The 139,164-nt window shown below is 39.3% G+C and overlaps 11 protein-coding genes and 1 long non-coding RNA gene across 17 annotated transcripts; 9 read left to right on the forward strand and 3 right to left on the reverse strand.

Moving 5' to 3' along the window:
* Window positions 1-332: 332 nt before the first annotated feature.
* rcbtb2 (regulator of chromosome condensation (RCC1) and BTB (POZ) domain containing protein 2) lies at window positions 333-11,449 on the reverse strand. Its single transcript, XM_004560540.5, has 12 exons — window positions 11,225-11,449; window positions 10,126-10,260; window positions 9,316-9,466; window positions 8,365-8,531; window positions 8,127-8,285; window positions 7,672-7,779; window positions 7,423-7,565; window positions 6,976-7,166; window positions 3,923-4,049; window positions 2,268-2,407; window positions 2,030-2,160; window positions 333-1,917 (listed from the first exon to the last, which is right to left on the reverse strand). The coding sequence occupies exons 2-12, from the start codon at window positions 10,249-10,251 to the stop codon at window positions 1,777-1,779; spliced, it is 1,584 nt and encodes a 527-aa protein (XP_004560597.1). The 5' UTR covers window positions 10,252-10,260; window positions 11,225-11,449; the 3' UTR covers window positions 333-1,776.
* A 2,502-nt stretch (window positions 11,450-13,951) lies between these two features.
* Window positions 13,952-61,049, forward strand: fndc3a (fibronectin type III domain containing 3A). Of its 4 annotated transcripts, none has more exons than XM_023153599.3 (26): window positions 13,952-14,390; window positions 21,478-21,621; window positions 34,404-34,479; window positions 43,124-43,200; window positions 43,308-43,554; window positions 43,771-44,061; window positions 44,535-44,593; window positions 45,785-45,951; window positions 46,069-46,128; window positions 46,236-46,374; window positions 46,779-46,832; window positions 46,944-47,068; window positions 47,239-47,413; window positions 48,297-48,383; window positions 50,558-50,696; window positions 51,246-51,314; window positions 51,447-51,565; window positions 52,605-52,710; window positions 52,950-53,125; window positions 53,275-53,388; window positions 53,471-53,620; window positions 54,301-54,647; window positions 55,190-55,399; window positions 55,694-55,860; window positions 57,475-57,599; window positions 58,554-61,049. In XM_023153599.3, the coding sequence occupies exons 2-26, from the start codon at window positions 21,511-21,513 to the stop codon at window positions 58,875-58,877; spliced, it is 3,714 nt and encodes a 1,237-aa protein (XP_023009367.1). In that variant the 5' UTR covers window positions 13,952-14,390; window positions 21,478-21,510; the 3' UTR covers window positions 58,878-61,049. The 4 variants fall into 4 exon arrangements, with proteins under 4 accessions (XP_023009367.1, XP_012777130.1, XP_012777128.1 ...); XM_012921676.4 differs by having other exon boundaries at window positions 43,771-43,959; XM_012921674.4 differs by having other exon boundaries at window positions 21,481-21,621.
* A 2,785-nt stretch (window positions 61,050-63,834) lies between these two features.
* mlnr (motilin receptor) lies at window positions 63,835-68,405 on the forward strand. The gene is made up of 3 exons (XM_004560538.2): window positions 63,835-63,915; window positions 64,277-65,099; window positions 67,607-68,405. The coding sequence occupies exons 2-3, from the start codon at window positions 64,334-64,336 to the stop codon at window positions 67,912-67,914; spliced, it is 1,074 nt and encodes a 357-aa protein (XP_004560595.2). The 5' UTR covers window positions 63,835-63,915; window positions 64,277-64,333; the 3' UTR covers window positions 67,915-68,405.
* A 6,820-nt stretch (window positions 68,406-75,225) lies between these two features.
* zgc:153184 (capZ-interacting protein) lies at window positions 75,226-90,570 on the forward strand. 2 transcript variants are annotated; one of them, XM_012921627.5, is made up of 6 exons: window positions 75,226-75,424; window positions 87,105-87,188; window positions 87,331-87,396; window positions 87,952-88,020; window positions 88,754-88,966; window positions 89,492-90,570. In XM_012921627.5, exons 1-6 carry the CDS (start codon window positions 75,419-75,421, stop codon window positions 89,900-89,902), a joined length of 849 nt encoding a protein of 282 aa, XP_012777081.3. In that variant the 5' UTR covers window positions 75,226-75,418; the 3' UTR covers window positions 89,903-90,570. The 2 variants fall into 2 exon arrangements, with proteins under 2 accessions (XP_012777081.3, XP_004560678.3); XM_004560621.6 differs by having other exon boundaries at window positions 75,227-75,424; window positions 87,102-87,188.
* A 915-nt stretch (window positions 90,571-91,485) lies between these two features.
* LOC143412494 (uncharacterized) lies at window positions 91,486-92,129 on the reverse strand. The gene is made up of 3 exons (XR_013093013.1): window positions 91,989-92,129; window positions 91,714-91,781; window positions 91,486-91,621 (listed from the first exon to the last, which is right to left on the reverse strand). It is a non-coding gene; the product is annotated as an uncharacterized LOC143412494 (long non-coding RNA).
* Window positions 92,130-92,172: 43 nt separating this feature from the next.
* On the forward strand, window positions 92,173-97,918 carry c15h3orf52 (chromosome 15 C3orf52 homolog). The gene is made up of 7 exons (XM_004560537.3): window positions 92,173-92,309; window positions 93,939-94,010; window positions 94,239-94,301; window positions 94,599-94,731; window positions 94,911-95,071; window positions 96,512-96,582; window positions 96,683-97,918. The coding sequence occupies exons 1-7, from the start codon at window positions 92,235-92,237 to the stop codon at window positions 96,873-96,875; spliced, it is 768 nt and encodes a 255-aa protein (XP_004560594.3). The 5' UTR covers window positions 92,173-92,234; the 3' UTR covers window positions 96,876-97,918.
* Window positions 97,919-99,553: 1,635 nt separating this feature from the next.
* Window positions 99,554-102,252, forward strand: guca1c (guanylate cyclase activator 1C). Its single transcript, XM_004560536.6, has 4 exons — window positions 99,554-99,866; window positions 100,329-100,478; window positions 100,711-100,798; window positions 100,995-102,252. Exons 1-4 carry the CDS (start codon window positions 99,672-99,674, stop codon window positions 101,129-101,131), a joined length of 570 nt encoding a protein of 189 aa, XP_004560593.3. The 5' UTR covers window positions 99,554-99,671; the 3' UTR covers window positions 101,132-102,252.
* A 99-nt stretch (window positions 102,253-102,351) lies between these two features.
* Window positions 102,352-103,602, forward strand: thrsp (thyroid hormone responsive). Its single transcript, XM_004560535.6, has one exon. It carries the CDS (start codon window positions 103,040-103,042, stop codon window positions 103,457-103,459), a length of 420 nt encoding a protein of 139 aa, XP_004560592.1. The 5' UTR covers window positions 102,352-103,039; the 3' UTR covers window positions 103,460-103,602.
* A 202-nt stretch (window positions 103,603-103,804) lies between these two features.
* On the reverse strand, window positions 103,805-106,293 carry ndufc2 (NADH:ubiquinone oxidoreductase subunit C2). Its single transcript, XM_004560534.2, has 3 exons — window positions 106,016-106,293; window positions 105,051-105,194; window positions 103,805-103,992 (listed from the first exon to the last, which is right to left on the reverse strand). Exons 1-3 carry the CDS (start codon window positions 106,152-106,154, stop codon window positions 103,943-103,945), a joined length of 333 nt encoding a protein of 110 aa, XP_004560591.1. The 5' UTR covers window positions 106,155-106,293; the 3' UTR covers window positions 103,805-103,942.
* Window positions 106,294-107,016: 723 nt separating this feature from the next.
* On the forward strand, window positions 107,017-111,752 carry rab30 (RAB30, member RAS oncogene family). Of its 2 annotated transcripts, none has more exons than XM_004560533.5 (5): window positions 107,017-107,172; window positions 109,202-109,300; window positions 109,390-109,473; window positions 109,562-109,745; window positions 110,025-111,752. In XM_004560533.5, the coding sequence occupies exons 1-5, from the start codon at window positions 107,131-107,133 to the stop codon at window positions 110,273-110,275; spliced, it is 660 nt and encodes a 219-aa protein (XP_004560590.1). In that variant the 5' UTR covers window positions 107,017-107,130; the 3' UTR covers window positions 110,276-111,752. The 2 variants fall into 2 exon arrangements, with proteins under 2 accessions (XP_004560590.1, XP_004560589.2); XM_004560532.5 differs by having other exon boundaries at window positions 107,025-107,172; window positions 109,207-109,300.
* Window positions 111,753-113,244: 1,492 nt separating this feature from the next.
* prcp (prolylcarboxypeptidase (angiotensinase C)) lies at window positions 113,245-123,272 on the forward strand. Its single transcript, XM_004560531.6, has 9 exons — window positions 113,245-113,773; window positions 116,720-116,860; window positions 116,942-117,043; window positions 117,305-117,486; window positions 117,905-118,062; window positions 119,962-120,134; window positions 121,921-122,088; window positions 122,204-122,391; window positions 122,759-123,272. Exons 1-9 carry the CDS (start codon window positions 113,600-113,602, stop codon window positions 122,979-122,981), a joined length of 1,509 nt encoding a protein of 502 aa, XP_004560588.2. The 5' UTR covers window positions 113,245-113,599; the 3' UTR covers window positions 122,982-123,272.
* Window positions 123,273-126,974: 3,702 nt separating this feature from the next.
* On the forward strand, window positions 126,975-129,013 carry fam181b (family with sequence similarity 181 member B). Its single transcript, XM_004560530.3, has one exon. It carries the CDS (start codon window positions 127,143-127,145, stop codon window positions 128,103-128,105), a length of 963 nt encoding a protein of 320 aa, XP_004560587.1. The 5' UTR covers window positions 126,975-127,142; the 3' UTR covers window positions 128,106-129,013.
* Window positions 129,014-139,164: the final 10,151 nt, after the last annotated feature.

A 139,164-nucleotide genomic window follows, 5' to 3' on the forward strand; every position in this document is an offset into this window, starting at 1 on the left:
CTCTCTTGCAGGAAGAAGTGAAAATGAGCCTGTTCCGCTTCTTGGTGGAGATGAAGAGCCAAAGTGCACTGCATGTGCGTGTCTTAAAATGTTGATATCATAGCAACCACTTACTGGTTAATGGCACCTGCAATGTTACAACTTTACATGAAGTAACGCATGTTTTATTTTTTAAATTCGTGACTTTCATTTCCATACATTTCACTCTCACCCCCTAAAAACCAAAGAAACAAACAAACAAAACAAAAACACTACTTCATGTCAAATGTTTCTAAAGCATTTGCATGGTAATGACATGACAAGAGCTTTTTAAGAACACCCTCAACAACATATGTTGTTATTTGTTTTAATATGTATTTATAATTGCCATTTTCCTATATTCCCATTAGTGCCAAAGTTAGCAGGTTGCAGCTTGCTTTCCATACAAATTAAAAACATTACCAAAAAGTTCCAAAAAAGAAAACAAAAACAAACAAACATTCCAATCAGCTTGTTTAAGTGATCACATTTAGTTATATCCATTTAAGCAGATTTGGGAATTCCTGATGTAATTATCTGGTAACTGCATTTAAAGACCATGAGGCCCTTTATTAGACTTGAGCTCCAACGAAGTGAGTTGGCACAACTATTTACTATCCAGAGATGCATATTAAAAAAGCAAAAATCTTGTAAAAAGGGAACAGAAGCTTGCTGCCAATATGTTAAGAATAGCAATAATTAAAAAAAACAAAAACACAATTAACAAAAAAATCTGTAAACATACAATGAAATGCAGCTGTAAAAAATCAGCTGCATCTACTGTACAGTGTACACAAGACTCAACACGTTTGTGAAAGTCAAACTTTGTTTCCAGCTGCATAGAGAGGGTTAGTCTGAACAACTGTACAAGTACACATGCAATAGCATGCTCTCTTTTCACTCACTGCTCCTTTTCCTATCAGTCAGCATATGGTGGGAAAAACAACTTTCTACAGCAAAAAAGTGCAAAAGTTAGTGAACACAAATGTCAGACCACAAGTTTGGATGGTATATGAAGAACTGAAGAATAACTGAAACTTTAAAAAAGTGGCAAAATATGTTATGCGAGCTTAACAAATATAATCATAAAGCAGATAAAAACAAAAACAAATGGGGGGGGAAACAGGTTGCAGTTTTACATGTGTTTCCCTCATAAAATGCCTCCAAATCCAGAACATTTTAGAATGAAGGCTTCAAAGAAAAGCAGCACAATGTGAAGAGTTCATTTATAGCTGACTTGGTAAATTTTTAGATCCTGTCTATGCTGACCGCAGATAACTTACGACATACTGATTGCATTAGGAACTGTTAAAAGGGCAGCATGATAAAAACGATTCAAATACCAAATCAAACAATTCTATCACAACAGATTACGTTTAGTATGTTCAGCATTTTCAGGTATCCAGTCCAAGCTGATTACTGTGACATGTCCACGTACTGGCTGTCTTGGTAAACCTTGACCAGTGTGGCACATCCTTTTATTCAGCCTCAGCATTGTGTGCTTGTTACAGGACTAGTGGCATAAACCTGTATCTATGTTCCAACCAAGCACCGTGTTTGGGCTAGCTTCAGAAAGGTAACAAAGAAGAATCACTTGGTGAGTGGGGCCTTAAACCATTTACCTCTCAGGTATTTACATCCTTAGTGCCACGTGTTTGAGGCGCTGATCTGCTGGGTGTTTACTTTGGTCTAGAATGGACTCTCGTCACTGAGATTAAACTTTAATGTGCTGAATACATCACAACAGGGGCCCAGTAGTCAGTTTTTGAAGGCCCCGTAGCGACTGGCTTTACTAATGAAGTTCTTGAGCAGGTCGTGATCCATGTCGGCAAAGGCCTGGGTCTGCGTGACAGCCGTTAGGTGGTTGACACAAAACTTGAAGCAGAATTCCTCCAGGTCCTAAAAATGAAGAGGGCTGTCTGGTCAGTGCTGAGGAGTATAACTGACTAGCTACTGTGCACGCCTCCACCACCATGGTGCTTTGACTATGTATCAGGGGCTATAAGCTTACCCGCGCCTCATACTTGACAGCAGCAGAGAGCAGAGTGATGGCGTTTTCTTCAGAAATGCCTCTCTTGATCGTTTCCTGGCACAGCCTCTTCAGTCTTGTTTCTCGGTAGAACGTGGCCAAGTCAAGCAACCCTGCACACACAAAAACAAAAACACACGTGATTGTGTTCGAGATTCTGCACTGACTTGTTGCAGCATTTCCTGGGCTGTAAAGAACTGTGATCCATGTCTATCCTTACCAATAGCGTCCTCTGGTGGCAGGTTTATAGTGTCAGTGTAGAGATACTCCAAGAAGGCTCTGTACACCAAGTATGAGAACTGATGAATTTCTATAGCATCCTGGTCAGATTCATTCAGCAGTGTTCGGAAATGCTCACACCTATCGAGAAAGACAGCAGAAGACTTGTGACAAAAGCACGTTTAACTCAAACTAACTTAATTAATGGGCAATCACACTTTATCATGTGCAGGTGACAAAATATAGTCTTATGCCAACAGGAAACTGCATTACCAAATGAAAAAAAGGAAATTAGCAAGAAACTTAAAAAAAAAAAAGGAGGTTTAAAAAAAAATCCACAATTTTCATACTGAACTAGAAAAAGCAGCTTCAACTTCCAATAATTTATACCATCATACATTACAATGAAAACATGTTTTCTGTTGTAGTGGCAGTTATACTCTGCTGTTGAAATTACTTATTGATAGTTCCTTGAATTCTGCTAGAAGGGTACATGTATGTTTAGTGCATTGCAAGTTAATGTCTTAGCGGGTGAGTCCACATGGTCACAGAATTGGTAGGCATGTGGTTACCAGCATGGAGCCTAGAATTCAGAGACTATACCATGCCTGTTAGTGTTCAACAGCATCTAATCTAAATACCCACCAGTTAAAAACAACCACAAGGGTAGATGGATAGAAGAATAGAAGAAAAATTGTTGTGTTTTTTTGTGTTGTTGTTTTTTTTTTAACAGATTCTTTTTGACTATGCCTACTAATACAGGCCAAGTGCAATACCTTTTATTCCTTATAAGCGCCTGCATTAATTACCACTAATTACCATTTATCTTTTTATTTGTTTTTTTGCTTCAATTTTCTCCACACTGCAAATCTCTGATGGCTCAAAACAGTGCCTCTACCATTGCTTCTCAGGACACGTTGAAAAAACAACTGAATCTTCACTCTCTGATGCATCTTAAACATATAATTTGCATGTGATCTTGCGCAAGCAGACAGTTTCCACTGTTGCATATTCGTGTGAGCCAGTGGACTAAGGTTAAAGCTGCAGACAGTCTGGCTCCTTCCTACTGACGGTGCAAAAGAGCAAGGGACTGGAATGCAGATACTCTGTGTTCAAGTGTGGTTATAAAAAGAAACACGGGAAACAATAGGCTTGTCTTTGCTACCCCGTGAGTTTAACAGGAAGATAAGGAAACTGTTTAGCATATGAAGTTTAAATATAGGGAAACCAGCACAAATTAAGTGTTTGTTATATATATTTACACACAAAGATGGCTCATTGTTTTTGCTGCAGTGACTAAATTGGTTGTCTGGATTTTAAAAAATACACCCATGTGACCAAGCTGAAAGTAGAGGTTAGAGAAGCAAAGTGTGCATTCATATATATAATTTTTTTAAACAGTCAGAGTGTGGTGGCCCAACAATAGAAAGGAAGAGCTGCAGACATTGTCTCCATTCCACAGATCATTATGTGCACTCAAAGATAACGATACACTGCATGTTACACCCTTCCAGTCACACACCAGCTGCTCAAAATGCCACAAGACTGGATTAGCTTTTCCAGACTTCCATGGTTAATGAGTCTACATTGTCGTTTTTTAAAAAAAAAAGAAAAAAGAATCACCTAAAGGACTCTGAATGTTCTTGTTTTCTGTACCTGATTTTTAGCAGAGCTTTGTGAACATGGATGCACTTCCCATCAACCAAGAACTTCAGATCAGAAATATCTGGACTGTCAAACTCCTTCTTCAAAGACTGGGCAACTGTGAGGTAATCATCACCATCTGGCAAAAAAAAACCAACATAAAATTATTATTACTATTTATTTTATTTTTTGTTAAATACAAGCATTTGGTCTTGGGGTTTTTTTGCTCTTAAAAATAAACATAAATTTGCTAAGCATACATTTAAACTAGGGCTGAACGATTATGGAAAATAATCTAATTGCGATTTTTTGCCCCAATATTGCGATTGCGATGCGATATGCGATTATTTTTTAAGGTCTTTGTCTTCTGTATTATTAAACAAAGACAAGCAATACATCATATAGTATGGCCAATACTATATTACATTAATTTTAAACTGTTCTTTCCTGGAAGACAGACCTCTGTTATGATGACATGAGGTGATGCATGAATTGATGACTGACATTTTTATTTAACTTCTTCAATCACAACAGTATATTTGAACATACACAATAGTTTATTTTTAGCTTACAAACATCTGAGCATAAAGTGCTGACAAGGAACCCTGGTGTAAACATTAAAATGAAAGTCAGTACAATGTGCAGATTGCAGAAATATACATAAACAAAATCAGTGGCTTTACCACACTCAGTTTTTCGACATCTGTGAACTACTAGACAGTCATTCAATTAAAAAATAATATTAAATAAATAAAACTAATAAATAAAAAATACACACATCTTACTGATCTCTGCAGTCAGTAACATTACACATAAAGTTCAAACATAATAGCAATTGTATAAACACACACACAAACACGCCTTTAAAATTTAAAGGCGTGAAATTGGACGGTCTAGCCTTCTGATTAGCTAATCAGAAGGCTAGTTCTGATTAGCGTCACCGCTGTCTCGGTGGAGTTTAATAAACTCGGCCATCTGCTTCTTGCTATCTAAAATATAACCAGACACTGGTGTAAATTCTCGACTGTCTCATACTTCTGTTTAATAAGTTTTCTGTTTGACGTTTAGTCAGCTGTGTGAAAACCAAGGAGGAACCCACCCGGGGGATTAATAGTTTTATTTTATCTAATCTAATAACTTTAATCTCAGCCAAACCGATTTACTCACGAACAAACAAAACACTGAAAAAAGCCCAACAATAACATTTTTAGGTTGTCTAAGTGACTTATATATTACGTTTAACCCGAGCAGCGAAACTCCGCGGTGATCTGAAAATGATGTGCCGGGAGTTGTGCCATTCTCGGCCGCATCAGTAACCCTCGAGCTCCCGGCTAGCTGTCGAGCTGGTGGGTAGCAGACGCCTCTGAAAACGTCGAAGCACTTTTGCAAATATGGGATATCTTGATAAACCGAGCAGATATTTGATGTTTACACAACTACTTTCTCGCCTGAAAATATGTTAAAAGTTTATTTTGTGACCCAGAAAGATTAGTATGAGTAATTTTAAAACTTAGTAGCGGCCGCCATTGCTGGAAACTGGAGTTTGGCTGGGCCGCGCTATGAATTCTGGGATATGGTAGTAATTTGGACAGCCTTCGGCGCGTCGCTGTGACGTAATCGGTCTACAAAAGGAGGATGCAGCCCATGAATTTGGACATGTCCAGAGTATAATCGCAGCCTTTGCGGTTAGAAAATTGCACTTGATCGTGTCGCGATATTATCGCAAATGCGATATATCGTTCAGCCCTAATTTAAACAACTTCTCTTTACATTTCAGTTCAAAAGACAGTTCTATGAGGTATTTATATATAGGGAATGAAAATATATTTCTTTAAGGCCACAGGTGACAATAAAATATTACCAACATTAAAAAAATGTCCACCTAAATGCTAAGTCAATATTTAAATTTAGCTCATCACATTAGCTTTCCTAACTGGAGTGTAAAGAAAAAAATGAAGCTATCACAGTTACAGGTTAATGCTCTTCAGTTTGTGTTGAGTTTGTATAAACATTTGTCGCAAATGAAGTGCAAACAGAGTTTCCTGTTTATTTCTCAGACCACTTGCAGGAATGTGTACCTATGGTACACTGATAAATGCCTACTGCATAATTATCTCTAACCAGACACACAAGTAAATGTCAGTGTCAAAAATGTAATAAAAAAAATCCATCAATTATTGTAAAAGTTTGACTTTTGGGATTCTTTTTCAATTTTACAAATACTCTCCAGGCTGGCTATTAAACTATGTGACCTTGGCCTGCACTTCTCTCAGTGCAAGTGGATCCTTAATTTCCTGACTGGCAAACCACAGGTGGTACATGTAAACCACAAAGTCTCATCTGCTTCCTCCTTTCCTGTACTTCCTCTACACCTACGACTGTGTGGCCACTTCGTCAAGTTCCCATAATTTTTTTTTTTTTTTTTTTTTTGTTTGGTTGGTTGGTTTTTGCTTTGTTTTATTATTTTCTTCAAGCCCTGTGTACAGGAGCTGCATACAAAAAGATATTTTGTGAAAAGGGTTGGCGTAATAAGCAAATGCTTCAGCCAATACCTTTTGATTAGCCTTGTCTCATGCTTTCTTTCTTTATGGTAGATTTTTGTTCTGTTTTCACTGTTTGTTTGTTTTTTTCACTGTTTTCACTGAGATTTGAATTTGAATGCTAATCAATAAATCAAAATCAAAATCAAATCACCAATTTCGCTGACGAAAGAGCAGTAGCGGACTTGATCTCGAAACAGTGACTCTGCTTGACGGTTAGAGATCAACCACCTAAGTGACTGGTGTAGGGAGAAAAACCTTCAGCTGCAAGTTTGTAAGACCAAGGAGCTAATAGTTGACCCCACAAGGAAACAGCTGAAATGGGCGACAGAGATGGATGCCATTAAGACCACCCTTCCCACAAAAATAACGGGGAGTAACTTTTACTGTTAGGCAATCATGTTGGGTGACATTCTAATGATAAAAAAAATTATATACAGCTGGACAGGCATATAAGTATTTCACTGTGAATTTCTGCGTGTTCGTCAAATAACTTAAAAATGTATGGTCCTATAAAACTCTTACCTACTGAGAGGAGGTGCCACGTGACTGCCGGTGTGGCAAAGCAAGCGAACACATCATCAGTGCTGCTGAAATGTGCGAGATGGGGACTGGCTACAGCCTGACCTCGACACTGACCCCACATCAGAACTTGTCCACTCTGTGTCTTGGCTGCTGACGTGTGACTGGTGTGACATGCAGCCACTTCGACTATCCTACCGAGAAAAATCACAAATCTAGATATACATTTGAACTTAAGACAGAAAAAGGCCCATATGAAAAGTGAACATTTCTCTAATAAAGTTCTTTTACAGTCAACAATCAGTCCCTTACTACTCCGTAGCATAAAACCACAAGTGTAAGAATTTGTACGAGTTTGAGACGTTTGGTTATTCTAGGGATCTGTGACCTATTATGGTAGCAAAGTACTGCTGGTAATTTACAATGGGAACAAAGTAACAAAGTACTAACCTCTCCTTGTCTGTGTTTATAGGAGTGGGGAGCGCTTGGTTACTCTTATTGCCTGTTCCCAACTGCCCGTATGAGTTGGCACCCCAAGCATAAACAAATCCCTCATCTGTCAGTGCCAACGTGTGTGCATATCCACAAGCGACCTGTGTTTGGAAAAAAAGAAAAAAGAGGGTATTTAAGATGCATGCAAACAGAAATAAGTAATCAAAAACAATATTTTGTTAGATTTATCCCTCTTTAAGCTCTTACCTGTACAATGTTTACACCCTGGAGGGCAGCGATTCGGCATGGTGTCTGCTGGTTTCCATTATTGCCCAAACCTAGCTGTCCATTGCAATTATAGCCCCAACCATAGATCTGGAAACAATGGACGATTTTGGGATATGCACATACCTCGTTATCAATAAGTGTGCGGAACATCACAGTACTTTTATTCTTGGGTTTTTTGTTAAATTAAATCTGAAATTCAGATTCTGATTTTGTGTGTAAAAACAAATGCAATACTATTTTAGGTCTTCTGACAGAGACTGAACGTTAATTTTTTTAAACTATACTGTCTCCACTCACACTCCAGGACCGTTCTTCAAGCTGTCATCATTCAGATCGAGCGTAAACACAAATTCATTTCAGACACTGTTAGAAATCCAATTTGTTTTTCTCTGCTTCATCATGGTTAACATGTATAGATGGGTGTGACCAGTTACCTCTCCGTTGTCCAGTACAGCCATAGAGCAGAGCTGTCCACAGGCTATGTTTACCACAATCTTGTTTTGCAGGCAGCTGCTGACCCGACGCGGTGTCGGCTGGTTGGCAGTAGAACCTGAACCAACTTGTCCAGAGTTGTTGTAACCCCACGCGTACACCTGAACACAAAGATGAATGCTCACCACCCAGAAAAATTCTCAGATTAAACAGAAACAAAGCAAGTAGAGGAAAATTTACCTCTCCATCAGTTGTGAGGGCAATAGTGTGGTGGGAGCCACAGGCCACTTCTGTCACTCTCTTGCTGAGGAGATTAGTGGACACCAGGGCAGGGGTCAGCCCGTGGTTGGTGGTGCCATTTCCGAGTTGGCTGTAGCCATTGTGGCCCCAGGCATACACTTCTCCATCTACACAGCAACAAGTGCAAGTTTATTGATGTTGTCACAGAAGTTAATATTTCATTAAAAGATAAGAAGCAGTCTATTTCACATGATATACTGCAAGTTAAGCAGCCATACTTTTATCAGACATCACAGATATCGATTAAATGCCTTGATTCACTTAGTTTAGTGTTGCATTGACTCAGTATAAATGAAGTACACGAGAACATATCCATAATTAACTTTTTTGCAACTTCTTTTACTGTAAATGCAGATTGAGCAAAGATTTTTCCACATGTAAATAAAAAAACAAAAAAAAACCTCAAACTGACTGGCCTCCCTCAGATGATGTGGAGTTAGTTAATCATTACCACATATTACAGGAAAACAGATACCTTTATGTTGCTTTAATCAAAGTTAAAGGTGCAATCAATTATCCAAATAAATAAGCATGCAATAATCACATTGAAAGCAACTCTCAGACATTTTAATTTAATATTCCAAACAGGAATGAGTGAAAATTGAATGTGTATTTGAAATTTAACAGTTTGAATGCATTTTTTAATCGTAATTTAAGTATGCATGCAACCACATCTCTTGGCCAAGAAGTCCACTTTGACCAAAAAGAATCACACTTAAAAAACTAGATACAATATGAAGCCAATGGTGGCACAAAATAAAAATAAAATATCAAATAAAATATGCATTTTGCATGTTTGGACTCATTTGCTTGTGATCTTATTCCTCTGCCTCCTGAAGACATTTCTCCTTGGTGACACACACAGAAAAAAAGGTTTTGGAGCTACATTACCTGCAGTGGCGATAACCACATGTGGCCCCGTTCCATAGCTTAGAGACACAATCTTCTTTCCACACAAGACATCAATCCTGCGTGGCTCAATAGTGCTTTGAAGATCTCCAAGCCCTAAACAGCCGCTACAGTTAGTCCCTAAAGCAAAGACCTGCAAAGAAAAAACATTAAAAATGTCTTTTTTTAAATATATACATTTACAAATAAGAATTACTCGATCATATTTATTGTGCATTTTTTTTTATATCACAAAATGGTGAAGTTGTCTTAATCTAATCTGTCTAAGATGGCAAATTGCAAATTATGATCACCGGTACACTAAAACAAACTAACTAACTACACTTGAAACCAGGCTATAATAATTTGAGACACTGTCTTTCTAAAATTATGACTGAAAAAAAAAAAAAACGGCAGCAAGCATGCTCATGCTGGGACTGCTGAATGTGATGTACGGCAGAATTTAAAGTGAAATCCACCAAAATACAATTTAACGGTACAGTTGGCTGTTCCATAACATCAAACAAATAAGCAAGGGTGGAAAGATTAGGCATGCACTGCACCTTTCCAAAGGCTCAGGCATTAAGCTCATATGGCTAAAGATAGCCTCATTCCATCTGCTTATCCCTGTGCCTGTAACTGCACCTCATATCAAGCAGAGAGCAAGAAGGCCTGGAGCATTTTTATATCCACTTCAAAACAAGAACTACTCAAAAATCAATACAGAGAAATGAATGACTTCTATGCGTGCTTCAGGACAGCTTCACGTAAAGAAGAACAAGAAGGCAACCTTGCTTAAACTCCAAATGTTACCTCATCATTAACTGTGACATAGAGGGCTTCATTTGCAGCACTGCCAAATACACAAGCCTGCCGGATAAGCCGGAGTTCCTCAGGAGGAAGAAGTGCAAACACTGGCCACTTTCCCACGTCCAGCATACTACTCAGCTGTGGAAAAAAAGAAAAAACATGGAGAAGCATATGAATCTAACTCACTATGGAATAAAGGAAAGGTTGATTAGATAAACTGAAAAACACAGATAAAAGCAGGAGTATGTTTTCATGTTAAATACTTTGATGGTCTGGTTGTTTAATTGTATTCAAATGGTTATTAAACTGGATAATAGGAACTTTCTGCCCTGTATCATGGAATGCATACATATATGTTAAAGAAAAGATTATTAAATTTCCACCTTTATCATCCCTCTTGAGTGACCAGCAGCATTCAGATTTAGATGGGCAGACAGATTAAAACGTGTACATCTGTTCTGTGACCTTTACTACCACAGAAAGTAAAGTCAAAATTATGTCATCTCTAAAGTCTAACATAATATTTCAAATATAACGGTTTCAATGATTGCACCATTACTCTCTATTATCAAACCACACAGCTGTCTATGGCTGTGTGTTAAATGGAAAACTGCAATCAACAGTAAAACCTACTCGTCTGATCTTCTGTGTATCATTATTTGTAACGCCTATAAAAGATAATTATCTTGTATTGCTAACAATATATTTCAGCTCAGTTTTTATTCACAAAAACAAACAAACACAAAAACAAACAAACACAAAAACCTGTTTTTATTGCCGCGTCTGACAAATTTACAGTGCTGTTGCATTGCCTTGCAGAAATATGAAGTTGCACTTTGCATGAACCCAGACAACACCTCCCTAAACACACACATACACCACCATGACCACCAGCTGCTGTTGCTGCTGTTAAGATGTCCCATACGTCAAATTAGCAGATACCGAAGACAACACAAACAAGCACCGCAAAACTAAGTGTGTTGGTTTTGATATATAAACTGTCAGCAATGAAACTACTACCTGAAATTATCCCACAAAAACTATCAAGCTAATTAGCGTAAAGAGCGGTGTTGTTGCTGGTACTTCCAAGTGTTGACGTTACCTTCTAGCTAGTGCTTAGTCCGCGAGGTCGTTTTCTGATTTAAAAAAAAAAGATACTAAAACATGTCACCCAACATATTTTTCAAATAACTTTGCCGGGGACGTCATGCCGACAAACTGGTGTAGGTCTAGCTTCACGTTAGCTCCTATGGTTGCACTTTGTTGTAGCTAGCTTTAATCGCTACACCACCGCCTGAAAAACATACACACACAACACCACACTTCCTGTAGTCACTTGGTGCGTTTACTGAAAATCGGACCTGGGAGCTTCAAGGTTAAATTGGTATTATACAGTAATTAGTGACATCTATTATGCAAGATTAAATAAATCCAATAGTCTTTTATTTGTGAAGTTACATTACTGGTCAATAGACCATAACGACCCAAGACTCACATGGGTTATAAGTTTAATGGAGAATATTTTTGCATGTTGTTTAAACATCTGTGGCATACATTGTATTTATTTATTTATTTAAGAAAAAAAAATATTTCACCCTACTTTTCAGGAGTTGTTGATATACCAATATCAATTTTGTGTGGAACTTTAGGAAACAATTGCTGGTGTGAAACAGATGTGGGTGATACATTTCTGGCTGAGTCGTCCTGTACCATTACAACTACAGGCACAGTTTCAGTATCAATGGAGAGCTAATCTCCTTTAAGTTAAAACAGTAGAATGTAAACAGAATGACACCTGACTCCTGACACACACACAAATACACACACTTGCTTGCCCACACACATCACATATTTGACCCTAACTGACCAATCACGGTCTTTTGACCCATGAAAGGTGCATTTTGTTTAAGTTAGTACAAGCTCATGTTATTGCGTGGTTTGAATTATTTTATTATCCCATCACTCTGTACTCTCAAAACACAAAGGTTCTCATAAGGACCTCCAATCTCCACTCCAAAAATGTGATTCAATTGATAAAATGAGTATTAAATGCTGCAGCTGCCTGAAAAACAAACAAACAAACAAACAAAAAAAAACAAAAACAGATCATTTGAATCAGACAAGAGAGCACCTAAAACAAGAAGTCCTCGGGGAGCTGAAAACCACTGCTTTAGAATTACTGCCTCCAGAAACGATGTCCAACTGCATAATGATGCCCTTGTAAATTTGCTCCCTCTTCATTGTCCGCTTACATTTACTTCCTCATTATGTTTCTCATTACTTTGTATTATATTTTGTGTTCTGCTGCAGTCCTTGATGTTGCTTTTTCATCATGCACTTCTTCTCAAGTCTTAAAATATATGCCCCTTCATCTTCGAGTGTGTGCAGGTGTTTGCATATAACTTTGCTGAGTGTGAGCTTGTTGAGTACAGATTTGAACAACAAGTCTATGTGCATTTCTGAAATCGTAACACTGCATCCCAAGTTACATGTCTTATGTTATTACATTAAAAAAAATAAATACATAAAATAAATGCACGGTGTAAAATAAAATATGTGATGTGTTCGCTGTTCACTGGTTCAGTCCCTGCAATGACACAACTATAATCTGCATATTTCACTGATTACTGCATAATCAGTCTGTCTTAAAGAGTCAAATACATTTTTGGAAAGAGATGACTCTCCACTGCATATTTCATTGAGAACTATAGCAGACACAATGGGGCATTCCTTTATTAAGTCCAGCAGGTGGAGTCATTGATAACCATCTTGGTGTATATCAGTGGATGGGATAGCACATGTTTTTGCCAAAGATTTAAAGACCGCCTATGCAAGAACGGTGAGTGTGTACATTGTTTCAACAACATCTATATGCATATGATATATAGCATAGTGAAGTTTCGTATGTAGGTAGCTACATTAGGTTGTGTATGATACATTGTCTGTGATGTTTGTGCAATTGTCTGTCTGAGACTTAATATGCAGAAGGGACTAGCACATGAAAGAAGATTTCAGATAGATAGATACTTTTTAATTAAATCAAATTTGGAAGGCACATGAATGAAGGGAATATTACAGTTTCCAGGCAACATGAATTTCTAATAGTGTAAATTTCAAGTAGAAAACAAACCAGGGGGAAAAAAATCAATAAAACAGAAGGAACACAAAACAATCAGAAAAACGGTCATCTCTTTGATATATACCAATGTATATTTAAAATAAGCTTTTTTGGAGTACACAAATACTACAAAAATATCTTTGTGTTCACTCAAAACATGTAACAAACCCAAGACTGCACGGTTTACAAGAACCAGTGATCCACACTTTCTTTCTGCTAAAAGCGATATTGTATTTCAAATTGTCTGTGTGTGTCTTGTGTAGGTTTGACATCACTTGTGCCGTTCAGTGTGTAATTTTGAAAGGGTTGTTTTTTTTCTTTCTCCATACATTCCGTATTGGCTCTCTGGCGTGTAAAATACTGCAGTTCAATCATGCTTGTTTATTTTTAGTACAACTGTGTGCTTCTGGTTACAAACCAGGTAGAAGTAGCAGTGTAGTCTTATATGGAGAACAGCAAGGTGGTCCCTGGACTGACCACGTAGCATTCTTAGATCCCCCCCACCCCCGACTGACTTGGTTGGACGAACCGGTCATAGACACGTCAACCGTAAGGTCTTTCTTAAAGTGATGGAAAAAAAAATAGGTAGGCAAATGAAGTTCATCATAACTGCACCGGATAGTGACCGGGTTCACAACAAACAAAATTAAATATAGTAACATTATTTAGCGTTTATCTTTGCTATCTTGTAAATTAGGATTCGTGATGAATTGCCCGAATACGCATGCGCACTAAGTCGTGTAAGCGATGGCGACATTCCTGCTTTTTATGCGAGGAACAGGGTTGGATGGAAAGTTATCTCGATAAAACTGAGGGTTAGACAAACGTTATCGATACTTTGCATCGTCACAGTCGCTCGCTAGCTACTTCGACCGTTTTAAGGTGCTGTTAACGCGAGCCTGCGTCGTTCATGAGAAGACCGCATACTATCTTGCTAACTGTTAGCTAGGTAGCTTACGCTAGTATGTCACACTTTGCCTTGTCTTGTGTTTGTCTGGGTAGCTAGCAAGTTCTCATCAGCTTCAGGTTCTGCAGAAAGTTGCTGGTCATCCAAGGTTGCTGACGTTAAACATTTCGGGGAAGAGCTGCATAAGACTCATCACTGTGCATCGGCTTGTTCAGCAAGACTGCTGCTCTGCCAACTGACTGGGTGAGTAACGTTAGCTGCGCTTTTGGTAATAAGTCTTGTTTTGCTACAGCGAACAACATTGACGATATCATTTTAAGGAAGTCGAACTAACCTGTAAGGTTATTGTTTGTCAGTACGTTGGCTACAATAAGGCTGCAGTTAGATAACTATTAGCTATGATATAACGCTAAGCACACACACCTGTAGCCAAAGTAAACAGTCTCGGGTGCGAGATAGTTAACCTTGTTAAAGGAGCTAAAAAAAAATACCAACCGATACTGTGACATAAAATAGGAGCTTGTGCGTGTAGTTGACCGGCCAGGTAATGTTAAACGAGAGTCAACGACATTGCTACGTCAAATATTTTCAGTCAAAGGATAACCAGCTGTTACCCCGTGTGCAGATGTCTGGTACGAAAATAGTGCTACAGTTAAATTTACGCATTACAGTTGAGAAAAAACCAGCGCTATTAAACAACGACAAGAAATATCATTACCACAATTTTGTGTGGCTGATAATTAAAATGAAAAGCTAGTTCAAATCTTCAAGGTGTTTTCCCGTTTTCTCTAAAACTGCAACTGAAAAACAGCTGGTGTGTCCTTGTCAACTGCTCTGTAGCCACAAACAAATGTGAGGCACAATCAGGGCAACAACAGATGTAACATCTGTTATCTGTTGTTATTTCGATACAGATTTCTTGCAGCGCAACTATAACAGAAGTTACAGCTGTTTTCTAGTCGTAGGTGGTGACTACTGATAGGCTATAGTTCTGAAAGTTTCAGATAACTTTGTTAAAGAAAGAGGAGCAAAAAAGACTGAAGTATACATCTGTTCATATGTTACTGCTGTCACTGCATCTGTTTGATAATCAAAATCATAATGTTCCACTTACCACAATCAAATTTGGAAAATGTGTAATGAACTTTCAGATCATCTTTTCCCATACGAGGGGAAAAAAAAAGAAATTTTGACTTTAACTGCGTAAATGGTGGGTGGTCAGAGGAAATATAAAGAATTGCCTGTCATTAGGGATTTCCCTTAGTTGCTTCTCATTTTACTGACCTCCAGGTAGCTGTTGTCACTGTGGTGCTGGCAAGTAATTTACAACTAGAATAAAATTACCAAACAACCTACCAGCTGGTTGCAGTGATTGGCTTGGAGGCCTCAGAGCCCCACAAGTCTGGCATTCATCTAAAGCCTGCTAGTGTTACAAAAATTAACCACATGGCAATCTCTCATGGCTGTATAAATGGTTCTGCAGGCCTAGTTCATTGACCATCACACTGTAAACTGACTTTGTTGTTTGGGCTTAAGGAGGGGAGGGACTAAAGCGAACAGATAAGCCAGATCACAGTAAGGTTTAGGCACGCATGCGCCAGAGAGTAATTAAGTTCAAGGACACGTTACATTTCTTTCATGCTGTTCTGTTGCTTTACACGGGAATTTTATTAACCATGTAACGATTGTATACATTTTATTTACAGTTGGGAAATCCTCAGTGTATAACTTTGGTATTTTACTCCCGTGTCAGTGGAGTGTTGAATAAAAAATATTTTTGTTCTGTTTGTTTGTTCTGTATTGTTTTGTTGTTTTCCCTAGAAATTCTCACATGGTCTAACTTTATTATGCATTTTTTGAGTGTTAGAGTTTAGTAATTAATCACTGAATGGTCAGCTTTTGGGTATATTTGTTATGCAAGGGGTTTGTGTTTGCCAATGCAGTATACTGGAGGAGACAGATGAGAAGGGAATCTTTGAAAGAACAGATTAATGGTTTTTCTCTTTGCCATCATCCACTTTCTTTCTCCTCTCTCGTAGTCACTGTGTAAACCCTTCACAGCCCTGGTCTTATCTCAATGCTGATATGTGTCACATGATAAGTCATGTCCAAAACATTATACCATTGTACTTTCTTATCACATTGTGATGCAAATGATTTTAAATTCAATAATAGGCTCATTAGGTTTGTTCTGAATTTGCCTCTTTCCTTCTTTTCTTAACTAGTTAAGGTATTTAACGTCTGAGAAAAAATGGCATGTGGCACATTTAACCACTTTTTAGTATCACTCTTATTCATTTCTGCACCCTGTACCCTGCACATTTTTTTTGCTTTGTGTTGACAAACTATGTGTTATAGTACAGATGTACCGCTTTTGCGTATATCTTGGCTTTTGGTTTGATATTTGATAAAGGTGACTGATAAACGGACTCCTATATACCAGACTTCTGCTATTACTGAGTACTCAAAGTGCTTTTATGGTGCATTCATAGATCAACTGCATGCGTTTGTATTACTCATGTGAATCTGGTCCCATTGGAAGCCTACAAATATTTGCCTGTTATAGCCAATGGTTCAAGGATGACTATTAGGGCTGCTACAAACGATTATTTTGATAGTCAACTAGTCACCGATTATTTTTGCGATTAGTTGACTAATCAGATCATGCATCCATTGGACGTAAAACTTACAGCTTATTGCACCAGCATGCATCTGCTCTTATATAACTATCATTAGCTTACAGCTTTAAGTGTTTAAGCTATGTGCTAACTAAAAATAAAGACAAGATGATAGTTTATTAAATTTAAATGAAATTTGCAGATTGTTTCGGTGAAGTTTAATAAACTCCTTGCTATCTAAAATATAACAGGACACCGGAGTATATTCTCGAGCATCTCACACTTCTGATAATCAGTTGTCTGCTTGACGTTTATTCAGCTGTGTAAAAACTATAACTTTAATCTCAGCCAAACCGATTTACTCAGGAACAAATAAAATACTGAAAAAAGCCAAACAATAACATTTTTAAGTTATCTAAGTGACTTGTATATCATGTTTAACCTGAGTAGCGAAAGACGGCGGTGGGTTTGAAAACGATTTGCCGGGAGTCCGGTGTTCCCACCGGCTATAGTGAGCCTTGAACCCCGGCTAGCTTTCGAGCTGGTGGGTAACAGACTTCTCCGAAAATGTTGGAGCGCTTCTGAAAATATGTGGTGTCTTGATAAACTGAGCAGTTATTTGAAGCTTAAAGAGTCATATTTACATTCTCGCCTGAAAATATGTTAAACATTTATTTTGTGACCCAGTAAGAATAATAAGAGTAATATTAAAACTAACTAGCTGCTGCCATTGTTGGAAACTGAGCAGGGCCGCGCTATGAGTTCTGGGATAGGTTGGGCCACGAAGTATACACCCGACCCATCCTTCAAATCTGGGGAAATGAAGGGCGCATTTGTCAGAGTCTTCAAATTTGGACAGTTTTTGTCGTGTCGCTGTAACGTAATCGTCCTCCAAATGCGGGCACCGGAGGATGCGGCTCCTGAATTTGGACACAGCTACAATACCGGACACAGCTTCTTCTTCTTCTTCGAGGTTTAACGGCAGCTGGCATCCTTGTACATGCAGTGCTGCCATCTTATGTTTCAGTCCGTTATTACACTCTTAAATCCTACTACTTATTCCTGCGTCTTTTGGGATCCTACAAAGCTTCAAATGGCGCGTCGACTATTAAATTAGTCGTCAACGATTTTGATAGTCGACGTAATCGTGACTAGTCGACTAATTGTGGCAGCCCTAATGACCAATAGCTGGAAGCAAGTTACAGTAAGATATTTTAACAGCTTACTACAAAGTTTCTTAAGCTCTCCTTCTTTATAAAACTGAAGTTGAACCATAGAACTCCATTTGCCCTCAAATTCCAATGATAAGCTTATCCACAGTCCTTGAGAGAAGTCCAGCTGATGGTCTTTAGTGACACAGGATGATGCATATTTTTCATCTAATTTTGAAATATTTTAACTTGCATGAATTAGGATTCCTCTCCGTTCGTGTCACCCAGCACAGATTTATTTAAATTTGCTTCATTACATTGTTATTGTATGTATTCACGGTGCACGAAAATGCATAGTAAGAGGTCAACACACACACACACACACACACACACACACACACACACACACACACACACACACACACACACACACACAAGATATTCCTGATATCTAAGTAAAAAATTATTAAACGAGGAAAAAATCTGACTAGTTGGCTAGTGTGATGTAATTAAGTACTCAGTAAACAGCCAAAATTGAGCCTTTTGAAATGGATGAGGGTCAAATATTGGCTATACAAAGATTGTGTGTATATTTAAAAGCCATTTGAAACTGTTAGTCACATTTTCCAGTAATAAAATTGACTTTTAAATGTCACTGAAATGTGTGGCATTTTGTAACATGCACCAAATTGTACAAACATCATGGCGGATTATTTGTTTGCTGAATGGCTACCATTAACAGTGCCAACATCAGCAGTCACAGACCTAACGTCTTAGAATCAGTAAAGATGTAACTGGCATTGTACATTTAATAAAACAATAATTTCCTTAACCCAATACAATTTCTGGTACAGACTGTTAAGGACAACGTTTAAACATCACATACATAATTTATAAAGCTATTTTGGTCTTTGCACTTTAAGCACTTTGGTGTTCAGCATGTTGAACGCAGACTTGAGGAGGTGGTTATCGACCACCAACCTTGTGTGTGTATATACAGTTTCAGTGTGAATCATTGAACACTCTCTAATCAAGAGAAAGAAACAATAAAGACTGTAAAAACTTTTTAATTGCACGACATTTTTTACTCTGCATTTAGTCTTGGGTTTAGACAAGATGCCATCCTCAACTCACGCATCAGAGAAATATCTTTCAATAGAGTTTATGTTGCTGGAAGTGAGAAACGATGGATGTATCCAGAAATAAATTAAGCTTTGCACCAAATTGCCACTAGTTCATCTTAAGGCCACTCCTTAGGACATGTCTGTGTCTTAATTTACAAAATGTGTGTCAAGTGTTGTGATTTGACCCACTGTTTTGAGTTAGAGCTTGATTTGATGTCCCTAAACCTCTCAGCAAAGCAAAAATGAGCTTACTGAAAACACACTGAGCCACCATTGGCAAATTTATGCACATAGCAGGTCAAGTAATCAAGCTACCACAATAAACTTGATAAAATACTGCAAAATATTGTTTCTCCTTAGCAAACAGAAGGGAACTGTGTGTCTTTAGAGTAGTCACAGTTTTTGTCAAACGCCCCAAAAGTCAGAATCACTGGTGCTCATGAGAGTAGGTAAGCAAGCTGTCAGTCGTGACTATCAATGAATGGTTTACATGGAGACATTAGAATATTAGAGTAATGAATATTCTTCATTTTGGACCAGACAGCCAATTCTGTCATTGCAAGGTAGTGTTGTTGTTTTTGTTTGTTTGTTTGTTTGTTTGTTTGTTTTTTAAATAATTGTCATCCCAAGTCAACTGTAGATGCTAAACTTGGTTGTTTAATGTTTTTTACAATGTGGCCAACATAGGCTACGTCCACACGTACCCGGGTATTTTTGAAAACGCAGATTTTTCTATGCGTTTGCACCTTTCGTCCACACGTAAACGGCATTTTCGGTCCGTTTTCAAAAATACCCGTGGACGTAGCCATAGTTTAGCCCCTGTGTACATAAAAAAACAAACAAACAAAAAAAACCATGTCACTAGAAACTCCCAAAATGATCAGTGATAATCTTGACATAATTCAGAATTCAGTTAGTTTGATCTAATAACTAGGGGTGGGCGGTATAAATGATATCCGGTAGAAACGATATAAATTTGGCCAACAGTAGAGATTTTGACTATACCGCTCTACGGCGATAGCGCATGTTGATGGTGTCATCAAGCTGCGCCTGTTTTGGTCGAAAGCATTGCAGTGGCTGCAACATCATCTGCAAATTATGCCAGGCAACAGTCATAGCAAAGAGACGAAGGACTTCTGGAATATGGGGAAAGACAAAAACTGCGCTTCCTCCACTTCCCTACCATTGATTCATTAATGCTGAATTCTCTCGCAGCTGCTCTATTCCCATGTTGTTGCAGTATATTAATGACTAACCTCGTATTGTGGAGGGATTATCTCAGTTTTTCTCCTAACTGAAGTTTGGTCTGCTTACAGCATCCTGCCATGTGATTGCATTTGTCCCTAACCTCATGTTAACTTTGATCGAGTGGAAAAGGTTTAGCGTCCATCTTTCAGCTTCACTGTGCTAATGTTATGCTAACATAGGTGTTTTGCTAGTGATCACGTAGGACATCATTATATACCAGCTAGTCCAACTTCAGTAACCCTACAGAAGTCACTACAGACTCCTGACTACGGTAGCCGTAACGCTCTGGCAATCCATCAAGCGGTGCGGCTTCATAGCTTACCAAAGTCGTACTAAAACATTTTTGACAGATTTCTGCGCGCTGTGTACAACATAAAATTGGTTTGAGGTCAGTAAGCACAACCAGAATTCATACATAAGGCACACTGTCGATTTTTGAGAAAATTAAAGGATATTAAGTGTGCCTTATAGTGTGTAAAATACGTTATACAGAAGAAAAGAATATATATCGCGATATATATCGTTACCACACATGCTTCAAATTATACTGTGATATGGATTTTAGGCCATATCGCCCAGCTCTACTAATAAGTCTTTAAAAGGTGACTGATGATTTGATTTGATCTAATTTATGAATGTGGGGACCCAGAAGGATCAACCCTGGTCCTTCATGCTTACTACTGTTTCTTCTGAGAAAGTTGCTATGCGTTTTCTGCAAGCTCAAAATTGTCAAGCATCTTGGTAGCTTATAAAGGTACCATGATTTCTTTATAGGCATCCAAAATGCCGGTTTTGATTTCTGTGATGGAGTTGCTTTCGTGACTTGTCAAGTAATGCCGTTGACAGTGGCATGCAGTCTGTTGACATCACATCTTCCGGTCAATTCAGCTTGCCCAGAAAACCCAGCCAAGTAGGTACTAAAAAAGTACTTGTTACCAGTTACTACCACTTAATGCAAGATCGCAAAAACCCAGTCAAGCTGAGTTGAGCCAGGACGAGTAGGTACTAGTGGAAAAGGACTAATAGTGTGTACAGACAGAGAGGAGAAAAAAGCTGCAGCCTGCAGACATTATAGGTAAATGTATTTCTCAGCACAGGCTGAATGACTCCCAAGACTTTAGATGTTGACGTCATAAACCTTTTTGGTACACTTTGTACATTTCCATTGATCACTCTGTCTTCGTTGCAGCAGTACCTCTTCAGTGGTGTGAATGAGGGAGACATGGCAGACCACACGCCACCTCTGGAGTCTGGCCAGCTTCTCAGCCCTGAACTCCCAATCCTGGCCTCACCACCACCCCCAGCCATGGTCAACGGGGAGGGCCCCCAGCAGGTACACTAATTTTTGTCCAGTATTAGTCACACTTACTGACTTAAGTCTGTTGGGCCCAAGTTCATTTCTGACAAAACTGCCTTGGGATTACATTTGAGGAAATTTGTTCTAAATGGTGCTTCTACTTTTATCTGTTGGCATTTAGGTGTTCAGGTGTAGAGCTGCTGTGAGTTTGATTTCATTTCAGGGCTAAAGGTGTTTCTTTGTGTGTGTTGGGAGGATTAGCTATTGTGTAATACTTGAGTCAGAGATATTGATGCCATTGATCGCACTACATAAATGAACTCCATCAGTGAAATTGAGAATTTTTCACTGGTGCACTTAAAGCACTTCTACGCAAGTAGTAACACTGGAGGCAGTGATGGTAATATTTTTGACCAGCATGGCAGAGACGCACTTCTGTGGGATTTTTACAGAATATCTACAGTCCAGCAGTGACTCCTGTGTCATGCAATAATAAATCCAAAAAGTGTTTGAAACCCTACATTTGTAGAGTTATTTACTATGGCTGACTGTTATATTTTATATGAAATTATATTTCTTTTTTTGCTTTTTTTTGCTTTTTTTAGTAAGAAACTGTTATCAGATGAACTTAGATCCACCTCTTGTCAATTGCAATTTGTTTGAAGGCTTGTTTCAGATGCTAAACAAACTATACCGCTATAGTTCTTACTCAGTTCAGTATTGAAACAGCCAAAATGGGTTTTGCTGTGCTCACTTCATTTGCTCATTGAACAAATTTCACAGGCAAGAGGTGCCACTCCTCTCTCGGTTTTGATAGTTTTGCTATATATGTACAGGAAATGGATTGGACCCCACACCTGCCTCAATCATCTCTTGTCAGCATCAGGGTGAGATTGAGCGGTCCTGACAAGCCTCTGTGATATCCCTGTCATTTTGATGGTCACCAGTCCAATTTGTTTAAGTTTCCCCAACTTCCTGGGGGATGGCAGGGAATCCACAGTGATATCTTTTTGTCACTTCCCCAGTCTTATGCAGTTTGTCCTGATAAGACTTGCTAATATTAGCACTGCCTTACAAACATGCCTTTCTAGCCATTGCCGTCATTTTCCACAGTGGAAAAACCCTCACCTGAATCAGGCTTTGTTCAAACAGAGATCAAATTTTGCTTGCGGTGCTCAGCTATGGGTCTGTTGTCCTCAGGGAATTCGGTTACATTACCATCATCCACAAAGACCTTACCTGATTACCTGAACATGTTCTGTGTCAATGTTTAAACTGTTTAAAAATGTGAGGAAATAAAAAGCCACTTTTTCTGCCTGGTCTACATAATTACACCCCCTGCTCCTTGAAAATCACTTACATGTTACTTGCATATGAAAAACAAATACCAAAAATATGTAATTTTGTTTTGTTTAGTTGTTTAAAAAAAAATCTTACAGAGCCCTGTCAGAAGTTACATTAGAGTAAATGAAAATAAAACATGAATAAAATACAATAATGTAATCTTTACTCTCTGTTCACACACTAGTGGCGACAGAGCTTCCATGCAAGGTGTGGCATGCCATGGGGACTAACTTGGGGGCATGTTGCATGGCCAGGGGTTAACCAAATACCATTCACTACTTTATACAAAAACTGTTGTTTTCCATTTAATGTGACAATTTTATGTTTGGGCAGCACAATAGTGCAGTGCTTACCACAGCAAGGAAGTTCTGGATTTCTACTTCCTGTTCAGCCAGAGCCTTTCTGTGTTGAATTAGCATGTTCTCCCTGTACCGGCACAGTTTTCGCTTATGTACTCCAGGTCATCCACAGTCCTAAGCCATGCATGTTGAGTTGATTGGTGATTCTAAATTGTATGCAAGCAGTTTGTGGTTGTGTACCCTTTGGTAAACCTTATTTGGGTAGGTGGTTTGGAATGTGGATGAAGCTGTTGAAAGATGGCAGCAGAAATCAACATGGCACTTTTTTTTTCCTTTTTTTTTTTTCTTTGCTTTCCCTACCATTTTCTTTCTGTTGTCAAAATTGGACCTTGTGTGGTAGTTACTGCTGAGTAACTGCTTTATTAATAGTATATTTAAAAAAAAACAAACACAATAAAAAAATAGATTTGGGTTGTGGATGAACATTTTTAACCAATAGCTTAAAAAATGACAAACTAAATATTGAGAACACAGTGCTGAAAATAGGAAATGTTCCACAAGGTAACCTTTTGGATAGCATCCATTATGTATGTGTTTTTCAATGAAAGGGTGACAAAACTGGATATTATGCGGCACATTTTCAAGGTCAACCTATTCCATCTATATCTATCATTTTTAGCAATGCTGTATGGGTACATGTCATGCTTGCATGGGTGTGTCATGCTTGCAGTGGGTTTCCTGCTGGTGATGTTCTACTGTTCTTTTTTTCCCTTTGAAGAGCAGATAGTGGTGGTTCACACACACAAAGCACTGTGGCGCCCAGAGCACAGCAACTACATGTAATTTATTTTAACTATGATTAATATCTATTGATTATTTTCAGTCAGTCCATCAATAGTTTCAACTTTTATATCAGTGCCCTCATACAAATTAATTTGTCTGCACACCCACCTTCAGTGTTGGTTTTTTTTTTTTATGACATTATCTGACCCTAATCTTTGCATTTTCATGTTATTTTTATCTTATTTTTGACCATTTGATAAACACAAATGTCAGAAACATTTAAAGTGCTATTTGTAGTCTTGATTCTTATCATTTTTGTGCTGGTGATTTTATTTTACTATAGTCTAAAATCTCTTTTGTGAGGGACCAAACATGTTTGTAGGTAAGAAAAACCCTTCTGGGGTTATTTGTTGTTGTGTTTTGTTTGTTTTAGTACATTGTGCAGATGACATGTGGCACAGTTTGTGGCCACCTGAAAATAATACTGGCATTTTGCAATATTTCATATAGGGGTTACAACCCATCATTGTTTGAGTGATGCTGTAAATCTAATGTGTGTAGTGTTGTGTCTGAGGAGGTGCATAAATATCATGACAGCTGCAGAGTGAGGAGCAGGAACCACTGGAGGGGTCTGGGCCCTGACAGAATGAGGCAGGACTGAGGTGACAGTGAAGAGGATTCACAGCGATGGCTGACCCCTTTATTTCTGACCTTTAAGTTAGAGAAGCTACAAGAACACTTCTTTCTTTCTTTGTTCTTGTTCTTGTTTTTGTTGTTGTTGTTTAGTTTTTTTTTCCCCCTCTTTCGCCGGTCTTGGCTTGGTATTAACGCTCTATTGGACCAATTATTCTGACTCACAGAGGAAGCTGTTGTCTGGAGGTCATTACCTGAGATGATTCTATTTAAGAGATAACTTTGGCTACAGTGTGATTCACTGCTTCTTTCCATTTAAGCCCCCCCCCCCCCCCCCCCCCTTTTTTTTTTTCCTGCTTTTTCCGTTTGGTTTGTAGCTAAATTGGTAACAGATGAATCAGTCTTTCTGTCAATGTTTAAGCCTAGCTAATGGCTTATGTACTTAGCTGTTGGCTGTGCTGATGGATATATGTTCTTTTTCTGTTCATTACTCCTTTTCATTAGACCTGCCATTTAATGTTTCTGTGCTCTTTGTGCTTATGTTCTTGTGTTTTGATGGATTTTAGGTCTGTTCGTAACCTAACAGATTGTAGGGAATTAGTATCAGTCCTTGGTACAGACGTCTTGCTGTGCAGTTTCTGTTAGAAAGCCTGCCAAGGAACCATCCAACCTTTTGGGAAATGTATATAATAGCTGCTTAATTCAAGACAAAGTAGCACATTTGAGAGAAGGCTTTGAAAGAACACTGAATGAAGAAATTGCTTTCACTTGTAGTCTGTGCAGATGCAGTCTTGTCAGTTTTCCATTTTTAACATGAGATGAGCTTTAAACATGAGAAGTCGACTTTGGTCAAGTGTAATACTCAGTATTAAATGGTAGATACAAAAACTGAAGCGGGGACATAGCCATGAGTCTGTGGTCTGCTTGTGGCTGTGTCTCATGCGTGGGCTACTGTTACTGTGGGATAGTGAGACCTCACTCCCAATTCAGCTGTCTCTAGTGTCGGCCAGACACAGGAGACAGGACCTTGAATATGTGCCTCTCATAAGTTGCCAGAGGGCTTGAGATGTTGTGACAAAAATGCAACCCACTCTGCTTGTCTCCTGGTCAGCCACTGAATCATCTGTGAAGATGAAGGTGAGCCCACTATTTGTCAACTATTGTGAGGGGGTGAACAGTGCGTGACTCAGCAGTGTTTAGGACACTTTCCTCTAAGCTAGTAAGATGAACCACCATCACTGCTGCACCAGTATTCAGAAGAGACACAAGTACTAGTTAAGCATAGGCACAGTATTTCTGAGCTGAGAAAAAATATCCAGTTATCAGTGCAGATGATTTTCCTATTTGCCATCTGTGTATTTTGAAACCAGATACCAGAACAAGGGCTGGATCAGTTTGTAAAAACGTACACTCACCAACTAACATCCTGTAATTGACAAGCCGTTAGCCAAAGGTTAAATAGTAATAAGTTAAAAAGAAAAAAACACGACACTATTGTTTCAACATCACAACCACTAAGCCCCTGTTTTGTTGTGTTGTAATCTTATTTAGTCACTGCTTACCAAATGCCTTCCCTGTAAATTTTTTAAAAACTGCACCCCATTGTCAAATGTGTAGGCTATAAAAAAAAAGAAAATATTACTGTGACTTCATAACCCTGGATTAAGTAAAGGTTTGGCCATGTTTTAAGAGACTACAAAGCTTTTGCAATAAACTGGCTGACAGACCTGTGGCATCATTCATCTTCCCCCTGCTACTGATGTGAAGAGACCCACTGCTTGACAGTTACTGCTGGTTGGAAGCTGACTCTTGGTTTTCACTTCACTGTCTACAAGCATTCGCCTTTGCGTCCTTTTTAAGATGCACAGGAAATCAGGCTTTGCCTTTCTGTAACTAGCATTTATTTAGATGTGGTGTTAACAATTTGGTGATAAGTTATATGGAGCTCATTACCTGCTGTGGTTTAAGAGGGCACAAGATGACTGCTGGCAGAGAGTTTGCAGACATCTGCAAGTTTTTGTTCTGCTTGCTTAACAGGTTTTTGATTAATTGCTTTCCTCTAGTTCTAGATTTTCTTGTACTTATGGCGAATGGGCATTGTTGGTGAGCTTCATTCTTTCCACTCTGGCCTTTGCTTTGAAGTATCTGCTGTGTGTGAAGAGCTTTGGCGCACCCTCATGCAGACATACAATGACACTTGACACACATTGCAGTGGTTACTGAAATAATTACAGCATTTTATCAAAACATGCTTTCAAATGCAAAAGCAAATTGCATGTTGACAACTACAGTTGATAAAGGTGTGGAAGGAAGTAATAACTAGATTTGTAGAAAAAAAAAGCTTTTTTGTTATTATGCACTAAAATGCCATAAGTAGTTTTTGTAGCAGAGATTCTGCCCCCTTTTTGACGACACTGAATTTGGCCGTTATGTCAGGGAAATAGGTGAAGCCAATCTTAGTCAATGGCCCCATTCGGAAATATGAAGACAAATCCCTTGGGTGATGTAATATGATACATTGTGCTCTTTAGGTATCTTGAGACAGTATTTTTTTTAAAAACAAAACAAAAAACAACCGAACAACAAAATGCATAAATATGTAGCAGGGTTTCTAAGGTAAATTTAAACTTTTAACTTTGGTTGTTTTTTGTTTTTGGTAGAAATCTAGAAGAAAACATGGGCAGTGGAAAAGAATAACACATGGATTTTAATGTGGCCAAAACTGTGAAACTACCTGGGCTTTCAACTGACCAAATAGTGACCAAGCTAGAAAATCTCAGCTAGGAAACAGACTTTGAGTCCAAGGACTGTTTTGATAGTGGAACAAAGTGCCTTCGCTTTAATGAGAGATTGCTTTGGAAGCAGTACACTCAGCACAGCACTTCACAAGTGTGGGCTATGTGGTAAAGTAGCCAGATGGAAAGTGCTCCTGAGTAGGGGAGGAAAAAAACAAGCCAAAAGTAACAGGGCTGTGCATTACTTGCCTAGCACTAGTTTCACTGTCAAGCATGGTGGTAGAAGCATGGCAGTGATTTTCCTAAATATGTGATAAGAAAAGATGAGAGCCAGCTATTGAAAATCTCTCTTGACTATCATTATGCTGTTGACATCCTTTTTTTATTTGTAACTATGCACTCATTTCCCAGCCATTGTTGGAATTGGTTGAAAATTGACTCCAAACTATACGCAGCCCAGAACCTTTCCAGAAATGTAACTACATCTCAGAATGACGTAGTAAAGGATTTCCAGGCCCTATAAACATGGCAACTTGATTTCAACAACAAAATGTGCTATATTGTAATTGTGTTGAGCTATTATTGCTTTGCAGTAGCTTCAGTTAAAAAGACTATTTTAAATTTATTAGCTCCAGCTGGATTGAAATGCACATAGAATCTCTGGACAGTAACAGTTGACCCAGTAGTATTTGGAGGTGGAATAAAAGAGTGATGGAAAGATGTAAAACATGTGGGATATACTGTCATTTATTTTCAGTTGATTATTATTTGTAGGGATGTCATGATACCAGAAATTTAGTACATCGTATGAATAGAATTACATGGTTTTAGTACCAAAGAAAATGATCTTTGCATAGAATTACACTCCTTTATTTAAAAAGTCATTTCAAATCGTTGAGACTATGGCAGTCAGTAATTTAAAATGTTATCATTATATTGTGTTTACCATAGCTGGAGAGTAGCCTAATGTTACAGTTACATAGTGAGAATAGTCAAATCTTCAAGTCAGGCTGTCAAAATAAAAAAGAGGAAGAGAGAAAATCCAAATCAGCTTAAGAAACAAACTGTACTGTAATTTATTTGGGATTTTTGCAAAACGGTGATCCCAACAGTGCACCCATTTAAATAGAATGCATCATTATTTTGCTCTGATAGTACTGCTGGTATAATAGTTAAGTTGATCAGGTATAAATTGTCTTTGTCTGCATATAGAAGTCACTGGTGAATTACTTGAATTTTTTTGTTTTTCTTATTGTCTGCATACCAGCATTTCAGTTCAGTTAGCTAATTGCTCAATTCTTATTATTGGCCAATTAACTTTTTAAATATGTAGATTTTGAAAGGTAAAAGTCTTGAATTCACAAATTTCAAACACCAATTATCCCCTCCACTGAATTGTGAAATATTCATATGTAGTTTGAAAACGACAATAAAAAAAAAAGGTTGTCTGTTTTTTGTGCACTGTAATATAAATATATACTTGTATTTTTTTTTTAATTGAAGTACAGATTAATATAGGTCAAAACCATTTAAAAGCTATTACTGTATATCATTTTATATAATGACTTAATGCAAAGCTCAAACACCCTGTCAGTCAGTAGTGTTTGGTCAGTATTGATGTGTGTTTAGAAAGGGATGATCTGATATCCTCGTGTTGGTGTTGTTCCCAGACCATCATGAAAATGTTGTTCCAGGTTCAACATTGCAAGTGACCAATCACATTGTTGTGACGTTATTCCTTTGCGCGCCAAGCCATTCGTGCATTTATGAAATTCCAATGTTGCAAGGACAATATCAATTCTGCTTACTGTTTATTAAAGGGTTAGGGTTAGGGTCAGGGTCTGTTGATCGGCGGACAGAGGCGGTTTCACGCAGCTTAACTACAGTTTTTTGTTTTACGCCGGTTTTTCCCGAAGTCGCAAAAGTATGACGTCACAACATTCTGATTGGTCACTTGCAATGTTGATCCTGGAACAACATTTAGTATGATGATCTGGGAACAACACCAACACGAGGATATCAGATCAACCGTTTAGAAATATGATGAGGCATAAAGTAGAGAAATGAAAACTAATTAACTTTGTAAACAAGATGCCAGTGGAAGCTGTTGTGTAAATGAGATGTATGAATCTGTATGACTGACTGTGTGCTTTGGTAATGCTTTGTAGTTGCTCTAATACATATAACAGATTATCCTCTCTAAATTAATGGCACAGAGAAGAAGACGGTTATTTACAACAGTATGAAAACCTCTTTAAATGATTTTATTTTTCAGGGTCCCCCCCCCCCCCCCCCCCCCCCCCTTATCCCCTTATGTAACGTTTCCAGGGTATCCTGGAGGGTGGAGAATCATTAAATTGGTTTGAATCATCATTGCACACGCAAGTGTATGCCATCAGCTGCAGGGAGACTGCGTTAGTTCCTGGCTAGTTCCGACACTGGCAGGATTTTTCCCTGTGTCATTTGGCTCCTGCTTCCTGTCCACCCAGCTGCTATCTCGCATCAACACACAGTAAACAATTAAGAGGAACAAATAGTGAGAAACCTGAACTCTGAGTCACCAACGGCAGAAAAACGTCAGAGCTAACAGCCACAAACGCACAGAACAGCCCCATTCTCCTGGGTAATAAAACACAGCAGTGGCCACCTGTGTGACAGCGTGTGCGTACTGATCCTCAATCTCTTTGCATAGGGCTCATACTTGGATGCAGATCTTTATAGCAGTGAGAACAAGATATACTGCTTAACCTTTGGACACACTGGTTATATAAATTTGTGGCAGCTTAACTGAATTGTGTTGTTCCCTGTTGTGAATGTAACTGGGAAACCATTGCACATTACAGTGCTTAGTCATCTGTGTGAAAAGTAACCTTTGCAGCATCCTAGCACTTCTTCAGAGTCTGTCTACTTACAAATAAAGTCATCACGCTGTTGGTCTTTACTGCATCTGGACATTTAATACAGACAGCCAGCTTGGGTTGGAGATGGGCACAGAGGTTTTTGGAGCCAAGCAGTGACGTTGTGGATCTTTCTGCTTTGTTTTTTAAAAATAACTTTCTCCTTAATCTTTGTTGTTCTGCCATTGTCTGTGGTAGCACCTAGGCTGTGCTCAAATTATTATAGTGTTGGCTGTATTGTAGGCTCACTAGGACATAACTGGAGACAATTGTTTATACATTTCAGACACTACATGTATGTACTGCTGCTGAGATTGTAGACCATGTGCACCTCAAACTTGCAACTAAAAAAGTAAAGTATGATGGAAACTGCAGGTGTAACTGCGTTATTATATAATAATAATAATAATAATAATAATAATAATAATAATAATAATAATAATAATACACTAATTATGAAAGAAAATTACCATTTCAAGTTGCAAATTGCAAATATTTCATAAGTAATCTACTTAAGTATGTATCACAAATGTATGTACAGTTTAGACTGAGCATTTAAAGTCTTGAATATGGCTCTCCTGTTTAAATCTGGCACCCAATGGGTGGGTAATATTTACAGTTGTATTTTTGAATGGCAAGACAAAGTTTTTGAATTCCCTGCTTATTTACTGAGTAGTACATTATATGGTCAGGCAGATATAGTCCTGCAAAAGCTTTCAAATTTGGCACGCTGATTGGGGCTAAATCGGGATCTTACAGACTTGGACACCCGTAAATGATCAGAACATAAGGTATTGTATTGTTATTGCTCGGATTTGGGCATCTTCACAGCATTCTTGCGCCATATTTTATTTTCATTCAACATCCCATTTTGAAAAAGCGTCACTGGACCTCTGGTTAACTGCTGAACTGCTTGAACCTGTCATTGCTGTTTGCAGCTATATTTGACAGTAGGATTTTAAGTTAAGCTTTACATCTGAGCTTCCTGGGGATGTAAGAGCTATGTTTGTGCATGACACGTGGCACTATCAAAAGAGGAACTTGTCTTATCTGAAAGTGATTTATCTTTTATGGTGTCGTTCCCCCGCCCCATTCTGCAAAGTCAGTTTATGCATTAAAAATGTTAGATGTAGTTATTCTCAAACTAGTAGTTTTTTTTTTTTTTTTTTTTTTTTCTGCTTCTTGTATATGTGGCAGGTTCTAAGGTCTCAAAAAAACGCACCAAATCCATTTGCTTGTTTCACTAATGGCAAGATGATGTTTTCAGTTTTGTTTTATTTTGTTTTAAATTCAGAGGATGATGAAGGATAAATGATTACAGATGAATAAGTAGATTTTGCCTTTTTGCGCTGTAGTGACTCTCCACTTAGTAAGCAGTTGTCCATAATTATTTTGTGTGGACACACAATAATGTCTACAAATTGCATGGTTGAATGACTGCAATATTTTAGATTAAAAAAATTAAAGGCAAGTGAAATCAAGCTGAAGGTTCACTATTCATATTTCACTTTGTGCTTTAGTCCATAACTGCCTGCAGGAAAAGGAAAAAGAATAAAGAAAAAAAAAATCCATAATTCAAAGAGTGTCAGCCTAATGATTATATCCATTTCTTTTTAGTGTGTGTGAACTGCATAAACTAAAGTTTACCTTTTGAAGTGTTTTTTATTTGATTTTGATGTTTTACAGTCAGATTGTGTGATTTTTGTTTTGTGGAAGAGTTTGTTGTACTCTTTGTTTAGCAGTGTCAGTGACGCAGAATATTGGGTAACTTGACATACGCTGATCAAGTGATCAGCACTGTCGCTTTAAGGAACGATCCATTTGGAGTAAATGAGGACAGATGTTAGTAAAGCACTGAGTACTTGCAAGCTGTGTGCGTTGTGTCACTATACAAATAATCTCTCGGTTTTGTTTCATTTTTGCTGCTTTCTGATCTTTAAAGACAGCACAAATGACACGAGGCTGGAATTGTCACAAATGCAGGAGCTCTGCAGTTGAACTCCTACCACCTCATCTCCGCTCAAATTGATCGGAGTATTAAGAGGATGTACGGCATGTTGCTCTGTGAATGGGAGAGAGAGACAGGGAGAGTATGAGGGGGAGGGCGAGAAGGGAGGGCGAGGGAAAGGGACTGTAGCGTAGTCGTATATGTCAGCCTCAGAAGCTGCGTGGGTCGCTCAGCTCCCTCACGCCATTGTTGTTGTTGTGAAAAAGAGAGAACAAAGGACTCCCCATGCTGTGGACCCCTTATACCTTTGCCGGCTCAGCTGTGCCATGATCACACCCTGATGGAATGCTCTTGAAATTAACCATATTAAGGAGCACAGCAGGCGTTAACTGAGCTGGCACGCAGTCAGTCACAGAGTCAAGAAGGGAACTGGAGAGGGAACTGAGGCATCATCTAAAGTCCTCCTTATTTTTGCTCCTGATTTCTTGGGCTCATCTGCCTCCTTTTCCGGAGAGTGGCTACTGCTGATAACGTTTCAATCCCTTCTGTGAAGGTTTGGCGTGGACATCGCTGTGGCTTATTTGTTGAAGGGGTTGCTGTGGATACTGACGGTAGGGAGGCTGCACTAGAGCCAGAGGCGAAAGTGAACAAGCCGCCTGCTGCAGAGAGAGACGCTGTTTGAGCAGATGCGGCTGAACCACGCTAAGCAAGCATGAGATTTATGAACTACTTTGTGTAAATGCTACGTCCAGTGCAAGAGACCGATCTCTATATTACTGCACTCCTCGCATCTTGTCAGTTTCTTCCTGGACTTTATGCAGGAGTTCATGGAAGTGGAGGATGTTAAAAGAAAACATCCAAGCCAGATGTGTTAGCATCGCAGGTCATGTGATTTCTCATGAGGGTTGGGTGAAATGGTGGAGGGTCTGATAGACCCTGGAGCATCTTTTCCTTTCTGTGACTGCGTGAACAGAGACGCTTGAATGAGAAAAAGCAATGCGGGCAACAGTAAGTAGCAGTCAAATCTTTTGCAAGCAAAATTTCCTTTGTTTGATTTTTATTGGCTGGCAGTGAATGTCACAGTATTGATTACAACAGTAATTTCCAGTGTAAAATTAAATGGGGGAGGAAATATCCTACAAAGCATATTTGCTTCAAATCAAAGAGAGTGTAAAACAAACATACACATGCAGCCGTCTCTGAAGTAGCGAGACTTTGATTCACTTAAACCTCCCTTGCCCCTCCCACCACCTCCATCATCTACGCTTGCTGCTGACGCTGCTTGTGTGGGTTTGTATGGACATATGAGGCTCTGTGTGGCAGGCAAAGGGCTCTTTCCTCTCCCTGCTGAGCACATGAATGGGAGCAGTGTCAGAGATGGAGGTGCTGATGATTTCAGTGCTTGAAGCGAACCATAGTCAAAGCCCTTTGCTAGAGGAGTGTAGATTCTATGACAGCGACTTCCACAAGAGTGAGGTAACTAGCTCCCACACACAGTGCCAGGCAACAAAAGCCTAGTTGCGCATGTTTCAGACTTTAAAAAGACAAGTTAACGGAATAATCAGTTTGTGATCTTGATATTTTCATTTTCTAACCTAAGCTAACCTGTTATTTAATTGAAAGGAGAAAAATAATGATTGCTATAAACTTACAATAACACTTTGGATGCAGCTCTTAAAAGAAAGATTATATTGTCAGAGACCTTGAAGGTGATTGGAAATGTCTTTACAGACCAAAGTGTGCTTTTTAGTTTGTGCTTTCTTGGTTGTTGTTTTTTTTTGCTTTTTTTTTTTTTTCCTGGTCTTTTGTAAATGACATAAGCAGTGTGACTCATTGTCGGCTACGTAGCTGTGTCTTTTCTTAATCAACAAATTTGTCTTTCCTGTACATTTGATTTAGCTGTGGCGAGAAACTGTTTTCCAGCAAATTATATTTTATATTATCATATTGGTTTTTGTATTTTTTTTTTTTAATACTTTTTTTTTTTCTTTTTTACGATTGTGGTTTTTACCTTTTTGACTTTCCTGAATTATACCTTCTTTAGGGTATGAGACGGTTTAATTATTTTAAAGTTATTCATTAAGCATGGCACTTTTGTAGGTCATTCAGTATGCCTTCACTGAAATGAGAGTTTGAAACTCATATTTTTCTGTTTGTCATCTTGTTTGCTTTCTCACAGGTAATCCTGGTGCAAGTAAACCCAGGTGAGGCCTTTACTATTCGACGAGAGGATGGTCAGTTTCAGTGTATCACAGGTAAGAAGAAGCGTTGATCTTTTTAGTCTAAATTTTTATCTGTGTTGTCTAATATGACATAACGTTCAGTTAAGTCAGTCTTAACTTTTTTTTTTTTTTTTTTTTTTTTTTTTTTACCTCACTGGATGTTTTTCACACGTCTTTATTCATTAATGCATAGAGACAAAAATAAAACAAAACGTATTTTCTCAGTTCTGTTTTTTGCCTTTAAAAATTAGTTCATACAATGTCATCTGTTAATCTATTTTTGGAATACAATAGTTTCCCCAGCATTTTAAAGAGATAATTAGGCGTTGTGTTTGACTATGTGTTTTCTGCATAGATAACACGGCAACAGTATTAGATCAAGGTTTAATTTTCATCATAACCTTGTACATATGAATACATATAAAATGTTAAAGCTTCAAACTCATTCATTTGCAGCAGAAATCATCAACAGCTAATGAAAAATAAGGCACCTGCATGACTGTCACTCAACTGAAGAGCCTTTTCTGGCATTTGGTAGAGAAGGCGTGGCTGTCAGATAATCATATTAATCTTCACTCTGCATCACGTTTACAAAGAGAAAATGAAAGTTGAAATGTTTGGATAAACTTAGCCTTGGGAAAACTAGAGACCTAGAGGGGAGTAGGACAAAGGGAGATTAAGTTGAGCCTAAAGTCAAAGTTGGGCTGGTAAATCTGATCATTCTACTTGTATGTTCGTCATTTAAGTCATGGTGGTTGGTAGTGGTACATTTAACTGCTTCATATCTTAAAGCATGCATAATATTTTCCACCGTTACGTATGTAAATGGGGTGGAAAAATTACTATAGGAGGGGTTGTATTGAATTACAGGGTTGCAGTAGTGTTAATAAAGTGCTTGATGAGTGCGTTTTTTTTTTTTTTTGTTTTTTTTTTCTCAGGATATGGTAATCTGATTAACACAGATTCTGTTCTTGTCAGTTATTTCCTTTATGTGGAGTCATTCAGCTTGGTTTTTTCGCCTTGAAAGAGAGGAAGTTGGTGAGGATGCAGTGACGTATTTTTACTGAAAAAATATCAGAATGGTAGTCATGTGTCATAGCTCTCAGCTTGCTCAGTGCCATAATTGCACGTATAGTTTCAGTTACAACAGTGACTAGTTCAAAGAATGGCATATGACAAGATGTTTTTAAGACAAATATCTTTAAACGTGCTTAAAGGACAGATTCTTGTTCTGTAGTATGTGATGTACATGTGGTCATGCAAGCATTATTTAAGTGTGTTTTGTTTACTATAATCATTCCATCTGTCTTTAAAGTTAATAAGAGGCTTCAGCATTCTGAGACTGTTGAATCAAATGGGTATCTTCCAAAGGTACCGTGGTTTAAGTATGAAGTTCTTTATTTTCTTCATCTGGACACTGTTTTCCTTGTCAATATGGCAGCAAGAGGATAACATGAACAATTAGATGCCTACTGAAAAGCACAGTTAGTTTGGAAGGTATTCATTTGACTTGTCAAACTCAGACTGCTGAACGCTCCTATTACGTTTGCTGAACTTTAGAAGAGTTTTTTTTTTTAAAAAAATTTTTATATTTAATCAAAGCCTTCAGACTTTGTCCCTCATCACTTGAATTACACATAAGGAAGAGACCTGTGACCATTGTAAACGGGAACAGTGATTAAAGCAAGCAAAACCGGTTTTGTGTACTCATACGATCACATGTACTGTTTTTAGAAGACTTAAAAATGAGTGAGCCTATTGTTTAACACAACAAACTAACAAAAAAGATGTTAACAAAATGTGCATTATTTATACGAATCTAGCATGAGAAATGCTTGATTACGCTCAGTTAATATGTAATTTTGTTCTCTTTATATTCTTCTCCCTCATCTCATTAAAAATCCATTGTCCTGATGAATGGTGCATCTGTAATCTATATATCATAATGTTAAAGAAAAATATGGCATAATTACAGTGTTTAGTAGAGGGCTTGGGGCAAAAGATGTTTGAGTAAGATGTGTTACTCATGCTTATTTGTCCTGATGGCATTTCCTTTTCCACAATTGTTGGTGATTACGCTGGCTTTGTGACAGCAACAATGAAGTCTAGCCCTAACGTGTTGCTGACAGTGTGAAGGAGGGGAAAAAAGTGCCAGCGTAGTTGTAGGAGGGAGCGTCGTGGTACCATAATTATAAATGATAAATTGTAGTTGCCCGGAGAAAACATTGATCTGAAAATGATTTGCTTTGTTTATGGCTTGGTACACGGGACATCCTGCCCTGTATTGACATTTCCTCGAGCTCATAGCCACTCTTGCGTTCTCTCTCTCCAATTGTGAATTTGATATGATAAGGAAAAAGATGTTAACATAGTGTGATTAATTTCTGATACCCTTTGTGACCCCATTAAAGGCATTCAGCATTGTAGGACACATTTAATGATTTCCATATAGACTGCTGCTTACTGTCTCATTGTGTCTGGGCCTTTTGTCTATACCATGTGGCATATAGAAATAACTATGAGATGACATGCCCCAGGGATCTATAGTTAAATGACAAAGGAGTTATAGAAAGTGATACTGCCCAGCCAGGAAGCCATAATACAGTGTGCTCACAGCAGGGGCTCTTCTCCCTACTCCTCTCTTCTGAGTTCTCACACCAGTCCCCCATTATGAGCTTAGTAAACCTTCCTAATAGGGAACAAGCATGCATAGTTTCCATCAGAGGAGAAACAAGGAGCTGAGAGGTGCCACATAGATCAGTGTGACTGCTACTAACTGGCCTGTCACAGGGTGCACTCATCTCTCTGTGACGTGAATAGAGGGATGACTCACCGCTTGCAGTGCAAGGAGGGAGGAAGAAGTGTGTGTGTGTGTGTGTGTGTGTGTGTGTGTGTGTGTCTGTTTGTGCTTGCAGGCATGCATGCATGCATGTATGTGCTGGTTGATTGGGTTGTTTTTTGTTTTGTTTTCCCCCTCCCTTGTTTGTTCAGAACAACCCATACAACACAACAATATCTCTGTTCACTTAAGTGTTTAATGTGCACGTGTATGCTTCCATCTTTAACCCTGGTGTGTATGATGGTATCACAAAGCCAAAAGGATCTGGCTTACGCACTTTTTGCTTTATACGACATCATTTTGTGTGCTCATATATTCACATATTTTTAGCAGCTTAATGTGCACAATTTCTGTGTGTTAGGGCATGGCAGCCAGGTTAATAGGAACGCACAGTCTTGTTAAATGTCGTTTATAGAAGGCGTTTGCCTTTTTGCTAAGTTGGAGGCGGGACCTGAGATGATAGAATCTAATTGGAGTGGCCATTTACTGTGCTTGTGTTGGGTAACTTTCTTGCCACAAGGAGAGTGGACATGCCCTCACAGTTTCAGGCCAGCACTCCCTAATTTGGCTTTCTCTTTACCTACTTCTAGATGCCAAATCTAGACGTAGCTGAAGAAAGCTGCATCACTGGAATCTGTAGCCACCTGATAAGCTTGGTGACAGATGAGGCAAGTCAGCTTCAGGACCACTAGGTTGATTAGATCCACTTCTTTATGTGATATAGCCTTGCGGTGATTCACCATCACTTTGGATGATTCAGTCGGTGGTTTATGGCATAAAGCTCTGTCTAGTTCTACAGGGCTTATTGAACCTGATAGTGATTTGCCATTTTTTTTCACAAAAAATCAGTCATTTTGGTATTGTGACGGGAAGCTAAAAATAGTGTGCACAGACCTTCATGTTACTGAGCAGACACACACCTTACTCAGTTTGATTATTCAGTCCTTCTGCTTACGTGTCCCTTATCTCCGCTGAGGCTGTCTCACAGCTATGAAACACTTCACTTCACTTCATTTCTGATGATCTGCAGGTGTCTTTAGTCTTTCTTTTTCCCTATTGAAGAAAGTTACATCTATCATATCCTGTGCCTTAAACTGTCTACACTGTATACTATGGTGTAGTCCGTTTTGAGACTGTTTTGATGACCATCTATGTTCAAGAAGTTCTACGAAAATAATTCCTATGATTTGAGTTTTTGGGGTTGAGTTAATTTGATCCACTTCACTTGCAGTATCATCAACTTGAATTTTTTGAGCTTGTTAGTGCATACTAACCTTCAGAAAAACTGTTTCAGATAGGCTACCCTAGAAAACTGTATGTATGTAACCATCACGTTTTTTCCCCCCAAATATGGATTATACTTTTTCTGTCGCTGCTTAATTTTCCACCACCTCTTTAGGTGTAATTTATACTTCAGTGTTAAATCTATATGGAGTCTATGATGTAATCTACACTAGTGTCTACTGCTGTTGCTGAAATTTAAACTGGTGTGCCTGCACTTAGGCAGTTTGTCTCTTCAAATTAAAGCATTCTCCTCCTGTCTACCTGAAAAAATGGTGGCAGAAGAAGTGGCCGCTGGAAATGTTTAGAATGAAACAATGGTAATGAATGAACCCATCGTAATTGGTGCAACATTGGTCCAACGTTACTCAGTCTTCGACTGAGTAGCTAAGGCCATCATGAAACGGTTGCTGGTGGCACAGGCTACCAGCAACCAGTAGTCAGCCTATTATTTTAACTGGAAATAAACAGAAATTTGGATGAATTGCATCATTTAAAATTAAAACCCATGTGAACAGCTGTAGTTGGACTTCTTTTCATACACAACACCCTTTCCCAAACCACAGCCATCACATATGGTTTACAGGATTGGGCTGCAAACATCAAACACATTAGCACTATTTTTATGCTCATCACCTCCCCCACCTAACTCCAAGGACATGTACACAAACATGTGGATGCAGACAGTTCATTCACAGCTTCTGCAGTGAGTAGCTCTAAGAATGACTGAGCTTGTGAGTCATTCTCCCGCTGCTGCGTTGATACCAAGGGAAAGGGGTAAAGAGGATATGATGGGGGGGGTGTCAACTTAACCCCACCCTCCACCCCCGTTTAGGCAGTTGGGGGATGTCCATAGCAATAAGATGGTTGCATGTCTCTTAAGCTGTTTTTGTGTTTGGGAAATTATCATTTCAGACATCATAACTTTATGTCAGGAAACTGTTTTTAAAGTGGAATCTTTATTTCCTGAACATAGTCAGATAATTCATTATTTACAAAAAAGTGCCCCCTGTAGTCATGGCCCCTCTCTTGTTCTGGTTTAGTCTGGCTTACAGCAGTATAAGCCTCTGATGTTCTGTAATAAGCACAAGCATGAAGGTTACTGACTCCCTCCCTTCCTGTAAACGTCATTCATACCGGTGGGGGCTGCAAGACTCACACAGATGCCTTAACATTTTTAGGATATTCAGATTAACTTTACAAATACCCAAGAAAATGTCTATTTTTTTCTTAAAATGTTCAATTGTTTACAGCTTCCTCAAGTTCTGGTTTGCACAGTTCCCTCTCCTTTTTTTCTCCTCCTCTATCTGGATAGATTGGTGATGGTTGGATGCTAGCAGGCATATTTTGGATCAGCACTGTGTCTGAGGATGGGTGTACACATGCAGCCTTTGTAATCTGATAATAAAATGTTGCGCTTGCTATAAATTACTGCCTTCTTAATTTGATGAAAGATATTTCCCGCCTAAAAGAAAAATGCTATATCATGCAAAAAAGGGAACAATTTGCCACAGTGTCATCACTAAAAATTCAGGTTATGGTTTTAAGTTCTAATTATTACTTTTTGGGATTATTGACAGTTCAGTACTTCCTTTTCCCTTGCTTGGGTGTAATTATTATCCACTGTCAGTAAGTGTTCTTGCATCCCCTGCCTACCCTAACTCTCCTCTTTATTTGCTGATAGAGACAATTTATTAGCTCTAATTAATCAAGCCCACTTCATCTTTATAGGACCACAGTTCATCGTGTTGCCAGTGAGAGCTCATTGAGAGCGCCCATATGAAAATACTGACTGTTGTTCCCTCTGAATGCTTTCCTGGATTTTTACACTTGTCTCTTAACCCAAACAGACTCTATGTAGCTTATCTGCTTCTTTGTAGTCTTCAAATGTAATTGAGGGTTCATCGTACATCGGATTAAACCTGACAGTTTGCTTGTATTATAGCAAGCAAATTTTATAATCTATTATTTCAACACCACGTCTGCCAAGTTTTGTATTTTTGCAGCATGCACGTGAAGTTCCGCTTGACTGTTTTTGTTATTGAGCCCCATTTTAAGACAAGCGGAAACAGGTGGGTGCTCAAAGGGCCTCAGCTCATTTTTGTGTATGTGAACATGTATGCGGCCTTTTGAAAAGTCTTTAACTCCTAGAGGAATACTGATACTTTCTTTTTTCTTAATGAGTTTTTCTTTTTTCTGTGGCAACTTCCTCTGGAAGGCTGGCACTCCATGGCCACGTCAGCACAACCAGTGCTTCGGTTGACTCAGGGGGAGGAGGGGGGTGGGGATGTGGCCTTTTTTTTTTTTTTTTTTTTTTTTTTTTTTTTTCCCTTCAAATAATCTGATCTTTGTCAGCACGCGTGCGTCAGTTTGATGTAAAAAGAGTGGGTGTCTCCCCCTATTTTCCACCCTGCTTCTCACATCGTGGACTTCTATCCTGCCTCTCTTACCTTGTACTTTCTAGCCCATGCACTCCAAGTTGGTAGACACAAAGCTTTTCATTCTGTGTGAACAACGTATAGCATGCTAATGAGATTAATCAGATTTCCTGTTCCTCAGCATCAGAGGCACTAACTAGAATTGCTTTAGGCAGTTGTTAGGCTGATGTGCTGCTTAGTACTGAGTGGCATAACAGATTTTTCTTAAAAGTGAGTAGAGTTCACAATGCAGCCCTTGAACTCCTACTCAAATTATATTGTTAATCTAAAAATCTATGATGGCTGAGCCAGTGTGACTGGCTTCATTCAGACAAAGTCTCCTCATGTTACCTGAATTTTTGTCCTTGCACAGCCTGTGTTCTTAGGCAGGGAAATGACTCACTGCCTGTTTGCCCTTTTGACTTCAGTATAAAAGGCCTATCTTCTGTTTGTCTTATTCAAGAAAGTTTATTAGCAGGGAGCAGGTGCCCTGCAAAATCATGGGCTTACGTAGTTGGGTCTCCTGGAGGCTACTGTTGATGCATTTAGTCTTGGCTCGGTACACTGGGTCAGTGGGGTAAAATTCTTTGTAACCCTTTGTATAGCAAATAATACCAGAAAGGGGATGTGAGTATGATGCAATTCTAAGCTGTCGTACTACTTTTCTTTGTAAAGTGATGCAAACGCGTCATGATCAGCTATAGATTAAAGTTAACATTTCTGTCTACCCATATGGACATTTACCTTCTCTTATCATGTATTCATGACTTTTCTCCCCTCTCACATTTCTCCCACAGCCTGTAGAATAATATACAAGCATAGAAATGATCACATTTACTTCCTTTCCTGATAGCAACAGCAATATCACCAAAGCTGTGCAACATTCACACACGGATTGACCTACACAGATAAAGACTGCTGTGTCAGCTTCGATGGTGCAGCATTACTTTTCTCACAAAACAAAGTTGCTCGACTGCCTCTCAAACATTACCCGCCTCTGTGTTGAGCTGCTGATTACAACTGTGAACTCTGGACCTGTTATTCTGTGTTGAGATTTTATCTGTTTACACTTAACTAAATGCTACTACAGTCTAAAGCAACAGCCTCACAGTTACTGTAATTTGGTCCCGAATGTATTAACGGCAATGCTTCTGTTATTTGGAAGTAATAGTGGTGGAAATATCCAAAACAGGTAGCTGGCAAACTGGCAGCTGTTCCTATTTGTGCTCGTACTTGCTGTTAATCTTCCTTGAGACCTGGAGGCTGGACTTAGTGCTGAAGGAGGGCAGTGCTAAGTGTTAGTGGGAGTGTGGCAGGCTATAGTCCTAGACACGTTAGAATTAGAATAGCTTTTGCCTCTTATTACTCTTTTGACAAAATGAGTGAAAATGCTTAATCAAGCAATCTCTTTTGCTCTCCTCCATGACATATGGCATTGGGGGGCGTTTGTCTTTGGTCTGTAAGAAGAGAAATGTGTGAATGTGCAAACTTGGCTGAGAGGTCTCTTTCTTTCTCCAAGGCTTTTTGCTGAGCTGTCTCTTCTCTGAGCTGAGCTAAGCCGTTGAACTGCCCCCCACAACAGAGCAGGAAACTTTGTTCCTCAGCACTTTTGGAAAGTGGTTTTCTTGCATTTGCCAGGATTTTTAAAAATGCGTTTTGGGCCTTTTTTCTCATAGGTATTAAGAAAATACTTATTGAAAATGCATCTGGTTTAGAAAAACAAATCATATACAGGGATATTCCTCTTACAGAGGTGCAGCTTTAGTTAAAACTGCCTGTGCATGGGAATTTTAAGTAGCTGAATGTGAGAAGTTTTTCTGACTTAGATTTAAGTAAAGTGTGTTTATTATTTCTATAGAAGTTTTAAGGTAAATGGCCGCATTGTTGACTTTACTAATTGAGTGCAGTCTTCTGTAAATAAAGCCCTGACCCTTCAGTTAAAAAATGTAAATTGGGGGCTCTGGCTTAGTTTTGATCACTCATTCATTGCTGCGTGGCATGTCGGAAATGTGCTACATTTGTGGATTGTGGTTCTGGTTTGCCATAGCTGTTGGGCTTGTATTAAACTTAAGCCCCATGTATGACAGTGTTTATCCTGAGGGAAGGTGTTTGATCTTGCGCCTTTCTAACTTCTTCGTAGGTCCTGCTCAGGTTCCCATGATGTCTCCAAATGGTTCAGTGCCTCCAATCTATGTGCCTCCTGGATACATTTCACAGGTAGCCATTCATGCGCTATTTCCATCCCAGTGTTTCTGATTGGCATCTTATCATTCTGAGAGTAGCTTTGATATCTGCTTTCACTGCTATTGTTTTCCCCCCCTTAGATCATAGAAGAGAACGGAGTGCGGCGGGTTCTGGTTTTACCTCAGCAACCAGAGTTCCACCCAGGGGGGCACTCCCCTCTCCACCATCCTCCTCCACCACCCCATGCCCACCTGCCTGCCTTCATCCCACACCCTGCCATGATGCCCCCTCCACATCACCTGTATACAGGCATGGCAGGGGGCGTGGGCGACATGAGCTCCCAGTACATCTCTCAGTACCATCCAGCTCATATTTACCCAGAGCAGGGTGAGTTGGAGTCAGGAGTCCCTGGATATACTGTTATACTTGTTGTGTTGTTTGTTTTTGTATTTGTTCTCAGCACTTTATTTGGATAGGCTGGTTACACACTAATGGCATGAGTCAAGTCTTACTCTTTTAGTTGCTTAATCTAAGAGAATTACTTCACTTTCATCATGTGCATTTGCATGTCCATCTTATAAGAATAATGTTTTTGTGCCACAGTCTCTACAGATTCTCACTCCCAACATGGACGTCCGTCGTTGGTTCACAGAGATGACAGAACTAGCAAAACACATGAACGTCTGCAGAAGAAACTGAAGGAGCGTCAAGGAGGAGGGCAGGTGAAGGACAGCCCTCCCTCGTCACCACAGAAGTCCTGCAACAGTCCCCCAACGGTGGACATTCATAACGGTATTGGAGGGAAAGGGCTGGAGGCAGAGCAGGGGCAACTTAGGCACACAGTGTCCTCTCCTGACAAGCAGACAGGCAAGCGAAAAATTGGAGAGTCAGCAGGTAAGAGTATTAAAGGGTGGAGGTTTATCATAGGTTTTGGGTTTTAGCATGGTATTTGGGAAAACTAATAGCTGGGCAAAGGTGATACTATTTAATCAGTCACGTTTTAATGTGCAGGAAGAATAGTTTCACATTGTGACCTGATGGAGATTGCTACAATGTAGAAACAATCCACTACTAATAATGAAGCATTTAAAAAACCGTTACAATATTTTTCAAGATCCAGTTAGAGAATCATTTTCACAGCTTAGAAATATCTGAATTCCTCACTTGATAGTTTTCTTTAAGTCTTTAAAGCTTAAGGGTAGTAACTAACAGAAGGTTGATCTGTAATCATTAATTTAAAAGAAGTTTGACATTTACAGAGTGATTTTGGTAGTACTGACACATCCTGTTTGTTCAGCACGTAAAAACAGTAGCTATTATTAAAGTATTTTAATAAATTGATTTACTTTTTTCTCTTCTCTCCTCAGTACTTGACAAGGAGGCGCAGGCCCTACAAGCGCTCTTGAGCACCATCAATAAACCAGAGGTTGGTGTTTGCTTCTTTCTTCTTCTTTTCTTTTCTTTTTTTTTTTTTTTTTTTAAATCTAATTAATGCAGTTTGCATGATTTTATGTGATTCCGTTAACAAAAAATGAAACTGTAATGATGCTACTATGTTGCATCATTAAACATTCTATTAACAACCTCAATGAATTATTACTTAGCATCTTACTAATGGAGTCAGACCTGCTGACTACCATCCATGTGGGGACTTTTATTCCCAATTGTGCCGCAGCATTTATACAAGTACTGAAAGGTTTGGATTTGCTCTGGGTTAAATACATTTTTCCCCTGGCTCTCACATAGTTAGATTATATACATGAGAAAGCCATTTGTTTTGCACCAAAATACATGATTAAATGTTATAGTTGCAAAATTATCTGACTGAAATATTCATACTAGATACTTCTTTTTTTTTTTTAATCCTTTGAAATTGCTATTTTAAAATGGTGTTGGGTTCTCAGCTGCCCAGCAGCTTTGTAGATAAATGAAGACGAGAATGGCTGTTCAATAGCAGCTGGGTCAGAATTAGTAGAACTGCAAATAGAATTTGCTTGACCTTATAAGATAAGATTTGTCACCGTTGGTACCGTCTGAGCTCCTTGTAAAAGTAGCAAAAACAACTCTGTTGGAAATATAATAGATAAAGTTAACAGAATACTGGGGAAGTTCAGCTCTTTGCTGCCATACTGGTCCGTTACTCAACAGAGAGTCAAACTGCGGGAAGGAAAAGGACTAAGGTGGGCCTGCAGGGCAGAGGGGAGGAGGTACAGACTTGACCTGATTGAGTTCTTCCACATATGAATCCCCCCCCTGCAGAGTAGCTCAACCTATTTTTAAATCTTCTCCAAACAGAATGGAAAAAAAATATCTTAGGGTTGCACAGCACATCCCTGCCAGAAGCTGAAAACCTTTTTCCCAATGCACTGTCAGTTTGCATATTTTGATCCCACACTCTTTTCCACTACCAAGCAATATGTTGGTTTTGGAAAATGCAAGAATAAGAAATGCTTATGTTTTTAAGACTTCTAAGCATGGCTGTTTACCAGCCATAACCAGTTTTGGTTCTGAGTTTTAAGGGTTGTAGGAAATTATTAATTGACAGTATTTTAAGAGTCTGCAGATACTCTGAAGAAGGAATAACTTGATACTCATCCAATGTACTTTCTTGTGATAGGTGTCAGACATCGAGGCCAGAGGAGCAACAGTGAGCTGGAGTGCGCCCACCAAGCCAGAAAGTGAGAATGACAGCAAGGAGGATGACCCCAGCTTCTCAGAGCCTCTCTGCTATGATGTCTCCATCTCAATTAGTGGTAAAGATGGGAAGTACCAGAGCATGCACTGGTGAGTATAAGAAACATCCACAAGTTTTAACATCAGTTGTCATGACAAATTAAGCATAGACTATGTCCTTATCAAACTCAAAAGGTGTTTTTTTTTTTTCATTTTCCTTTAATGCAGTGGGGAAGAACTAAGTGCAACTTTAGAACTCCTTCGGCCAGCAACAGACTATCATGTCAGGTTGGTGCAACACTCCACCACCTCTTATTTCAAATCCAGATTTAGTACTCCTAGTAATAATGTATAAACATGTTTTTTTTGTTTGTTTGTGTCATGCCCCCTCCCAGGGTCCAGGCGATGTGTAGCGGTTTACAGGGAAACCCATCAGAGGCTGTGAGCTTCACCACTTTAAGCTGTGAGCCAGATCCTCCCAATCCTCCCAAGAAGATCAGTGGGACCAAGAATTCTCTTTTACTTCAGTGGAAGGTAAAAGAAAAGACTGCCTGATGAAGCCACAGTTTTAAAGCTGGACATTAAGAAGCAGCAAGAATGTATGATATAAAAAAAGATTACTAAATATTGAAACTACGATTTCTTTTGTGTTCAGGAATGATAGTAGGTGATAGTAATAAACGATGCACACATATTTGCCCCTTGAGGCGGAATAATGACGAAGAGTTAAGATCCCTGCACTTTCTATGATTACCTGATAATTATAATTACCTTCCCTTCACATTTGTTACCATGCCCCCATCAGTGTTGTACCACTTCTGTGTTTTCATTCAAACTGTTCTATGGTGAGGATTAATGCTAGTGGTTGCACAGACTACTAGTTAGTTGAAATATTAAAAACCTTTTTTTGTTTGCTTTTTTTTTTTTTTAATCTATAGGCTCCATGTGACAATGGTTCCAAAATTCAAAACTACATACTCCAGTGGGATGAGGTAATTTTTTTTTTTTTTTTTTTTTTTTTTTTTTTTTAATCTCTAAAGAATTGATATTTGTGTTCAACTAGTATTCCAGTTTCTTTAAGTGAAACACTTTGTTCATTAAAGGGGAAGGGCACTGGTGTTTATGAACAGTGCTACTATGGACCTCAGAAGCAGTACAAAGTGACCAAGCTTTCTCCAGCTTCACGATACTCTTTCCGCCTTGCAGCCAAAAATGACATGGGTACAAGGTAGGTGCATTAACGTCCTATTATCTCCTGAATGGCACCCTCCCTGTTGTCCGTTATTATATTGCTGTTTCTTCCATCCACTGTCTTCATCCATGTGTGTCTCTCACTGTGTTTCTTCTGTCTCTCTCTCCCATTCTTTCCCATCCACCATCTCTCTCTGCCCTCCCCAGCGAGTTCAGTGAAGTGGTGGACCTGTTCACCTCATGCAGTGTGCCATTGCCACCCTTCCCTCCAGAGCTGGAGATGGCGGGGGTGACCTGGCTGTGTCTGAAGTGGCAGAGGCCTGCTAGCTCTCCAAAGGAGGATGACATCTTTTATATTTTGGAAATGGAGGAGGAAGGCTCGGTATGTCTCCTGCGTAAACCTAAAATCATCTGATCATGTGAGATTGTAGCTCATGTATGAAACAGCAGTATATGCAGACACTGTTTTCTGTAAAATATTATGTTTTTCCCATCCACGTGAAGTGCCTCCCGTTAATGCATACAGGCTTATCTTAGACTGTTGTGTTTCCAGTTGTGTTGCCATCTTGAGTTTGTGAAAGAGTATAAAATATGTACATTTTCCACATTTTGTTGTGCTTAGACTTACCTTAATTCTTTGTCCATTGTGTCCTACTTCCGTTGGTGTTCCTAAGATTCGTTCTGTGCCTAATTGAAATAAATTAATATTAAACAGATGTAACAGTTTGTATTAGGTCTCACAGTTGATGATGTCAGAGTTGGAAAACTAAGCAGTGAGGTCAAAAAAACATGCCCATAGACTTGCAAGAAAGGGTTGACTCAATCCATGGATGAAGGAAAGGATACAAGAACATTTAAACAGTGTTAAGTACTCGAGAGTAGATGGTCTCCATTGAAGGTGGTTTCTCGTGCCTTTTAAAAATAATGGTAAATCCATCCTTAATCCTTAATCACAAGAGTCACAGCTACCGGTTAAAGGTTTAAAGAAAAATTGGAGCAAGAGGGCTTGGTAAGACAGGTAACACAGAAGCCAATTGATTTTTTTTTCTTTTTTTTTTCTAGGTTAAAAAGTTGACATATTTGTAGCTTTGTTGCTTTTGCCCCTCAAAACGTAGTAGGTGGCGTGAACCAGACGAAAGCTTCCGTAATCCCTGCAGCTATTGCTCCTGCAGACCACTTTGCTTTCTGTGCTACAGTGGTTGCCTTGAAAGCCATTGCTCACCTGGTTGTTTTCCTCCTCCCTTTGTCATTTGTCTTTGTCTCAGGGATATGGCTTCCAGACAAGCTACAACGGTGACGAACTCTCTTTCACCATTAGGAATCTCCACAGGAGCACCAAGTACAAGTTTAGGGTAAGGGAGCCCAAAGACTGACGTTGGTCCTTTTGGTTGTACTTTAATTTGAAATAAATGAAATCATATCTTTTAAATGAAAATATTAAAAGAATGCAGATCATAAATGTAGAACTTCTGAAATTTATGCTCAGGGATGCAGTGAAGCATTCCTGTCCAACTTTTTGGAAAAATGTTGAGGTTAACAAATTCTGAATGAGCATGTATTTATTTGTTTATTTATTTTTAAAGCTTCAATATTTGATATGTTGGCTTGGGAATTATTTGCTGCTTATTATTATTATTATTATTATTATTATTATTATTATTATTATTATTATTATTATTATTATTAATAATATCAAGTGTCCCAATGATTTTTGAAAACAAGGTTGTGGAGTGTGTATGGAGAGGAACAGCTTTTAGGCGGGGAAGTTGCTGAGTTCAATGTTGACCCTGTGAGTCATCTGTTTTGCAAGATTCTGCTAGCAAAGCGGTGGGCAGCTGACAACATCAACAGGAAGAGCCAATGAGAACCTAGTTGTGCAAAGTGTTTGAGCTACACAAGTTTTTTGGGCCGGCAGTAATGTTAGAACCTTTGGACAAATAGTTGCCTGTGTCTTCTTCCCTATATATTTTTCTCTTTCACACATTCCCAGATTCCCAGTCTTTCCCATTCTCCCCAACATTATTAGTCTCCTATTTAATTTTTGAATGTTTACTAAAGAGTTTTGAGCTCAGAAAATGGGCAAAGATTAATAATTGGTTGAAATTAAACTGAAGATGTGACGCCTGCTTGAGATGTATGATCCATATCTTTATATAAAATAGTGTGTGTTCAATAAATCTGTAATATTCGTTTTTCTAAATATTTGTAGCGTGTTAGACGTCTTAAATGAGTTTTGTCTAAAACACAGTTCCATATCCTGTAAACGTTGTTTTAGTATTGATTACAGCAATTTGTAAATGCTGTTTAGCCTTGTTTGAGCAGGCCTGAAAGATATAGAGCCCACTTTTAAGAGGTTTACTGTGCCCTGTTAAACTAAACATTTCTCAGAGATGGCATCACCTCAGCTGTGACGTTAGTGAGTTCTTAGCTCGAATCCATCTTTAAAAATATCATTTTTGCCCAGCATTTTCACCGCAGACATCCAGACGTTCAGACATATAAACACCTTCCCAATTTCCCCAAAGCATCTTTGTGGTTGTTTCTACTACACTGGTTGTCCTCAGAAGGAAGTGGTGGGTTTCTGGTTTTGGTGCTAGAGGCAGCAGTGCTGATTGCCAAAACATATAGAAGACATTCTTTTAATTCAGGTGAACTGCTTTTGTGGTATTTCCTTTAAAAAAAAAAAAAAAAAAGGGAAAAAAGAAAAAGTTGATTACATAAGTTCCTCCATAAGACTGTATTTAACAAGTGTGTCATATTCAGTTTAGCTAAGTAGCTGTACTCCTAAACTGCATTTGCACTAGATCACAGGTGTTCAGTGTGTCTCCCCTCTCATAATAACTGTTATTTTCCTGCAGCAAGTGACAGTAACAGGTGCTATTTTTCTGCCCTGTGTTTCAAGAGCAAGAAATCCAAATTAATTAATAGACTGGTAATAGAATTTATAAGCTTTACTCACATGGCCATACAAATCCACACCACAGCATTGCAAAGCATGAAACTGTCAGAAAAGTATCACATAAACAAGCCGCCATATGGCTAAATGATAGAAATATTCATTAGCCATCTCAAGAAATCCTCAATTCCTCATTTCCAATTTTCCAGCTGCACATTGCGAAGGCAGGCTATGCACTGTGCAGGTTTGTTTGGTACAATTCGTGGATGAACACTGCTCAGCGTGCTCAGAGATTTCAATATTATAGCAGAAGCGGCAGAGAAATGCAAATCCCAATAAAGCTTATTGTCTCGTTTCATGATTGCCTTTTGAATTGAGAAGAATAAAACCTGTTTAGACACCACAAGCTCTGCAGAGTCATCTCTCTCATAATGTGCTATTTGCCTGAGGCCATTTTAGTTGCAGGCATACTGTTTACTTTGTCTCATGGATCTGGTTGGTGGTTATTATCAGGGAAAATAATGATCTTTATACACTTGGCCTCATTTACTACCTAGAGGGGAAAAAAGGATTAATTTCCTGATAGGGGTTTATTATTTATTTATTTCTGCATTTCTGCACCTCCTCCAGGTGGCGGCATACAACTCAGAGGGCAAGAGCAACCCTAGCCAGGTGGTCGAGTTCATCACAAAACCAGATATACCTGGCTGTCCCTTCAAGCCTGTCATCAGAGGAAGAGTCCTGCCCAACAGCTTCAAAATGGCCTGGGGTAAGTTTTCTTCTAGTTGCCCTTTTGACTTATTAAAACCTTTCACTCTTCATGTAGTTGACAGCCTGGCAAGTCCAGTTTGCAAGTTCATTTTTCTGACTGAGCTCTGCCTGGACCTATGTGACGGATGACATCCCAGGCTGTCTGTACTATAGATGATTGACAATTCTCTTCTCTTCAGACATAAGCATGAATCCTTCATACGCACACCTCACTGGACAAACACATCCATCACCGCTGTACGTGTCTGTGCTTCCAGATTTCAAAATGCCATTTAAAAAACATGTCTGCAGTTATGAAGATATTTTCAAATGTTTCTGTGCACTAAAATGAGTTTCAGAAGAAAAAACAAGGCAACATCCTTGGCCAATCATGCTTTAACTGAGATTATTCTAATGCCGAAATCAGAAATCAAATTTTGTAGATTCATAGCACACTTTTAAAATGAATTAATATATTTCAGGTGGATAAGTAGTCAACCCTTTTGGGGACATAATGATTTATATAGAAAAATAATTATTTTAATTATGTGCTTGTGTTAAAATTTAGAACCCCCTAAAGATGATGGTGGCTCAGAAATCACTAAGTATGTTGTGGAGCTTTCTGAAGGCACAAGTGGTAAGTTCCTCATGGTGACAGTAATAATTTACAAATTTAATAATATATGATTTCATTTATTGAAATAATTTTAATGTAATTAAAATGGTCTGTGCGTGCGTGTGTGTTTTTTGTTATGTTTTTTCCGCTTAGGCTCACCGTGGGGGCAGGTGTACTCGGGGCCAGCTCTGGAACATGTGTGTGAGGGCTTGAAGCCCGGCTGCTCCTACCAGACGCGAGTTTACTGCATGAGCGAGGGGGGGCAGAGCCCGGTGAGTCATTCAACGTCAGTACACGTGTGCACATGGTTGCGCACATAGCCTTGTGTTTCACCACAGGAATTCAGAGTTTGATGCATCAGTTACATATTTATTTGATTGCAGGGAGAAAAGGGAGGGTAAGATATGGCTGTGGTTTTTTGGGCGTTTTTTGTTTTGTTATGCTTTTTTTGTTTTTGTTTTTTAAATGATTTGCATACACGTGGACTGAGATTACTGTTAGAAACATTAGAAAATGTAACAGACACTTATTTATCTTATAAAAACTTTCAGAATCACACTAGGTGTTAGCCCCTTTTCTTGTTGTTGTTGTTGTTGTTGTTGTTATTATCATTATTATTATTATTATTTTGGTTATGAGTGATGCATTTCTGAGCTGTTATTCAAAGTGTTGTGAGTAAGCAGACAGTGATGATTTCATTAATTTGACACAAATGATTCTAGATATGTAATCTATTTATGGCAAGTTTTAATAGGAAATTGTCATTCAGTCAGTTGCTTATGTTGGATATTAGACTATGCTTCCTGGTGTGTAAGTACAAGACAAAGCCCGCTAATCGATTAACCCTCCCTGCATGTGTCAGAGAATGTTTTTCTTAATTAGTTCAGTTCACAGACGCTCTTCATTAATTTCTTCATCAGCTGTTTGTGCATGCATTTATTCAAGATGGAGCTGGTAAAGAAACATGAGTCATGGTGGCGAATTCCTGCTTTTTGGTGCAGCGCAATGTGACATAACACTCACATGGGCTTTTTTTTTTTCCCTTTGTCACAGAAGTTGAGTGTATAATTCACTTGTGAGGCAGTATGTCTAACTTTACCCATAAAGACAGCGTATTTTTCTGTATGCTCGTGTCCTTTGATCGATGCATTCACATTCGTCTCCTCTCCGGACTGCTGTAGCCTGAGTCGGTCTGATAAGCCGGTGAAAATGACAATCTGTGTCCTGTGTGTTTTGTAAGAGGAGAGAGTAAAGAGTGTGAAATTGTTATTTTCTGTGGGTCTTAATTGGTGTGTTGTCTTTACTTGCAAGCTGTCAGAGACCCTGCAGGTCCAGACTCCCGCAGTGCCCCCGGGGCAATGCCAGCCCCCTCGGTTGGTGGGCAAGCCCAAAGCCAGGGAGGTGCAACTGCGCTGGGGTGAGTCATTCCTCTCCAACTTAGATCTGTGTGGGATGCATCTCTGGCTTCTGTTGATGCATTTATTTGTCTTGTGAACAAACCTCAAAGCACTAATCTTTGATTGTACAGTTACTATTATTTTGCTGTTTGTGCATTTTAGCTTTGTTTATACACTGTTATTTTTCTTGGACAGTGCTTCTTTTTTTCTCCCAAAGTGTATTGATCTTTATAAATACTTGTTTGTACAAATTTCCTAGGTGTCCCTCAGGTAGACGGAGGAAGCCCGGTTTCTTGCTACAGTATAGAAATGAGCGGGCCACAGTCAGAGGAAAGCAAAGAGGTTTACCAGGGTCCAGAGCTGGACTGTTCTGTAGGAGGGTTAATGCCTGGCAAAACCTATAGTTTCCGGCTCAAGGCAGCAAACAAGGCTGGGGTGAGAGACTAATAATACTGAATAACACTGTAAGGGATTTAATTATTTTTTCCCAGTGTGCTTTGAACAGTCTCAATAAATACATTTTAAAAGTGTAATTTGGAAATTTCTGGTTGTATAAACTAGTTCTGTTCTTTTCATGTGAAAAGTTTGGCCCTCTTTCGGAGCGCTTTGAGGTTACGACTGGCCCCGGGGCCCCTGAGCAGTGCAAAGCTCCCTCCACCACATGCAAGTCCTCCAGCTGTGTTGTTGTGAGCTGGGAGGTAAGACTGGCTGCCCCAAGTAATGTGTTCAAAATTGAGTGTTGTATGCATCATACTCATTCATTTCTTGTTTGGGATCTAGGCCCCTCCTTGTAATGGAGCTCCGGTGACAGAGTTTCGTCTGGAGTGGGGAGCAGCTGAGGGTAGCATGCAGATTTGTTATAGTGGACCAGGCCTCAGTCATGAAATGAAAGGCCTACTGCCTGCAACCAACTACTTCTGCCGGGTGCAAGTGAGTGCTTCATTATTTCCGATTTTATTTCTCGATTTCTAGCCCCCCCCCCCCCCCTTTTTTTTTTTCCAGTCTTCACCATGGTTAAAATAAAAGTCTAAAGCAGAATTATACATCATCTTTCACTATATAAAGACTATTATGCTATCTTATGACCTTATTTAAGTGTGATATATTCTCTGAGAATCTCATAATAATCCGAAGGACTCCCAGTAAAATGAATAATTTTAACTTTAATTTAATTTGAGAACATAAAGCTGACTAGGCCAGCACAGTAGGAAATATCTGAAACAGTTCTGCATCAGTTCCCTTATCCTTTGAGACACCACTTTCTGCCGGAGTGGAATAGTTCTTTTCAGGGTTTTTTTTTTTTTTTTTTTTTTTTTGTGGTTTTTTTTTTGTGTGTTTTTTTTTTTTTAATGTCAGTACTTGTAATAATTTCTGCAGCGTTACTAAATGTCATCATTTGAGGTTTTCTCCAATTTTGTGGATGTTATCATTTGGATAGTTGTTTGGTGCATTTAATTTTTAGCATATTCTTGACTGAAGAGTAAAATTGTTTACGTTTACATTGGAACTCCATCTTGTGGTCAAACGTTAATGCTGCACAGGTGTTCTTCCACACCACAAGTGGTACTTGATATCAACTTCTTGGGCGCACTCTTGTTTCTTGTTAATAGGCTGTGAACGTGGCTGGTGTGGGTCCCTTCAGCGAGGCAGTGTTTTGCCTGACGCCCTGCACTGTGCCTGCTGCTGTCAGCAACATATACGTGCTCAAAGAGTCTGAGCTGCGAAGTTACGATACTCCAGTGGATGCGGATGAAGATGAGGAAGAGGAGGAGAGTGAGTCCCGGCCACAGCCGGTCTACTCTCCGTCCACCTGCCTGGGTATTTGCTGGGACCCTCCATGCGATCACGGCTCTGAGATCAATTCCTACCTGATTGACATTGGAGAGCGACAACCTATTGTTGTTGGTCCGGTCACCAAACACGTCATCCAAAATCTACAGCCTGACACCAGCTACAGGTTGGTGCAAGTTTTAAAGGTAGCATCGTAGTTATGCTACACCACTAAGAACTTTCCGGATGTAAGGCAGAAAGAGCAGTTTTTAAATTATGTCTCTGTGCTCATGCGGAATAACATGTGATACAAATTGGACACGCCATGCTTTTAGATTCACTTGGTCTGTGATGCTTTGTTCCAAAAGCTGTCAAAGGGGACAACTTGGGCAGATGTAATTGGTTACATCTGTAAACCTTGTCTATTGTGAAGAGGGCTGGCAACTGTTTAGAAAGCAGTTGGGTTCCAGACGAGACATCAAACATTTTTTTGTTGGCTGGATATTTGAATGTGTTTTATTATTCTAAACGAGACAGAAATACTGACAGAGTTCATGGATTAACATTTTAAGAGGGACTGAGATGAATGAATTTGTTGTCAACTTTTAGTGAATTTGTACAGAAAATGTAAAATCAAGGACATAAAGGTCCTCTGGTTGTCACTGCAGTGTTTTACTATACCTTTCCAGCTCTCTGGTGTCATGTCTTCTTCTTCTTCTTCTTCTTCAGGATTCGAATCCAAGCCCTTAATAGCCTGGGAGCAGGCCCCTTTAGTCACACCTTTAAGCTGAAGACAAAGCCCCTGCCCCCACAGCCCCCCCGCTTGGAGTGCACCGCCTTCAGCCACCAGACCCTCAGGCTCAAGTGGGGTGACGGCCCAGCCAAAGCCACCTCAGATGCCCTTCAGTATCAGCTGCACATGGGGGACAAGAATGGCAGGTTAGTCGGTCATTATTCAGGTGGGAGAAAGCGATCTGACAAGAGATAAACCAATAAGAAGGGAGACTGGAGTTTGAGCAAAAGCTGCATATAACTGTATTCAGGAGGGCGGGGTGATTGAAAATAAAGCAGCAGACAAATTGCGTTGGAAGCTGAAGGAGACAGGAACTGATGATATGCCTTTTGCCACTCTGTAGTTTCAGATAGAGAAGTCACTCATGCCATTTGCTTTTTCTAATATTTATCCTTTGCTCATTAAATCCTTTCTCTTTTTCCATGTTCCTGTCATTGCAGATTTATATCCTTGTATAAAGGACCATGCCACACACACAAAGTCCAGAGGCTTAATGAGTCTACCTCTTACACGTTCCGCATCCAGGCCTTTAATGAGGCGGGCGAAGGGCCCTTCTCCAATGTTTACACATTCACTACCCCACGTTCTCCTCCAGCTCCTCTGAAAGGTACAGTGCCACATTTTTTTCTTTCTGTCCTAAGCATTAAACAGTTCCTACTATCTTTACAGACACTCACTGCTTGACACTGTGTGCTCATCCTTTAACCTGAGGTGACCCAAACTTGACTTGCATTTGAGTTAGACCAAACTGCCAGAGATCCACTCGCCTGCTCTCATCAAAAGTCGTGTAGATCAGCTCTGTGGTCTGGTCTCTGCCAGCCTCTGCAGAGCCTCTTTTGATCCTACGCGTTGAAGTCAGTAATGAGGATGTAGGCTTTATTCTCAGTGCGGCACCTCTTTTGAATCAAGCAGTCATGTGCCAGATTGTCAGTGTTACTCAACACTGCTGGTCTCCCCACACAGTGAAGTGGACTCTCAAATATAGACAGTTTGAATTTAGACAAGCCATTTCAGCATTGAGTTTAACGTCTGATATCACAAAGGCACAAAAGACTAAAATGCTACTTGCCGCTCCATCTCTTCACGCATTACCAGGCCACTTTCAACCAGTCCAGTACAACCACGTATTTTTTTATTGTTTTTGCTCAAATTGCCACCTACCTAAGGAACAGCGTGACTCACAGTTAGGTACTCTGCTAATGGGGGAACAATCACATTAAGTTCTCTAAAATGCACTTTTTTTTTTTATCCATCGGCTTGAGTCACTGTTCATATAAAAGCAAGTACTCTTGTATTAAAGCTAGGAGTGTCTGAAGAAGTTCCATTTTCAGAAATCCCCCAAAGCTCGCATTCAAAGTGGGAGTTTACTTCATGTTTGAAAAGTGTTTGGGAACTTTGATGTCTCTTACTATTTTGTCAACAAAGCTACATCCCGTTATTTTGCAGAATATGCATTATGCGGGGTTCACTTCAAATGGTGTTTTGGTTACTTTAATCCAGAGAAGCCTTTTTACACATCTCCATTGCAGTAATGTACCACCCTTCAAAGGGAATCTAAGATAAATAGCAGTTCAGTTTACCTGTGTTTAAATGAAGCCATTTTAGCCTGGATATAACCACCGGTAGCGTTTTAGATGTTGAGTAGCCAGAATTGACCGTGTTTGGACCTGAGGGAGGACTTGGATCAGTTTGCAAAGCAGGCTACTGTTATAAACTGTGCTAATTGCAAACACACATGGCTGCTAACTAGTGTTAAGTAACACACTAATAAAATACCAGATTTTAATCTTCAAAACTCAAGTGCAATTTGTTGCAGACTTCTTGGACAGGCACACAGCAACACTGCATTTATTGATTATTGGTTAGATATTTCACTCACATTAAAGTTGCCATCAAGGGGAAACTGTGTCAGGCTCTAAACATGTATTTAAATGCTCTAAATCTGGCCATTTAACATGGGAGTCCATGTGGATTGACTGCAGTGTTTGATATTTTAGCACTGGCCTAATTTTTTTTGATGCAGAGGGTGTTGCATGTGTGTACCTTTCTAATGCTGTCAGTGATGTTTTGTTGTTTTTTTTTGTAGTTGGGTTTTTTGTGGGTTTTTTTTTTACATTTCTATTAGTCTATTTTAAAGCAGTTAAATAAGTAGTCGCCTGTATTGCTTGTCTTCATCACAGCTCATTTTTTTCCCTCTTTCATTTCCAACTTCACCCTCCAGCCCCTAAAGTGGAGCGTCTGGATGATAACTCCTGCGAAGTCACGTGGGAGGCCCTGCCGCCTATGAAGGGGGACCCAGTAATCTACAGCTTGCAGTGTATGATAGGAAATTCAGATTTTAAACAGGTACAGATGTTGTCGTGTTAAGGTTTTGTACCCCTCCTTTGTGTTTTATGTCCTTCTGTGTTACCTTCATGTGACCCACCATTCATCACAGTGGCCTTTTTCTATGCAGAGTGGGATACAGATGGATCCCAGGGCCTTGATGCTTTTGCTGTGGCTTTGCAGCACTCTGTATTACTCACCGCTGGCTTTAAATTGCCCATTATGCAAAGGTCATTGATCCATGAGGTATACCAGGTGTCTAACCCCTGCCACCACATTCATCCCTCTCAATGGCCTGTGGCCATGTTAACATGAAATAATGGTCTCTGCAGGCTTATGCTAATCTCACCACATCGTATATGGCAATTGAATCAGGACGCTGAAATATATGGCTACCATCCCCCTTTGTTTCCCTCTTTGTCAGTCTTGGTGGCTTGGATTCAAAGCCCATATTTAAGAAAGTAATTTTTGTATCACTGCTAGTTTGACATCCAGTATTTAAATAACACTGCTCATATCCTCCTCCTGTAATTTTGTGTGCAATTGTTTTTAATTTTGATTTTATGTGGTGGGCTTAATTAAAGTTTAGGCTTCAAATGAAACGTTTGTTCACTCATTAAAGAGAATCAAAGAAAGTGTCACTACGGCAACCAAGCAGATCAGGTTCACGAGGTCCTCTAAAAACTTGTGGGTGTGTCAGCTGGACAGACGGCTGAGGCAGATGGCTTTCCACGTCTTCCAAGGCAAAAAAAACAGGACAAGTCTAATGAAAAGAATCAAAAATACTCTGTCAACTGGAAAAATAATAAAAGTTAAAAGAGATACAAGTGTATTTTCATTATTTCTGTCACTGAAGTTACTCAGAAGCAGTAAGAAAGATGAATTTTCATCTTCATTGTTCAGTACAGCTTCTTGCTTCATGTTTTCTATAATTTTATATACTATTTTTAATCTCTTCCTCTCTCCTGTTCTCAGGCTTACAAAGGCTCTGCCACAACCTTCCATGTTCAGAACCTGCAGCCCAACAGTGACTATCGTTTCCGAGTATGTGCTATCAGGCAGTGCCAGGACGCCCCGGAGCTGAGCGGTCCCTACAGCCCCACGGTGACCCTCTCCTCCCAGCGGAATGATGCGGCGCTGGCCAGCAGCGCGGTCAGCTCAGGATCCAGGATCGGCACAGAGTCCACCCGAGCCAGACAGAGCCTGAGCGACGAGCAGTGCGCTTTCCTCATCCTCATGGTTTTTGCCGTCATCGCCATCCTCATCGCTTTTGTCATCCAATATTTTGTCATTAAATGAGCAGTCTGCACCCCCCAGCTTCAGGGTTATAGCTTTACTCTTCCCTGCCCCTCTATCTCTCTGTTGTTTTGTATTCTTTATTTTGTACTTACTATTCTCCAGTTTCAACGGAGTAATTGCATTAGCCGAACTGGGGCGCAGCAGGAGGATGGGCGGGTGAGTGGGCGCTAAATGGAAGTTATAAATTGAGGATGTAACGTCTCATTTGGCACCTGTGATACCTTCCTGACTCTCCTTCCTCTGTCTCCCCGCTCCAAGGTTGTGGTATCTGTTGAGTCCAAATGCCTAATCCATCACGATTAGCTTCCTGTGCAAAAGGAACTCAGAAAGCATAGGGATAGGGTTTGCTTTGGGGAAGGGCTGGGGAGAAGTGGCGCATATATATAAAAATGTATAGAAATAGTCATTTATATTTCCATTTAAGTGTCCAGTAAGAAACAGTTTTTTGATAGATGTGTTCCAAAAATAGTCTGTAGGTGTAAACCTATGTGCTATTTGATCCTGGGACCTGGTGGGCCAGTGTTTGCACAGTGAGGTGTGTCCAGATGTGTTTACTGTATGTAGTTAGTGCCACTGCAGTACACGGCTGGGAATGCCTCAGGGCCACACGAAGGGACGTGATTCCCCATGCTGGAGTTTGTTCGAGAAGTCTAGGGAAAGAAGAATCTGAAGAGTTAACCTTGTTCACATTAGTAGGGCGTTCATTTAGCACTTTCCAACCTTTTTGATGTTTAAGAATGTTTAAGGATGCAAAAATGACTGGAGAAATGTTAGTATATTTTTGTACAGTGAAGATCTGTAAGTTTGAGGGGGAAAAAAATGCTCAGTATAAAGTTAGAAAACAAAAACCAAACTAACAGTGAATTCTAATTATTTTTACTATCATATAGTTATACTGTAGCTTGTTTTTACAATCATGCAGCTGCTTTACTCTGAGATATTGTTGTTCAGCACAAAAAATGTATGCTTTCTCGTATGTTCTGTTTTATTTCGTTCTCCCCGGTAATTGATTTTGCACCTTAGTGAAAGAAAACCTAGACTGACTGTGTCTTGGTCTTGTGATGCATTTTATAGAACACACTTTGAGATTGTGAAAGCCCTTCATGTGTTTTGGGTGTTTTTAAAAGTTGTTGAATCACATGACATGTCACTGAAACAGCTAATCAGCAAAAATGAAAAAAAAAAAATAAATATTTAAAAAAAGAAAACCAGAGGGAAAAATATCACAAGTTGTTTCAGAGGCCTTAATTGGAGAGGAAAAAAACTTTGGGAGATTTTTTTTTTTTTCTTAATTTCTCTTCAGTTCCTATGGTTTTCTTTTAGTGTTAGAAAACACTACAATGTGTTTCATTTTACTTTTGCAAAATTCATTTGGTGTTTAGTAAACATGTATAATCATGAGAGAAATGGAAAGTAGTTGTATGTATTAAATTTATTTTGGTTTCTGTTTTTTCAAGTCATACATGTGTGAAGTATATTTTTTTATGATATTGAAGTAATATAAGTTAATACTCTCCAGAACATTAAAAGAAGAAAAAAATCCTGTCATGAATCATTGAAAGCTGAAACAAAATGTGTTATGTACTTCCTGTGAATCTAAATTTGCCTTTTCTCTGTGTGTTAAGTATTTCTAACAGGTTGCTAAGCTGAGTTTTCAGTGGTAATCTGGCTGTAGAGTCTAGTGATTGGTTTTGGGCAGATAACTGCTGTTGCAACTTTCAAAATGAAATGCAGGTACCTTGCAAAACATCCTGGATAATTACATGATTTGGTCCTTAAGACATTCTGCAAATGTCTCCTTTGTCATTTAAAAAAGAAGAAGAAAAAAGATTCAAAATTCCTATTTTTGATAGCAATTGCAAAGCGTGCCATTTTAACACCTCTTCACCCGGGGGCTTACTACCTTTGGCTGGGGAGATTAACAAAATGCTACAAAAATGAGTAAAATATGCACAAAACAGACCATTTTTATGTAATTTTAATGTTTGCAGTTACCTCATACACCGTACATTCCAAAATGAAAATTTGTTATACTATACATACTACCAGACATATCACTTTACAATGTTCGTTATGGGAAAAATGTATAATCATAGATATGTATCTAAAGTGTATCTGTATAGTCATGATATCTACAAAGGATCCATGCACAATAAAAGATTTATAATTCTTTGTCCTGCTTCAAGTTTGTACATGTGAGTGTTTGATTACCTATTTGTGCACAACATGACTTTGGCAGCACTTGTTTCTGAACGACTGGCTTGTGTTTGAGGGAGGGAAAGAGCACCTCAACACCCTTCTTTATATCTCCTGATGGTTATAAAAATTTGATCAGTAAAGAACTGCTGCTTCTCTGGTGGTAAGGGTGAAAATCTAAATTTCAATGCTGTTCTAGCCACATTCAAAAAAGAAGCAGAATTATGGGAAAAGCTATAAGGGACTATATTTAGATTGCTATACCCTCCTTAGTGGCTGAATAGTGTAGTGGTTAATATATTCACTGGTTAGAGGCCTGGATGACACACCAATCCCTAGGAGGGTTGCATCAGAAAGGACAAAAAGAAAAAAGCCCAAACCTGGATCCATCCACTGTAGCAACACCTTGTGAGTGAGCGATCAGTCGAAATAACAGTTCAGACTCCTCCTTTTGCCTTGAACTGCCTGAATTCTTAGTGGCATCGATCCAACAAAATGCTGGAAACAATCCTCGTGAGATTTTGGCCCATTCTAACATCATCACACAGTTGGTGCAGATTTGTTGGATCTCCTATTTCAATGCATCCCAAAGGAGCTTTATTAAATTGGGGTCTGGTGACTGTGAGGCAATTTGAGTACACAAACTCCTTTTCACATTCACAAAACCAGATTCGGGTTGTTTGAGGTTTGTGACATGGCACATTGTCTCTGTGGAAACAGCCATTAGAAGATTACAGCTACACTGTGGTTATAAAGAAAAGGGTGTGCTCATCAGTGAACCTCTGGTGGGCTGTGGCATTTAAAAGATTCTCACTTGGCACTAAGGAACTCAAAATATGCCACGAAAACATTCCCCACACCATAGCACAAATTCTGACCTGAATGTTGCAGCAGAAACTAAAACGTCACCATTCGATGTTTTTCTAGCCTTTTATCGTCCAGCTTTGTGAGTCTTTGTAAATTGTAGCTTTTCTATTCTTAGCTGCTGTAGCCCATCTCCTTCAAGATGTGACACGCTGTGCATTCAGGGATGTTTTTCTGCATACTTTAGCTGTAGTAAGTGATTATTTGACTTACTGTGGCCTTCCTGTCAGCTAGAAGCAGTCTGGCCATTCTCCTCTGACCTCTGACAAGGCATTTTGCCCAGAGAGCTGCAACTCACTGCTTATACCCTCTTCTCTTTCTTTTATCATCCTCTGTAAACCCCAGACGTAATTGTGTGAGAAAATTCCAGTAGACCAGCAGTTTTTAAAATACAGACCAGCTCATCTGGCGCCAACAATAATGCCACATTTCAACCACTAAAATCACATTTCTCCCCTATTCAGATACTCAGTTTGAACTTTAGCACCTCAGTGCCAAAATGCATTGAGATTGTGGCATGTGATTGGCTGATTAGATGTTAACATCTCTAATGAAATGGTTGGCGATGGTATTTACAGCTAAATATAAAAACAGAAAAGATTAAAAAGATTAAAAGATTACAAGTTTATTAACATTCTTCAACGTCCTGATTTTTTTATGTTTATAATTCTATCGTATAAAACATCATAAAATATAATAATAGGGACACTGAAGCTCAGTGTAGTGTGTGAAGTTGTGGACATGGGGGACTTTTTGTTCTCTGCACAAACCTACCTAAACAATACAACTAAAAATGGCGTAATTAATGAAGGCGAAAGCGTGCTTACTCATCTCGGTTGCCGCATTGTGGACAACATTGGCTGCTGTTGAAAGATGGATTGGAAACCCTTTCAAAACAAGCAAACGAGGCCTCCCTGTGACAGCGCAAACAATGATAGAGGAGAGAGCTTCACACTGACCCTTTCTTAGGTCCGACTGGTTCATCTGGTCATGGGCCAGCTCAGTGTAAACACACAAATACACCCTTGTGTCAGTGTGTCTCTTTTCTGAAAGGTTCGTCGAGTTGTAATGGATGTGGTGGCTGTGAACCAACAGAGCGAAGCAGCGTTGGGATAAATGTTAGCTTGGAAGAAATATCAGAAAACCGGTGTTTCAGGAAGTGAAAGTACCCCTCTGCTCTCATGTCTGCAATTAACTTCTGGAATGTAATTTTCCACAAGAATCAGGACAGTTCAATTCACATAGAGGTAGCAGTTTTCTAATATTCATACTTATCAGCACTCTCCAAAGCCTTGAAACGGTCTCTAAACCTTATGGATTAGTGGGACGTGGAGTCAAGAACTGAGGTCAATACCCTCTGGAGGTCACCCCAAGTTAAACTTTTGATTCTTCTATTAAAAATCCTAACTAAGCAGAAAAGTCAAAGGAGAAAAACCCTTCGCTGCCCCTTCTTCACCTTCGTTGTTGAAGTTTAAGGTTTGTTAGAACAAGCCTGAGATGATACCTAACTCAGAGAAAGATGGGGCTGGTGGACAGCGGAGCAGATAAAGAACATATTTTTCAGTCACTACTTCCAAACAGCTCAGCAAACGCACACTGACTGTCGCATGAATCATTGAATTAAGAGCAATTTTTATATGTTTATGTCTTGTGGGTTTATGTTCAATCCAGAATAATATCATCCTCCGTCTTTTGCCTTTTACCATCATCTGTCCTGTTGTCATTTGATTATAAAGATTACCCAGGCACACACACACAAACAACAGACACCCATGCTGTTACTCCTGGACTCCTGAGGGTGCTGTGGAGGAGGAGCTCCTTTCTTCATCTCTCACAGCTCAACCAGTTATTGAGCACCAGGACAGGCTCTGCCACTTCAATGCAAACCTCCTGCCACCGCTGCTCTCCTTCGGCTCACACAGAACCACAACAGGGACTGCAAAAAGTTTCAACTTTGAAAGATCTCTCCATTTGCGAGGTACCAGCACCAGCAAAAATCTATTTTACACCATTAAGTTTCCTTTTAAGGTTTAATGCATCGTACTAGTTGGTTTGCATGACTTACTATAACCTGCAGTGCTTTATTTATTATGTTGTTTTGCGTAAATCTTGTATTTATTTTTGTTAGAGTTTAGTTTTATATTTTTCATTGACATGTGGTGCAATGCTTGAAATCAGTCTGCATTTTCATTACCATCAAGTGTCGTTGTGGCATTTTTATTATGTGCAGTGAGTTTATTTATGATTTATCCAAATTCAGTATTCATATTATGTCTGGAGTAATGAAAAGTCTACGGCATTTGGTTTGGTTCTTTAATATGTCATTTTTGTCTTGTCAGTGGGTCCCTGAAACCAGATTTTTGATCTTTACTGTGCCAGCACCTAATGAAATTGGCATGCCCTGGTCAAGACCTCATGCTGGTGGAGCAGAGGACATGGACAACATAGATGACCACCACTACGAGGGTTCCCTGTTCCCCACCTCCACCCTCATCCCTGTCACTGTCATCTGCATCCTTATTTTCATTGTCGGGGTGACAGGCAATACCATGACCATCCTCATCATCCAGCGCTTCAAGGACATGAAGACTACCACCAACCTCTATCTATCCAGCATGGCAGTTTCTGACCTCATCATCTTCCTGTGCCTGCCATTTGATCTGTACCGCCTGTGGAAGTATGTGCCCTGGCTTTTTGGGGAAGTCGTGTGCCGCTTATATCACTACATCTTTGAGGGCTGCACTTCGGCCACGATCCTTCACATCACGGCACTGAGCGTCGAACGCTATCTGGCCATCAGCTTCCCCCTCCGAAGCAAGGCGGTGGTGACCAGACGCAGGGTCCAGTACATCATCTTTGCCCTGTGGGGTTTCGCCTTGGTCTCTGCAGCTCCCACGCTCTTCTTGGTAGGGGTCGAGTATGACAACGAAACACACCCAGATTACAACACGGGGCAGTGCAAGCACACCAACTACGCCATCATCTCGGGAAAGCTGCACATCATGCTCTGGGTGTCCACCACATACTTTTTCTGCCCAATGCTCTGCCTCATCTTTCTCTACGGCTCCATCGGGTGCAAGTTATGGAAGAGCAAAAATGACCTGCAAGGCCCCTGTGCACTGGCCCGAGAGAGGCCACACAGACAAACAGTCAAGATCCTGGGTGAGTAAGAACATTTGCATCAATGCAGAAAGTATATATCTCTGGTATGCTGAATCCCAGCAGAGCACGCACATTTTTACAGGTTCTAAAAGTGTCACATTTTGTACATCAGAGAGATTTTTAAGAATTAGACAGCCACCTGTTCCAGCACTGTGACTCAGTCTCACATTTGCCATCTGCAGATAAACGTTTAAATAATAATTATCACTGATTTCGCACAAAACGGTGGCATTTAATGTATTCCATGATCTTCATATTCTGCTTTATCTGCAATAGTATATAAAGGTGTTTGAATTTCAATTACGAAACATGTAAAAATCATTGTCTAGAGCCAACAACAGGGCAAAACAGCCTGAAGTAACTGTCTCCAAATCATTTAAAAACACCTAAATTCATTTAAATGAGACCAGCTCCTTAACTTTTTGTTGATTTTACAGCTGATTACAGGAGGAGGGAGCTGCTCTTTTTTCCAAATTCAGTGTAACCTTTCAGGACAGACAAGAAAACAAAAAAAAAACCCAACACTTTTTTCAGGAAGGCATCAGTTTATATCATCAGTCTCCCTTTTTATTGCTGCTGAGGCCAAACAGCAGACACATTGGACACGTGTGAATTCAGGTTTTCTCCTTTCCTGCACTGCCTTTGCCACAGCATTTGCCGCACATGTCGGTGAACTGATTTAAAAGCCAGTAGTTTCACCTTAAAAATATATCATTTGCTCTTGTTTTACTTCTGTCTTGATCAATAAAAAGCTGGTTCCATGTGTGCTGCTGTTGATACCAGCTGGTTAATTACTCTATTTTGTCTGGAGCTAATCACGTCCTGCCACTGCAAATATATTTGCTTTAATTTGCAGTTCTGGTAGACTGTGCAGGAAACTGTTTTACAGTTAAAGACCCGGGCCAGGCCTGTCCACATTAACTAAATGTTTAATCATGGTGTATGTATTAGGATATAAATGCTGTTCATTAGCTGAGCATACACTGTGCAGAGCTCACGTCATCAAACACAATGCCATTTGTATCCACTGAATCCCAAATTGGACTGTCACCATGAGGGACCTGCATGAATCAGCCTTATTGGAAAATTCCATGCAAGGTTTTTTTTTCATTTTTTAACATCTCAGGAGTCTCACACTAAATCTACAATTAATGTCTTACATTTATGGATAACTGTCATTGTTAATTTAGGAATATTTAGGCCGATGTGAGCTACATCCGCTTCTATTTTTATTATTGAACAAACAATCACGGTCTTCACAGAAATTGCTCCACCATTACAAGTTTATAGTAATTTATTCTGCAGGGGCTTCGTGATCAATACTGGTGACTCAGTGATTACCTCACCCACTGTTTCTGACTTTGCTCTTTGCTGGATGTGTGGCGTGTTTTCTTCTCGGCAAAGCTTTCTGCTGCATATGCGCTCTAATTGGCCTGCTTACATAAAAATGTGACTTCATTGTTGGAGCCAATTACAGTCTCCAGTCACTTCAGGGAAGAAGGAGAGAAGCTCTTTTGATTTAGCTGTAATTGCCGCTGGTCATTAACAAATGTCAAGGGTAAGCGTAGACCACAGATCTGAGAATACTTAAAGATCCCGAAAACCAATTTTCTTAATCAGCTTCTCGTTATAAATGAGCTCAACATGAACACAATTTAATTACTCCAAGTAAGTTGGATGCTTTTTTTGCCACACGAGTTTTCTATATTTGTATGTACTATTTCTATTTTGGTCTTCTGAAAAAAAGGCTTTGCTGTAACACGTCAGATATATCAGTGCACCAATCTGAAATGATTGCTGCCATTCATAAAATCTGATCCAACTACTCCCACACAATGAAGCAGAGTAGCTGAGTGTTATGAGAATTTTACTATTTTTAGAACTAAAGATGGGTTTTTTTTCCCCCTTTTCCAATCACATATTTAAGTTTTGCTCATTCATTCACAAATATTCAAGGAGTTTATTCATACCTGCTAATATCTTCATGTCTCTTGTGTATTGGGCAGGAATCAGAAAACAAACGGAGGCATATCTGTAAAAATAATTAACTAATAAACACTGAAACTCTCTACCCACCCGGATACCAAAACAGATAATGTGCCAGTGTGCTTTTTTATTGCCTTATTTTTTACTAAAGAAACACTGGATGCATATCTAAAGCAATGTTTTACAACACTCGTCTGGAACGCTCGGTTATGTGCTGAGACTTATGGAGACCCATAATGCTTCAGTAATGTTATGGCAAATCTTATCTGCAGGCAGTCATTAACGCTTGCCTGCGTATTAACCTCATCATCAGGACAAAACAGGAAGTTAGACAGCTGTATATAAATTAGTGTAAAATAAATCAGTATAACATCAACAAAATGTTTTTAACTGGTTTTTAAAGGAGTCCACAGTCAGCTAAAAATAACTGTAATAGGAGACAGTTCCTTAGTGCCAGCGATACCTGTCTGCTTATATAACTTTTATCAAACTAATTTATCCCTCCAAACTTTCCCTCTCAGTGGTGGTGGTGCTGGCCTTCATCATCTGCTGGCTGCCGTACCACATCGGCAGAAACCTCTTCGCCCAGGTGGACGACTACGAAACAGCCATGCTGAGCCAGAACTTCAACATGGCCTCCATGGTTCTCTGCTACCTTAGCGCCTCCATCAACCCCGTCGTCTATAACCTGATGTCTCGGAAGTACAGGGCCGCGGCCAAGCGGCTCTTCCTGCTGCACCAGCGGCCCAGGCAAACCCGCGGTGGCCAGAGACAGCTCTGCGTAATAGATCACATCTCCACCCTGAATGAAAGCCTTACAGGGGTCTGAGAGGAGTCAACACATAATGAGCACTCACAAGCTTGTTTGACTTCACTGCCAGGGGGGAATCTGCAGGTCTCTTTAAAGTTCAGGGGGTTAGGAGTCGAGAAGGCTTGTAGAGGAGAAATGCTCTGTTTTTTTTCCATGGTGGAGGCAGGGGGTGACAGGGCTGAGCGCTCTGCTGCGCTTCAATGCAAAAATCACATTTCTTACTTCTCAATGACATTCTGTTCACGGACACACGATGATGATGTTCTGCCATGTCGCATTATCATTTTTGTCAATTTACAGTCCATTTGCAGTCTTCCTGCCTTAGTCATACGCCCCTCATGCAGAAGTATTTACCTCTGCATTGTGCGCTGCTACACGTTTTTCTAGCTCTTTATTACACACATCATTTCAGCTCACAAGTACCGAGTAATCTCTCTTTGTTAATGACCAATGAAGGTTGCCACATCTGAATGTTCATGTGAAATTTTTAATTGTAGCTAACTATAGTCTGCTGTAAGATTTGTTTAATCAATGGTGAGTAACTGTTATCTTAATAAAAAAACAACAACAAAAAACAACAAAAACACAAAAAATGAAACCTATTAGCTGAGGGCTATTAGATGAGCAGATCTGACATTGTGTATGGAGTGTGTGTGTGTGTGTTAATGGAGCATACATTCGATAAAAGCAGATTAGTATGAAAATGGGGCACTTGCTGTCTGTGTGTGTGATACCACCTGAGTCTTGAGGCTTTGGGTCTGTGTACGTGCCGGTCATCACATGTAAGATGACGTGGCTATTATATTAAATGGACCCTGAGTTAGATTTACACTGGCAGGCAATGTCCCCACATCACCATATTCAAAGTAATGGCTGCTCTAAGTGCATTTCAAAGAGGAAAAAAGATATTAGGTTGTCAGCAGTAGCGGAGCTTATTGCTTTTATTGCTTCCACTTGCATAATCTTGGCACATTGTACAATTCTTCTTGGGGTTTTGGATTAGAAATGGCACACTTTTGTACCTCATACTCTGTGGAAAGAAAGGTAATGTCAAAGTTATATATTTCAACCTGAACAATGTCTTAAGCATAAAATAAACCCATTTTTATTCTTAGCTCTGTCTATCATACATCTTGTTCTCTAAAAGGAACTGTCATGATTTTGCCTATGAATCATCGGCCCTCGGTTTGTACAAATACAAAGAGACATAGTCGCTGTGGGCTGACTCATCCCGATGACACTTTTTTTTTCAGAGAACCATTCATCTTTTAACCAGAGGAGCTGAAGCTGAGCGACCTTATATCGCACAGACCATCGTGCCATCACCTGGGGAAAGATCAACAAGAGGCACAGCTCCTCTGTCGGTTATTTTCTTTACTGATAATGAAGAGAGTAGATGTGAGTGGTTTGTTTGGAGCTGTCAACACCTCCCTGTGGTGTTCTTTACACCGCCTCAAATCACTCACAGACATATACAATTTCTTTGTTCTGATTCCACTTTTAAGGCTGCGATGTCTACTTCATCAGCAAACCTCGAACATTGTGCAAATATGTAAGTAGGGATTTGTCTGAATGGTTAATACAGAATAATACCTGACATTTCATCTTTAAGTAGAAATTAGATCATATGCTCTAATGGGGTGATATGGTACTATGAGGTCATTAAGATAAGATGGGGCCTGATTATTCAAGACCTTGTATGTGAGGAGGATCAGGATTTTAAAATTGATTCTGGACTTAACACGGAGCCAATATAGGAGAAATATGCTCTCTCTTTCTAGTCCCTGTCAGTACTCTTGCTGTAGCATTTTGGATCAGCTGATGGCTTTTCAGGGGGGTTTTAGGGCATCCTGGTAATAACGAATTACAGCAGCCTAAATGCATTTTTCTGTCTCAAATGGTAAAAGGTAAGGACCAGTAATTTAACAGAACACTCAAGTATATTTTAAACATCTATTTTCAATTTAGAATGACAAATTAAGCTATCATCTATATCTTTGGACTGTCAGAGGAAACCAGAGCAACCCCTGATGAAAGGTAAAACTCGATGTTGCATGCTGTAAGGGGAATCTGCCTCATTTGTAATTTGCAATTTCATGATACCAGTGACAGACATCATTTAAGGTAGTTTCCACCAGAAGGGGGAGCCAGAATATACTGCTCTTCAGACAGACAGTGTGTGAAAGCTATATGCAATTTCCAGCAATTTCCTGAGATTTAGATGGTTCTAAACTACATAAACAATGTTGTTTGAGTTAAGGGCTCCTGGTTTCCACCTTCGCCCTGTAAGAAATCTTTATCAGCTTCCCTTTTTACCTCATTTCCACAAATTATCAGCAATGCATTCACTTCCTGTTTGGCTCCCTATGCCTACTGACCTTTGCAGGAAAGCTGTGCAAAAATGGAGATTATTTAGGAGCAGGGTCTGCAGGACTAGTCTTTCCACAAAGCCTGCAGGGGCTCATTATCTTTCCTTCTGGCTTTCTTCCTAGGTAGACTGCTCTCTAATGCCATCTCTTTTTCTCCATGCACCTCCCCAAAGAGAAAGCTTTTGCCACCCCAAGCTGGCTGTGAGGTCAATCATCTGTACCCAAAAAATGTTCTCTCTGAAAGCTGCTATAATGGAGAGCCGAGGGAATTTGGTGACCAACAGTATTTGGGGGTGTTAGTCATTTTATCTTGTGTGAACATAAAAGCCTGAAATGGCTCGGGTAATTCAACCATTCACAATCATGTTTTGCTGCCATGACGAGCCAGACGGGTGGCAGTGCTACCCTCGTGCTCTTGTTGTCACAGCTGGGTGACAGTAACACAACAAACACAAATACGACTTTCCCTTTTACAAACCACCAAGCACTCCCACGACGCTTTAATGACAGTGATAACGAACCTTAATTTACTAATCACCTCATCTTCTAAAGCCTTTTGTAAACAGCCACCACTGTGTAATGAGCCATGTTCCATACAGAAGAGTCAATACTCTCCTTCTTTCTACAAATTAGGGTAGTTTCCTGCAATTTAGAGGCTGCAATTTTATAGACTTATGGACTTGATGTCTATTTAAGTGTCTAAAAAGTATTCAACATTTGGTCAACTGAGAGACTTTAGAGCACGGGTGTGAAATATGCCAGAAAATCTAATTCAGCCCACTTTGTGGTGCTGCAAAATAGTATCATTTACTTTAACAAACTGCACTGATGTTCCTGGGGCTCAGGGGTTAATGTGGGATTTAGCAGGTGTGATAACCTTAAGATCAGACGGAGCCGTGCAATGTAAGGAAAATAATTATTTAGGAATAAGTCACATACCAGTTTGCTTTGTGAGCTCCAGTAGATTTTTGTGTACATGCTGTGATCAGCTGACCTGTGCTGCTACTCTGACATTTGTGGCTTTAACTAATTAAACAAAATAAAAAAAATAGGCCAATATATCAACTATTTCCACCCCCTACACTACTATAAAACTGATATAAAAAGTAGAATTAAGAGGGTGAATCTAATCAGCATCATCTCCTTAAATATAAAGAGATGTCTCCTGCCACCCTTGATGTAACCTAATAATAGCACACTAGATGTAAGTAGTCAAACATAATGCAGTACTTTAAACTCAATCACAATATAGCAAACTAACCAGCCTGTACTAAACTGCACAGCATTTTCATGCAACCTCCGAATTTCTTGTTTTACAAGACATATTGCAAAAACAGTCTGCAACGCATCAGATTCAGTATCTTATTTAAAAATTCGAAGCTGACTCAGAACATTACACGCAAGACTCCTTTACTAAGCATTATTTATCTTTGAAAATAATTTCTCAACTTCCTCTCTTGCTGATTTTTGAGCTGTATGAAAAGTTGCATTAGAAATTAGTTAAAAAAGGTGTAATGTCTAAACAACTACAGATGCTCCTCTTCTGGAGTTAGTTAGATGTTTCAATACTGTGATTGCAACTTGCACTATATCTGGACTATGAACGCATCAAGAGGAGGGGAAGGAAAAGGGATATGCTGAGGATTTGAGTGGTCAAAAAGTGATTGCTGATATTTGTATGTGCTCTTTATGATCTCTTAACATCCTTGTTTAGATTGGTAAATAGCGCATAGACAAAATGAGTTTACAAAGGGGTTATTTTTAAAATAAAGTGAAGTGCTATATAAAGATTTAAAATATCATGTCATGCTTGACCTTTGATTTTCAAGGCCAAAATATTGATCTGAAGGTCAAAGTGATAGTAATGCTATATAGAGCTATTTTATGCCATTGTTTGTTTTGACAATACGCAGGCATATAGGAAATTATATATGTGGATTCTAAATATCACATTATTTTATTGTGACTTTGTTATGTACATTACAGTAACCAGTTCTAATAACAATGAAATGAATGCTGCAAATGTACCATCTCTACATAAATAAGAACTAATAAAATTATTGTACTCAAAGTGATGTCATGCATATTGAAATAGAGTTTCAACAATGCAAATAACAAAAGCCAAACGTGTGAACGAAAACCCAATGAATGTAATACTGTTCCCTTAAAAAGTAGATACTGCCTAAAGAGTGAGCTGCCTCGGTGGAGGTTAGTGTGCTCGGAGTGCTTATTACTCTTTTTGTAAATATAAACAATACCATAACTAATTATGGAAAACTTCTATATATCCCTTGTGCATGATAGTGATGCAGGGACAAGATAAATGATGTTACAGGCTTGTGGGACGAGTTTTGTACAGGCTATAGTGTCACATTACACAGCTTATACGCAACGCATAAATATAAGAAACATTTTCATGTTTATTGTTTAACAATACATGGTTTTAAAAGTACAAATAAAATAATAACTTTAAATAAACTTTCATTTATTTTTCAATTGTTCCATTCTTCTTTATGTCTTTACAGTTAATTTAGAAAGCTCTGCACACCTGAATCAATGACAGATGCATAATTCTAACAATTCTACAACTCGTCAAACTGGATTTTGACTATTTGACAGCTGAACATAAAGATATATCTAAACTCTAAAACCATCTATCCATTACACTTCACAAAAACAGAATGAGTGACAATGGCCATGAGTTTCATATCATGTATCAAATTTTGCATGGCCAAAAAAAAGCGCGAAATTACCATAAAGCATTTACAGTTCAACAGTGTGAACCCTTTGAGTGACTGACCTGTCTTCATTCAGGCCACAGACAGGATAGTAGAGTTACTTCTATATATTTTATAAGACTCCAAATGAGCCAACAGACTAAAAATGAAGTTACTAGATGTGAGTATCTGTGACTTACATTATAGAAAAAAGAAATGGTAATTCTTCGCATTGTCAAGAAAACACAAGATATGCAAACACGTTGAACGAATTACAAATGTCCACATTTAAAGCTAGAAATGACCCCCAAACACCACCCTTTTAATTAAAGATATTAAAATTTGTTTTCAAGTTTGTCACATTGTTCTAATTAGTTGTCAAGTTAACTTTTAGAGACCCTGCAGGATATTTACACCAAATGAAGCAACCATTAAATAGCAATGTGAAAAAGTGCATGTGGTTTAATGAGACATTTGTCAGGATACTGTGGGAGAACCACCTACAGCAAGGAACTGAACTCTACCCAAACATGTTTCTTATGCACAGCAAAAATACATACCACCCACCTGATTACCAGCGCAGCTTAACCACATCAAAATAAAGAAAAACAACACCACATCCGTGACAACGTTGTCTTCAAAATAAAGGCTTTAAATGGGTAATTCTCGCCAATAAAATAGTGCATGTACTCCATTTTCAAGAAAAAACTATATTTATGATCTAAAAGAGTAAATAAATAAGTTTACTCATTTGGCAGATAATCTGCTGCTGTTGTGACGTAAAGGATTGAAACGTACAGTTTGGCTGCCTTGTCACAGCAACTCTTAGCTGCCATGTGGCAAAAGCAAACGATTGTCCCCCAAGATTAAAGCTGTCGCCTTCTGGAACTAAATGGTAAGTTCATTTCTTTGAATAAAACATCTATTAGTATGTCCATAGCAAAATTTATTTTGGGATATCTGCTTCATTTGTAATAGCAGCTGCGGCAGCTGGGTTGTGCTGCTGATGCTGCATCACTGGTGGGTTGTGCTGCTGAAGTGGAGGCAGCAGCGGTAGATGTGGTAGATGGCCCAGGGGTGGGATTTAGAAACTTCAACAGTGCATCTGAAGAGAGGAGTATGTGACACCACTGAGTATTAAAGTCTAATAATAAAAACATATGATTCCAGGAATAAAATGAAATGATATAATATAAATGAAAAACCAAAGAGATATATGTATGATGTTAACTCTTATGCAAATTAGATTAGATTCAATTTATTGTCATCATTACAGTGAAATGCTGAATAGCAGAATGCAAAGTAACAGTATAATATCATATGAGAATGTTATGTTATGATTATCTTTGACCGAATCACAGCAGTGCTCATATTAAAAAACAGCATTCCCTCTCATGTGATATTGCTTAATTAACATTAATGATGTGCACTTTAACAACTAGGCTTACAACTGTAATATATACAGGGGTGGAAAAGTGACCTGCAGGGTAAACGTTAGCTAACCAGAAGGCAATAACAATGTAAACAAAAAACACCTGCTTAAAAGATGAATACAAATGAGGAATGGTGGGAAAGGTGGGAGTACTGTAATTACCTAACGTTACATTATTATTTTCCATAACAATTTAGCCCCCTCCACAATATTAACTGACGTTAAAACAGTTAACTAGCTATTTATTGATTAGCAATTAGCGAATCATGTAACATTAGCTTAATGCTAAAAATTTAGGTTACTATCACATTCAGACAAATAATTTCATGTAGGCTAACGTTACCTACCTCTGTCTTTTTCTCGTTTCTCCTCCTCTTCTTTTCTCTTTTTTCTTCCCTGGCCACCTGACAGTTTTGGCCGTTTTGACATCTTGTGTTGATTTTTTGATGTGGTGACGTCCAAAAGGAACCATGATACGGGAAGGGAGGGGGCGTAATGTTGTAACAAATAATATTTCTATTAAATAAGCTTTACTTTGCATTTTAATTAACGTGGGATTATTTTTTGTATTTAGAAATAATAGTACCAACTTTTCTTTTTTTTTTCAACATTTGTGGCACTGGCGTGGCGCCCCCTGATGGACGGCGCCCTTAGCATTTGCCTATACGGCCTATGCCACGGACCGGCCCTGCAGCTGCCAAACCTGCAAGACAAAAGTAATTTTGAGTGACGGCAAAGTGCGTTTTATTTTGAAAGGCTTTGGGAAAAGTGGCATTTTCAATCCGACTGACTTGACGGCGTTGAAGGAGCCAAATGCGCGTGAAAGTTGCCCGCTCCTCCCACCTCCATGAGGCTGATTTGGCTCCAGATATAAACACAGAGTTTCTATCTACGAGCTACGCTTCTCCCCGCTCTCACCTTCCTCACAACCCAGCAGTTCGCTCCAAGAGGCCGAAAAGGAGAGAATTACGCAGGAGGGGACGGTCTTTTCCACATTCAACAGGATGGAGGTAGAAACTATATATATGACTCCGAGCGCAGTCGTTATGCAGCCCGTGCTCTGAAGCCAGATGTTTTTAACATTTAATCTGGTTGTGTGTAGAGACTGTGGTTGAAATTAAGGCATTGCATCATAGGAGAGTTTATTTGTGCTCAGTATTATTACTGGGATATTTGTGGGGGAACTGGGACTTGTTTGCGCAATGTTTTAACAAATGTTTGACCAATGGTTCATTATGAGCGTGTCCTATGTCTTTACTAAGATGATCATATAGTGTGGTTTGTGATAGCAATCAGCACGTGATAGCAGCGTGATGTGCTTTTAAACTCAGACTCACTTTTTGGATTTTTCTTTTTGTGTGTGTGTGTGTGTGTGTGTGTCTGTCTGTCTGTTTTTGAAGCATAGAGACTAAAGACACACCAATTTTAACCTATTTGGCTCTGTGTGTTTGAGCCTCCGGCTGATATGCTTCAATAACAGGTTTGTGGTCACAATTTAACAACATAACAGCAGTGTAGAGGAAGGAAACGGAACTCTTAGAACATCTTTCACCAGATGCTGTTTTGCCGCGATGGCAAATTTACAGTTCAAACTGCTATTTTATTAATTTTAAGTCTTCTGTAAGGACTTTTGGGGGTTCCTGCCACTTCTCAGAACCCAAACTTTCCTTTACTCACTTGTGCTGAAGCTAAAAGAAAGAACACGAGCTCTTCTTTATGGTATAGGAAGTCTGTTCAGTCTTCCCCTGCACTGTGTGCTCACAGGTTCCCGGCCTCCTCCCTGCAAAACAAGCTGTTCCCTCAGACATCATTATTAAGTTTTTTTAATCTCATGTGGAAAATAGCAGAAATACCCCTTTTCTCCAACCACAGAAGAAGACGGAGAACAAAACCGATCTCACATTCTTTAGAATTGCTTTCGACTTGTTCACCTTGCGAGTTTATTCGACTTTTTGTGTAGCAAATAGGGACCACCTTCAAATCTTGAAAGATAAGAGCGTTTAACAAACAAGTATTTATGATTTGAAATACTTCCAGTGAAATGAAACTGTTAAAATAAAAAATAATCAAAAACTGAACTTTCATCCTGAAGCAAAGCTTTGATGTGCATTTGATGCATTTTCTGTACCCTCTAAAAAAACCCAGTGTGACTTGATTTGGGAGCCTGTGAACAGCATATAGACCCGGATATTCTGCTATTACCTGTCAGCAGTTTCATGGATCTATTGATGACTGAGCTCATTTGGTCTTTCCGCAATTACCACAATTAGTGAAGTGAAATTTGTCATCCAAGTGTCTTTAGCTTAGTTTTGGATGTCACATGCTAATGGTGGCCAATGTGTGGTTCTAGCATAGTCAAAGAATGGGTCACGGTCACAAATGTTGATTTACGTCACCGCCTTCAAGCCAGCCTAAGGAGAAGATTAACACATGGAAGTTCTTAAACTTTGTGTTTCCCTTCTAGGAACTCTGTGTGTTTGTGTGTATGTGCACAAACACCTGAAAATTAGTACTGTATATGCATGTGTGGTGGTTTTCCTCTCATGGAAAAACATCCCCACAGCTGGAGGACTGAGTATTTGAGATCGCATTGCCAACCATATGGCATGCACATTTATTATGTAATCCTAAGTAAAGAGACCAATAACACAGAAACTCAGTCTGTACCAGCCAGACATTTGCTAATGAGTTAGTTTTTCCACTTTTGCATTACAACAACATGTCTTTTTAAATGGTGCTCGCAGCGCTGCAGTCACTGGTACATGTAGTCCATTGTCAAAGGTTGTATACTACAACTACAGACGAAAAGAGTAAAAAAAGAAAGAAAATAAACATGTATATTCCCGATCACCATTAAACTTGGTGACTTTTTTACTTTCACATGCACCTGTGGCTTTATTTAAATTCAGTTTTATTTAACTCGAAATCACAACAACAGTCGCCTCAAGGTGGTTAATGCTGCAAGGTAAAAATGGTACAACGATGCAGAACAAACCCCAACAATTAGACGACTGCCTAAGAGCAAGCACTTGGTGACTGGGAGAAGGAAAAACTCCTTTTTAACAGGAAGAAACTTCTGGCATTATTTATCTAAGCTCATGCTAATTTGCAAACAAAGGTAACAAAGGTTGTTACTCCAAGAATGTGTTGGAAAAATACTTCAGTGGATAGGTAGGAATAAAACTGGGACATGTACTGCTGACATTTCAGCTCAAAAATGGTTGGCAAAAAATAAATGTACTCATGCCTGTGGTAATATACCCTCGGTTTTTATCTGAAAACGGTTTATCTCAAAGATATCACCGTGAAACTTTCCGAGTTAATTACTTTCTCATTTAAAAATGCAAATGAGGTACTATCTCACTAAACATACGCTACACTCATTTGCATAAATGTTAGACAATGTGTGGTAAAATAAACCCATATATGTGTGATTTTTATTTTTTAATTCCTGTTGATGGGCCTTGCCTTGTTTTCCTAACCAGTGCTAATGTGCCATGTTTCAGTACACCGAATGAATGGTCCACTCTGTAGCAAACATAAAACAGACACCTAACTGACCGTGAAACTCAGTGGAATGCAAAACACTAAGATCAAGGAAAGTGGAAGACACTGTGGCCTATCCTCTGAGTCACGGAGTCGTTATGGCTAGATCTCCGTTTAAAGCACACACAGTGGGGTGTCTGTTCAATGTTTTGTGACTTTTACAGTTAATAAAATTCACTTATGTTTCCAAAACAGTTTTGAGCATTGTTGGGATGAGTTGGGTGACATTTGGACAAACAGCCAGCATCTTGTAGTTAACTTATGCTTTCTATAGGCTAATTACTTATTACTTATTTTAACTTTATTTTTGTTATACAAAAGCTTTGACTTCCAAAAGGATGTAATCGCAAAATAATTTCATGCAGAATCTTATTGCTCTTTGCAGTTTTTCTTGATTATTTCACAATGCATGCAGTTTCCCTGGGGATAACAGTAACAGGGTGAAAATAAACACTTTTTTGGGGGGCCTAACTTAACTGTTGTTGACATGAGAGTTGGACTATGCTCATTACAAAAAAGTAACTTGCACTCCTTAAAAATGCTTAGATTCTCTGATAATGTTTGCAGTGCATGTTCCCAGATGAAGATGCAGATGCACTGTATGAATGAGTGCAATGATTATTGTCTGGAGAGGGAGACGAAGATTATTGTCTGCAGACAATAATCATCCTCCTTAGTATGACAATAATCATACTAGGAGTCGGTGGCGGTTCATTCAGCAAGAAGTGAGCTGCAACAATAAAAGATGAGATGATCGAAAAAATGGAGTTGGAGGGGAAAAAATCAGAACTGGGTAAATTTATAATATTTTTCACGCCTGAGGGATGCACACAATGTGTTTGGTTGACAAATGGGCTTGATTCTGCAGCTGGCTGAAGCAGTTTAATTGTTCCCATCAGATGTGAAATTGCCCAAGTTTAATTCAAAGTAAGGCATTTTATGTCTCCTTGTGTTGCATATGTCTACTCTCTGCTTTGCTGCTTGAAGTTACTTCTCCACGTCGACCCTCATTATAGCACCTCGAGTCATAGGAGGCTATTTGCACCTTTACGACCGATCAAATGATTCATTAAGCCCCATAATCCTCTAAATGCTTTTGCTGCGTTTTACTGCAACACTTTTGTTCTTTTCCTAAACAATGTTGTTATTTGCAGCCCACACAGACCAAAAGGTTCTGCTATCAGGACGAGACTTCGTCAGAGCTAACAGTTCAAAGCAATGCGTGAAGCAGAGAGATACTGTGTGTGGGGTGGGAACTACAGAAGAGATAACGCAGAGGACACTGATATGTAGAAGCAAAACACGCATGTTGTTTGCCCTTAAAAATTACACCATGAACGCATGCATGTACACCATGAAGAAATCATTGTAATTTGAATGCTGGCAACACAACTTCTGGCCCAGCTTTGTTATTGCAGGTAAGTTCTTGAGATCTTCATCTTGACAGAGCTGACAGGGTACAAGTTATTGCAGTCAAAGCCATTTAAGTTTGTAAAGGCCGGGGGGGCTGTTTGTGCTGTCTTAGACATCTGCAGCTTCTCAAACATGCTGACTTTTCAGCGCAAAGTCTAAAAAATGTGAGGTACGTGCAGAAGGATTTTGAGAACAGTGAGCCAAACAGAGGAAGTGGAAACTACAAAAACACTATCATCATGAGTTTATACATTTCTTACAAATCTCCCTGCAGAACAGTTAACCCCTGCTACCTGCACCTCTTCAACCACCCTCTTCTAAATGTGGCATTTAGCCATGCTCTTGATTTCCTTTTTTGGCAGAAAGTAGTGCAAATGCAATAAATGCTGCAAGATGCACATAGTTTGCAATTGCCCTTTTTCCCACATCAACTTTTGCATTTTTCTTAAAAAGGAAAATCTTGCAACCTCTTTAAGATGTTGAATATTTATGATTTCATCATTGTTGCTTTATTATTGAATGTACTGTGTGAAAGGTATTGAGATTTTTAGGTTGTTGTAGCTTGGAAGACACGTGCATCCTGTGGGTTTGGGCATGTACAGTCATGTGAAAAAGAGTTTTCATAGCACTTCATGCAGTCTTGTAAAAATCTATGTAGGCCCAACAATTCAATATCTTTTTTCTGCTGTGGCAAAAATTCAAAGAAATTGTTTTCTGTATAACTTTATCAGTCTCTCGCATCGCTGTGGAGGAATTTCGGCCCACTTTTCTTTACAATGTTCTTTGAGTTTTGTGGGCATTCGTTTATGCACAGCTCTTAACATCACACCAGCGTGTTTCTGTCAGGCTGATGTTTGGCCATTTCATTACAGATTTTCTGGGAAGTTTGAAATGATCGTCCTGTTGAATGACCCAGATTCGGTCAACCTTTAGCTGTGTGACATATAGCCTCACATGTGACTCAAGAATACTGCGGTGTACATAGGAGCTGCTGTACGAGTCAATGACAGCAAGATGTTATCTGGCTGCAAAACAAGACCAAATCATCAAAAGTCTTGTGGTTTGTTCAGTTAAACTTAGCAAACCTAAACTGTGCCACCATGTTCTTTTTAGAGACTTTCTACTGCCAGTAAAATTATGATTCAGTTTAAACGTTGTAGCAGGCTGATGCTGGGCTAACCTGTCCACATATACTGTTTGGAAACCTAATCAAATTTTTATAAATTCACTAAATAAGATTTGAAACTATCCTTAGTTAGTGTAGAACACAGGTGACATGTAGATACTACTCGGGTCTCTGTGGTTGTGGTAGTAGGGTAAAGTCAAACTGTAAGGTTTTCAGTTGAAACACAAATGACATCCTGCTGTACAGGGTGGTTGTTTGTTGCACAATCTCCGGTCTGAAAGCCTTAAGTTTGCTTGAAATGATCTAGAAACGCATGCAGTTCAACTCTCATTAGCAGAATATTGTGGTGCCAGGAATGGAGTTAAGAAAATGTTGGGAAGAGGAAGTGGTAGAGTAGTGGAAAAGTGGGAGGATAGATTGAATTCCCAACAGAAAGAAATCATGGGGAAAAAATAATGTTTTATTCACAAGCAGCATATATAATGTCACTGTCTACATCCAGTTTCATACTTATGTGCCACTTCAAATCCCTTTACTCCATCACTACACTATTCAGGCTATTGCCAAACTGCCAAAATATGATCGCTATGCCTGAACAGATCCCAGATCCTCTGGCACACTGCAGGTACCATGTAATTAAAGTGACTTCACTGAATGATGTCATCCCGTGACTGTCTGTGTTCTTTAGTCCACAATGTCAACCATCTGATTCACTATGCTGATGGCTTGTCATTGTGCTGTTTGGATCAGAGTGAATGAGAATACCAGAGCCCTGTGAGACTCACTAAAGTTTTCCTGAATAAGTTCAAATGTTTGGGAGCTGTAATCTCTACCATGAGCTGTTCACATATTCTGGTAGCTTTTGTTTCTCAGATTCTTGTTAAACAGTGCATTCCCACATTAACAATTTCTTAATCAAATCGCAGTTAAAGTCACTTGGGATATTGATATTGTTGGTGCATTTATCACATTTGAGAAAAATGTGTTCTGGCCTTCTGGGTATTCTTGGGAAAAATAACTTTATCTGCAGCTTTCTGTTCTCGGGTCATTTGGATTTGTTTTCCTTTTCTCTGGATGCTTATTTAATATTTGTCTCCTCAGTCGACAGTGTTAGGCTGTGTCTGCAGTACCTCCCATTTCCCCGGAGGCTGCAGCAACAAGTGAATGAGTTTGTCCATTTACCTCATCCCTCTGATTCAGGACCTTTTATAACACTAGCACACGTAAGTGAAAACACACAACGGTGGTGCCAGTAATGGGCAGTGGAAAACTGACATATTCAGATGAGGTCTGGTCCAAAAACACATCATGTTTTCCTGGAAATGCAGCTAGCAAGAAAGTGCCTGTCTGTTCTCTCGCCACTTAACATGTGTAGGCAGAAGGGAGCTGCTAACTGTGGTGGTTTTCCCCCTGGCAGAACACGCTGACTTGTGAAAAGTCTGCAGACTCAAACTGAAGCCATTAGGCTTGGTGAACCTATGGAACAAAGTCTTGCTGAACAGCTGTGTGCTGTATTTATCTTCACTTTCACCGATCCACACCCTGAGGCTCGCCAGTTAGACATTATTAGGATTGAGAGTTAAAAGATCCTGCGCCAGACAGCACCTTTATCAGCTCCTTTATGTACATGGCTTCTTGCTCTCAGACAATTGCACAAGCAGATATGTTTAAGATTTACGCAGACTAACATCATGTGCTTCTTCTCTCCTGCCTCTGGAAATGGGAATCACAGGAACGGACAATAACTGGTTTTGTGTGATCTGTGGTCTCTCTGTTCTCCTTCTGCTAGTCATACAGTAAACCTCGTGTCTCCATCCACAGCCTAAAAATTAAGGCACTGGTTAGCAATAACCTTTGTGTCTCTAAGCACAGCCCACAGAGAAAATGTGGAATTCGTAGATAATTTTCTTAGCAATTTCAAAATATCTTTTTAGCGCAGTATATTGATTTTAAAGAAATTGTAGCACCTTCATTTCTCAGTTAGTTATTTAAAGACACTGTTAAACCTCATAGGTAACCATAGAAACGTCTTCCTGATGGCAAACGGGAGTCTCCAGTTTTGGTCCCACTGTTAGTACAATTTTACTTTTTCTAATTTTCTCACTTTATCTATTGATTACTCTAGTAGATAATATCCACATTTTTCCTAAATCTCTTCAGGTGCATTCGTGTTTGACCCCAACCCTGTGACCACCCAGCAGAAGTGATATTTGACTGTTTGCCGTGCTCTTTGTATATCAGGGTGCCCCAACATCACACACTCAGATAAATGAGGATTTAAAGTATTTGATGTGACTGCATCAAATATTTCCGTTCTCACGGGCAGTGTTAACTTGGCAGCAAATTTTGATTTAGTTATAATCATAATTTAGTATCTAAATTCCTTTTTTTTTTTTTTTTTTCCCCCATTTACTCTAGTTTTAGTTGACTAAATATCGTAACATTATTGTAGACTGGCTAAAACGAAGTGTTACAAAAGTTACAAAGCGTCTTATTTTCCTTAAATCAAAAGTGTAATGCGTCTACTCTTATTATCATCCCATGTGTTGACATTTTATCACGTATTCATGAGAAACAGGGAGCATGGGAGCTTGCCTCCTCCCGCTCCATTTGTCGGCGGCAGATCAAATTCATGTCTAACCTTACGGCACAAGGAGAGTACTTCTGGGTCACTTCCAAACTCGTCCCGCCTTTCTACACAAATTGATGAACTCTGATTGGATTTTGTCTGACCAGAACATTTTCATCTTGTTTTTATATGTCTACGCAAGTGTGAATACATTTTATCATAGTTTTTGTCCTTGTGCATTAGTTTTTATTTAGTTATCGTCAGGGGGAAAAAAGCTTGTTGATAAAAACTATGACTAAAAGAATTAATCAACGAAATTAACACGGCTCATCCATTAAGTACTGTCCCAGCATGACTAAAATGGTGACGTTACATCTCAGGTCAAAACTGGTCACCATATGACCACAAAGACTCAGTTTTATTGATATAGCGCACATTATATTATAAGGTAAATATCCTACAATAATAGAATTCAATGAATGGATTTTGTTTCCAAGTATTATACAGGTTCACTCTGACAAAACCAGACAAATTGAACCTTTTTTTTTTTTTTTTTTTTTTTTTTTTTAAACAAACTAAATCTTAGTGAATCCTCTTACATGGTGTTCTCCGGAAGTATTACAGCAGCCATGATGTTTATCTAAAATCTATTTAAATTGTTACATGGTAAATATGTTACACTGTCATAGATATCCTCTCCTTACAAAGCTGTGGTGTGAGCAGTACATTGTCTACTCAGTGGCTATAGTTCCTGATGTTCTCACTGTCCACTCGATCGATGACTTTTTTTTTTTTCTCCCCCCCCCCCCCTACTTGATACAGGGGGGGGAACGAAACCTTCTTTGGATAGAAAGCCAAACAAAGACATCTAGACAATGTTTGAGAAGTATATTTCATCAGTGGCTTTCCTTCACACCTTTCAATTTCATATTGTTTTACAAACTCGACTAGATGTCAAAAAGACTGCAAAGCTGGTGGTTGTTCAGTGTGGAGATATTTGCTGGGGTGGGGGCTATAGTGCATATGTCTGCTTATATTATTGCGGTCAGTCATTTACTTAAAGACGATACACTTTACCTCTGATCCATTAAACGCCAGTCTTACTGAAAGCATCAAAATGCAGCTATTGAATGGTAAGAACACTTTTAATTTGTGCAAAAGCGAACCTAAATGAGCTATTTCCAGGAAGCTTTCTTGGATTTAAGCTGGGCCTGGTTTTGTGTGTGTCACACATGGGGCAATCGTGGCTCAAGAGTTGGCAGTTTGTCTTGTAATTGGAGGTTGCCGGTTCGAGCCCCGGCTCCGACAGTCTCGGTCATTGTGTCCTTGGGCAAGAAACTTCACCTGTTGCCTACTGGTGGTGGTCAGAGGGCCTGGTGGTGGTCAGAGGGCCCAGTGGCGTCAGTGTCTGGCAGGCTCGCCTCTGTCAGTGCGCCCCAGGGTGGCTGTGGCTACAATGTAGCTTGCCGTCACCAGTGTGTGAATGAGTGGATGACTGGATGTGTAAAGCGCTTTGGGGTCCTTAGGGACTAGTAAAGCGCTATATAAATACAGGCCATTTACCATTTTAGAAGGCATTTCCTTTTTTAGATATGTTCAATTGCCCTGTATGCTAGATTATGGTATGTTTCAGATGTGGTCTAGCATGTCCAGGGACACACTCTCTTAGGAGCCGGGGGGTTACAGAGTAGAGCTGTGATCCAGGAAGCCTACACAGCTCTGGTGCTTTTTCCCAGGCCTAGAGCCCCAGAAATAGTTTGCCCTGCTCATAGTGAAACATAGTTTCCCACTCTTCCACTGAGCTTGGGGTCCCACCAAAGTTAAGCATGTGTAGTAGTGATAACCCACCAGAAGCCTTTTTGTCATCTTGGTGACACAGTTGATGAAGCTATATGTGTTCATGAGCTGAGAGGAAAAAGATTTTTGTCACTGGCGTTGTTAAGATGCACTTCATTTTTCATAAGAGTGCTGACTTTGTATCTGTAAAATGTTGTGAAACTCAAAGCTGATGAGAAACCTAATAAAACCACTGTTTTTACGTCCACAGACAGTATGTCGCATGGTCTTGGGTGTTACCTCAATATATGCAAGACTCTAGTTTTAAAGTAACTGCTGATGTGTTGATAATACACGTCTTGGATATTTTTACATTATGCATGAACAGAATTACATTTATCATCTTATATAAATGCGTATTAAGTGTCATTAAATTCGGGAGTTTTTATGGAGCGTGACATTTATTTTCGTTCCACATGAAGAAGCTCATTAAAGATAAGGGCTTACATAAAAGAAGGATGAAAGAATAATAATGCACCTCCAATTAGTTCTTATGAAGTTGTGCAGATGTTAAATAACTAACACTCCTAGACCCTCTTGACATTTACATATATCAATTTTACTTTTACTTGCTTCTCCATATTTTAATAATTTGTAGTATTTTTCCTGCACATAAGCAGTTTCAATTTTCCAACTGCAATCATGACTTTCTTCACCTAAAACATCAGCGCATAGATATACAAAACAAAGAGTTCCACTTCCTGTCCCCTGCACGTGTTTTGACTTTGTTCTCAAGGAGGCATTTGTTTTTGAAGGACAGGAAATAGTTAAACAATTAGAGGTTACAAAATAATGGCATGACGAGTGGGTGGTCACTTGTAATTATTATTTATCGTGAATGACAAAAGAGATTTCAGGAAAAGGGCTGGCTCTGGATTAGAATGCAGAGAAATGTTACGAGAGGCACTGCGAGGCTTGCTGGTGCCATTACGTATTTGGGTGGAGGGAGCAAGGTGGTGAGGTCATGCTGAGAACAAGGGGGGGGAAGGAAAATAAGGCGTGTGATTAAAATGTGGAATGTGTCTATCTATGAAGCCTGGGAGATCCATGTTTTCATGGGCCACAGTTCAAAATGTGCAAGGCGGGTGAACTGCGAGTGCACACCCAGGAAATGTGACTGGAATCGCAGATGTGAGGAGAGGCACGAGCTTTTTAGTGGTCAATAAAAGTATGATGGTAATGAGATGTAATATGAAAGCCACAAAGAGACAAGGAGGGGTCCCACAAGCAGTGAATATAATGCAAACCATTAAAAGGCTGCATCATGCACTGGAATTTGCACAGTCCTGGCATAACTTCGACTGCCAACTTATGCAAACAAATAGCTCAGCTAATGCACGGTTCCAATACTTGGTATAACATGCACCTAGACCCTGGGAAAAAAACTAGTACTGATGTTGTTTTTCTCAATTTAGATTTAGGTCTGACACAGTCAGCAAACTTATTACTTAAGCCACGGTAGAGTGGAGTTACTGGCCATCAAAGCAAAGTGCGGAGGAGGGATGTTTAGCAATCAGCTTGGGAATAGTGGGAGAGACTGAAAGTAAAGCAGCCAAGAAGTGATAACAGTTTGAAGCAGAGGACAGGTCCCTCCTGTCACAGGCTGCAGCGTGATGTGGAACAGCTGCAGAGACCGAGCGAAAGAGGGGGGGGGGCTCACTTCCTGTGCTTTCTAGATGAGATCCTCTAAGGACCTGACTAAACCGGCACGCTGATGGAGTCTTGTTAAGAAGAAGGAAGCGAAAAACTTCTTTTTTTTTTATTTTTTTTATTTAATCTTAGAACATGATTTGTGTTCTGCTGCCTTCTGCACATGCCATGTTTATTAAAATGGATGATGTTTTAGCTCTGTTTGTTCAGCAAGTTACACCCCTTTGTTACAACATTCAGCTTAGACAAGTAGGGGGGGGTGTAATTAAAAGTGCCTTTCAGTTCCACAGTTTGGTTTCCATGACAAAGTCTTGATGCACTATTATGTTTAAGGTTTTGATTTTTTCATGTTATAGTATATACACACTATATAGAAATATTGCTTAATATTATCATATTATTCACTGTTCTTGTGTCACGATTGTGGAATTGTCATTAACCTTTGAAGTCTGTGTGTGAAATACTAAAACTAATTATATATTTTTTTCAGTATATTTAAGTTTTAATACAGTATTTTTCACTTTTTCTCCTTTTTTCTTTCTTTCAGAAGAATTCTCCATCCAAGCCGTCGGTGGCTGAGCTGGCCGGAAAGTTCAAAGGTCATATTCTTCCAATACCCAACTCAAATGGCGAGGTAATGCATTTTATTTGTCCTGTATAACAAAACAAAAGTCTACAAACATGTATGTCCGTGCAGAACATTATTCAAATATATGTGCTTTCTTAAAGGAAGCAGTTAGTGAATCATTGCTCGTTCTCTTCCCTTAAATTTGTAGCCTCGAAGACGACCTCCGTGTTCCCTGAAGTTGCGAAATCAAACGGATGATAACGACGAGTCAGATGTGAGTCACCGCGTTCGTTCATTGACCCGCGTGTTACGTTTGGCTTCTTGAAAGTCCCCAGAAGACAGACTTGGATTTGTTTACTGTGCATGTTCATTGCAGCCTCACAGTTTCAACATAGTGGGTAGTGTAATGTTGATAAACGTGGTATTTTATTATTTGTGTTTTTGGTTTTCTTCTTCTGCCTCAATCATTGGGAAAGGCCTGTTGTTTATCCTCCCAGTAAAATGACAACATGCCAAACAAACTACGCAAATCTATCATTGAGTTATGGGCCAATAAAAAGCACAACAGAAATGTTACATAAGCATAAAAAACAATAAAAATGTATATTTTGTTAGTAACAAAACTGAAATATGTTTAAATGTATATAACAATTCTTAGCATCTGGTAGGACATATGCCTTAATGGGCTACTTTATAAGAAAAAGCGCCTTAAAGCACAATCAACCAATGCTCTTAGTAAATATTAACTTTTGATAAATATTAGCTTTTAGCAAATATTAGTTGTGAATCCACTGTATGTTTGTCTTTCATTAACTGTGTTCTCTGGCAGAAATCTGCTGTTCCACCAAATCCCATTAAAGTCAAGCTGAAGAACTCTGCCGTCATTGAGAAACTGCAGGTTGGTGCAACACATGGTTCATTGGTGAAGGAGGGGGGGAAAAAGCTGCAAAGCTCACTAATGATGGGTTATTGCAGTGAGTATTCAGGAGTCTGTTTTTTAAAGCATTACTGCCACCCGCTGTTCTGTTTTCACTGGTGCCTGAGCCGCTCACATGCAGGGAGGTAAAAGGGGAGAGGCTTGTGCCTTATGCAGCAATCTGCACAGATTAATGAGCTAATTGGATCACAGACTACAGAGGTTCTGGCGAGGCTTTAACTTGCTACTTGAGTTCCTTTGGTTTGCAATTTCACACGGTGGGCAGCCATGGGACAAAAGGGCTGCCGATTCTCCCTCTTTCTTTTCTCTCCGGTGCAGGTAGGACATCAGTTGGCGGGGTTAATTTGTCGGCTATTTGTAGCACTTTGATTTTTCAAGGACAGACTTATAGCAGTGACATTTTAAAACCGGAATGTTGTAGTTGTACGCAGAGCAATATCAAGTAGGTAGGCCTGTAAAGTAATGAGTTAAATTCAGTTTTCAAAGAACGATGCTCACGTTGTGACTGGAAATATTATTTACACATGTTCAAAGAAATGCTAGAGTTTAGTTTCTGCTTCACCTAATCTCCTTATAAAGCAAGTTCTGTGTTTCAGTAAACTGTTATTCTGGTATGTTTATAAGTTATTGAAGTTTAAAATTCATGGAAGAATTTTAGTATCTTGGCTTCAGGATCTTCCCTCCTGCCCTTCAGGCCAACCTCGCTCTGTCACCCACTGCTCTGCTGCCTTCACCAAAGACTCCAGAGGTGAAACTGCCACAGGCACCGCTGTCCCCCACCATGCCCTGCAGCCGCCTGAGCCCTCTGACTCCCACCCTGCAACCCTCGCATCAATCCAGTGAAGAGGAGGAACCCATCAGCTTCGACAGCCCTCCTGAAGGGACCCCATTGCCAAGCATCAACAAGGTGCTGTGTGCTTCCTCCTTATAGTATAGTTAGGCTACTTTTATCTTATTACTTTGAACTTTCAGAAGGCCAAAATGCACCTTACATGACACCTTTAACTTTCTTTTATGTTTCGTGGTGAATTTTGTGTGACTTTTGTCACAAAATGACCAACATGAGTTGCTGTCACATTGAAGCCCCGTGTTTCTCACGCTAATTGCCGAATAAGCTGTGATACCACAGCCAGGTACATTTCCCCCCCATCCCTACTGACGTGCTTCTCAGTGGGGGTTCTGCAACGTCTGTTTAAACAGGCCGGCCTTGGATAAGCTCAAGCAAGATGCTCCTGTAGTTCATGTGTGCTCCTGCTGGGTGGATTGAGGATGTAATCCCCTTAGCCTAGTTAGAGTCCCTGGGTGTCATTTGTTTGGTGCTGTCACGCATATGCTGATTAAACCTAAACAGTTACTTGCATCATTTAAAGCTGAAAACCTGCACACTCTTACAGATGTAAAATTAATCCTTTTGCTTATTTTTTCCACACAGACCCGCGCACGACTGTCATTTAAAAGGCGACTGCCCACAAGACAGCACAGGAGATCAGCTGGAGAGGAGGCGGAAGGCTTCGGGAGTGGACTGTCCCCATGTGAACTGTGCAGCCCAAAAGAAAATGGGGTCAAGAACCAGGTTTTGGACAGCCCATCAGAGGAAGCTGAATGTAGTCTTAAAGAAGCTGAAAACAAGGAAGGGGACTGTGAAACTGCAAACGCTGAAATGACAAAAAGCGACCACGACAACAGGGAAGACATGGAGCATGAAGCAGAACAAGACCGAAGCTCTGATGCTTCGAAGGAGGAACAGCAGGCTTCAGAGCCTGCCGAGCAGAAAGAAGGTGACATTAGGGCAGAAGAAAGGCAGGGAGAGACACCTCAGGAGGCAGATGAAGGAGGGAAGTGAGAGGGTGTGAATGTTTACATGAAAAATACCAAATATATGAATAAGTTATTCAGTGCTTTTCTGAGAAACTGTTAGAGAAATACTCCTCCTTAAGAGTTATTTTATTCAGGTTTTATCTCTTTATATCAGCTCTTAAGTCCCTCTGTCGCCTACTACTGGCTGATAAGTTAAAAAACAAAACAAAACACTGGAGAGTCATGAGAAGCAGCTGCTTGTGCACATGGAAATGAGTATGGCAGTTAATGCTGTATTCCCTGAGCACAGGAAACATCCATCATGTCGTACCAAGTCTGTAAGACTCCTGTTTTATAATTTTCTTTTTTAATGCAAATGTTTCTTTGTTGAAATGTCAAGAGTGCACTTCCATATCAGGAGTACCTGACACATCCACAGAAGTGTTTAAAGCTACCACGTTGTGGGTTGGTAAGAGGCAAAAATGTATTAGATAGTTCATATATATGTAAGCAGATATATAAATGCTTTGACGTCATACCAAAGTACTTTAAGCAAAGTATGTAATTTTAACTTAGTTGTTTTGTTATTAATGTATGTTGATCTATGCTTGTCTTTTTATTTTGTATACTTCAAAATATAGAAATCACAGTGCTACTGTGAAATCATGCACAGAAATGTTAAGAAAATAAACTGCTTCTTTCTTACATAACGAATACCTTTATGTTTTGTTTTTTCTTTTCCTTTTGTTGGATCGTCATGTATCAGTGAATATACCACATCCAAAGAAAACTGTTTTCCAAGGAATACAGGAGGGTCTTGAGTTGTTTTTAGCCAAAAAGTCAGAGTTTATATTAAGACACTGTCATTAATAAAGGGAAACTGTACTATTGACCAAATGCAGAATTGCCCCTATATAGCGCTCTTACAATTTCTATTTAGAATTCATGTCAGTAATGTTAATGTGTGTAAACTGTTGACTAATAGTGTCATTGCACCAATTAACATGAGACAAACTGCTTCTTGGCGATTAGCATTAGTCCGTGAAGTTAATGTAATTTTCTGCATTGGCTTTCTCTATTTTCAGCTTGAACAAAGCTGAGAATAAATGGAAAACAAAAGCCAGAGGATACTCCTTTAAGCATTAACAAATACCAAGAATGTCATCTGACATGTCTAAAAAAAAAAAAAAGCTCCTTTATTGACACAAAAGGCGTGACTTATACTCACCGGACACTTTCACTTAGATTAGGTGCATCTTATTATCTTATTATCTTATTATTTTAGCTTTGTGTCATGGTGTAACTCTGAATACTTTGGTTGTGAGGGGTGGAGTGGCCTTGATATGGCCTGCACCTCACTGGATATTTTTATCTTTGGACCAAAAGACAGCTTATCTGGCACAAACAACCATGCCGCGTTCAAAGTCACTTTAAATCATATTTCTTCCCTATTCTCATGCTCAGCTTAATCTTCAGCATGTGCCTTGTCCATGTCTAACAACACTGAGTTGCTAACAAGTGTACATAAGAATGCGTATGTCGGCCTCTGGTGGTAATCCGGAAGAGGTTACAGTAATTCCTAAACCTGTTTCAGCAGTGGAATAAAACTTATCTTCAATGTGTAAATAGCTCGTTTATTTGTATCGACCGTTTTTGAAGTCGTTGTTCAATTCAAATCACAATAATAGAAACAACAACAAAAAAAACAGCTTTCTGAAAGGTCATAAGTTCACATGATCCGAACCACTGATAAACTGAACCACTCCTGCAAGGACAGAGTAAATATATGGGTCATCAAGAGATAAACCAAACAATAAACGTTATGTGGAGCCATGCTTTGGTTAAGCAAATACTTACGTATCATAAAAAGCACTCGAGCGCATAGCTGCCAACAGATTGAAGAATACTGAAAAAAATCACGTGGGCTGCAAAGAAAAGCATAAACAGCAGTGCTTACGGGTACATCTGCATTATATCTAACTCTGTAACGTAATTCAACAGAGAAGCTGCTTATCAATCACGCATTGGTGTGCCGCTGGCCAGCTGTTATAACGTCATGAGTCCTTCCAATGTTTCCTCCCAAGTTTCGAAGTCGCACCGCCTCTCCGCTCCACCGAAACTTCAAGACTCACCTGTCAGACTTGAGAAGGACACGCAGGGAAGGAAGATTTCGTGGCTCGTCTGAAGAAAAGCTTTCCCAGAAGCTGTCTTGAGTAACGATGTGAAGTCACTGACTGGTGTTATTCAGGAACTGTTAATATACTTTGAGAATCTCAGCTGGGACGTTAATGTCACCGCGGTCAGCTTGTATTTATTACCATTAAAAGTTGAGGCGCATAGGCACTTCCGGGTTGGAAAGAATCTTGCCCAGGATCACCATGGTTGATATTCAGATGGAAATGTTGAAATCCCAAGATGAATTCGATGGAGCACCGGTTTCACGTGCTCATGGGGTGAGTAAATGGTATAAATATGTGAAATTCTGTTTAATGGCATTCTTATTTTGAATAATAGCGTTATTGGTCATGATATTTTATGAAATACTGTCTGTATGTTTAATCACCTTGTAATAAGTCCTCCAGCCCTCTCTGTGCGAATAGAAAGTAAAACAAAATGCTCCTTCTTTCCTGTATACTCTACTCTGTAATACTACTAAAATTATACTAACGTCTTATGTAGACGGACGAGTTAATTATGTATTTTCATACTGTGTGTATGAAGAGCAGGAATGCATTAACAGCATGAAATGAAGGAGCCCACATGCTCCTCCTGTGTGCTTGAGGGTGTAACATGGCTTAGGATTCCAGTCATAATACAGACTCAATTCTTGAGCAACTTTGTTTTCACTCATTGATGTGAAAGTTTAGTTTAAAGGATCAAAAACCAGTTTTTGAAATCCAATGAAAAGTAGCTTCAAAACAAAAGTAATTCTATTCAAGTGCTTTTAAATGTGAGGAAAATATGACCCAAACTCACAGCTCAACACAGTATTGAGTCATCACTTCACTTCTTTATATTGTGCTTCCAAGGAACTGGATTTTCTTGTATTTCTTAACTGTCTCGAGCAGTACTTCTCCACATTTTCTGAAGGTCTTTCAAAGTATTCTTTGGACATTGGCTGCTTTTCCACTCATTTTCAATCCAGTCCTTCTGCCTAACTAATTTAAGAGATTTTTGGGGGGTTAACACTGACCTATGAATCATTCAAGCATAGAAAAGGCAACTAACTCAAGGGATGAACCAGTGTTTTCTCTACAGATAACATATTTAAAGACAACAACAATTTTAAACTGCATCTTGTGCTTCTAGCAGCCTGTCACTAAAACACACTCTATGAAAAATGCCAACAATAACACAGTTTAACAGGCATGAAATAGTACAAGGTGATTCTGAAAGAGCTGTTAACTGAAAACATGGAATATCTCAGCATGATGTGCAGGGTGTCCTTATTAAATTGAGGAAACTGGGAAAGTGGAGGACAATCAAGAAACGGCAGGCATAAAAACTACCTACAGCAGATTATTATTATCTTAAAGTCACGTCCTTAAGAAATGAATACAGAAAAGTCCAATTTTGATCCACCATGCAATACTATCTGGAAACTGTCTTGCAGTGGCTTCATTTTTCAGCGTGACCGTTATCCCAAACACTCTGGTACCTGGATAGAAAACACACACACAATGGAATACTGTCAGTCATGGACTGGCCTCCCTGGAGTATGGACCTCACCATTATTAAAGCAGGGTAGGATTAAACAAAGGCAGCCAACATCCAAAGAATAGTCCTGAACATCCTTCAAGAAGCCTGGAGATCTATTCCTTTAAAGAAATGGGAAGAAAGCATCCTAAGAGAGTTGTGACAAAGATTTAAGGTGGCCATAGCAAATATTGATTTTCAAGCTTTTACAAATTTGTAAAAACTCTGTTCTTCCCTTATGTACTCCATGTTCTTTCTATTCTTACTCATGTTTCAATAAATCACTGCACCTTTGTCCCATTTTCCTTGTAAAATTAAAAAAAGAGGGAGCTGGCTCAAGAATTGTGGTATCTTTTATAAATATCCCCAAATTTTTCACCCTCTAGGGGACATGTGTTACATATGGTGATGCCAACACGAATTCCAGTCCAACCGAAGCAGAGAGTCTCCTGCAACCCGTAAGCAGTTTTCACTAAAGTTGTGCTCTATTTATTTTAAACTATTATTTTATTATCTATTACAGAATGAGAACTACATATTTTTGAGTATGACCTTTCTATTTTTTGAGCAGAAGACAAAAGCAACCGTAGAAGGAAAAGAAACCTCTCACTTTCCCTTCTTGACTTCTATATTTAGTGAAGGAAGTGAGCAAAGTGATGATGCCATCTTTTTTTGTGTCCTGCTAGAGAAATGGTACTAATGGAGTGCAGACATCTTCATGTGATGTAGAGTCTCAAAAATCTGGAAAGGTATGAAAGGTGCTTTTTTTTTCTTGGGTATTACCTCTTGTGGTTTGGAATAAAGAGGCATTATTTTTTGGTATTTGTCCCAGTTTTTTATGTTTTCATCTTAATTTAATTAAAATGAATTTTGATCTTTTGTTTTTTTATGTGAATGACTGAAAAAATGAATATGTGTATTCTGAATTGGTGCGTGTTGGGAAAAGGTTTGAGTGCCTGTATATTAACTGACTAGAAATCTAAGTTAATGACAAACCTGCTGCCTTGTAAAGTGTATTCCATTTCATTATTTATATTATGTTCTAGGACTGCACTAAGCGTGGGATAAAGAAAGAGCTGAATGAGAAAGTCTTCTGGGAAATTAGATTATGGATGGTCATAATATTCATCCTCATTGTCATCATTGCAGTGATTTTTACTTCACTGGCTATATGTGCAGGTAAGGTTATGTTTTTTTTACTTGTTAGTGCTACGTTGTGGCGCATTCATTAAGATGGAAATGAATGAAATTTAAAAAAATATAATTTATGTTATGTGAAAGCATGAATATTGCAGGGAGCTACAATGCAGCATTTTTAACTATTCGAATTTTTCACTCACTGATTTCTCTTTGGGCAGCGATCCATCAGGATGAGGATGACATATTTGACCCTTCATCGTTTACAGTCATTCAGAATTTCCGTGGGAGCTTCCAGATGCCAAACCAGGTCTTCACAGACGAACTCGCCACCAATTCCTCCAATAAAAGCCAAACACTGGCTACAGAACTAGGAACAAAGGTTGGACCACTTATAACTTATATTTTATAAACGATGTACTTGATCTGTTCGTGTTAGCTGGTTGTATTTAGAACTTGCTACATACTCTGTATGGACAAAATCACTGGGCCATCTACAGATGACACCTGCTCGGCTATGGAAACCCATACTGTGATGATCCTGGAGTGCAGTTTTTGATTTAATGTTAAGGTCAAGGAAGGTTTTGGAACTTTGCATTTAGTCAGAAGAACATCGGCGCCTCAGCAGTCGGTGACCCTACTCTGCAACGTTACCACCGGTATCTGTGGTCTACCCCTCTGTGGCTGAGTTGCGGTTCCTAAAAACTGTTTTAAGAAGTAAATTATGGATGGTCACTCTAAGTGGTATTAACTGCGTTAATACCACTTAGAGTTAAATGTGGAAATTAAACTTTAAGAGTTAAGGGAGGGGAATAAATTTCACAAACTGGCTTGTTGCAACTGCATCCTATTACAGCACTACGCTTTTTAGAACAACTCATTGTTTTACAAATATCTGTAAAGGCAGACTCTCAAGTGCTGGATTTTTCTGCACTTGTGGCAATGAGACTGAAAACACCTAAATTCAAAGATTAGGAGATCTGGCCCAATTCGTTTGTCCTTATAGTGAATGTACAAAATATCTTTTACAGTGGCTATATTAGATTTACTGGCAAACAGTGTAGCATTGGCTTTTGCAACCATGGTGCTTAGCTGGTGTATACACGGCGCAGTCCACGTGCCCTTGTTATATAAGGCAATTCAAGGATAGTTAATAGCTACGTTGTAAAAGAGGGTAATGTCATAGAAGATGTGCCGATGTCTGCACACTGATAGTAGCAAAATGAGCCAAAGTTTCATGGTATTCAGCTCAGTAGTTTTCTGTGCAATCCACCTGCAATGCACCAAAGAAACGAAACAGATGAATGACAACATTCCAGTTCAGGTTACAGCATGTTTTTAAGATAAACACAGTGATTGTTATTGTTTCATTCACTATGAATAGTGGAGTAACGATCCCCCCCCCCCCCACGGGCGCACACACACACACACAAAAAAAGAAAGAGCAGTATTGTCCTGCAGGTTTTAGATCTCACCTTGGGTCAACACACCTGAATCACATGATTAGTTCGTTACCAGGCCTCTGGAGAACTTCAGGACATGTTCAGGAGGTAATTTAGCCATTTAAATCAGCTGTGTTGGTTCAAGGACACATCTAAAACCTGCAGGGACACCGGCCCTCGAGTTGGAGTTGCCCACCCCTGGTTTACACAAAACCCCAAAAACCTGTGTGTGCGCTTTATGCTTTCATCTTCTTCTGAAATTTTAATGTAAAAGCAATTAGCATTAAAATTGAGCTGAGAGAAAGGTAGGTAGGGGAGTGCCAGGCAAAACAATTTCCTGCTAATGCTTTCTCTTGCATGCTTTGTTCTGCCCCACCCAGCTCTCTGACCTCTTCAAAACCTCATCTGCACTGGGGCGATACTTCATCAACGCAGAGATACGCGCTTTCAGGTAAATACGCGTCACACTCAGAATTTATGAACTGTGTATTTCGGTGAAACCACTGAATTTTGTGCGTTAAACTTCAGAAATGTTTAATCCTCCCCCGCAGGAACGGTTCAGTCTTTGCTGACTACAAGCTGACATTTCACATGCCTGAAGAGGAGAAGGATCAGCTGAGGAATTTTACTCTGAGCAGGGAGATGGTGTACAACGTGTTCAGACAGTTTCTTTATGACCAGGAATCTGAATCGGACCCAATGTTCATTGACCCAGCTTCCCTAAAAATGGTTTTAGGAAACTGAGGACAAGAAGTTTACAGCGAGACCAGAAAACCAGTTCTTGGTTTCTTTTTAGTTTTTATGAGCCACTAAACATCCGTGATGTCACGTCGATGTCATTGTTTTCTCATGAGTCTGCATATGAGACGTCTTTACCACAGGAGGCTACATGACCATTGTTGCGCCACCCCGCAAGTAATGGTAGTCATGTGTGTGTTTGTGTGTGGGATATTTTTTTAAGGTTAAAATATAACCTATAGTCAAACTCACAAAAAATGGAAAACAAACACAAAAAACATATTTTTATTGAAAGAAATACATTGAGATATTGTACTTAAGATTTCACTGTGTTTTACTGTTCATAGTTTACTGCATTTACATGTCAGTTCTTTAAGTTCCTCGACTCTCACTGTGATATTTGTACATAAGAAAACTGGTGTATATTTGTAATGGAAGTATTGAATTTATCTGTGCTGTTATTTTTGGGCTTTGCGACTTCATTTGCAAAGCCCTAAAACACAATTCAATCAACAGTTTAATAGGAAATGAACAGGAAAATGAGTCATTTGCTTATTATTACATAAAGGCTGCGCATCCCTTATAAACTGTGCACTCTATACACAAATTGTTTTGTGTACTATAGCACGAGAACAGTTTTATTGGGCAAGCAAATAGTTGGGACCCTGTTTTCCCCTTCACTGTTTGTTTTGGTAGTTGAACACTAGGGGGAGCATTTTCCACCGGACAGTTGAGGGATTTTGTCTCTCTCTTGATTCCTTTCTCTGGCTCAGTTTGCAGAGAACGGGAATTCACATTGTAAATACTACAGAGCAGGGAGCAGGTTATTGCAACGGTTTTGGCAACAGTTTATGTTGTATGTTTTTAATTTATTTTTTGGCTACTGTGTCAGTGATTATGTCTGTATGTCTAAGATGACAGCTGTAATAAATGTTTGTATTTCCAAGGATAGTTGCTCCACACCAGACATTCAGTTCTCTTCACTTTAACTTGTTGAATTTCCAAGAATGTGTTTCCCAAATAAAGATATTACAGTCATTCCTTTAAAAGGCTAACCCCTTTTTACAACTGATGCAATAATGCAAATACTTATATGTGATTTAACAACTGTGGTGTTGCTTCCATGGAACTTACATTGCATCATTTACACAGCTGCACATTTCACTAAAACAAATTTTACGTCAGCAATTTTCTCAAACGACAAAAGAGACTTCCCGAGAAAAGGAAGTATTATGTATTACACGAATTACTAATAACACTATATGGAAAGAAATGCTGAGTTTTATTTCTTGTTCTTCTTTTTCCTAGCGGGGAAATACAGTTTTACATGTTCACAAACAGCCATCCTGCATGACAGTCACATGGTGGTCAAAAGGTTAAGTTTAAACAGCAGCGCATCTGTGGGATCCAAAACCTTTCAACAGCTGGACATAAAACCACACCGCCCTGTTTGCTCTTTGAAATTCCCAAATATTGCAGATATTGGCACATTTTTGTTGAGACGGAATTTATTGATCCAGACTGGACAACTTTGCTCTGTGCTGTATTTAGAGTCGCGGAGGGGATTTTTTTTCTCTAAGTAAACATTTTACTAAATATGCTGGCAGCAGTGATAGCTCATGGGCACCATTCTGGCTGTCTATGTCTAACAGGTAGCAACTGCATGTCTTGCTTGTAGTAAAGGAGCTTTTTCTTCTGAATGCTATTTTAAGAATCAGTAATCATCCAAAGCCAGATTTACTCTAACAGGCACGCTGAGCTTTGATAGCCTTGTTTTGTTTTTTACTTCATGGTAGATCAGAGACCAGTCACAGAGTTCAGTGACAGGTCAACAGTGCTCGAAGAACGCGTATAATGTGTGTGCAACATTTTTCTGTATTCTTAAAAACTCAGATCATGCTGAGATTAAATTCACATGGAAAATGCATCATTATTAAACTTGTGCTTGAAGAAGTCTAGCTGACTGATGATTAAAAATATCAGTCTTGGCAAAGGCAGCTCCTTTTTGCTCGCCATTGTTAGAAATGCAAGCACAATTAGCCTATAAGCGTCAAACACTGGGGTGGCAGAAAGCCATAGAAATGACAAGATTTGATTATTCACGACTTGTAGGAGAAAATCCCAAAATCAAAGTTATTAGGAGTCAGGAAAACGTACATTCATATGCATACATATTTGGCATAAATAATACCAAACTTTGGGACGGGACAGGCTTGACTGACAGACACCTAAATAGAGAGAGTTACAGTAATCAAGACGTGAGGAAATAAAGGCGTGGATAAGGTTTCCAGATCTTTAGATGACAAGATAGATAACATATATTTTTATTATAGGCTTTTAGTAACACAGTACCTAAAGATACAATTTCAAATCATTTTTTGCTAAATTTTCTGATATATGTAGACACAACATGGGTTCATCCCTAGTATTTGGTGCTTTATTTAATACTTGAATTATTCATAGATGGCCGTCAAATGGCTTAACGAACCAAAAACAAACCCATTCTCCGAAAGTTATGCTCTATGCTTTCTCTGAAAGTGACCCCTGCAGGAAGTTCCTTTGTGCCAATGGAAACTAGTTCAATCAAAGAGCACACACTTTGCCCTGACGTTTTAGCGAGATTCTCTGCTTATCCTATTAAAGGGTTATGTCTCCTTTTAGTTGCCTCAAGACACATAAAGCTTAAGGAGGTTGTTGTTACTCAGAGCTCAGAGTAGGTGCTACACTTTCCTCTGTGGATTCACTTTTATCAGCAGCTCTCTACGGGTTTTTGGACAAAAGTCCCAATCATCTGGAGTGAAAATGGGTGCCCACGGCTCCAACCTGGATGATATCCTGGAGGAGGACATGCACCACTGGTACACAAAGTTCATGAGGGAATCTCCTTCGGGGCTCATCACGCTCTTTGAGCTGAAGACAATGCTCGAAATGAACGGTATGACAGAGGAGGCCAGCAGTTATGTGGACCAGGTCTTCGTCACCTTTGACATGGATGGGGTATGAAAACATTTAATATTGGAGGATATGAACTGGGTGGAAGAAACACATGAAGAATACCAGGAAACTTGAAGTATAGAGTAATGCAGATCAGGGGGGACCAGTTTTGCAAATAGTTCAATGGTGTCTTTATCAGTATGTAATACTGTAGAATGCATCAATTATTATGAAGATCTCAGATTTTCTTTTCTACAAGAGTTCAAAAGAAAATACATTTTATGCTCTGAATCATTTAGTTTGTTCCAACTTAAAGGATAAAAAGTTATAAGTATTAAATTTAGTGTCTCTAAATATCTGATATAGCTTAGTTTGAAATTAGCTGCACTTGTAGCCCTTGTTTGCAAAGATAAAAAACTTAATTATTTAATTCAGAATTTGGTAATTATTCTTTGAAGTAAACAAGTTTTGCTTTTTCAGTAAATGATCTGAGATTTACACTCCTTTCCCTTTTTTATTTTACAGGATGGCTACATAGACTTTGTTGAATATATTGCAGGCATTAGTTTATTATTGAAAGGAGAAATAAATCAGAAGCTAAAGTGGTACTTCAAGCTCTTTGATCAGGATGGAAATGGAAAAATTGACAAGGATGAACTGGAAACTATATTTAAGGTAGAGTATGCCTTCTCTGAAATCTTCCTAATCAGATTTCTGCATCCAAAGTAGTGAGCTTCTCAGAATTCTCTGAATGGTGCCTTGAAGATTAACTCTGGAAGCGCACATAAGTAGCCACAGCACCTAAATCCAACGGCTTCCTAATTCACCTCTGTTTTCAATTTGGCTGATTCTTAACTCCTGACTAAAGCCATACAATGATCACCTTGTTTACATGACTCTCTTTTAGGCCATTCAAGACATCACCAGAAGCTACAACGTCCCTCCAGAAGAGATTGTGCATCTTATATATGAGAAGATTGATGTCAACGGAGAAGGTAACAAACGCATGATTGTGCATAAAGGGTATCAAGAATGAAACCAGTGATAAAAGGCTTTTGTCACCGTGACCAGAGTGAAATGAATACAAAGCATGAGTAAACATTCTGATAGTTGTGAAATGTTCTGCTTTGTGATTTATTTCCATAAAATCACAGCTTTAAATGCACAGAGTGCCACTTCTCTCTCTCTCAGGTGAGCTGACGCTGGAAGAGTTCATCAGTGGAGCAAGGGAGCACCCTGACATCATGGATATGCTCACTAAGATGATGGATCTAACTCATGTCTTGGAAATTATTGTCAAGGGTCAACGGAGGAAAGCTCTGAACTGAGTCAGTAAACAACAAGCCGAAGAACTGACATCACCCAGACTTTAAAGACTGTATGGACTTGACGATGCACAGAGTCCCACCTCAGACTGCAAAAACCCAAACTGACAGAGCAGGAGCACACAAATATCTCTCTGCATATCACCAGATAACATGCAGAATGAAGCAACAGAATGAAGTAGATAACTTCCTCAACTCTGTTAACCTGTATGTGCCCTCAGAGTCATTGTACAGTTTACTTTTTAATTTTTTTAAAAACACTTTACCAATTGTGGCGAGGCTTGGTGAAAAAAAGAAGAAGTAAAACTGCTTTTAGGGTCTCATCATGGGCCCAGCAGAGTGTGCAAAGTAAGGTTAAAAGAATCACTTTTATTTAATTTATAAGGAGCTAATTTCTGACTAATGATTCTAAAGACTCCTAAAACAAATGGTCAGTTTCTGAATAGTTACAGCATAAACAGAGTATTGGGGTATTTACAGTCTAGTCTACAACACTCGCAGGGACTGTTGGTAGTTTTGTGTTGACGAGTTTGTAAAATCTGAAAGAAAAGTCCATTATTGGTTAAAAACACTAATGGACACTAAAATATTTGTGATTATGTACAAAAAATCCGAAGTTTTAAAATATCTTCCAATTAAGGTTGCCTTAAAATCAGTACATTTGTTTATTTTTTTAATAACCCCCTACACTAGCAAAGGATTCTTTGGTTTTTACCAAAGATCCAGGCATAGACATGACAGATTCCATTTTGCAAAACCTGCAATAATTTCCTTTAATCAATGAAGTAACTTTAAGAGTAACATGCAAAGTTTACCACATTGTTGTTGCGTCAACCAGCTTCAAATAGAGAATTAGGAAAATAGATAAAAATAAGATATATAGATTAGAAAAGCTAAAAACTGAGGAAACAAACAAGCACAGTTATTTAATAAGATGCAGCATTTAGAGGTATTGTTTCATTTTTACTGCTTGACAACTGAACCAGCTCAAGGATGCCACCTTGTGAGAAAAAGATGAAGAACTAGTGCATGTTAGTGTGGTGAGACTGATGGTGTAATTCAGCAATGCCAGCTGTTGTATCACTCACATTTCAAAATAAAATGAAAAGAAAGCCAAATGCTGATTATTTGAATATCCTGATTATTATTTATTAAAAAGAGTATTCTTTTTTTTTTTAATCCCACCTGATAACCTAAAGTTATAGTATGCTTTCAACATTGATTTATCTTTGTGAGAGAACCAAAACACATGTTCAGGCACCACACTCAATTCTGCCAACTGGCTGCAAAGCTTTCAGTTCCACTTGAGCAGGAAAAACCCAGAATCTGTGGAATATATTTAGCAATCATGCAGTTTCTAAGGGGAACCAGGCCCTAACAGAACCATTTATTCTTGCATTCCTTCATTTTAAATCAACAGAAAGCTAGATTTTGTTTTTAAGATGTATTAGTCTTTGTGTTTCACAGAAACTATTGGGAAAGAAACAGAAAAGTAATGGTTTAAAGCCTCTAAAACAGCCTTCAGAACCATACCAGAATAATCCAGGGTTCTTTATTTTGGGCCTATTGTACCTTCATAAACTCATTTTGTACTTGGAAATCAAAGCATGACATTCCTTTATACTTTCAACATTAATCATTAACCACACAGAGCATTAGCAGGTTCATTTCAGTACACACTGCCCCCACTATTTTGAACTGGGTGGTGTAAATCAAATAAAGATAAGGGTTTGACTCCACATAACTCTCGGCCTCTTTCTAAATGTATCGGATGATGCAGTTACACAACTGCACTGTTCAACCCACCTTGGTTCATCATATAAACTCGCATCTCACAGCGCTGCAGTGCACACTGCTTCCACTTGTTTGCCACGACAGCAAGCAAACAACTGACCACATCCAGCGGGAACCATGCAGTCTGCCGACGCCAAATTCAAGAGAAACAGCCTGTTCCTGGCTCTGAGACGATACAGCTCAGCCGTCAGTGAAATGGAGCAGACCATTCTTCTGCCAAGCCTGCTGAGAGACATGCCCTCAGACGAGGTGTGGGACTGTGAAGCTGCAGAAGAGACCTGCAAAGACCTGTTCAGCAACTACTTGATGCTCAAAGCCATACGGACCACAGTGGAGAGTGGCCTAATTCGCCTGGACGATCACAAGGCCAAAAACAACATAGCACTAAACAAGACCCTGGAGCCTCTCTTGGACACAGATCCTGAAGCCCTCTTCCACTTCCACGTGAGAGGACTGTTTTCTGTGATGAGTGACCTCACCAAGAAGACGCAGACTCTCACTGAGAAATACATGGACATTATTGGGATAGCAAATTAGTCACAAAACCTAAGATATGTGGACATCTGTTTTTAAGAGAGTCATCTAAGACACCCAACCATTGCAAATGTCTGAAATGTTTACATTCAGTGACCCCAGACAAACCTAATGAATAAGGAATAAATATACATTGTCAAAATTAATCAATTGTGTGTCTCTTAATTTGCTTTTGTAATGATCTCTTTTTAAATTTCGTGATAAATATTTTTGGTCATATCGCCCTGCTCTAATCCCTTTTATATAAACAAACACCACAAGAAAGATGACCTGTTAAAGAATATCAGAGTTTCCTACGTTTGTAAAGAATTCAACTTTTTGTTTTCACTTATAAAGTCAGTCACAAAATTGAGTTTGTGGGTTGAGTTTATTCTTTTTATTTACATATCTATATTTCAAACAATATATGACAGAATGCTCTCACAAAAAGGCTGCTCAACACAGGCGGCAACTGTGAATGTTTCCTCTCTCCGCAGCCACTGATGCTTAGCGCACAGGATGGAAAGGCTCAACAATCTCAGCAAAGGTCTTTTGCTCTGGTAAGATAAAAGAAACCAAAAGCAACAATTTGATTACAAACATACATGACCCAACGTTTCATAAGATTTAATCGGAGTAAATGTCCTACAGCACTGCACAGTCTAATTTCTTCCCCCGTGGCATTTCTCAATCAAAACAATAACATCAAGCCTAGTTTGATGGCACCGGAAAGTAGTGTGGGATCATGGGAGCTGTAACTATCAGCATCAATGCTACTGAAAATCTGATGTGACTCAGAAAGAAGCCATTTTCACAGGCGAGGTAATCTTTACTTTTTGTTACATTTATTTAATTTGCAATAAATTTGCATCACCCCGTAACATTACTGTATGGATAAGCTTGGTGGCCATCAAATATAAAGTTGATTTTCCACTGACAGGTGACTGAAATATTAGAAATAAGATTATGGATTTCTCAAGCTTTGAACATTTTGAACACATTTCAATTATGTAGATACACATTCTAAAGGTATAGCATTATTTTTCTTGCTTTCAGGCAATCTGGGATTTGAATTTGTAACAGGGTACATATTACATACTTAAACGCTAAAGAAACTATTTCACAACTACACTGCACAGGATTTAACATCATCCAAAGACAACAAACAAACAAAAAATAATCCGATGTGGTGTGTGCATAAACATAATTCCCACCTGTGTGGTGCTGAGCCTGTTCTGTGTTGGTGTTTTTTGAAAACAAGGACATGTATGAAAATAGATTATTATGTATAATTTAATTTGAAAGAAAATCATGAAAGCTACATCAGCTGAAGAACGGTGAATGGTGGCCCACTCACAAAGCACAAATTCTGCATTGGCTGTGGCTGTACTACTAATCGGGAGGTTGGTGGTTTGATCCCTGATTCTTCGGCTCTGAATGTCAAAGTATCCTTGGGCGAGAAACTTGCCTTCTGATGCATCCACTTAAGTGTGTGTGAATGTTAGTTTAAAAGCTCTTTTTTCAATGAAAAAAAAAAGGGTTTCATATAATAAAGAATAGGTAGTGTTGGGCTCTTGTGTCTTCGGTTAGAGCAAAGACATAAAAATGAACTTACCCTTTGGTACAAATTTTTCCGGGTGGAGTTTGATATACTCATTCATGTCTCGATCGAGTCTAGCATAAGTATAATTTTCATATTTGGTAACATGGTAGCCAATGAACCAGCCAATGGTTGCCAGCAGAAACTGTCGATGAACACCTTAAAGAGAAAACATGGAAAACGATGCGACATTTATTGATCAGATATAACTAGCATACAGCAAACTAAAGTAGATATATTTGCAAGATACTTCAAAGCACAATAATAAAATCTTACTGTGGTTATGAGAAACCAAAAGCTTGCACATTATAAGGTTTTCTCTTAAAAAAATAGGATTGCAAAAAATGCAAACAAAAGCAAATTGAATTAATAGGTGGAGGCTTACACTTTAGCTTACTGCACCTAGCTTTTTGACAGCGCATTTTATATCAACACTTCATAGCTAGATATTACCAAAACAAAGACGACAGGAAACACAAAACAAAACCCAATGTGGCACAACCAATGTTAATACTACTTTCTTTTTCAGATAGGGAGAAACAATAACGACAAAATTTAACGCTAGACTTCTTTAAAAAAAAAATTAACAAACGAACATTTAGTTTTCAGTTTTGTTTATTTTGTTTAGTTAGATTTCAGAATCAGAATACTTTATTAATCCCCAAGGAAATTATGCATGTATTTTTGTTCAATGTAAAACTTTATTTTAATCATCCTCTGTGTCATGTGCTGGATAATGAAAGATCTTGTTTTTATGGTGTCCAAATTTCTTAACTGTTTTTGATATTTATCGCTATTTTAATGCTAAAGGAAACGTAAATACGCTGCGACCACTGTGGACAGCTCACAACCAGTTACTAATCTGAGAGAACATTTATTTACTAAATACTCGGATTTCTTTTTTAAAATTAAGTGTTTCATATGCTTGAAAGGAAAGCGTCCGTTCGTGCACCAGTCTGAAAGACAGGTAAAATGCTAACCTGATTTCACTGGCGGCCTGTGGTTGATTGCGTTGTGCAGCACGGCGGAGACCCAGCCTACACCCGCCAGCCACAGTGAATTCCTGTTCACGAGCCCCGGAGGAGGCAGAGACTTCCCCTCTTCTGGAATAAAGCCCATGGCGAGAAATGTGCCCCTTAGTTCAGACCTTATTTAATAATTTCCGAGATACCTACTACTACTATTCATCGGCTATCACCTCTCGTAGGAAGTCAAGGGCACGGCGTGCAACCGAACTACTGGTCCGGGCGCAACCAACGACTAGCGCTTGAGTTCCGCATTATTTGTTTCCTAGCAACAAAAGCCCATGAGTCACAGTAGGCCAAAGTCTTTGTAAATAAAATGTGCCACATAGTTAATATTACAGTTCAGTCCGCTTCAAAATATTTACTACATTAATGTGTACGTTAGCATCATATATAGAAATATCATAAAATACATCTTAATGGGAAAATAGATTAATGGAATCAGAAAAACAAAAGAGAAAAAATTAAACAATAATAAAAAAACAACATAGTCCGTATTCAGCTTAAGGTAATAACCGAGGAGGACACGTGCTTTTAATATACTAATGTTGTAGAAACTGCAAAACTCTGTAGCTTTGTACTTTCACTCTTTTGTTTATCATTGCTCTGTGTGAGTTTCCCTGTTAGAATTATAATCTATAAAACTGCAGTGTCCACGTAGTATAAATACTAGAAGCTCTGTAGAATGGAACAAAATTGCAGCATGAGAGAGATCAAAAATATTAATATCTAAAATTCCCTCCGAGTTTCTTTCCCATGAATTCTGCTGCATCCACCCAGAACAACCAGTGGAAAAATAGAAAAATGCTTTCCTTTCCAGCCCACGGATGTCTGCATCCGTTTGAATGTTTGAAGCTTCACTGGGAAAAGACACACTCCATCAAGTACTTTTCTGAATGCAGTGAGTACATGTAACGCGTTACTTTGCATGTGAACTGATGACATCATTGAGGGCAGCCCCCCCCCCTCCCTCATCGTCTCTCTATCAGACGGGCTGCTGCTGCTGAGCTCCTGAGGATACACAGCCCTGCCCAGCAGCGGCTTTGCCCATTTGAAGAGGTGACCTATGCATGCCAAGTAGTTCTAAGTCCGGGGATATCCCCGTGTTTTTGGTAAGTATGAATTATCTCTTGACTCGGTGCGGAGGGCAGACTTTGATTTTTTTTCCTTGCTGCATCTGCAGATAAAATGGCCAGAATCACACGCTGTAGCCGCTAGTTGCTACCGTTGCTAGCTTCGACCGAATGGCTTTCAACTCAGATTAAAAATGAAGGATAATTAGCCAGAAGTATAAAGCTACTTCAGATTACGAAATGTGCGAGATGCTGCAGTTTTTTTTCCTTACCTTTCAGGGCATAAGATGTTGGTGAAGATGTGATTGCGACACGGAAAGAAGTGTTTCAAATCACTACAAGAAAGGGTTAAATTATTCCTTCAAAATCTTCTTCTCTGTACCAGCATTGTCAACCAGAGATTCACATCTTCCTGCAAGCAACAGTTTGTTTCCTTAAAATGTTGTTTTTACAGCGATATGTTCGGTTCCTCCGCACGTAAAGGCCCGGTTCTCCATTCTAGCGTAGGGGCACACATAGAAACGCATTGCAGAATTTAAACTTGTGCTATATTATCATTGTTTACATACATTTCAGATCACGCCCTGTTTTGTGGGCATCGACCAAAGTAACTCTTGCATCTTTGCGTTTTGTGCTTTGTGCAGGTTGTATTGTTTGAATCTCCATGTCTCCATGCAAGTGATGCACGGCCCCAAAAAACGGGAGCTAAAAAGAAAATAAAAGATATCAAATATCTAAAATGAGATCTTGTGGAGGAGTGAAACATAAATGTTTGCTATTTTCTTAAGTGCACTGTCTGAAACACATGTGTCATATGCTTACCAAAAATGCCAGTTTTCCTACAGTGATCTAAACTATTCCATTGAAATGAGACTGGACAAACTAAGCTTATATTTAATTGAGAAAGACACATTTTACGCTTTCCAGTGTAACATTTCACAGCTATTTTAGTGAATAAGTACCATGGCCAGCTGGTATAAGGAAACATCTAACAGAAGCTTTCAAGTGGCAAATTCTTAAAAACAATTAAAGTTGCAGATAACTTTAAAATGCTATCATCTGCAGCATAGTGGAAAAGTAAGATTCAGATAATCTGGAGGGGCAAGGTTAGCATTGAATGATGGTGATATGGTTCCATGCATGGGCTCAGGAAAACTTTCATTTACTGAGGCAAAGTGGAAAGCTGTTCTTTGGTCAGGCAAATCAAATTTTAAATTATCTTTTGAAGTCATAAGTCCCGTGACTTTTGGCCTAAACTGGACGTGGATCAGCCAGAATCTCGGGATTCTCAATAATACTTAGAGGCTTTGGTCCAGTATCTGCCATAACACTTTTTTTTTCTTTGGTCAGGGAATATGTTTCTTACTTCAGCAAGAAAATAACAAGCCACATTCTACACGTATAACACCATAGCTTTATAAAAGAGTCTGGGTGCTTAACTGGCCTGCATGTGGCCTGTGCACGACATCTAAAAATATGTACAACATTAATGAAATGAAAAGCATCTAACTCTTGAGCAGCTGAAATCGAAAATATAGCTCAATAGGAAAATATTTTGCTTTAAAAAGCTGCAGCAGGTATGCTCCTAAGTTCTCAGCTGCTTGCAGAATCTTGTTAAAGAGAGAGATGATCCTGCCACTGCCCTGTTTAAAATTTGTGTATTTACAGAAAAGCTATAAAGCTTCTTAGTTGTGTCATTTGATAGGTAGGCCCAGTTGTTTTCTGTGGAAATAGGATTATAGTTAGTGAAAAGGAAATGTCTCTCTGTGATACATTTTTTTTCAGTGCAATTAGTGTCGGGTATAATTCCGCTAATGAGCACAATATGAATTCAGATCACACACTGAAGGGCACAGCTTACTCACCCAAGCTTATTCAGCTCAAATTTTACTTGTTGTCTGAGCCCTGATGGTTACACAACAGTTTTTAGTGTCATCAGCATCTTTGGTGTGTGTGTCTCATGACTTTATGTCTGTGGCTTGGAGCACATGGGGAAAAATGTTAGCAATTTTACAGTTATAGCGTTAGCGCTTCACCTCTGTCTTTTCTCCTTGTCTTTATTTTCTAGTTTAGTATGAGCATGGAAGATTATGACTACCTGTTCAAAATAGTTCTGATAGGAAATGCTGGAGTTGGGAAGACATGTCTCGTCCGGCGCTTTACTCAGGTTCGTATGCTGTCTGTGTGTCTGAGTCTGTAGCTATTGAATTACACAGTACAGAAGTGTTAAATTATAAGTTTTGCTTGTAATTGTAGGGCCTTTTCCCACCTGGACAAGGGGCTACTATTGGAGTAGATTTCATGATTAAGACTGTGGAAATCAAAGGGGAGAAGGTCAAGGTGCGCCAATGTTACATTTTTGTTTGCATTTATGTTTTGTAGCAGTTTGGACAGTTGCCTATATTCTTGACAATATTATGTTTTCCAGCTACAAATATGGGACACAGCTGGACAGGAGAGATTTCGCTCCATTACTCAGAGTTATTACCGTAGTGCCAACGCCCTCATTCTTACGTATGACATTACCTGTGAGGACTCCTTCAGGTGCCTTCCAGAGTGGCTGAGGGAGATCGAGCAGTATGCCAACAACCAAGTGGTGACTATATTAGTCGGTAAGAACTTTGTTTTGTACTTGAATAACTCATGCTTATCTTTGTCATCAGCATTGTTTGGTAAGATTTATTTATTTTTATTCTTGTCATTTTGAGAACGCAGTCTTCTCAAATGCATCCCACACATGCTCGCATGCACATATCCCTCCCCATTCTCATCTGTCTCATTAAACACCCACTACTGTTTAGTCAGACTGCAACAAGCCAGACTTGTGGTTTGTTTTTGTTTAGTTTTGTTTCCCCTGTTGTTGACAAATGGACATTGTATGTTTATTTTAGGTAATAAAATAGATCTGGCAGAGAAGAGAGAGGTCCTCAGGCAGAGGGCTGAAGACTTTGCCGAGGCTCAGAGCATGCTGTACCTGGAGACGTCAGCCAAAGAGTCTGACAACGTTGAGAAACTTTTTCTCGACCTGGCCTGCGAGCTCATTCGAGAGGCGAAGCAGAACAAGCTGGATAACAGTGACACTGCCCCGATGCCTGGAGAGGGTAAAACCATCAGTTACTTGAGCTGCTGCAACATCAATTAGAGAAAGCTCAGCCATGGGGCCGTTTTAACAGAGTAGCCATTGACTGTAGAGGTTAGATGACTGATCCCCAATGCCTCCGTCCCACTAAGATGGCATAAAGCCACATCTTAGTCTGGTCATTTCTAGTCCCATGCCTTTTTTAAGCTGTACAATGGAATTTATTACCTTAGTTTGGCCTTCCAGGACCGAGCATTTTAAGATGCTGCCATTATGGAGAACGTTTTTCCTCAGTGCAACAGGATGTAAAGTGTTTCCCTGATACAGCCGAGAATCTGAGTAAAGTTCAGTTTTATGATCCTCACGGTGAAATGGCAGGATTGTTGTTTTGGTTTTTTTTTCCTTTTGGGATTTTAGAATCCATTTTCATCAAATCAGTTTTCACCAGCAGTATTAAAATGAGTGAAAAGCTTTGCCAGGTATTTTGTTACAGATCCCACATAGTTTACAAAAGAATAATGAATCATTGGAGGTGATAGGTTAATGGTAACAATGTGTTTACATACAGTACATCTCATCGATTAACAGGTTTGATTAAATTGTAAACAAAAACGTTGCAAAAATGACCCTAAAATCTGTTGCACAATCGTTTATTGTCCACTGCAGTTTCTTCTGCTCTGAGATTTGTGTACAATTTGTGTAACTTTTATAATTTTACTTCTGAATCATTGTTTGCACCTGTTGTTACATACTGTGAAATATTAGTTCCCAATATATGATTTTACCTGCTGCTAAAATGTGTTTGTCAAATAAAATAAACTGAAAAACACGTATAAATGCTACAGTATTCTGTGACGCCATTATTATTATTATTATTATTATTATTATTATTTTAGTATACTTGCAGTGCTTGTGATTAGTCCGTTTATTTAGTATGACGCAATTGGAAAGGCCATCATCAGCAGACTTTGTCAGCCGTTTATTTAAATTAGATTTTTTTTTTTTTTTTTTGGTCATGTTTTTCTTACCCATAGGCGTAAATATTTCTGCCTCTGTTGTTGCTGCCTAGCCATGAAATTATTTGAAGGGTTATGTTAATGTAGTTTTGTATTACGTGTTGTATTTCATATGCTTTTATTGTAAAATTTTCTCAATTGTTCAGCATGGTTAACCATTTTTTTTGTAGTGTTTAAATTTATCTTTCCTATATTTGCCATAACTGTAAAGTACTGTATTGCACAATGCCATATACTGCACACTTATTTTTATTATAACATGTTGTCTTTTATTGTACAGTAGTACAATTTAGCACTTTGCTTTTATAATTTTGTATTTTTCCATAATCCCTTTGTAAAACTAGCGAGCATTTTGTTTTGCCTTTAACAGCAGTTGCTTATAACTAATCCCTTGCATCTTCCTGTGAAGTCTCTATGGGAAATACAAAGGAAACACCATTGGGATGTTGTGCTTCTTTTCCTTTATGTGTACAAAATGATCCCTGGAATATTCTGTATAACATTAAACCTCTAAATACTCTTAAGATGTGTTTTTATGTTGTTTTTCATGAACATTTTATTTTGAAAATTTCACCGGAAGGTTGGTGGACCAGTGCAGGGAGAAACCGACAGCTAGCTAAAACAACAGGTTGTAGTAGTTACTGCAACGTTTCTGTCTAGTAGGCAATTACTTTCCAGTACGTGTGGTACAGTCTTCACTGTGAATATATGTATTTAAATTTTCGTTAGAGCGTGAGACATTTTGATTAGTCAAGCCCATGCTTTGTGACGTGTTTCCGATCATTTCACTACTTAAGAGTAATACACCCCAACGAAAAGAATTGACAAAGTTGATTCTGTTCATCTGGACATATCGTTTTCAGTAGGAGAATGTTTTGTTACTCATTCAAGTAACTTCTCTATCTCAGGTTAATATAGTTTTCTCCAACCTTATTGTCTTTGATCAATGGTCATAACAATTCGCATATTAAACTGACCTGAGCCCATTGGTTTTCAGTGGTGCTAGTTTTAAACACCCTCGCTGCAGGAAGGAGCGCTTTCGCAGATCATTCATCCCAACAGCAGTTAGACTCTATAACTCCTCAATCACGATGTCATAAGTCACTGGACACTGTGAACATCCACGGTCACCACTTCATGCATAATGGACCTTCCATGACCTTCCAAGCTATATAGTTTATGTCTTCCATATTTCCAACTATATCCATAATCACATACTGTGTATGCTACCATTATATATAGTGTATTATCTTACTTTTTTTTTTTCATTGATTGTACTTATTTGTATTTTTGTATTTTCTTCATATATCTGTACCTGAGCTGAGGTGACGCAAAAATTTCCCATTGTGGGATCAATAAAGTCTTATCTTATCTTATCTTTAGTGATTATGCAAATGTACTGTTTATAAGGTTGGAGAAGCCTGCATTTAGCTGAGACTAAAGAAGTCACTTAATTGAATAATGAAATGTTTCTACGTCCAGATGCACAGAATCAACTTTTAGGGATTTTCTTACCTGGATGATTGAGCGTGCATCAAGACGTTAAAGAATTTAAATGTATCTTTCATTACTAGTGCTGAAATTCTTAGTTTTAACTTTCGACCGGAAGTTCAACTTAAGGTCGGGACATTATGACGAAGCACGGCCGGAAGTAGCCATCAATGTAGCGTAACTTTGAGGACGTAACGAGTACTTTGCCACTATTACAGTAATTAATATTTCTTCAGAAATTGGAATAACTATAGGTAGTCAAGCGCATAATTTTGTGACGTATTTCCGGCAATTTCACACGGTACTTAAGCGTGCCTAGTGCGGAATCATCATCATGTTTGACTTAATTAGCCGCATTATGTTTGGCAGGTATCTGAAACGCTCTCTTAAGAGAGAAAATATACGTAGTATTATTACTAGAATGTTTCTAGTGTAAATTCCGTATACTGAAAACTATACTAAACTATACTATACTATACGTATACTAAAACCATCAGCCGCTGAGTGACCAACTAGAACTCAAACTCCCACCAGCCATTGCGAACTGTCTACAGTAGGAACCATCTGCTGTCTGCTCCATAAACACAAGACATCGAGCTGACTGCAGCTAAATCAAACTTATTAAAAACATTTTTTAGACTTTGAACCTGATGTTTCCCGCCCATCTCCGGACAGCCTCAAGTCTGATGCTAAATTTAGGACACGAGCTGCACAGCAACACCTCTCTGGATCTGCTGACAGGGTAGTCTCACTTCCTTTCTTTATCGGGACAAGTCTTCCTCAATTATCCCACTGCAGGCACAGACACACAGCTCATGGAACCCCGTTAATCATGCGCTGAAGACCAGTTTGTTGTGCGCTGAGTGTGACAGTTACAGCAATGAGGACTGGAGAGAAGGTTTTGGACAGAGCCGCAGCTACCTGCATCCTAACGTTGTGTTTTGTCTGTTTACACGTGACCGCTCTCAAAACGCAACTTTTTACCAGGCTGGGTGGGCTGCCTTACTCCACTGAGCCTCCAGTCAGCTATAAAACATTTTACTTTGATCAGAAGGTGAGTTTAAATTGATCAAAATGTACCTTTTGTCTTATTTTATACCTATTTGTCCAATTTTACACTGTTGTGTTCCTCTTTCACTTCTTTATCTTTCACTTCCCCATGAAATACACAAATTGTGCCTTATTGGGAGTGGATTTAATGGTGCAAAAGAGAAATGATCCCACTGCTTTGTAGATAAAGCAAAGTTTTCTAAAAACAAACAAACAAACAACCTCATCAAATGATGCTTACTCTCATTGACCACCTTTTTATGCCACTACAGTATGTTACTTGATTGTTTAGTGTGCAAATAATCGTACCACTTGCTCTTTCTAAAATTCCCACTGCACTTAATTCTATAAGGTCCATGTGTTGTGTTTGCAGACAATAGGTGTTTTCATCTGGCTTCCTGTAGTGAAGGGAAAACCAAATCACAATTGGCTCTGTTCCTGCCAGCAGATCTGTAACTATCCTTCCTGGCTCCCTGCCTAAAGAGGTCTCTAGGGCTCAGTGAATGTGAAACATTTTACCTCAGGGGGGGTTGAAAGATCTTCACTCAGCTTTTACATGTTCCCACTATTTACTTTATAGAGATTAAGGTTACATTTAGCAGGTATGCAGTGCTACACAACAACCATCAGGTTGCTTGTCTCATTCTCCTGCCCTTGTAGTCAGGCTATGGAAGCTAAACCTCTGAATAGTATTGGACAATTTGGTGCTCTGATTAGTCAGAATCATTATGACTTGTTCGCTATTGACCATAAAACAAATACTTTGATACACTGATTATTAGATGCTACACAAACGTAATACAAATTATAATTGTTTCATATGTGCTTACCCCTATTTAATGAGGTTATATTTACAATAGGATGACAGTTAGTTAAACCCATTCCAAAACCCATATAAGAAAGTTACAATACTGATAAAAGTTTTGAGTGTTGTGGCAATTTTTAAATACGTAAGAAAAAATGGCCATGGCTAGGCTCTCAGATGTGACTGTTTGCTTTATAATATAGTAAATTAAATCCTCTTTTTATGAATTGCTAAAAACATAGGAAAGTAGTGATGTCACTTTATTCTTTAGGGAATTGTTACAGTGAACATTAGTGTGGGTATTTTTAATATTTAATAAAACAATGAACCAACCAGTTAGCCAAGAACATGATCTACATGTAGACTAAGAAGAAAATTTGTAGATGTATTAATAAGTAGTAGGTACACACTGTAAATAATGTGTCTGTGCTAAAGAGTGTTTGGGTTAGAGGACAATGCTCCACACCTGGTCCCACCCACAGCATCCTGTGTAATCAGCCGAGCTGACAAGAAGATAAGGGCCATTTCCTCCTTTCTGACACCCACTGTCCCGTCTGATGTGGGTTATTTAGCCAAGCAACAAGAGATTGTATGCTTCTTCTGGACAAATAGGAGAAATGAAATCCGTTTACTGTAAACCACTTTTTAGTACTAGCAGCTAGTCTCTTTTAGCACAAAAGAAACATCAAGAAACAAGCCATGCTGATTTTTATTCCCTTTTCTTTGAAACTTGATGTGAAGAGAGCACCAGCATTCATCATCAGGAAATCCTCTGGACTGCAGTCTGCCGTTAGACAATGAATGGAAATGTCATTTAGCATCCTTTTGATGAACCTTAGCGGAGCTTGTTCTTAAGTTGTTTCCCTCATGTCTCCATTTGCCGGACAACAGATGCAGCCTCCTGTCTTGTCAAGTTGTTAACATAGCGATCTCATAGATGTGCGGCACATGGTTTGAATTTTAATTCAAAAAAACAAGTTGCTGCTTGGTCGCACCACATGGTGGCACTACTTACCAGGGTGGGGTTCTCTTATGAAACCAGTCTCATAGGCTTTGTGATGTGCATACTGAGTGGGTGCAATTGATACAGTACTCACCAGGGGTTCTTTTGGTCTTAATATATACAGCCACTTTAGTTTTGCCATTTAGAGAGCAGTTCTTTATGGGGGTTTTTCTGCATTACATGAGATTGACATGTAACTTTTATAAAAGAAAAGCAGGAATAAATGAAAACTCACAAGGTAACTCAAATGCTTTTACCAAAAAAGTCTAACATTACACTTCAGTTGCACAATACTACTGACTACTACCTTCCTGCCAAGCTGCTGAACCTTTCCTTTAAACTAACTGTCTCATGATCCCCTCACACTTAAAGCACTGCCAAGTGTGAAGGAGTCGTGGGTTGAATGAACACATTGTGGCCCCAGAATCTTTTTGCTGTCATTGGCTCATAAAATTGCTGCCTCCTTTGTATCCAACGAGGAGGGAACAGAGCGAGAACGAGGGGAAAAACAAAACCGAAACATTTTGTATGTAAGAATGGGGGGCTGTTTAAAGGGTTGGACGACTCAGTAGCCTCATGGGGCCGTCTTCTCTGTGAAGTTGTTGGTTTCTTTCTGCCTTTGTTTAATAAAGAATACAGGAAATATGGTTGAAAGGAGAAGATATCCCAGAATCCCTGAGGTTTTATGAAAGGATATTTCAGAGCTCATCTTAAGTGGAACTAATGCAGCATCGCTTAAAGTGGCTCCAGCATTTTTAAATACAAATTGGGGCTAATTACCCCAGAATCCAACCTCAGAGCTGTCATTTCCAAACATCATAGCTGGCACAAAGCCAGGTATCCAGTGATTACACCTACCCCAAAGCAGGCTCTGCTCACTGGACTGCATCCCCATCATTTTAGTCTGATGACAAGTGTGACCAATCCCCCAAAGGTTTTCTTTTGCCAGTTTGTGGATCAAATTACCAATTTAAAACCACTTTGAATGCTAATCACTATTTTCATATTTTCCTAGTTTCCGTCTATACCTCATGGTGCTCTTTTCAAGATGCTTCTCGCACAGTTGCCAAGTACAGATGCTTGTGATTATCTTATTTGTGATTGTGATTATTTTATTTGCTTTCTTTTTAAAATTGTCACAGATTGACCATTTTGGATTCCTTGAGGATGGCACCTTCAAACAGAGATACCTTCTGTCTGACAAATACTGGCAGCAGCCTGGAGGACCTATTTTGTTCTATACTGGAAATGAAGGCGACATAACCTGGTTCTGCAACAACACTGTAAATACCCAGGTGTTCTCTAGTGTATTTGCGTTGCGCATAATCCTCAGTCTAATTCAGCACCTGTTGTTTTCTCTTTAGGGCTTCATGTGGGAAATTGCGGAGGAGTTAGGTGCCATGCTGGTTTTTGCAGAACATCGTTACTATGGAGAGTCCCTGCCATTTGGACAAGACTCTTACAGTGTAAGCGAATCTGCAGAGTCACGCGCGCACTAAGTCTAATTAAAATCTGATTAAATATGTAAGGTTGCATAATTTTTCTCCTTTCAGGGCTCTAAGCCAATAATTTCAATACAGCATTAACAAGAATTGAAGTAGATAATTCTGCAGTCACAAACACATTTTTTTCTAAAAACTGGGGTATGAGCTGAAACAAATTCTCATATCCAGTGCTGGCACTTCATTTTGAACATTACTTCAGTTGTTATTTGTTTGCATTTGCAGGACAGCAAACATCTCAACTACCTGACCTCAGAGCAAGCCCTAGCAGATTTTGCAGTACTAATTCAGAACCTTAAGGGTACTCTACCTGGTGCTCAGCACAGCCCCGTCATCGCTGTTGGAGGATCCTATGGAGGAATGCTCTCTGCCTGGTTCAGGATGAAATACCCCCATGTAGTTGTTGGGTAAGATGTTATTTCTGTTATTAGGAAACATTAAATAAAAATTTGATTCAGTACCCAATACATCATATGAATGTTAACTGTGGCGTTGTTTCAACCTATCAGAGGAAGGTAAAGGGAGAATTCTTTAGACAGAGTGCATGTTCAATGGGTTTTGCCTTCATCTCCCAAATGTCTAACACCAGATGTTTATTTGAGCTAGCATGATTAATCTGTGCAGTCTGCTGTGTGTAAGACATTAGGCAGCAGAGCCTGACTTATCATTCTTTTGACTTCTTTACCTTTTTGTAATTGCCATTTTCCCCCAGCAAACATATTCACAAATACAGTGAAGACTGAATATTAAGGATGAGTGTGAATATGCAGTTTGAGTCATTTGGAAGAAGAAAAAAAAAAGATTTTGCTTCCTCTTCTATTTCAGAGCGCTGGCATCCTCTGCACCAATATGGCAGTTCCCTGGTATGGTGCCATGTGGAGACTTTTACAAAACAGTAACACAAGACTTTGCCAAAAGTGGCATTAACTGCGATGCAAACATCAGAAAGTCGTGGAAGGCTGTAAATAATGTTTCTTCCTCAGGTAAGTTGCTGTCAGAAATATCCAAACATCCATTTTCTTCAACCCAGTTAAGGGTCGTGGGTGTGCTAGAGCCTTTTCCAGCTGTCATAGGGTCAGAGGTTTGGCTACACCCTGGACATGTCACTACTCTGTCGCAGGGCTGTCACAGAGAGAGATGGCTATTTGCACACCTACTCACACCTACAATCAATTTAGAATCACCAGTTAACCCCATGCATGTTTCTGGACTGGGGGAGAAAGCTGGAATATCTAGAAACAACCCAGGCACCACACAAGAAGACCTAGCCTGGATTTGAACCAAAACCTTCTTGCTGTGACGCGACAGTGTTAACCGCAACCCCACAATGTCAACACTGAAACCCTGTTCCTGCGCTTATCCAGCCATATATGATTTAATATATTAAATTGGTATGTTACATTTTTTGATGAATGGATTTTAGTGGTCAGATAGTTTATTGAAGAGACTTTTCAAAGGAGAGAAGATTCAGAGTCATGATATTTTACATGAAGGTTAATAAGCAGGCACTGGTTCTCATCTACTATTCTTTTGTGGAAGGGGCTTCTAACTTCCTGCATGCTTGGTATGGTTCACTGTTGTTAGATTTTGTTGTTAGTATTTCTAGCTCAAGGCTAAATCAATTATGATAGTGGAAGCATGAAAGTGTTCAGATAGCCTGTTATTTGTCATTTTCATCTGAAATGGATTTTGGAGGAAATATTCTGAATAAATGTTTTTTTGTTCAGTGATTCAGAAACAGCAGACAGATGGATGATGGTTGGTCTATTGTGTGAATTTTGGCTGCCGTTTTTTTTTCTTCTTTTTTTTCTTATATCAGTCCCTAAGCAAATGTCTCACTGACTGAAAACACTTTGAGTTCCACCGAAAATGATTTTTTAAGTGGTTACGTTTACCTCACAGCTATGAATGCAGTGCTGCGAAAAAGTATGTACCCCCTTCCTGATTTCGCTCTCTCTAAGTTAGGTTTAATATTTGCCCCCTAAATCTAATAACTGGTTGTGTCACCATTGGCAGCAAGGACTACAATCACACTTTTGTGATAACTTACAGGAGGAATTTTGGTCCACTCTTCTGTGAAGAATTGTTTTAATTCAGCAACACTGGAGGATTTTTAAAGTCACGCCAAAGCATCTCAATTGGATTTTGACTGGCCCTTCAGAGGTGGACTCACTGGTGTAATTTGGACTATTGTCCTGCTCCATAACCTGAGTGTGCTTGAGCTTCAGGACGTGAACCAATGGCTGCACATTCTCCTTTAGGATTTTCTGGTAGAAAGCGAAATTCATGGTTCATCTGGCAGGACTTGGTGAGGCTAGTGAAATTGAACAGCGTGCCAGAAAATGTAATTAATGACAGTTATTTTGTGATTTTACATAAGGCCTGGTAGGTTTATAGCTTCATAGCTGTTCATAGCTTTTTATTCCCTTAAGAATTTAAATCATCACTTAAAAATTAAATGTATTATTTACTAAGGTTATCTTTGTCTAGTATTTGTTTGACGATCTGAAACATTTATTGTAACAAATACACGAAGACCTAAGAAATCAGGAAGGGGACGTGGCAGCACCACAGACCACGCCCCACCACAGGGGGCAAATACTTCTTCACAGTACGGTATGATAATGAGGCTTTTTGTGCCTATTTTAAATAATATTTGACTACATGAGTCTCCAATCTGTCAAGTAAACCAAGATTTGACTTTAAACTGATGGATATTTTCTTAGATATTTTGTCTCATTTTAGTATACGCCAGTGTCGTTAATGCAGTAGTGAAATGAACAGTATCATTCACATTAGAAGAGTTATTGAGCTAATGCCGTAATTGTCTGTGAAGGTTCTCAGTCAGAGTTATTGAGATTTTTTTTCTCTGTTTACTCAAGCGTCCGGTCTTCAGTGGCTGTCAGAAGAATTCAGTTTGTGTGCCCCTCTTAAAAACAAAAATGATGTCCTCACCTTCAAGAGTTGGCTTCAAGAGACCTGGGTGAATCTGGCAATGGTGGACTACCCATATGAAGCTAATTTCCTCCAGCCGCTGCCTCGCTGGCCCATCCAGGTAAAAGCACCCTCCTGTAAAACACTCTGAGATCCAAATTAGTATTCTAGTTATCACTATTTAAATTTGTCACAAAATTAAATAAAGGCTTTGGTTAAGCTCTATATTATCTATCCCTTTATATGACAAATGGTTTTTACTTTATTGCACCTTTGAATTGTGTTTGTCTTTGGTTAAGCGCCTAATTTAGCCCAACAGCCTGCCCTTAATTGAAATGAATGTGCGATTCAGCCGATTGTGATACAAGTGTTTGTTGTGGTCTTCCAGGCTTTTGTTTACAACAGCTGTCAAGTAACTTCATTAATATTCATAAGGATCTTGTTTCTTTTAGATTTAAAGTATTCTTTAGATGAGCAGCTACAAGTAAGCCGCTATTCTTTTCTTCTGTCGCACCAATAGTGCTTTCATTTGCACACTCCGTCAGATCTCTGAGGTGTTCCTGTTAGGACGCTCACATGGCACTACAGAAAGAGGTCATTTGCCCAGTGCAGCTCGTGAGGCCATTGAACAAAAGTTCACTGGTCCCCTTTAAATGGGGTTGTAAAAAATACTTAACAAGACTCTTGATGGGGAAGAATAATTGCTTTAACAGTAAGAAAAATGCATCGTATTTATTTATTTATTTAATCGCGCGGTGTTGTTGACATGACAAAAAATGCCATTTGTTTTAATGTAAAAGAGCTTGTGACATTACAGCGGCTGTTTTCCCGAGGCTGATTGACTTGAGTGAAGTGTATTCTACCAGTCACCTTGGCACGTCACGTGTATAAACCAAGCTCCACTGCTGACCCCCGACTCTGTGTTTGCGGCGGTTCATACCCTTGGGAGTGGTCCGCGCATACTTCTCTTGTGGGGCATTTTTCGTTATTTACCATTTGGCCAATGAATAGACTGTGAAGCATCATTGTAGGTGAAATAAACACTAAATGGCCATTTGGAGTTGTTTTGGCTCTTTGCCTTTAATGTATGCGACCCCTATGGGTGGTTTAAGCGGTTTAGGCAGTGGGTGCAAAGAGGAGCTTTTTTAATGACAAAGCTAATGTGATTATCTGAGTGAGTGTGAGAACGGGGTATTGAGGGCTTAGAGGAGGGAAATCTGTTGGCAGAGATGAATGTATAAGCCTAATCCTATCTGAAAAGTAAGGAGAAGATGCTTTAGAGCTATTGCGGTGTTTTTTTTTTTTCACAATATAAATCTTTGGTTGGACATGTCTGTGGCCCTCCTCATCCATCGACCACCAACTCCTCCCCAGCCTGCAGACAAAGGCCTTAGTAACAGACTCCACACTAGTGCAGCTCCCCTCCAACCTCCAACCAAGAAAGCCCACTTTCTCTGCTGCACAAAGAGTCCAGAACAACAGCCAACTCTACTGCTGCAACCATAACAACACAAAGTGCGATCAGACAAGAGCTAAAGCTAAAATATTGATCATTCACGCTATTAATTCTGAAAGCCAACCTATGGTCACACCAAAAATAGTTTAGGACAGCAAAACCTTTACATTTTAAGTTCTTGAGATCATTGGCTTTAAGTAAATGGATTTTTTCCCCACTAGTGCCAAGATTAGAACAATAAATTCAAGTTCATTCTGGGGAATTTCATATGCAAATCAGGCGCCACCACTTTTTATGTGGAAAAACACTTTATGGGCTACAAGAAAGCAATCTTTAGTCCTGTAAACAACTTGGATGTGCTGATGGGTTTTTTTGGGGTGTTTTTTAAGAAGCTTTTATGGTGTAATGTAATTAATTGTGTTCTTGTTTGGCTTTTTTAACATGTTTTAAGGTGGTGTGCAAGTACCTCAGCTTCGATTCTACTGTGTCTAACTACCAGCTGCTGCAAGGTGTTGCCCAAGCAGCAAAGGTTTACTATAACTACACCGGAAGCTCTCCCTGTCTAAACACATCACAGACAGCAACCAGCAGCCTTGGCTACCTCGGCTGGTTTTACCAGGTGCATAAAACAGCGCGGGATTCAGTCATGTTATGCTGAATAAATCTGTGCACACAGGTGTGAGTGGGCAGCTTTTCCTGTCACAATGAATATGTATTCAATCCCTTGTCCCCAGGCCTGCACGGAGATGGTGATGCCCATGTGCACAGATGGCGTGCAGGACATGTTTGAACCAGAGGAGTGGAACTTCCAGGCCTTCTCTGATGAGTGCAAAGCCATGTTTGGTATCAGGCCACGGGCTGACTGGGCAGGCACTGTCTACGGGGGGAAAGAGATCTCCTCTCACAGCAACATCATCTTCAGGTAAACATTGCTTTTAAAATACCAGATTTAGGGATTTCTTGAGATTTCGGGATTTGTCTAGGGATGCAAAAGTAAGTTAAGTGCAGATTCTGACTGCCTTGTATTGCAGGTAAGTCCACATGTGGGTAGCCACGCAGGGAAGATACATGTTAAACCTAAATGGTTCTGAAAAAATATATATATGTCAGTCTTTAATCCCAGCACTGACAGATAAGACTGCCACTGGTTCAGTCACTTCAAAGTATTCTTGTGCATTCACAGAATTATCAGATATTAGAGTACAAAGACACTTTAATGTGTCCATGGCAGAAAATTCCTGGCTTAACTATTTCTAGCTATCAACATTGTTTCTGCTTTCACATTTCAGTAATGGAGGACTCGATCCATGGTCATCTGGTGGAGTGACTTCCAACATCTCACATTCTCTGGTTTCCATTATGATTCCCGATGGAGCCCACCACTTAGACCTCCGCTACAGCAATGACCTTGATCCACCTTCAGTCCGTGCTGCCCGGGCGTTAGAGGTGAAGTATTTTCAGGAGTGGATCAAGAAGGCTAAAAAGACACATAGAGCTGCACCAACCGGCTAGTCTCCAAAAGCAGCACAGTTCTACCCTACGAGGATATTCATGATGTCCAAGATTTAGCTTTAAATTGTGCGACACGTTTTTGATTGTTTTGTGGGGTATTTTCTCGGTGCTTTATCTATCACGATGCCAAAGTTTGTTTTTTCTCTGACCAATTTAGAAACACTCCGCTTCTTTGGGTCAAACATTAAAATCTGAAGGGCTTGATGACAAAATGTACTGATGTTGCTGCAAAAACAATTGACCTGTTTGTCATGTACAAACTGTTGAAAATAAAGCTGCAGGGTAAATACATTTTGGTTCTTTATTTCTGCAATCGCATTATCATCCTAATCATCAAAAAGCTGCATCATTCTCATTTTGTCTTTCATGTAAAGTTTTCTAAAAATAATTTCCTCTTTTGGAATTTATTGCAAGTTTATTGCAAATTTAGAGTTTCTGTTTGTTTGTTTTTTGTCACGCTTGTCAGTTAGCTGTGGTTATTATTCAGGCATCTCTTAAAGTTATTGTAATATGCAGATTAAAAAGTCTCAGAGGAAAATTTTGGCACCAAATACAAAGGCAATGCATTTTTGAAGGCTTTCACTGCACTTGGTGTAATATGAAGCTTAATCTGTTTGCTGTTCACAGGAGGACACTGCCTTCCATGCATTTTATCATTTTCTCAATACGCTTGAATTCCCAAATAACACTGCTTCTAATGAAACCGATTAAAAAGCTCCAGGTTTACTGTCGTCTAAGCCTTCATATTATGTTTTGAGCACTTACAGATGTGCTGTTGCCGAGCACACCCTTTGTCATATTTTAGATAGACTGGGGACTTTAACTTTCATTTCCAGCTCTCAAGAACAATTGCACGTGCTTGAGATTTAATAAAAACCCAATCGGAGGAGGCCAATAAAGTGAGTGGTGGGAGATTATTGCAGTTTTGCCTGCTGACCTTACCCCTGCAGACCAACCTGTGGGATTCCCCTCGACACGCATTAATTCACTGGCTGCCATTAAAGCACTAAATTGTGGCACCAAGGCAGCCTGTAGACTCTGGTTTGTCCCCCCTGCAAGTAATATTATTAATACAATTCCTGTGGTGCCAGAGTAGTTGAGAAAGGTTGATGGAAGGTTAAGAGTGAGGCGGTGAGTAGTTGCAGGAATCAGTTGGGATCCCAAGAAGCTTTCTGTAGTTCTGTGAACTGGCTTTTTACTTTCTTCTTTTTTTTTTAAAAATGTCAAGATAAAAGACTCAAATGTCATGAAAGAACTAAGACTAAACTCCACCGCCGCTAATGAAAACATGTCATCCTGCTTTGTAATTTTCTTTGAACTACTCTCTCCAATACTTTTTTTTTTTTTTAAACCTCTTCTTTTAAAGCAGAAGCCCCTGACATGACATGACCTTGTGATGCAGATGGGAAACATGTCCTGGACTGGTATGTGGGTTGATTTTCAACCAGGAGACACAAAGCCTGACTTTTCAGTGTTTTGTCACAGGCTTGACTGAATTTCAGACGCCTCGGTAGAAAGAAACATGGCTAAACATGGGGGAGGATGGGGTCTCGGCCACTAAATGCTCTCCTTAAACCTTTCTCAGGACTTTGAGGGGTCATTAATTTTGCCAGCATTTTCTACGTCTCTGACACTGGCCATCAATCAGAGCTGTTTTAAGTATTCAGTCAACCCCAAATTCTGACTATGTCCCTGCTCAGACAGGGACCACACACCAGTAGGAAGAGATTAAGCCTGTGCATGTCACATCACGTTGTAGTGAGCACCTCACTCCCTTGGGGTTGGGTGCTGCTGAATAAGTAAATTCCCAGAAGCCCAGAGGGTGTGGTGGTAATGTTTAACAATATCTCAGCAATACGGAACAACTTGTGTGTTTTAGGAAATTTATCTTCCTCCCGTATTAAAGTTCAGTGGTTTAATAATTTGTCTCTAAATCTTGGTATATTAAAGGACACACACACACACACACACACACACACACACACACACACACACACACACACACACACACATAACTTTTTGAGCTGCTCTGCTCCAGCCCCATCCCCTCTCACCCTCTCAGCCTTTATTCAACAATAGAAACTTGTTTCCGGGATCTGTGCGTCAGGCTCTGTCATGTGAATGACCCACCAGCACAAAAGCCAAGACCCCCCGACTTGGAAAAAAAGGGGGATATAGCTGCCATGACTGTGATGATGTCACTTTGCCAAAACTGTGCCGTTAGCAAAGAGAGGAGACAAAATCGGTTTGGGCAGGCATTAAAAGCCCCTGCACTGAATGCATGTGATGCCCTGATAAGGCTGCAGCTGTTTCCCCCCTGTTTTTAAGATAAATGTAAACTTTTTTGGACATTTATTTTGAAAGATTTATGGAAACGGATGAAATTGCTCATGCACTTCACAAGTTCTTGTTTTTTTTCACATAGTTGGCAGTTGTATAACAAGTAAGATAGTCTTTGTTTTGTATCCACCTGCTGTTCTAATATTTTTTTCTTCTTGATTTGTGTTGTGTGGCTACAGATAATTAGTGCTATCAGTATCACTGGCCCTTTTCTCCCTGGAATTACCATAAGAAAGAATTTGCCACCACTTTAGACTTTTTCATGTCTCAAAAACCCTAATGAGTCACCGCTTCACCTCAAATGGATCTTCTGAAAGAGGAAGGATCTTCACTTGTTACCTTTTCAGTTATGCGCCTCAGCATCACTTCAAATAATTAATGAGGCTTTAAAGTGATTCAAGGATGTGCCAGATAGAAACTGCTGCATTGCCTTGTAAACCGAAATACTGAAAAATATAAGCAGGGTGAAAAAGTGGCTGCCAATTTGATCACTCCAAAAAAAAAATAAATTCCACTTAAATTCTGATAAGTGCTGGCAACTTAACAATCTGGCTCTTGGACACATCCTCCATTGTATTCACTGCTGGCCAAGAAACTTCCTGTAAATACGTTATTGTTTACAACAGAAGTTTCATACCCAGGATTTCTTAAGGTCAACATTTCTTCTGGCACACTAAGCCTGAACTGCACTTTATTCCCCTTTAATTTAACAGCTCCGGCAGCTTTTCTAGTTAAATCGACTGTTCATTATTGAGACCCATTTTACGAAGGGGCTGTGAGGTGCAATTTAATGAATCTCTGGCACAAAGCTCCCTTTCAGTGCTGCGCGAAGAATAGAGGCTATTTAGACCCTGTAGGGCTTTATGTCAAAGGCAGCCCATAATAGTTGTCAGGCCAGGGCAGAAATTCCCACTGGCCTGGGAATGCACTAGAAATCAACTTTTGCCATGAGCAGATTAAGACACAAGCAAGCAGTTGGGAAGATTCTCCCATATAGTGGCATCTGTTTAGACGCTTAGATTTTCCCACAGACAAAAACCCCCCCCAAAACTTTCCCTGTACTGTAATGTTGTGATGTGCTAGCTGTTTGTCCCTGTGCCTAAATGAAAATTAAGATTATAAATACATTTTTATTTGGGTATCCACACAGGAAACAAAAATATTAGTATATTTTTCCTTTTTTATTTTAGTGTTTGGAGAAAGACGAGAGGAACGTGTGAACAATGGTGTCGGCTAGTTGAGGATTTGAAAGTTATTTACATTTTTTCTTTGTTTGGGGGGGTTTAAGCGTAGTTTGTTTGATAGTCATGAACGTAACAAAGGAGGATATGGTTGTTTAAGTCTAACAGAGATCATTTTGTATTACATTTCTACCTCCGTACTCTATCCACCATGTTTTTTTCCCCTTCTCACTGTAACAGTAATATCCTCGAGTTTCATGAAAGCTTTTTTGGTTCAGAGCACACACAAACAGTTAAACTAGAGGGGGAGAGTTCTGACAGAGGTTATTGTCCTCGGCTCAGCAGGGAATTTCAGACAAATCCCTCTTAGATGCAGGTGGTCGGGCACAAGCAAAGAGTTAAGTCCAGCGGTCCCATTGCCCCTCCTCTTTGATGTTCTGACATCATTTGTCCAGCCCCCCGAAAGATCTCCTTACTTTCCTCAGAGCGCGTCACTTCTACTCTGGAATGTTTACAGGAACTTCATGAGCAGCATCAGGACCAAGTTTTTATCAGAGGAAAAAGGGCATGCTGTGAAGAAATTTTGGGTTCAAGGATCACAGTGGATGCCACAGGTGTAGCTGCTGGGCTCAACAGAGTAATGGCTGTTCAGACTGCAATCATGAACCCTCAGTTCATGAATTTCTGCTTCCCTGGCTCTGTGATGGAGTATGATGTGGAAAAAAGTCTTGATGGAAGTCTCCTGGGTGAGACAGAAAATGATGAGGACTACAAAGAGACGACGAGGGATTTGTTGAGTTTCATAGACTCAGCCTCCAGCAATATCAAGCTAGCTCTGGACAAGCCAGTGAAATCTAAAAGGAAAGTCAACCACCGGAAGTATCTGCAAAAGCAGATCAAAAGGTGCACTGGCATTATAACACCAGGAAATGCTGCAGAGGCCCCAGTAAAAAGACAGGGTTCTCCACTGACTCAGCCAAGCACTTTGCAGAGCAAAACTCTACCTAAGCGTGATGGTGTTCAGGCCAACTTGCAGAGCAAAAGCTTGGCAGCTCTCTTCAGCCCTGTGAAGGATATAAGGGGTGAAAAACCCAAGAAACCACCGCTGAGGCATCGCAACCTGCCCCCTTCTTTCTTTACCGAGCCTGCTAATTGCTCCAAAGTCAGTTCAACATCTGGAATGACGCTGAAGGACTTGGAGCGAGGCAATCCAGAGGCTACAGAGTTCTTTGAGCTCTTGGGGCCCGATTACTGCAACATGGTCAGCGATCAGGATATTTATCAAGGCATGCCTCTCCGGGTGCAGCCAGAGTTGGGAGGGCCAGATCCAGCTTCCTACGATACTCATCATTTAGTTGGTGGCCTCCTCTACTCGGAACCCTGGACTAGCTGCTCAGGACCCTCTAAAAAAGTAGGGGAGAGTATGCGTACAGGCCCAGCCCAGCCTCCTGTCTACTGTCAGTCTGAGGGTGCTACGGGGCCCATAGAAGACAATGCGCTGTGCACTTTAGCCTTTCCAAACTTCTTCGCAGACTGCCCCATACCTCAGGTCACCTACGATTTAACTGGTGGTTATAACAGGGCTAATTATTCATCTCTATGAGAGGCTGACAATTCTTTTGGCTTATAATATGCAGATAATTATGTTTAACAGTAGTTTATCATATCAGGTTTGTTGTGAAAGCAGTGTTGCAACTGGAAAACACGTAGTATCATCCCTACTCAACAAAGTGTGTCATGCAATTACTTCCGGAAAAAAAAGTAACTGGATACCAAGTGCTTCTTTCACTCATAGTTTTTCCACTTGTGATAAAAAGCTTCACACATGTATATGATTGCGTCTCTCTCAGGCAATTTATATTGCAATCGATGAAAATGCATTTGATTCTGGCTATGCTGTTGCTTTAGTTAAGTTGTCCACTTGAGAATGTGCAAATCAGACTACAGATTATAACATTTATATATTTTACAAAAATAATCACACAAGCAGCACAAATACTTGTTGGTTTAGTCCACAAAGCATCTCTTTTTGTTTGTTTTTTATATATCATAGGACTGTTTGACAAAACAAATGGAGCACTTTTCCTGCTAGTAACATTTCTGTGCAGCAACATAAAAGGGACTACTAATTTTAATTTTAATTTTCAAACAGTAATGTCTGATGCCGTGTTTGCTTGATGAAGTTTTATAGCTCTGAAGTTATTTTCAGCTGGAAGAATTTCACTTGTGCCCTTTTGTCTGTGGAAAAGCCTTTAATGTATCTAGCTATTGTAATAAGAGGAAATAAAGCTGGCCTTTATTACTGTGTCTGGTTGTGCTCATTGTGGAAGGCGAGGTTTAATTATCATGAAGAAATGAGGATACAAAGCAGAAAACGTCCATGACTGAAGATGTATGTTTGTAAAATATAACAGAGTTAATCTGTATAAAAATACACACACTTTGCTGCATGGTGCATTTTTACAATTCTTCTGGGGCAGATGCTTGGAAAAACTATGTGCTACATTTTGTTGACAGAAAATAATAAAACCTATGAAAAGCTGCACTTTACCTTTGTGATTTTGAAGTTAACACAATTACTAAACATGTAACATTGATTACTTTGCACTACCACTGCACTGGAACATTAGGTGGAAAAATATCTAAATATTGTCATTTTGCCCATATGTTTAGTTCAAGTTGACTGGCGATTTAATCTTGAAACCCTTTAAAGCATAACCTTTGCAAAGGAGGTCTCTGGAGATTTGAATGCCAGAATCCTCTTAATGGTATACAGCTTTAACCCCCTCTGCTGGCTGCTAAAGGTTCATTCATTTGCATTCTAACATCGAACCTCATCCCGGCCCAGACATTTGTCTTGAAGTATCACCCTAGAGTCTGCATGAAATGACAGGGGTTGAAAAAAAACAAACAAGATTTAATATGAAATTGTGTCATGAAAAATGGTGACTTCGAGGGTCCTGTAAACCATAGCGGAACTCTAGGGTCTGCAAACCTGAGCGTTCTTTAATAGAACTTGAACATCCTTGTTGTTCTGGGGTCACAAATACTAGAGACAGAACTGCAATTACTCAAGATTGTTTTCGAGGACCCAATAAAAGTTTTGCCGTGACATTGAGGCATTTCAGTGCAAGGCGAGAGATGAATTTGAAGTCAAGGAAAGTTCTTAAACTTTTTTCTTTACTCATTTTGCCCCCATATTTTTTAAGCACAATTACTGATTTATTTTTACTTCAGTAACCATGCACAATCTGTCTCAGCTCTGGTCTCTGTCACACTCTTTACATGTACACACATGTAAAAGATATTCACCTCTTGGCAGCTTAGATCGAGTACAAGGTTTGGACACAATTAACCCCAGTTTACTGACCACAGTGGACTCATTTTCTCAATTTTCAAAATCAAAAATATGTCTTCGGTCTGTAAGCAGGTATTTAGCAATTGCGCTAGATGGCAGTATTGTTCTGTTGAAAACCCAGTGTCCACCACTCCCATCCAGACACCAATGATATATGGCATTATGAATGTAATTCTAGCCTCTTATGCTGAGTTGTTCTGCACACACCTGCTCATAAAATGAATCTGTCATGATTTAGTAAGCTGCACTGGAATGAATAGTTGTAAAGTAATTTTTTAATTTCTTGGTCTTTTTTCATTTTTGGTTTAAAAGAATCCTCACTCACCACCAATAAGATGCTGTAAGCATAAACAATTATGGTGCATATATCCATTGTAATGCACCCTCTGCTATGAAGCTAACATTGTCTGCCAGTCTTTTGTTTTACCTCCTGCCAGTTAGGTTTATTGGAAACTGGTCAACATTACCCCCTGCCATATGTGGGGAAAAACAATATCTGGCAACTTGCAATACAGCAAACTATGCTCACAGAAGGCATATGGATTTTCTGTCTCTGAGTTAACATCAACTGATACATTCAGATTAGACCCCGCTGATGATGGAGCCACTGCTGAAAGCCTCGCTTTCATTTGTGGCACACAGGAGTAGCAATGTTTGTCAAAGGGATTAACAAGATCTGTGTTAGTTCTGACCTGAATACCAAGAGGCAGATATCTTGGTAAACGAAATAACAATCAGCAGATTATCTAGCATGGCGTGTGAGGTCCTTTGATGCAAAAAGGAAAAACAAAAATACAGGAGCTCATAATGTCAAGTGCATGCACACATATGAACTCAACAGAATCTGTATTGAAGAAAACCCTACTGCAGAAGTTCAATTTCCAGTGTGCACAATAACGTCTGTGCAACACTGGAAATTGAGAATCTACTTCCATGTTTGCCCTCTCACTGACCTTTCACAGCTTGTCCTCGTGTCTTGTTAACACCACAAGGCTGAAAGCACTGTGGAAGATGATATTCACGAGCCTTTTTTACCCCTCTCCATGACAACTTTTGTCACTCACAGAATAACCATTGCATGTTTACAACTGAGGGCAAATAAATACTGTAATAGTAAGACTTTCCATGTAGGTTGCTGAAGCATCACCGTTATCTTAAAATAATTTTAAGTTTTACAAATTATGTAAAAAAAAAATGCTAGATGAAATTAACTGAGAATCGCTCCTCGTATCAGGTTATACCTTATTTGCTTGTAAATATTACATATTTATTTGACATTTCTCTCAAATGCAAAGTACTATATCTTTAAAAGCCCCTCTATATTTCAATGTCAACAAGTGCCTTTCTATTACCAGTACAGAGAGCCACTGATGTATTCATTCTTCCAAAGATTTCAAATTCAAATTCAAATTTTATTTGTCACGTACACAGTCATACACAGTACGATATGTAGTGAAATGCTTGGACAACTGCTCGTGACCTAAAGAAAACAAAAAAGGAAAAGGCTATGAATAAGATAGGAAATAAATATGAAAAATTAAAAAGGGTAAATTTAACTAGGAAGGAATAAAATATAAATTAAGGTTAAAAATGAAATAACTGTACAACACAAATTAGAATGAAGGGTAAATTTAACTGGGAAGAATAAGATAAAATATATAAATTAAAGTTGAAAATAAAATAACTGTACAACAAAATACACAATACACAATATAGAACTATATAAGAATGTATGAAGAAATCTAAATATAAATAAATATATACACAATAACAGCAGCTGTACAAGTATTAACTGGAAATGAAGAATATAGTGACCAGTGTTGTGCAAAAACAATGTCCAGAAAGTCCAGTGTGTGTGTAAGAACCATATGTGTGGGTCAGTACTGTGTGGTGGTGTGATTGAGAGACCGTATCGCCTGCGGGAAGAAGCTCCTCCTCAGTCTCTCTGTGTTGGTCTTCAGGGAGCGGAATCGCTTTCCTGACCTCAACAGAGAGAACAGTCTGTTGTTGGGATGGCTGAGGTCCTTCACGATCTTCCTGGCCTTGGTCCAGCACCGCCTGCTGTAGATTGAGTGCAGGTCAGGGAGCTCGGAGCGGATGGTGCGCTCAGCTGACCGCACAACCCTCTGTAGAGCTCGTCTGTCCTGCATGGTGCTGTTCCCGAACCAGGTTAAGATGTTTCCCGCCAGGATGCTCTCTATGGTGCACGAGTAAAAGTTCCTGAGCACCTTGGAGGGCAGTTGGAAGTCTCTCAAGCGTCTGAGGTGGTAGAGACGCTGTCGGGCCTTTTTCACCACGGTGTTGATGTGACAGGACCATGACAGGTCCTGCGTGATGTGAACTCCGAGGTATTTGAAGCTGTCCACTCTCTCCACTGGGCACTCGTTGATGACGGGGGTCTGGTAGTTCCTCTCCTGCTTAGTGCTGAAGTCCACTATCAGCTCCTTTGTCTTACTGACGTTTAGAAGGAGGTTGTTCCTCTGGCACCAGTTCTCCAGATTCCTAATCTCCTTCACGTAGGCCGTCTCGTTGTTATCAGAGATCAGGCCCACCACGACGGTGTCGTCAGCAAACTTGATGATGGTGGTGGAGCTGGTAGTGGCCACACAGTCATATGTGTACAAAGAGTACAGCAGGGGGCTCAGAACACACCCCTGGGGGGCTCCAGTGCTGAGAGTGGTGGAGGCTTTCTAAGTCTTCAAATAGATCTTTTGCCTGCAACAAACTGAACTTTGAATCCTTAAATTTGGAAATGCTATTTTATCACAAAGCATGTTGTAGGCTGCTTCCCATCTTTTCAAGGGCATCATGCTGCAAGTTCTTTAAGGATTGTAAACAAGGTCAGTGCTGAGAGATCTCTTCACAGTACGCCCTGCAGTTCTCACATCTTATTTTGCAAGTGCTCAACCAGCGGGAGCAGTTAGAATTACAATCAGAAACAGGTTTACGTACACATACGAGGAGTGTCAATCAAGAAATAGAGGGTAACTAGTGTTTATGCAAATAAAAACAAATGAATATATATCTACCGAAAAGACAAGTGATCAGTTAACATTCATTTTAACTCATGGGAAATCCCTGCCTGACCCCCTTTTTGTCCATGTTGTAAGATTAAACAAAACAGTGGTTTGCTTTCAGCACAGTATATTTATTTCCATATGCATGTCATGTCTCACCGCTTTCCATTTAAGTCTGCATTCATTTTCAGTAGCTCTGACGCACTGTTTTCTACCTCGAGGGTGTTGTGGGTATGCTTGCTTACATCTCTGTGTTTTTGTCAGTGTGATAACAATTGCAAGCTGTGCAGCTGACAAAAGTCCTGGCTAGATTAAAGACAATACTGCCTCAAAATTCTTCATCGCCAGCAGATGCTACTCATATTGAAAGACAAAACTCTCACACTGATAAATATCAATCAAAAATCAACTCCCTGCTCAGATGACAGATTTTGATATCTGCTGCTGCTGTTTTGACCTTTCACTTAAAACCTGGGCTGTCAAGAGGCTGCAGAAAAGCTACATGATAGCGTCACTTTAGTAAATGCAATTATGGCTTGGTGTTTTTTCTCATGTCTTAATAATTAACACAGAATAAACACAAAATATTGCACTACTGATTAACTCCATATATACACACACACACATACACGTCTATGTGCGTGTGTGTTACTTGTTGAGTCCCTTTCACATTGAACAACCCATCCATCCATCTAAGTCGGGTCACGCTTGGGGGAGCTAAGTATCCATAGCATGTTTTAGCCAAGCAATTTCCTCAGGTTTCCCCACTCATAGTTGGTCACGCTCCATCAGAGTCACAGCTAGAGATTTTGTGGCTCTTGACAACAGCTAAACAGAAGCTTTAATACAATGAATATCCTGGGTATTTTCCAAGGGCCTGTCCAGCTCTTGGCCCCCTGAATTATTCAAGGTATGTGTTTGTGGTCAGTAAACACTTACTGATGTCACCCTTGTTGCGTCAGTTTCTGCTCCTGTATTTCAGTCACTATTAAAAGCAAAGGATGACAGGTTGAAAGAAAAAAGAAAAAACAGATGTGGATGTACTTTAGATTTTTTACTAACTGGATATCAAAAAAACCTTCTTGACGTTGTCCTACCACATACTCTGCTTGATGGGTCAAGACTCATCAGTTTTACTTCTGCGCCAAATCTTTGACAATGTGAACAACAGCACCACATTGTTATTTTATAACCCAAACTGGGCAAATGCTCCCTGCTGTGTACTAGCTTCCCAAACTTTCTTAATTTCCTGTCTTTGATAATTGCAAACGGGAGAAGCAGCAGGGTGTAACTGCTGGGCTACTCCAACACCACCTCAGGAGACACGGTCATTAGCCATTTCCAAATACGCCAAACACATTTTGACAGGTTTGGCATATTCCCGTAGCCATCTCATCATTTTCCTCCGGGTAAAAAGCATGCCCATGCACCGTTAACAGGAATAAACGCAAAGTTTGATAACTGCTGTAATTGCTCTTAATGAGGAGAAATACAGACTCCTTTATAAACTAAATAAGACATTCACTTGAAATTGATGTACGATTGCTCCGAATGACTTCAAAGACAGACAGCAGGGCAGCAGCTAGAATAAAGATAGCTTCAAACGTACAAACAATTAGCTATGTTGCTTTTAAAACAGCTGTCCAAAGCAACTAGACTCTGTGTGTTGCCTCACCCGAGTGTTCCCAGATAAAACAAATCACAATTGGTTATTTATTTATTTGTCTGTTTGTTTTATTTCTCTGATGTTCTCCAGCACTGTGCGGCAGAGGTTGGTGTTAACTGTATGAAAATGAATTGAGGTGGCAGTCGATGTTCAGTAGCTCTGTGTAAATAAAATTCCATGTAGATACAGCAACGGCATGAGCTGTGAAGTGTCTTTACTAACATTGTTTACCTGATGGGCTGGCTCTACATGTTCTGTTACTTCCTAACAAAGGGGAAAAGACAAGCAAAACAGAAACAACACTGTTTAAACTAATGTTAATGAAACATTTTCATGCTTAATTATCGTCTTTTGGGGCAATTTGAAATCCAGACATCAGCACAAAGCAGGAGTGACAAACCGATTTGGCACAATGACCAATATCTGGTGGTCAAAATGTGATTACAGCTATAAAGTTATTTAGTAATAGTAGGTAATTCCTCTGTGGCCTTGTTATTAATACTCAGAGCTTCTCAGCAATAAAAAGACCACTCGTTATAATTGGCACAATTGCAAAATTAACAGAATTAGCTGTGAGACTCTGCAAGTTGTCACTTACCCTGCAGCCATGTTCAGTTTTTACTCTGAAATGCAGTCCATTTGTGCTTGTGTCCAACACCTTAGAGCACAGAACAAAGAAAAAACAACAACTGTGTTTTCTTCCATTATTATCCCTTTACTGGCTTTAAGTAGCAGATTTGAAAAACAAGGTTGTTGCATAACACCTCTGTTGAAGGCTGGATATGTATAACCCTCTGTGGTAATGCAATGTAGCCAAGTCTGTCATTGCACAAGGCACGATAACACTTCTTCGTGCAAATTCTGCTTGTCTTCATGCAAAGTGCGAACGTGAGTAACATTCTCACCTCAAAATAGATGTTACTTTGTGAAATCATCAAAACTGACTGCCAACAAGGCCCACAGGGCTGTTCAGTTATTGAGTTGTAGCGTGTCTAACTGCCTCGGAGAAATAATCTCTCCAACTTATGACTCTTAACATCCTCTAAAAGAAAATTTCTCTCTGGCTACTGTCATGTGAAAATGGTCAAAGATGTTAGGTTGAGAGTACATTGTTTGGGCTCCCTGTATCACACTGAGGACATGATCTGATCTGCAGATATAAATGATATGCCTATCATCCTAAGGAGAGCAAGTTGTATTATACCACCTGCACATCCCCTGAGAAGCATAATAATCTTTAAAAGCAGAGACAATCCCATTACCTGTCACAGATTTATTCCCTCATAATTGCCAGAGCCTTCCCTTTGGGAGGAATAGGGGGTGAAGGACAGCAGACTCACTGATACCAGACTTATCTTCGGGAAAAATCTAGGGGACATCTATTTTAGTCTTGTCATTCCCATAGCATCGTTTGGCTGTTCTCAAAACCTTGAAAAAGGATTTTTGGTATAAAACAGTGCTGCAATAACACCCATGCATCGAAACCTGATGCTGAAGACCAGCAAACCTCAAGACTTTATACTTTCAACAGTCACCACACTACAGCTGGTAATATCGGTTGTTGATCTTTAATTTAATATTATCCTGCATATAGTAAGAGTCAGTACATTAGCCCTTTCATGCATAGTGGACACTACAGTGGACAGCTATTCAAAGGCTGTTTCCTTGTATTTGTGTCATTGTTGATGGTATACTTGCACATAAACCAGGAGGATGTGTCATTCCACACCCTGCCACCCACTGGTGGTTTAATGTTACTATAGATGTATGATGTGTGTCATTGTAATTATTGTTATTTAACCCTGTCATGCATGAATTATGGCAACCTCAATCAGGATTTTTTTTCTTCAGTATTTTTTTCATCTGTTCATGCCTAAAGATGAATAAAAATACTTAAGAAAAAATCCTGATTGAGGTTGTCATAATTCATGCATGAAGGGGTAAGCCTAAAACTTAAAAAATGTAAAGGCTTAATTCCCTGGACAATACAAAGTTTACAATCTTTGTATGTCCGTTTGTTATTAAATGCAACATCCATGAAATTTGATAACAAGTTGGACAACAGGCCAAGAAAAAATTAGTTTTTGTACAGAGCAAGGCATTAGACCTGATTAATCTGTTAAATTTACATCAAAAAAGATTCTTTTCTTTTTTTTTAATGGAAAAATACAATATAAAGTGTTAAATGAGTGCTAAAATGACATGTAATGTTGGTAATGACTATCTATCTACCAGTTGCCATTTAATGGCTATCCAGCTACCAAATTATCCATTTAGTCAACCATTCACTGGGAGCAGGCTGAGCAAATTTTGTCTTGACTAAGCAGATGTGGTTAACAAAGGCAGTCAAAGCAAATCACTTTTGTTCACACTTTTCAAGATCAGCAATAGAAAAGAAAAAAAGCACCTCTGTGAGCTGACCTGAGAGACTCTCTGTCACCAAAGATCACACGGTCCGTACAGTTGTTTGTTCTGCTCCTGCTGCTCCGTTTGTTCAGCTTTATCTCCAAGCCAACCCAATTACAGAGCATCAAAATACCTTGGGTCTTCTTGTCCACTAAATGGCTCCGAGTTTTTCTTTCTTCCCTTGACAAAAAAAAGAAAGAAAGAAAGAAAATAAATAAACAAGGCACGAATCAACTGAAGCAAAAAGGTACTGCAAGCTGGTGAAAACTGAACATAATCATCAAAAGCCTCCAGTACTTGTACGCTTTATAGCGGGTTCTGTCTTTTTCACAACAATGCAAATGTGTTAAATTAACGAATCAATTGACAGTATTGTAGTAGCATAAATCATTCAGAACCAGCCAGCATAAATCATATTCCAGCTCGTTATTGTTCTTTCATGTTATGACAGATTCTCTATCTCTCTCCTGCTCTCTCTCTCTTTTTCTTTGAGCCCCTCATTTGTTTAGATGATCTGACTAATGTCCAAGAAATTGTTCTGTCCAGGCGTGTGCTTGGCTGAGCGGACTGTTTGCTTGTCTGGTATTTGTTGTGCATCTGGGTGCAGGTAGAGCGCTGCAATTCTGTGAGTGATGGCACGCCCCTGTTTTTAATGAACTGTTTATCTGCTGTTTGGTTGCTGGAAATGTTTGATGTTTGCCCATGGAGAGACAGTGACGGCGAGAGAGAGAGCGAGAGCGAGAACTCCTTCTTGTGACACGTTGTTGTGTCTCATTTGAAATGCGCACATTTCTGTAAACTTTAAAAGTGCAATGAAAGATGAAAGCGGAATTAGCTCAAATAATTTATAGGATTTATAAGAAGTTGCAGGGTATCAAATGTTGTTTCAATTTCCTTTGTGATCTCCCTCGTAAGATCTTTCATCCTTTGGTATGACGCATAACAGTTCCTTCAGGAAAGTACGATCAAATTTACCGATCCTTCAGGAAAAATCAGGTCACTGCAACAGCCACAAATATGGTAGTAATAGGATATTTCCAGTCTAGTGGTGAAGTACATAATTTACACTGTTAAACACATTTCAGAAATTAGGCAATTTAGCCCAACAATTTAGAAGCAAACATTTTTAAAAAAAAAAAAAGAAAGAAAAAAAAAAGCTCTGAATAATGAGTTTGAGTGTGTTTTTGTAATTTGGGCATGTGTTACAGCTGCAGGAAAGATTTCACTTTTCTTGACCATTGTGAGTAGATATTTTACTCCAACTGAAAGTGAATGGTTTAGTAGAGACTGAAGTTACACAACAAGCTTTTATGATATTGGGGACTATAATGTCCATCTGCTTAGGCCCTGCTTTAAAATCAAATCTTTAAATGAAGCTTAAACAGCTGTTGTTGTGAAGTGCGCCTGATGCAATAAATTTTTCATCCAAAAACACAAGGAATAGATTATTCCTTATTAGCAAGTTGGCCAAAGTCATTCCTATAAGTTAGTTTTCCATCAATTCTGACAACATTTAGATATCCAATAAGGTTCTGTAGATATTTTGCTCTGTTTGCATCATATGAAAGTAACAATGTGTCTTCCAGTACTCAGTAACATTTACCCAATCACTATTTCCATGCAGTCAGTGATAAAGCAATGAAATTATAAAGACACCATGCCTCTTTATGTCCTTGTTCACGTTTGTGATATGGTAATGTATGTATATCAAGGGTCCATTAGCATCTCTGTCCCATGAGATATGTCTGCATCTACTGATTGTATTTCTGGGGCCAGAGAATTCATATAGACAAGCTGAAATTTTTTTCTCTTATTTTCCCTCGTCTGGTAAATTGTTCCATTAGCCTTCCGCCGAAAAATAATTCTAGGCTTTCCAAATACCAGCCTATTCTCCAGCGATATCAATAATTATTACTAGTTTCCGACAACACAATTACATGTTGGAAAGACGTGCTTCTAAGTGCTCTGTGCTGTGGAATACAGATCGCAAGAGAATCTATTTTGTCTGTGACGCTTGTGTCTCTCTGTGTGTCTATGTGTGTGAAAAAATAAAATTAACAGCATTTATCTTATTTCTGTTTTCAGCAGAAAAATCTAACAAGTAGAATTTCTTCCCATGCAGGAATGCATGTGCACGATCACATCCTCTCAGAAGTTTGCAAATATCTCAAACTTTCACTGAAACCGTGCTGGCTTGCATCTCCAAAGCAGATGT

The sequence above is a fragment of the Maylandia zebra genome, linkage group LG14 (assembly GCF_041146795.1).
Source record: "Maylandia zebra isolate NMK-2024a linkage group LG14, Mzebra_GT3a, whole genome shotgun sequence".
NCBI classification, from domain to species: Eukaryota; Metazoa; Chordata; class Actinopteri; order Cichliformes; family Cichlidae; genus Maylandia; species Maylandia zebra.

What these genes read in the sequence shown, in the direction of transcription:
- zgc:153184 (XM_004560621.6), top strand. An exon ending in CCGTCATTGAGAAACTGCAG is followed by an intron (nt 88,021 to 88,753) that starts GTTGGTGCAACA and finishes CCTGCCCTTCAG; the next exon opens with GCCAACCTCGCTCTGTCACC. An exon ending in CATTGCCAAGCATCAACAAG is followed by an intron (nt 88,967 to 89,491) that starts GTGCTGTGTGCT and finishes TTTTCCACACAG; the next exon opens with ACCCGCGCACGACTGTCATT.
- ndufc2 (XM_004560534.2), bottom strand. Translation starts at nt 106,154, where the DNA reads ATGGGCTTTATTCCAGAAGAGGGGAAGTCTCTGCCTCCTCCGGGGCTC. An exon ending in CAGGCCGCCAGTGAAATCAG is followed by an intron (nt 105,195 to 106,015) that starts GTTAGCATTTTA and finishes TTTCTCTTTAAG; the next exon opens with GTGTTCATCGACAGTTTCTG. An exon ending in GGAAAAATTTGTACCAAAGG is followed by an intron (nt 103,993 to 105,050) that starts GTAAGTTCATTT and finishes TTATCTTACCAG; the next exon opens with AGCAAAAGACCTTTGCTGAG.
- prcp (XM_004560531.6), top strand. Translation starts at nt 113,600, where the DNA reads ATGAGGACTGGAGAGAAGGTTTTGGACAGAGCCGCAGCTACCTGCATC. An exon ending in TACCCCCATGTAGTTGTTGG is followed by an intron (nt 117,487 to 117,904) that starts GTAAGATGTTAT and finishes CTTCTATTTCAG; the next exon opens with AGCGCTGGCATCCTCTGCAC. An exon ending in ACCTCGGCTGGTTTTACCAG is followed by an intron (nt 122,089 to 122,203) that starts GTGCATAAAACA and finishes CCTTGTCCCCAG; the next exon opens with GCCTGCACGGAGATGGTGAT.
- fam181b (XM_004560530.3), top strand. Translation starts at nt 127,143, where the DNA reads ATGGCTGTTCAGACTGCAATCATGAACCCTCAGTTCATGAATTTCTGC.
- guca1c (XM_004560536.6), top strand. Translation starts at nt 99,672, where the DNA reads ATGGGTGCCCACGGCTCCAACCTGGATGATATCCTGGAGGAGGACATG. An exon ending in TCACCTTTGACATGGATGGG is followed by an intron (nt 99,867 to 100,328) that starts GTATGAAAACAT and finishes TTTATTTTACAG; the next exon opens with GATGGCTACATAGACTTTGT. An exon ending in GATTGATGTCAACGGAGAAG is followed by an intron (nt 100,799 to 100,994) that starts GTAACAAACGCA and finishes TCTCTCTCTCAG; the next exon opens with GTGAGCTGACGCTGGAAGAG.
- fndc3a (XM_023153599.3), top strand. Translation starts at nt 21,511, where the DNA reads ATGGCAGACCACACGCCACCTCTGGAGTCTGGCCAGCTTCTCAGCCCT. An exon ending in CTCCTGGATACATTTCACAG is followed by an intron (nt 43,201 to 43,307) that starts GTAGCCATTCAT and finishes TCCCCCCCTTAG; the next exon opens with ATCATAGAAGAGAACGGAGT. An exon ending in TCATATTTACCCAGAGCAGG is followed by an intron (nt 43,555 to 43,770) that starts GTGAGTTGGAGT and finishes TTTGTGCCACAG; the next exon opens with TCTCTACAGATTCTCACTCC.
- thrsp (XM_004560535.6), top strand. Translation starts at nt 103,040, where the DNA reads ATGCAGTCTGCCGACGCCAAATTCAAGAGAAACAGCCTGTTCCTGGCT.
- rab30 (XM_004560533.5), top strand. Translation starts at nt 107,131, where the DNA reads ATGCCAAGTAGTTCTAAGTCCGGGGATATCCCCGTGTTTTTG. An exon ending in GGGATATCCCCGTGTTTTTG is followed by an intron (nt 107,173 to 109,201) that starts GTAAGTATGAAT and finishes TTTATTTTCTAG; the next exon opens with TTTAGTATGAGCATGGAAGA. An exon ending in TCAAAGGGGAGAAGGTCAAG is followed by an intron (nt 109,474 to 109,561) that starts GTGCGCCAATGT and finishes TATGTTTTCCAG; the next exon opens with CTACAAATATGGGACACAGC.
- rcbtb2 (XM_004560540.5), bottom strand. Translation starts at nt 10,251, where the DNA reads ATGCTGGACGTGGGAAAGTGGCCAGTGTTTGCACTTCTTCCTCCTGAG. An exon ending in CCCTCACAACTGATGGAGAG is followed by an intron (nt 8,286 to 8,364) that starts GTAAATTTTCCT and finishes CTTTGTGTTCAG; the next exon opens with GTGTACGCGTGGGGTTACAA. An exon ending in AAAGCTCTGCTAAAAATCAG is followed by an intron (nt 2,408 to 3,922) that starts GTACAGAAAACA and finishes CTTTCTCGATAG; the next exon opens with GTGTGAGCATTTCCGAACAC.
- c15h3orf52 (XM_004560537.3), top strand. Translation starts at nt 92,235, where the DNA reads ATGGTTGATATTCAGATGGAAATGTTGAAATCCCAAGATGAATTCGAT. An exon ending in CGGTTTCACGTGCTCATGGG is followed by an intron (nt 92,310 to 93,938) that starts GTGAGTAAATGG and finishes TTCACCCTCTAG; the next exon opens with GGGACATGTGTTACATATGG. An exon ending in CAGAGAGTCTCCTGCAACCC is followed by an intron (nt 94,011 to 94,238) that starts GTAAGCAGTTTT and finishes GTGTCCTGCTAG; the next exon opens with AGAAATGGTACTAATGGAGT.
- mlnr (XM_004560538.2), top strand. Translation starts at nt 64,334, where the DNA reads ATGCCCTGGTCAAGACCTCATGCTGGTGGAGCAGAGGACATGGACAAC. An exon ending in ACAAACAGTCAAGATCCTGG is followed by an intron (nt 65,100 to 67,606) that starts GTGAGTAAGAAC and finishes TTTCCCTCTCAG; the next exon opens with TGGTGGTGGTGCTGGCCTTC.